This window comes from Vicugna pacos, chromosome 2, assembly GCF_048564905.1.
Source record: "Vicugna pacos chromosome 2, VicPac4, whole genome shotgun sequence".
Classification (NCBI taxonomy): domain Eukaryota; kingdom Metazoa; phylum Chordata; class Mammalia; order Artiodactyla; family Camelidae; genus Vicugna; species Vicugna pacos.
In genome coordinates this window covers 50,903,987-51,048,165 of record NC_132988.1, presented here as the reverse complement: position 1 = coordinate 51,048,165, position 144,179 = coordinate 50,903,987, and the positions used below count along the sequence as shown (strand labels likewise).

The 144,179-nt window shown below is 37.1% G+C and overlaps 1 protein-coding gene and 1 pseudogene across 8 annotated transcripts; both read right to left on the bottom strand.

Moving 5' to 3' along the window:
- Positions 1 to 44,218: 44,218 nt before the first annotated feature.
- On the bottom strand, positions 44,219 to 136,928 carry EMCN (endomucin). Of its 8 annotated transcripts, none has more exons than XM_072939982.1 (11): positions 136,740 to 136,928; positions 103,601 to 103,732; positions 87,246 to 87,356; positions 76,480 to 76,518; positions 67,768 to 67,860; positions 67,052 to 67,105; positions 65,089 to 65,184; positions 61,122 to 61,146; positions 59,875 to 59,936; positions 54,581 to 54,654; positions 44,219 to 44,870 (listed from the first exon to the last, which is right to left on the bottom strand). In XM_072939982.1, exons 1-10 carry the CDS (start codon positions 136,807 to 136,809, stop codon positions 54,620 to 54,622), a joined length of 717 nt encoding a protein of 238 aa, XP_072796083.1. In that variant the 5' UTR covers positions 136,810 to 136,928; the 3' UTR covers positions 44,219 to 44,870; positions 54,581 to 54,619. The 8 variants fall into 8 exon arrangements, with proteins under 8 accessions (XP_072796083.1, XP_015098774.1, XP_015098775.1 ...); XM_015243288.3 differs by lacking the exon at positions 44,219 to 44,870 and adding an exon at positions 46,950 to 48,696; XM_015243289.3 differs by lacking the exon at positions 44,219 to 44,870 and adding an exon at positions 46,950 to 48,562.
- Positions 79,828 to 80,004, bottom strand: LOC116276772 (U1 spliceosomal RNA; annotated as a pseudogene).
- Positions 136,929 to 144,179: the final 7,251 nt, after the last annotated feature.

Sequence of the window (144,179 nt, the reverse complement as noted above, 5' to 3'; positions counted from 1 at the left end):
CCAGTCATGATGATACAAAGCTAATCATTTTCATATGGTTTTGAAATATGGTCCCTTCATGCATACTGTCTTTATATCTACTTATAAATTCCCTTGGCTTTCTTCTTTACTGTGAATATCAAACTTTTTCACAGTGGATTCAATCTGCTGTTTCTTGTGCATATATTTATCTTGGTTATAGGCAGTGTAATGTATGTATTCATTTTGCTCTGGGTCTCATATTGTCTTATTCATCTTCTTCATGACTTTTTTACTCTATGAATTTTATACTGTTTTGAACTCAATTAGAGTTCATAAAATTGTCCCCATTCTTTTTCAGGGGACAGAGTGTACTTAGATGTAGCAATACCATGTTTTAGTAAAATATGGGCAATTCAATCAGTGTGACTTCTCCTTCTTACTTTTTTTAAATTTGATTTGGCTTCATGTCAGTCCAGAAGTGAAAATGGAAGATCTCCATAATAACTGTTTTCCTTTTCTTACTGACTTGTAATAGAATGTGATATATATCTTTTGGTTCTGTGAATTTAATTCCTCAAAAACCTCAGTCAATTCAATTATTCAATATGAAGTGGCCCAAACATTTGAAATAAGGTTTCCTTTTTCTTTTATTGTGGTAAAATATATATAACACAAACTTTACCCATTTTAATCATTTGAAGTGAACAATTCGGTGATATTAGTACCTTCACATTATTGTGCAATCATTACCACCATCCGTCTCCAGAACTTTCCCATCATTCCAAACTGAAGCTCTGTACCCCATAAGCAATAACTCCCCATCTGCCCTGCCCAGACCCTGGTAACCACTATTTTACTTTCTGTCTCTATGAATTTGACTATTCTGGGTACTTCATATAAAAGGAATTATATGATATTTGTTCTCTGAGGCAAATGTTCCCTTTTTAAATGGATATTATAGCATTAAGGAGATGACTTGGCCCCCTCAAATTGCTCCTTCCCTTCCCTTTAGTTTCCAACTGTGCTACCAGTCAGTGGAGTGTGGTGGGTTAGGGTTAGCCACAGTGAGGACATGCATCAGTGCACGTTGTCAAAGACAGATTCATTTCACATCTTGTCACACTGATACGATCACACTCGTATAAGCATATTTTTAAGTTACATAACTTGAGGAAATCAAAATATTTTTAAATGAATTAACTGAAATTATTCCCTATGTATCTTGTGTGTGTGAATCTGTGTGTATGCTCATAAAGGAAATGGTTTTACTTGGTAATTTTAATAACTCATTTCCATTAAGTCATAGTATAGTTTACAAAGTACTTTTCACAGACACTTTCCTATCAAGCATTATTAATGTTTACTAATTAACAAATTAATGTTTAGTCCCACATTGAGATTCTATAATTCAGGCTCAGTGAGATCAGCTCCCTCACATCCACAAGACAAATGAGTGGTGGTGTGGGGTGGGCACAGTCCCATCATGTTGGTAACACCTCCCTCCCTCTCACTAATCACCCCCCAGCCGTGCAGGAAGCCGTGGCAGGGAGCCCCAGTTTGGTGCACTAATCAGCAGATGCAACGCTCTCCTTCATTTAATTTGACCTTCCAAGAGACCTTTCCGTGTGTCCAACACTCTGCTACTCACTCTAAGGACCAGACACTTGACCTACACATTGTGAGTCTCCGCCGGGGTCAGAAACTTCCCATGTCTGGCAAAGAGCTTCCCCCCAAGCAGCAGTAATTAAGAATCAGGAACTCTCTTCTCTCACCAAAACTGGGTCACATTATAGATAGTGGGGAGAGATAGCGTGGGACTAGTTTGGAGTGGCAGCTGACCAAGTTCTATGGCTGGCAACAAACGTGGAAAATGGCCTTATGTTAAAGTCCAACATGAAATTGCAAACAAAATAATAATACTAAATTCTGCCAATGGTATTTAAAAAAACTTTCAAAATGTAAGGAACATCGTGTAAAGCATCTCGGTTTACTCTGTGGTCTCTCGGCTGTATCTCTGTGTCTGGTCTGCACAGGAAACACAGCGAAGGAAGGAGGCATGAGGCAGAAAGCTCAGCTCGTCTCTGTGCTTTCCTGACTCTTGAAACCTCGCATTCCCGAGAGTATCATCAGAGTGGTTTTAAAATTTCTTTTAAAATTGTAGCTTGGCAGAGTTGTAGAAGTGTTTCATTTCTTGAGCCCTTGCTGGACGTGTGCGTTGACAGAACCGTGCTCTGGGGATCCTGCAGGGCTGCAGGCGGGGAACGCGTTCTGCTGGCTGGGTTCATCCCTCGGTTCCTCCTCATTCTCTCCTATTTTACTCGGCACTTTGATCCTTTCTCTTTTCCACTCCAAATTGGTCCCTGTGTATCCTGTGTCAATTGGCACACTTCTATTAAAGAATTATTTTGCTAATAATATCCTAGCTGTTCTGAATTCTACAGTCTCTTTCATCCTATTTGCGTTTAATGTTGATTGCGCTAAATCCCACTGTTGATTCTTGCTAATCCCAGCTTGACTGCTTAGCTTTCTGTTCAGTTTATCTATAGATTCACCAAACATCCTTACTTCAAAGAGGTCACATGTTTGCAAAAAGTTGTTTTTTATTAAATAACATTTTACTTTAACAATTTGATACAAAGAAGATAATTATTTAAAAATTCACAGTGGTTTGCTGATTTGTTAATGTTGCCCAGTATGCTTAGGTGAGGTGAAACAGCTTTTAGTTTGAAAAAATAAATCCTACCTTAATGGAATGGTTCAAAAGACTCTCTTTCTAACTAGCTGTGCTACACTGGATGAGTTGTTAGACCTTTCCAGACATTTATTCTGCATCAAAAATAGGGAGTGGAAACTTCCACTTGCCTCTGGGCATCAAAATGCAACAATTTTTATGAATTTACAGAGAGCGAACTTGGCGTGTTGCCTGAGGACTCCTAGCAGATACATTTCAGATGCTCTTGGCTGTGTGTTTCTAGAAATCAATTTCCTCATTAGTCCTCTTTCAACTTATTTTGAAATTCAACCTCTGGATTTCTTCCGTCTAACTTCCCACTGCAGCCCAGCTCAACTTGTTTATTTCTAGAAGCTAGCAGCTTCTGTATGTGCATTGAAACAAAGCTCTACTAGCTTTTGAGAACTACACGTGGAATTTCGGTAAGGGGATTTCATAGAAGAGTAACTTTTAAGGCAGTGAGCTGCTGTCCTTTGTTTTCTTTTTCAGACCATTGAATCATTGTCAGACATAAATATGATTTCTGTGTTTTGTTTGGCTTGCATGACTCGGTTTACATGAATATTTTCTCTTTATACATTAACTTTATCTGGAACATGATTTTTTAAAGAGTTTGTTTGAGTAAGACTATTTCTATTATGCCCTAGGCCTCATTTTCCTATGGAAGTGTGCTTTCAGTGTTACACTAGGAGTCTATTGGAAAACAGGATTAAAATGAAAGCATTTCATTTTGAAAGCAACTTTTTAGTAATACTATGTATGAAGGCCTTGATTAGGTTTTTAGGCTTTTCCTCTCTCATCAGGTGGTTTACAAGTTAGAGAGGAAACTATATTCCATAGAGGCAGGGTACTTCTATATTTCGTAGAGGAAGATGTCTAGACTTTAAATTCAGTAGCTTTGAACTTTAGTCTCAGGCCACTCTAAGCTGAATGACCTTAGAGAAGTCATTTTACCTCTTGGAGCCTCAGTTCTTCACCTGTAAATTGAGGGCAATAATAATTACTTCCCAAGATTAGAGCTAAATACCATCTAACCCACAGGAGGCACTAAACAAACAGTATTAGGATGGATGAGTTTCTACTAAGAGATGAGAAAGATTTTAGTTTTCTTCGCCTCAGGGTACTATTTGGTTTTTTCTTTTGGACTCAAAGTAAGAATTCACTGGGTACAATTGTGAAACTTAACTATCATTTTAATAAATTTGTCTTTAAATGATATCTACTAATGGTTTCCTTCATATCCCAAACCAGCTTTTTATCACATTCTCAGCCTTCTTAAAAATTAATTATCAGCAAAGTAAGTGAGTGATGTTATCAGATACCTTTTTGTTTTAAGCCAAACAATCCCACCACTATGTAGTTTGAGTTTCCATTATATGCTTCATTTGCTTCTCTGCTGGTTTTCTGGCCTGAATCAAAAAATTTTCTCCTTTTCTCTCCCTCTCTTCTCCATGCCTTTTTTTCTTCCTCTCATTTAACATGTATGTAATGAGTGTACTTACTGGCCTGGCACTGTTCTAGGCCCTGGGGTGAGCAGTGAACAAACTAGGAGGCCTTCTTTAAATGAGATGGTCAGAGAAGGCTTCTCTGAGAGGGTAACATTTAGGTGGAGCAGTCTTTATAGTATGATATTTAATATGACATAAATTTCTACTGAAGGTAATCATTTTTCTGAAACAAAGTCTGCAATATAAAGCAAAGAATACACATATACACCTGTGTAATCTCTTTTTCCATCTATCTGTCTGTCTCTCTGACTAGATACCTAAACAAATTCTGATTTGTACAAGGGGCATTTCAGGAGACCATAGAGAGAGGAGGTTATATTCTAGGCTGGTGAGGAAAAATTAAGACCAGAAGGTCTAAATACATGCCTATGTTTATGGTGCCAGGGTTGACATTTAAACCAGGCCTTGTGATTCTTATTTTGGTGTTATTTCTAACAAACTACACTGCCTCTGAATCTTTCAGAGGTCCCCCAAGTTTGACTGAGTTGACAGGAGAGGTAGAAAGCATTTACCATCTTCTGGGAGCCATGGCAGGTGTCGCAAGGAAAAGATGATCCCCGATCTTGGGGAGTTCACAGTCAAGTGGAGAAGACAGACCATTTCATTAGTCCTGGTGCCTGTCCTGTTTCAGGTATTACCTGGGTACAGAATGGGATCTAGTGCTTAACGTGATTTAATTCTTAAGTTTACAAAAGTCAATGATTTTTTTTCACTTATTTGTTCTTGAACAAAGATGTGATAATATTGCAGGACACTATTATATCGTTGAACCAATGTTCATTGACAGTCTACTATATACCAGGCATTATACTCGAAAGTACATGGACATTTGTGACTTTTCTCACCTTTTATAGAGCATTTTAAGAAAATTTGGCTACATTTAATTTGCGTAATGTATGCATTATTCATTATATACATTGCATGTATTATGCATACATTACATATATTATGCATGCACTCTTCATTAGACACAAATACAATGTGATTGTTGTGCAAACCCAGCTTCAAAACTAATTTCCTACCCACCCACTGTACTGCCTGCTTCTACCTTAACCATTCTGCTGGATCCCCCTATGTGGTGCTGGGTCTGCCGTAGTTCATCACACCCAGCTCGTAGATGTGAGTCTGTAGATGCATTTCCTGGCCTCTTTAGTGTTGGCTCATCCCTGGACAGGGTCAAGATGAGAGGTGATTCACAAATGTCTTGATTCAGTTTTAACATCAAAGTAAGAACAGCAGCAAAACTCAAATTCACTCCTAGCGCTCTAATATATTAGATACAAAACTGATCAGTGCAATTAGAGTAATACTCGCCTGTATCACGAGGCTGCTGCAGGGAACGAGAGACCAGCATGGGGAACAGTGCACAAAGTGCTGTTTAATATTATCTATCACCACTTCTATTTTTCCTCTGATTTGTTTTGTGCTTACACTTTTTCATTCAATACCTTACTGCGTCTTTGCAAACACCTGTAAGGGGGACAGAACAGGCGCTAGAACCCCGCTGTACTAATAAGGAAACTGAGTTTTGCCTGAGGTGACACACATGGAGGGAAGCAGCCCCAGAAGCCCTCCCATCGCCTAGCTCAGTGCTGCCTGGACCCTTGTGAGCTGCAGCCAGTGAGACCAGCTAGAGGAAAGTGGTTATTTCTAAATTATTTCTAAGTGGTCACCAAATAATATACAGTATGTCTCCTGACAACCCTCCAGTAAACGATTTCACAGCTGTATATTGCTTGATATAATTTAAAAGTTTTTACTTTCAGCCAGTTTATTTCTGTGCTCTTTCTCCATCATCTGTTAAAATTGGGAAAGTAAAATGAAAATTTTAAGGCTAAAAGGTCGCTGGGAACAAGGGTTCAAAATAAAACTGGCTTCAAAAGTGCTCCCAGTTTTATTAATGTGCGTAAAACTGACACATGGTGGTGACTCTGTGTGATTTTAAAGCTGTCCTCTGTGGAGGTGCAAAGACGAGACGGCAAATCCAGGAGTGGAAAGAGGACAACCAATTTCTGACTTGCTCTGTGACTTTTGACAAGTTATTCACTATCCAGACTTTGTTCTCTTTAAAATGCAAACTAGGGCAAACACCGGGACAGGAATGGCGTGGGGTACTGCGACTTCCAGCAATCAAAACATATGCTGAAGCAATCTGTGCGGAAGCAATTTTCCCACATACACCCAGGATGCTGGAGGGATTCAAGGGCTCCCAGTTCAGATGCCCGAGGACGGATGCCACCGCAGGCACTGAGGGCGGGCGCTGTACACCAATTTCTATTCACTGGCTGCTTTGGGACGTTGGTGATTTTATGAAGGGACCTACTCTGGGTATAGCTATTGCCCACGGTAGATGCATATTAAGCCTCCCCCCATGGCCTCCAAAAGATTGCTGAGGAAGTGCTTGAGAAATTATTTTGGATTCAACTCAGACATGAAGTTTTCCTATGAAAGGTCCACAGCCAAGCACTGGCTGAGCCTTGTTCACTTTCTGGGAGCCCTGAGGAGGCCTTTATTAAGGCATTTCTGGCATATTTTAAGTATGTGAAATATGAGGAATAGAGAAATGTATAAAGAGACTGTATTTCTTTCATATACATGTTCCTCTTCATCAACTTGGCCGTGATGCTTAACGCCCTTAAATAAGAATTTTACATAATTCCACGGAGAAACAGAATTGTCTCTCAACCTTCCACAATTTTAAATCTCCTCAGAACAATCATTTTAAAATAAAATTTGCTCAGGGACTGATTCATACTTCAAATTTATGGTGCCCTTCTTTATTGATATTCAGTCCCCAGGTGATCTCATCTAGTATCAAGGCTTTAAATATCTCCCCTGTGCTGGCACTCCCTCATTTATTTCTCTGCCTAGACCTTTTATCTGAGCTCCAGATTGTATTTCCAATCACCTACTTCACACCTCCACTTGGTGTCTAAAAGCATCTCAAACCTAACATGTCCAGACAGAATTCCTGTTTTTTCCCTACTAAACCTGTTTCAAAGTCATCTCCAACTCTGTGAATGGTAACTTCACTCTTAAGTCTGTCCATAAATTTGAGGTTATTCTTTATTCCTTCTTATTTCACAACCTGTATTCAACTCCTCAGCAATTCCTATCAGATTTACTTTAAAAAATATTACCAGAATCTGACCACTTTGTGCTACCGCCACTGCTGAGCTAGTCCAAGCCAACATTGCCTTTCAGCTGAATTACTGTACTAATATTCTGACTGGTCTCCATGTCTCTTGTCACCATGGAGTTTCCTGTGTGATCCTTTTAAAATGTAAATCAGAATCAAACCTCCCAGAATCTCCCCAACATACAGACATTAAAACAAAACCTTTAAAATGATCTACAAAATCCTACAATATGTACAACCTCCCTACCTCTCTGTCCTCATTTTCTAGTCTTTTTCTTACTCTGTTCCAGGTACTGCTACTTGATGTTCCTCCACAATGCCAGGCACACTGTAGTCTAAGGGTCTCTGTATTTTTTGTCCCCTTTTTCTATAATGCTCAAGGTGACCTTCTACACATGTCTTTCAACCTCTGGATTCTGCTAACTGCTTCCTCCCCTCATTGCCACCTTTGGACTGGGGGTGGTAACAAAGAGTCTGGAATAATACGTTATCACTCGCGGTTCTTCCTAAATCTCGTCTTAGTAAATTGTCCTTTTGTAACAAGCCTCCTTTGAATTATTCTACTATGCATATGCTATCTCTCTCCTGTTGTGAAACTGAGTGATGCAATAATTAGTATTATATTTAGTATTTATTAGTACTGGAAGTGGCTGTAGGAAATAGTCCTTCCAAATGGGATTCTGACATTGAGTTTCTCCTAAGTACAAGGATAATCATCTTGCCAGGGGAAGGTGGGACATCTGTACAGAGGTATTTCTATTACCCAAATTATCACTAATGGTGGTAGAATGATGTGCAGATAGAAGGCACAGCAGTAGGAGATCACTATGCTAACAACAGAGATTAGAAAGCATGTGGAATAAGCTGGCTTCTTCTTTCCCTCAAGGGCTTACTTAGGGAAAAAAGAAATTAAGAGATACAAACTTATATAACACATGTGGAGAACGAGAAATCCTCTATGGAAGCTATTGTAAGGCCTATTTGGCTAAGGCCCAAGCCCAGGATGTGATTGTAAGAGGTGGGAGATTGCAGCACCAGTCAAATTCTCAAGTCTGTCAGGTCTCTCCTCTAAGGAACCTAGTAGAAAAGTAGTTGTACCCTGAGGCAGGGGATTGGGACATTTGAGCAGACATTGGGCTGAGAACTTTAATCCTCCAAATTCTCTTGAAATTCTCATGCTGGGGAGGTAGTCTCTGCTCCATACCTTCCCTCTCATTAGTCTTCTTCTGCATAAAAGCTTCTAAATGATTGAACCTAAGGTAGCTGCCTCATAACCTGGTGCTGATTTTCCTCAGGACACAACTTCACCAACTCTTATTCCTTCTAGACCTATACTCAAAGTTATTTTCCAACACAGCCCAGTTTGAGAAATTCAAGACCTGACTCCATGAGGAAAGAGCATAAAGAAAAGGAAAGAAGAATTGATCAATCTTGTATCAGATGATGCCTTTTTAGTCATACTCTTTGGGAGGACCCAAAGGACTCCCCATTCACCAAAGAATTAAGAAATGCATTGGTGTGAGGCACAGCAGTATGCTTGAAAATTGTGATGGTTCCTTTAAGGAAAGAGATAATGGAGGAGATGATGCAATATAATGGGTTCACTGATCTCAACGTGAATAGTGGAAATCTTAGATTTGTGGAGGACATTTAGTGGCAATTAACTGTCAGAGAAGAGGTGGCTGCTATTACTAAAATAGCCATAGGATTAGAATGATCATCATAGAATTTGGATCTAAGGGGTCTGTGACAATGCTTAATTAATGAGGGAGTCCCTAGTAATAAAACAGATGGTAGCCTCCTAATGGACTGTTTGACATATATAAGTGGAAATATTTTTTGGTCCACAATACAGAAACCTAACTTGAATCTCTGAAGCGAACTTCATGCCTCCTATCCATTCTCTAAATCTAAATTGATTCAGATTCTCAAAGTCTCTTAACTGAGGGGTAGTGTATGTCCCTTTGAGGGAAGACATTATAATATGGACTATCAATCCTGTAAATCTTTTCCCAAGACTTCCCTGGGAGCTCTGGAACCATTTATTATGGTGACTGTGCTCTGAGCAAATGATAAATGCCCAGACTTTCTGGAAGTTGCTAGACATTGTCTATGAACTGAAGCAAATCCCCTAAGACTCAAAATAGCTGTGTCCTAATGAGCAGGGGCTCACAGAAACCGGGTAATAGATAAAATCTGGGCTCAAATTTAATAGCAGTTCTAGGAAGACTGGGGATAAATACTACAATTAATTCCTTATCCAGAAAGTTTAGAGGAATTAAAGTCTTTAGGAAGAGACAAAGTTTCCATATTGGCACCTTGATCTATGAAGTGGTGGATGTTATGGCAGAAAAGACCAAGTAGAGATCCCTGAAATGGCTTCAACCCCCTACTCCCAACAGTAAGATGATGAACAAAGGCAATGTCTCATTTCTGGGCATATTATACAGATTAGTGTCAGTCTCAATATTTTAAGAAACAATGTGGTGATTACACTTACCACGTACTATTTAACATGCTTATTTGGCTGATACAAAAGCCAGATGTATCATGGAGAATAATAATAAACTATAGCAAACTTAATCATGTGGTGATTATACTTGCAGTTATATTATTCCATTTCAATCAGTGTGGAAAGTCATGAGCAATTTGCATTTACATAGCAGGGACTACAGTATACAGTTACTGTTTAGCCCAAGGGCTATGCCAACTCCCCTACTCTATGTTATAATATAGTCTAGATGAACTTTGATCTTCTTGTTATTTCACTGAACATCTCTCTCGTTTACTATTGTTAACTGGGTCTGGTAAGTCGAAAGTAGCAAGCACTCTAGATATCTTAATAAGACATATGCATTCTAGAGGAAAGGAATAAAACTATAAAATTTCAGGGTCTGAAATCTAAGTGGTCCAGGAGGTATAACATGACCTCTTTCTGAAGTAAAGTTGCTAAACCTTACATAAAACTCACCACTTAGAAAAAGGTATATACCTAGGACCAGTTAGGATTTGCATGCATGTATTAGCATTTCCATGATAGGCAATGCATGTATTTGAGTATGATCCTATCACCCATTTATTGGTAATTTAGAAGGTTACAAGTTTTGAGTGGGACCTATAGGAAGAATGGGCTCTGGGGCAAGTCTAGATTGCAATGCAGGCTGCTCTGCTATCTGAGCCTCATGATATAGGACCCTATATATAAAGGACATGTTTATGGCAGATAGAGATGATTTCTGAGTTGCTGGCAAATTCAATAGGAAAATCAACAGCACAGATACCCAGGGATCTGGAGTAAGGCCATGTCCTTCTTTACTGATAACTATTTTCCATTTGAAAAGTAGCTCCTGGCTTGCTACCAGACACTGCACACTTGACCACGGAAAATAAAATGACTATGCAATCTGAACTTTCCATTATATATGAAGTATTATTTCTTCCACAGAAATTAACATTGGCCACAAACAATAATATCATACTGTAAACTTGAAGTAGTATATATAAGCCCAGTCCTGAGCATATTCAGTCAACTGTAGCAGCCAGTGGCTCAGACTCAATATTGTACCTGCTTCTACTGCTTTGCCATCTTTCCCTCATTCACACCTATGACTTCATGGAGAGTTCAAAATGACTAGTTAATTGTGGAAGCAGAAGCATGGGCCTGATTTATGAATAGGTCTCCATGTTCGCTGGCACCAGCTGAAGAAGGACAGACTTTGCACATCACACTCAGTGGTGACCTTGAAAGACAGGTGACAGTATGATGGAATTATTATCACTCCATAATAATACAACAGCTGATTGGACTTCATGTACCTCCTGAGATGAGAACGTGTATTTTTCAACTAGATGAAGGGCAAGAGTGAATTCTGAGGGGCAAAGCAGGTAGACTGTGCTGAGTGTCTTTCATTTGAAATTGTAAATCAGCCTTCCCCCTTCTGAGTTTCCCTCTGCCCCAGGAGACTGATTTGTGTGGCTACAATAGGCTTCTTTCTCTGAATAGGGCCGTAAGGCTCCCAGGAAGATCAGAACTAGAGGGAGGTCAGTGTGCTGATTCCCGCAGCTCTTTTTTTGTGAGTTCACTTCAAGCTAGCTATGTCTCTTGACTCAACATCAAGGTAACTTTTTCTACATGCCTCCCCTTTCATGGTGTGATAATTAACCCCTCCCTTGTCCTTTTAGGCCTACAGGTGATTATAGCACTGTTCTACCCCACTCCGAGTTAACACACAACCCTGTGGTTCCAATCTACCCTACTTATACCTTTGTAAACAGAACATGAATTTTTAAAAATCCTATAAAATTTTTCCAATTTGAGAGTGCCATCTGTTTCCTATTGGGAAATACACCTCATGCAGTCATCTTTCCTCTCAGCTACACACTGTTTATTATTTAGAGCTCATGCATTTGCAAATGACAAAAATATTCCAGCCAATCTTCCCTAAGCTAAAAAGCATAGGAATTTATTAGCTTGCATCACTAGAAGGTCCAAGGAATAATAATTCTGTCTTCAGGTATGCTTGAATCCAAGAACTCACATGATATTGGCAGGGCTCTCTCCTCTTGGCCCTTCTTCGTATTGCCTTCCTTTTGAGGGAAGTCCTCTCCACAAAGTGACAAATATGGACACTGGCAGTTCTGGCTTTATAGTGGCTTCACAGATTGCAATCCCAGAAAAAAAGACCACAAGAGACACGGGAAGTGTCCTAACACATATCGCGATGTGATTCCAATGGTGAACTGCTGGGTGTAGCTGAGATTGCTTGCCTGGCTGTCACATTGGCAGTCATGTAGAATAAATTAACGAACCCAGTGCAGTTTGACTGAGGAGTGGCTGTATATAGGAAAAAGCCACTGCCTGGCTCAAAGGAGCACCATCTCCCAACCCTCAATTGGAACGCATTCTCTTTGAAGCGCAGATTTGAAAACAACGAAGAATGCTGATAATAGAGTGAGTAGGGCAAAGCAAAGGCCAGCATCTGTTTTACCTGGAACGCTCCTCTTGCTGGAATGCAGCGTCACTTGTCTGCCTCAGAATAAGAGCTGATTTAGCAAATGCATTTGGAATGGCCTCTCAGCTTCTGTCTGATTGCCAAGTTCAATAATATTGTAAAGAGGTATTCCCTCGAGTAAACAGTGAGGTAGATCTGTCTTAAGGACTTCATAAAAGGCAAGAAAGCCCTTTGGCAACCTTGCATTTCTTTGGCAACCCATGCTGCAAATATGACTGGGAGCGGTTTGCACGAGCCTTCAGGTTGAAGAGGACAGTAAGGGAGCAAACTTGTCTAGGATAGGGGCTGAGTTCCACCTTCCATAATACAGAATACATAGCACAGCTGGATTATAAGAGCAGAGGAAACAGACAGGTAGGATGGAGTGAGCTCCTGAGGCGATCAGCCCCATTTACGTAATTAGTAGAGCTATGGGAAACCTTCAGGGTTTCTTATTAAAGTACAATGTGAGGGTAGCATGCCTGGAAAAGAGCTTTGGCCATGGTGTTAGTAGACTGGCGGGAAGGAGGTTATTGCTGTCTAGGAAAGGTGTGCCGGGGGTCTAGACAAGGGAGTTAACTGTTTACTAGAGAGAAAGTAAGACAAAGAGGTAAAGAAATTATTCTATGCCAAAAACAGAATAAAACGTGCTAAGAAATAGCAGACAGAATTCGTTTGCCTCTTAAATTCTTGTTTGCACACATCAAGCCAAGAATCAAAGGCCTACAGAAATCCACATTGCATCTTTCACAGAACGTATAACATTTTGTGACTGGAGCTTTTGGCATCTTTTACTCAACAGATGTTTGTTCAAATCTTTATTTATTACTACGTATTTAGTACCCACTAGGAACGGTAGTGCAATAGTATAATGGACACCAATAGGTTTTGGTATCTGGTAAAGTGGGCTTTAAAAACCTATTCTATCACTTACTAGCTTTGTGCTTTTGGTCAGCTATCTGAACTTCATGTGTAAAACGCAGAACACAATTCCCACCTCATAGGATTGCTGTCGATATTAAATTAGATAGTGTGTATACAGTGGCTGCTGCAATAACCTCTCAGCAAATCGCTGTTGATGTTATTACTGATTCCTTAATTAGAAGCCCTGTTAAAGCTAGAGTGGAATTAACACAGCGAGCATTTAGAACAATGTCTGGAACATGCTAGGTGCTCAGGAAATGATAGAAGCTCTTATTATTTGAGTATGCATGAAATGTGATACTTTATTGAGTAAATCAAAGGTGAGTGACTTTGGCACGTGCAGATTCTTTTACAACCTGAAATAAGGAATTTCTAGTAGAAGGTAATAATATCCTAAATGTGAAAGAGCAAAAGCTCTTTGCTTTTGGAACATAATCGGTTGGTTTCTTTAGGTCAGAGATGTCCACATATAAACCCATGTATTGTATCCTGTTAAGTTTAGCAGTGTCTTTCGCTTGTAATTATCTTCAGTTTTGCCATTCACTTGAAGAAAGTGTATTTCTACGTTGGCCATTTTACTTTCTCAGCCTGAGACATTAGATTTTTTGCTAACTTTCCTCTCTCAGTTATTCTGGGTTTGTATTTGCTGTAGATTGAGTGAGCTTCTGACACATGGCTGAGCATATCTAATTTTCCAAACGAGACTAGGCTAGACATAGAGGCATCATATTTGCATAATGGCCACAGTACAGCTAAACTTAAAGCATTTTCCTTTGTATAACAATGACATTCAAATCATTATGCTGCTCAGAATATAGCAATAAACTAACCCAGTCAGGTGTCCTAGATTAATATACACACTGGTTCTCTTCTCCCTGAAAATCCTGTTTTTCCAGTTTTTTCATGTCACAATCCACATACAACATCTCAGATGATTATGTGTGTGTTTGTTTGCATATATGAAATTCTTGCTTAAAACAAAATAATCTATTTTCCTGATTTGTTTTTACTTCTATTGCAATTATTTTCTCAATTTGTATCCTTACTGATGCAATTTAAATGACTTTTAAAGCCTAGTGAATATGAATATATGACCAGTAACAGCAGTGATTTGTATCAGTGAATCCTAGGGGTTTTGTATGTGTCATGTGGTTTCAAAATTTTCTTTTTAATTAGATAAGTTGAGAACACACATACTGTCCTGGCTGCCCCAATGTCATGGTGCATGGTATATGGAAAAAACCTATAGCTATTCATCTTTGTTATGTTCTTTTCTTGCCTTGAATAATAATTATGAGCATGAAAGTTGGCATCATACAGACCCAGGCCACTGCTTTGCCATTTGCTAGGTGTCTGAATTTGGGAAATTGAATCTCTCTAACCCTCAGTTTTCTTATCTATAAAGTGGGGTAGTAATACCTATCTCTTAGAATGGTTACAAGGACTAAATGTAAAATCATAGAATATGACTTCCTACTCAGGATGGCTGAAATTAAATTTTGGCTCTTGTACTGGGTGTGTAGTGATATCAGGTTGTGGTTCTCATTCACATTTCCCTAATAACTAGTGATGCTAAGCATCTTATGAGGTATTTATTTGGTGAAATTTCTTTTAAAAATTGGCTTGTATGCCTTTCAATTATTGACTTTTAAGTATTATTTATATATTCAGAATATAAGTTCTTTATCAAATATAGGTTTTGCAAATACTTTCTCCAAGTCTGTGGTTCATCTTTTCATCTTCTTAACAATGTTTCTTGAAGAGTAAAAATATTTAATTTAATGATATTAGTTATCATTTAAAAAATAATTCATTCTATCAAATAAATCTTTTCCTACTTCAAAGTCACAAAGATTTGTTTTCTGTATTTTATTTTGAAAGTTTAAAAATTTGATCCATTATGTTTACATCTATGATCCATTTTGAGTTACACACATATGGTGTAAGATGAAGATACAGGTTCTTTTTTTTTTGTATAGAAACCTAGTGTTCTAATACCATCTAATACCATCAATCTCTTTTGATTACTACTAACATGTACACCTTACTACATTTCTTTCTTATTTGTAAGTGGAAGCATATAGTTGTATGTATAGTATGTACTACAATTTGACAATCTCTATCTTTTAACTGCTGTGTTTGTATCATTTATATTTATATTTGGTCTAATTTTTCTGCCCTTCTTGGTGGCATATCGCCAATCATATTTTGAAGGCAACAACTATTAAAACTTGACATTATAATCATTTCTCCTTACTCTGATTCTAGGCTAAAGAAGCAAATGTTTAGTTATAATTTTTCATTTTATTGGTTTTCTGCAGGACTATAATACATTGGCAACCAATAGGAGACACTACAGTCTACCTTAAAGTTATTTTTCTCATTGTAAATCTGTTCATTGATAGTCTTGGTACACAGCTACCTTTGGAACCACGGTTGGCCCCAGGAAGCTATTCCCTTTGAGAGTGCTGATATCCTTCAAAGCTGACATTCATGCCTTTACACATGATTATCTCATTGAGGTACTATTACCCTTTGAAGCCCTGAATGGGTGTTCTGCCCTTCCGAATCACTCTCTCTGTTTTTGCTCTACCTGAAATGAAGCCTGTTCTAAATGAGTGTTTCTTAAAGAGTAGTCTATGGAGCATTTATATAAGAACTGTCTGAGGTATATCTTGTACTGTAGATCCCTGGACCCAAACTCAGGATAATTGAATTTATCTGTATTTTAATTTTCATGCACACTCAAGTTTGAAAACCATTATTCTACATCATGAACTCTAATAATTAAAGCTATCTAGTATGCATCCTCTATTTTTAATGATATTTATAAATTTTCCATGTGTTACTATGTTAAAACTCTTATGGAGATAACAAATATAGGCAAACATAGATTTTAAAGCATTGAAATTTGAAATAAATGAAAATGGAGGTTCTGATATTTTGTGCCTATATTCCAATGGTCATACTGTATCAATTTACTTTGCAGACCCCTGTTCTAAACCTTGGGGGAGGTAGGTAAGCTGAGGTCTATTTTCAATAATTATATAAAAAAGAACCAACACAAATGCTCCAAATGAATTGTTGGAGTACTGATTCTCAACTGTGGTAATATCCAGGCTACATTAAATATGAATCTGGGATGAGACTCAGGCATACGTAGTTTTAAAGGCTCCTCATGTGATCCCAATGTGCAAAAAAGAATAACGTTATTAGAACAATACTTCTTTAACTTTAGCATGCATGGGATTCACCTGGAGAGCTTGTTAAACTATAAATTCTTAGGCTCTACATGCAGATAGGTCTAGGTGGGGCTGATTTGTGTGGTTTTAATAAGCTCCCAGGTGAAGCTGATTCTGTTGGTCCATGGGCTACACTCAGTAGCACTGTATTACAGTGATGGTACAGCCTCCCTAAACTTTTAGATGGGTCTTCACCTCTGATATTATTGTCCAACTTTTAGTAACTAAAAACTTAGATCCAGCCTATTCCTACATTAATGGATTATTCCTGTGAGGAGAAAACAATTACCTAAAAATAGTTTAGGCATAGGCTCTATCTTACATATTTGAGAAAGACCACTTATCACTCACTGTACATTAGGTCATCCATCCTGACCCTAAATTCTGTGACGTAAATTAACATCATGGCCATACGATCTTGGCCATGTGATGACCAAGACACATTAACAAGCTTATTAACCTACCTTTTCCCCTTCACTGAAGTTTTTGTTTAATATAATATATTCGTGGTATCAGTGGGGCCTGATTCCCATGACTAAATGCCATTCCTTTTTCTGGATTCAATCTTTCTGGACTTTATTGGTACCATTTCTCAAATTTTAAAAGTAGACTCAGAGGTCATAGGAGTGAGGAGACTCAGTTCTAGTCTAACTTTGCCATTAATTCTCTGTTAGTCTAAAAAAGCTATCTTAAACTTACTAGGCCTCATTTTCTTCATCTATAAAATAAGGAGTTGGACAAAATGAACCTTCTTAAGTTCTTTTCCAGTTCTAAAATTGTCTCCTCTGTAATTTCACAAAATATCAGACCCAGAGCAAAAAGTTGTTTATTATGTGAGTATGTGTTGGTTCAGTAATTCAGTATATTAAAAAAAAAAAGTAGTTAAGATGCCTAGCTTTCTGGAGCTTTAGCTTCTCAGGTTTTAGGGCAAAGTAAATATAATTAAAATGGGTACAGTTCCATGGTGGCTTTGCATGATCCAGCTGTGGGTAGGAAATCTCTCCACAGAATCGACTTGAGACAATAAAAATCATCAGTTACAGTCTTCCTTGGCAAAACAAAGGACTCTGTTATGCTGGCAGAAATTGTATTCTTCTGTATAAAAGTCTATGTGCCAAAACAAGTGATTTGATAACATTATTGCCAGATTCAAAAAAGTAAAATTAGTGATTTTAATAAGGGTACGAATTGGAGCTTCTAACCTGTTAGCTCCAGGCAGAGCTGTTGGGTAATTGACAGTCATCTACTGCAAAGGAGAGCTAAAAAGGTGGGATTTAGTTTATTACTGGTTTTAAAGACTAATAACGTAGTAACACACAATGCTTGGTAAAAAATTAGAAACTCTTTAGTTTGTTTTTTTTTTAAGTAGATTATAAAACTTACTCTTAATTACTCAATAATTTTACATCTGTATATATTTCCTAAAGAAATAATTAGAAATATGATAAAAGCCCCATTTATAAAGATGCTGAAGGTGGGTTTATATACACATACAATAGGAAAATATTGGATGCAACCCAATGTTCAATAATAGAGCAAATTATTTCATCCATAGGATTGAATAATATGAAGACATAAAGTGAATTATAATGATTATACAAAAACATTATACAAAAAAAGTTATAATATGTTGACTGATGAAACCCAGGCACATAATATGTACTGTAATAATCAAGATACAAAATCATGAATATAGAAAAGATGGAAAGTGACATTTTCCTTTACTTTTCTAACTTTTCACAATGTTTATGTGTTATCTTTATATCATGCTGGTTAAGAACACACTGTGCAGCCATATGCCTGTGTTCGTATCTAGCTCCAAATACTAGGTGAATTTGGAAAAGGTATTAACCTCTCCTCTCAGTTTGCTCATTTATGAAATGGGCATGATTTTAGCAGCTTTCTCATAGGTTGTGAAGATTTAATAAATTATGTATAAAAATCACTTAGAGGAAATGGCATATGGCAAGCACTGTATAAGTGTGCTATTTATTATTGTTCAAAATGTGTCTTGCTTCATCTATAATGTCTTTTATATTGATAGAAATATTACACATTTTTTTTTAAATAAAGAGAATATAAAAAGTTTCTTCCTCAGGTCCCTCTGACACATATACACCAATTCCCCACAATTGAGGAAAAATTGCTGGTAAGGTTATACATAATCTCTGCTCTGCTCACATTCTGCATTTATATCCTATTTCTTGGAAAGTTTCTTACAGTACACTTAAATAAACCAATTGATTTACAGTTACTCACTTACATATGAGGCTTCAGTGATTATCATTGGGCTCACTTAAAATGAGACACTAACTTTTGTTTTTGCTTGAGTCTCCGAAATCATCAGAGAATCTCTGAGTGTCTTTGACATGCTGTGATCCTGGTCAGCAAATGAGGAAAACTTATTTTTAAAACAACAATCCATTATAGGCAATTTCATTTCCAAAAATGCTGAATGCCAGAATCTAACTTTACTTCTTCTAAAACTCCCTGGCACAGAATTTGTTTCCATAGTTATGAGGCAATACAGAAGTACTAAAACACAAACTCATTAAAAAGAAAACAAAAACTTTTTTTTTTACATCTTTTATTGATTCATAATCATTTTACAGTGTTGTGTCAAATTCCAGTGTTCAGCACAATTTTTCAGTCATTCATGGACATATACACACTCATTGTCACATTTTTTTCTCTGTGATTTATCATAACATTTTGTGTATATTTCCCTGTGCTATACAGTGTAATTCTGTTTATCTATTCTACAATTTTGAAATCCCAGTCTATCCCTTCCCACCCTCTACCCCCCAATAACCACAAGTCTGTATTCTCTGTCCATGAGTCTATTTCTGTCCTGTATTTATGCGTTGTTTTTGTTTGTTTTTGTTTTTTAGATTCCACATATGAGCGATCTCATATGGTATTTTTCTTTCTCTTTCTGGCTTACTTCACTTAGAATGACATTCTCTAGGATCATCCATGTTGCTGCAAATGGCATTATGTTGTCGGTTTTTATGGCTGAGTAGTATTCCATTGTATAAATATACCACTTCTTCTTTAGCCAGTCACCTGTTGATGGACATTTAGGTTGTTTCCATGTTTTGGCTATTGTAAATAGTGCTGCTATGAACATTGGGGTGCAGGTGTCATCCTGAAGTAGATTTCCTTCTGGGTACAAGCCCAGGAGTGGGATTCCTGGGTCATATGGTAAGTCTATTCCTAGTCTTTTGAGGAATCTCCACACTGTTTTCCATAGTGGCTGCACCAAACTGCATTCCCACCAGCAGTGTAGGAGGGTTCCCCTTTCTCCACAGCCTCTCCAGCATTTGTCATTTGTGGATTTTTGAATGACGGCCATTCTGACTGGTGTGAGGTGATACCTCATTGTAGTTTTGATTTGCATTTCTCTGATAATTAGTGATATTGAACATTTTTTCATGTGCTTTTTGATCATTTGTATGTCTTCCTTGGAGAGTTGCTTGTTTAGGTCTTCTGCCCATTTTTGGATTGGGTTGTTTATTTTTTCCTTATTGAGTCGTATGAGCTGCTTATATATTTTGGAGATCAAGCCTTTGTCGGTTTCACTTGCAAAAATTTTCTCCCATTCCGTAGGAAGAAAACAAAAACTTTTAAGGAAACTTCTCAAATGAGAAAGTAGTTGGAATATTTGGAAGGAGATGAGACCTAAGTATGGATAAATATTAGTAGTGACATGTAGATATTTCTAAACATTTAGTAACACATTTTAAATTGGAAGGAAAGCTGGAAAGAAATTCCTTGCTCCACTGTGCTTTAGTTCTAGAACAACTGTCCAGAGGCAGCGACTCTATTTTTGCTTTTATTTTCAGTTCTTATTTTTATTCTATATACTTAAATAATGTTCTGGTACTACTATGTCTTGATTGGCCAGTTTTTTTCTAATCTGGGAAACTGTTTTATCTGGCAAGTTAGTGCTTTTGTATATTTGAAATGATTTCTACAATCTTATTTTTTGATTTCTTTTATTCCAATGCTTTTTTTCCCTTTCCTCTATCCTTTTCTGATCTTTTGAATTTATCAAGATTTTATAAATTTTCTTATTTGCTTCAACTAGTTGTATATTTGCTGGCTACTTGTCTTAACAAACTTACATTGACTGATCTTCCAACACTGAACCAAATTTATAATTAACATAAACCAACTTTTCTCACAATTCTTTTCATATATTGCTGTTTCTGAGTTGCGAATACTTTAGGTTTTTGTTTTGATTTTTGTTTGTTTGTTTTTTTAACCAACATTTTTGGGATTTGCTATCTAGGCGATTGCTAATTCTTAAAATTGGTTAAATCAATTGAGAATTGAAACACTTCTTCAATTCTTTAGAAGAATTTGTGTACATTAAAATTATTCTCCCTTAAAGTTTAATAGAACTCAGTAGAAAAATCTAGCCTGGAGTTTTTGTGGTAGAAAGTTTTAAATTACTGACTTGAGTAATTTAATATTAAAATGTTTTAGGAACTTATTACAAATTAAAGTGCTTTTGTCTGTCAAATCTGTAATGTTAGCTTCTTCCATGAATGACTAAACTTGTTGTTTCTCCCTCTCTCTTCATCAACCTATTACTTTTAAGTCTTTTCAATTACTTTTGACTTTGTTGACCCTCTCTATTTGATCTCTGTTTTGTTAATATCTTCTCTTCTCTTTCTTTGATATTATTGATCTTCCGACTTCTTGTGATGGATTCTTAGCTCATTTACTTAAAACTATACAGTTTTCTCTACATGGTGGTTTAGTTGCATCCTGTGAATTTAGGTATGAAGTATTTGAATCTTATTCAATGAAGTGGATCTGAGTGGAGCCAGAGGAGGTCTGTGGTTAATGCTGTGATGTGCCCCCTGATCCCCCTTCAGAAAGGAATAAGCTCACCAGTTGCTGAGAGCCCTCCAGGCAGAAATCCTTCCCCTCCAGGCCCCCTGTATCTACCACCTTGACTGTTGAGAGCTGCCTGTGCAAGGTGATGCTTCCTTCCCTGGGCACCTGCAGCCAGTGCCTGACTGACCTGGGCTGTAACTTCCTGACCCTCCCTCACCAACTTGGGACAGCACTCAAGGGTCAGCTACAAAACTCCCCTTAGAGTCAGCTCAGGTTTCTGCTGCTATTTCATCACAGCTGTATCTCTCCTGTCCAGTATTGTTTTCTTCCCTTTCTTCCCTCAGATACTGTTCTGGAGTACTCTCTAAAAATTTTCTGGCAGAGTAATCTCTGTGTCATTCTTCTAGAGAATGACCTACAAGAAAAGGCTTTCTGGAGGAAAGGATATTCAACCTGAGAACTAAAGAAAGTGTGTATAAGGATATGTACAATAAGTACCAACAGCTCACGTGGTTGGAGAGTAGGTGTGTGCATACGTGTGTGCGCTAACGTGGACGGATGGTGGGGAAGGATGTGTTATAAGAGATAGAACGAGAAAAGCAAGCTTTACCTAAATTACAAAGGCTCTTATAATCTACCTTGAGAAGTTTGGGGTCTTGCATCCCACCAACAGTGCTGTGGCTGTAGGTGCTAGGCACTGTTCACTGATTAGAAGAGCTAGGTGGGAACTCTACCAGATAGAATTCAACAGTATAAAGGGAGACAGATTTCATTCAAATAGTAAAGATATTATCATTTTTTGAAGCATGATAGCACTTAGCCAACAACAAATGTTTGCAGAGAAAATGATAACTAAATGATTACAGAATTTCTAACTACCTAGTTCCTCATTAGAAGTCCATTTCACTGTTGACTTACCCGGCAGAATTTTAGACAATGTTTTTGCTCTGTTGGGGCCATGCAGCCTTCTACTCTTATGACTTGCAGGCAAATAGCACCCACTGGGAAAATTCTACTGCACATTGTCAGTTTTCAGATATGCAACCAGATCACTGCTGTGCTTTATTAAAGGCATAAATCTGAACTTGTGCTGAATATGTACAAAGGAAATTTGATTTGTACATCTTTATAACATCAAAGAGTTACTCCAGTTTCCAAAGGCAGCCTACTTACTGTCTCATTAAAGGATCAGCACCACAGTAATATTTTCCAATAGGTGATATCTTTGACAGGTCTGTGTTTCCCATGTTTTAAATGCAGTGGAGAATTCAACAGAATCATAAATAAAATCCAAGCTAATATCTACTTCTTCAGTTGTCAATAATTCATCAGATATGGGAAAATAATGATTTTATTATGACAAAAAATCCAGTTAAAATTAAGCTTTTTGGATAGAAATTTCTTTCTATAAGTATTTAGAGAATCTAAGTAGAAGTGGGTGACAGAAGAAGAATGAAAAGAGAAGGAAGAGAGGAAAGTGAGGAGATATCCACCTGTGCTTGATTAAAGAGAAAAATAATGATGTTTTTCTAAAGATTTGAATAAGCACTTCAAAGATCTGCCACCAGCAAAAAAGTCAGCAGAGTCACTTTGATAATGAATTCAGCTAGGAAAGCAGCAAATCCTGTTGCATAATACAGGACTTCAAAAGCAGTGTTGCAACTCCTGAGTGACATGCTGTTAACCTTACCAGTTCAGTGTATCCAGGAGAAAATAATGTTTGTGTGTAAAGTTTCATGAAAAGAATTGGTAGGCACAGGGATATTTTGTGGTTACATTCACTTCAGAGCAGCTGCTGCAAGAATTAAAAGCACAAAAATTCTGTAGCCCAACACAAGAGAAGTTATTTCTCACACATAGAGAAATCCAAGGATGATTAGTAATATGTTCCCACCTACCTGCAGTGGAGGCTGGGAAATTTAATCTGTGTCTGCGAAGCCACTTTTCAATGTCATCTCTGGGCTCTGGCAATTTTTAGTGAGCAGTTGACTCTCTTCCATGGGAGCCATCACTGTCTTCAGAAAATAGCAACAGATCCCCTCACCCCTCTTTTTAAATTGAGCTATAGTCAGTTTACAATATTGTGTTAATTTCTGGCGTACAGTATACTGATTCAGTTATATATATATATTCCTTTTCATATTATTTTCTATTATAGGTCATTACAAGGTATTGAATATAGTTCCCTGTGCTATACAGTAGGACATTGTTGTTTATCTATTTTATTTATAGTAATTAGTATCTGCATATCCCAAACTTCCGATTTATCCCTTCTCAACCTCTTTCCCCGCTGGTAACCATAGTTTGTTTTCTATGTCTGTGGGTCTGTCTTTGTTTTGCAAATAATTTCATTGTGTCTTTTTTTTTTTTTTTTTTTTTTTTAGATTCCACATCTAAGTGACATCATATGGTATTTTTCTTTCTCTTTCTGGCTTACTTAGAGTGACGATCTCCAGTCTCCACCCATGTTGCTGCAAATGGATAGTTCCCCCTTTGTTTTACTTTTCTAATAATTTCTGCATTGGAATGCACACTTCTGATCTATGTCCAGTCCTTTACGTTCATTTAGAAATAAAAAGGATTCTATTCAGTTCAATTTAACACAAATTTTTGTACTAAATATTACAGGGATCTAAGATTGTTGAGGCACAGAGTCTGTGAATATTAATAGTGAATAAACTATTGTTAGGATCCTCAGGGAAAATATAGAGAATATGTTCTAATAATATTCAATTTCAGTGCAGAGCTGTGCTAGTCTCTTGTAAGAGTGTGAGAGGTTTACTTTTTTATATATATATTTTAATGAAACACCTTTCATTGAAGGATCAATTGTCACAAATTGTCACAACTGTCCTGACATTCGAATTGTTTGTTTATGTCACAGGTCAATAAATGAAATAAACTTTGTGAGATTTTAGTGACTCACTAAAGTGTAACCATACAGAGACCTTGATATGCATCAAAAATGTCTGACTTTAAAGTAAAGGCCTCTCAATTCCGTCTTTCCAAAGTGGAGGAATAGCATAAGGCAGACTCAGAGGAGCCAGTGTTAAAATAACATAACACATGGGGCCAGTCTTTCATTGACAACTAATAATTGATAATTTCTTCTAATGAGTTTTAGCTCAAGAAGTTTCCCCTGGACTAAGGAGGATGGCAAGTCCCACAACCACAGCACACACAGTAAATAGGCCTCACCTCTATCCTTACTGTCTATGCCCTTCAGTTCTCCACAGGCCAGGTTTAAAACTCCTAATTCTACTCTCATCCTTTTTGATAAAAAAATCAAATGCATTTTGGATCTTCATATGGAATTAGATATTGTAATGGAAAGAATGAAACCCAAAGGGTCTGGATCTGCCATTGTGTAACCTGAAATAGGCATTTAACCTTCAGAGTCTTAGTAGTTTCCTCATGTGTGAATTCAGACTTTCAGATTAATGAAGCTTCAGTGGCCTATACACCCTGTTTGGTGAGTCTATTATTCTAACACATTTCTGTGTAATTATGTTGCCTATGCAGGGAATTCCAGTGTAAAAAGAAAGTCCAGTGGATATAGACTATTTCAATAATGGCCCTTTTGTTACTTAGATGTAAATTTACCTACTTGTTCAGTTTGGAAATCAGTTTGCTTATGCTACCTTCTGTTTGTCTTTAGCTTCTTCTGTGCTGTATCTTTCTTATCCCTATGAATGCAAATTACTGACTACCTGAAATTTATTTTATAAGCAACAAGCTTAAAAATTTGCACAATTCTTATGTTTGGCAAAACTCTGCAGAGGAAGATAATGTATTGAAAAGAAATAGGCTTGGTTTTGGGAATACTTCCAATTTTGATTCCTTGGCAGGGTTGGACTTCCACTGGAAAATAAAATTAGCCAAAGCTTTAGCTCAAAATCTTTTGAACGATAAAGCTATGGGGATTACTCTAATGTATTCAAGGTGTCCATGTACTTTGAGTACAGCTAATAATAAGCTCCTTGGAAAATATGATGAAGACACTGGCAGATTATCAAAGTTCAACAAAATCAACTTCATGTACATCCAAGACTACCATTTCCAAAATAGGCTGGTGGATTGAGGTTTACTGTTTCATTTGGAATGGTAACTATCAGAGTGTGGGAGGCACTTTTCATAATCACAGGGATGGGACAGTAAGCTTTGCCTCCTACATTCAGTATGTGTCCTGATGCTGCTTTGTCTTTGCATCTGAAATTCCAAGTAGCTTCCTCCAAAGCAAAAGGCCACCCAGGAGCTGGAATGAAAGGAGAATGGTAAGGAATTTGTGGTGAAATTTGACTGCAGTCCCCAAAAGCCCCTTTCCTGTATTTGTAATGAGTATAGAGTAATATTTGAGTGCTTATAATGGGATGGATATTCTACCCACTAAACTCGGCCTCTAGGGATTCTGGAATAGCATTGTTTTCTTCTCAGATTGACTGGGCTTCAGAAGTGACAAAAGAAATTTCTTCACTGTTCCAAAATACAGAAAAACTAATAGAAATATTTCAAATCATGAGAATTTTCCTAGTAATCTAGCTACATCTAGGATTCATAGAGAGGGCTTTATTTTCAGAACTGACGAAATAGACTCTCTTTCTATTCAGGAATTATATAACTTCTAGCAGTCGTTTTCAACTAAAGAGGTGACGTGAAGATTATATCAGTCACTCGTGACACTTTTTCAACTCATGCATTCTCTTCTCTCAACAGGCACCATTTCTCCCCAAGATTTTGGTGCATTCTTGCCCATGGGCAGCACGGCTATAATCTGTCACTGTGATTAATAGTTACTTATAAGAGTGGGTTGTGGCTCCTAGATTCTGGAGTGGGAAAAAGGTTGAGAAACAGCTCATGTGTCTTGGAGCAATGCTTCTTGACAGTATCCCGAGTTCTTTGGGGATTTATGAAGTTAGTAACGGAGATCTGTAGGTGGTGTTCATTATTTTTTAAAACAACCTTATGGAAACTATAAACCTACTAACAATAAAGCTGCTCTAGCTGCTGGATAAAACTTTGTCTCTTGCTACAAGCTGAAGTTGTATCAACTCATGGTGATGAGCTCGCTATCTCCAGCTGTTGGGAAGCTCTTCATGAATGCTTCCAAATCCCTTGGTGAATAGAAATGGAAAAATGAATTTCTATTTAACTAAGTATGGTCATTTGATACATAGACTGTTTCAAAATATAGAACATATAGAAAAAACTAATTAAAAGGGCATGCAGCATCTCAAAGTTTTGGCAACCACTGGCCTCAAATGAGATAGAATTATCTCAGAAGAATTTCTACTAGGAAATATCTGTTGATTTCTCTTTAATCAGTAACTTATTAATAGTAACATCTGTATGTATGTTATGGCACAGATATGTATATTGTTCTGAAATAGAACTAGAGAAAGAACATCAAGTCTATTAATTAGGGAGAGGGTTCTCTATATATTGATAGCTGTAAGCACTTATTAATTTTAATTATGACCTTTAAAAATTATTCCAGTTTTATTTATCGTCAGTAAATTTGAATTCCACACCCTTGCTTTTCCTGGGATGGGTGCCGTGGGTGGTGAGATTGTGGGAGGCTCAACTTTAGAATGCATTTTTACAAAATTACTCTCATCAGTAAGTTCTGGGTGTTACATAAGGTATGAATGATTGACCTCAAAAATATATCTGCAGATATGATTCTCGTTAATGTAGTTCTCACTACTTTTTGTATAATGGTTGATAAATTAGAGTCTGGACATTTGGATCTCTTTCTTTCTATTATAGAATTAGTAAGAATTTCTATTAGCCACCTATTAGGAAAGTTGTTGCTGAACCAAGAAAATCATAAAGCAGAGATAGGAGCCCTTGAAAGCGACCAGGCTTTTAACTTTAAAGGAGCAGAAAGCTCTTTGTCCTTTTCTCTGCTTTCTTCATAATTCCAATTAGAATTAGAGGCAGAAGGACAAAGAGTGGCAGGGCTCTGTTAAATGGCATTGAGGAACACGGGCATAAGAAGGGTGACGTAGGTTCAAAATGAACAAATATGTGGGTCTGTTGGTGGGATCTCCAAGGTATCAGCAAGAAAACAATGAAAGAAGGTTGACTTGCTGATTTTCCTGGAAGAAAGATGTTGTTTAATTCTGAAACTAAAGCGCATTCTAGAATTCTGCTTTTTCAAACAAGAGTTAACAAGTTCTTGAGACTCCTGGTCATCCTTTTAAGTTGCTCCAAGAAAGAGCAAAAATACATTATAAATAACAACCCCAATCCATTAGCATACTTATTTAACAATAGTTTGGCACTCTTGCAGTGACTCTGGGCTATATCATTTCAGTGTTCAGTTGGTGGTCATAGCAACTCTTCAGTCAGATTTTAACAAAAGGAGGTTGGGCAGAGAAAGAAAGAAAAGAAACGAAGGATGCCAAGCATTTACTTTGTGAAATAATACTATAGGGATTCATCTTTTTGAAATCCCTTTCTCATCTCTGCCTGCTTCCGCTGTAAAGCAGGGAGATGAGTTGGGAACTTGAAAGTAGTTTGACATCTGTCCCACTTCCTGTGTCTAACATCGCCCCTTGGTCAGAGTGTGCTCTAGGCAGACAGCAGAGGGGAGGAAGCCCAGAGCACAGCAATCAGAGAACCAGCACAATACAGAGCCTTTATTCTGTGGCCCATCGAGTCAGAGGGCTCTGTCGGGAAGGGAGTTTGTCAGGTTTACAGGTGCTGCGAGAACCTAGCAAACAGTTGCAGGGGAAAGTCAGAGATCATTGCATTGTCCGTCTGTCAGCAATTCCAAAGTTACCTTTCCCCTGCTTTGAACTTAGTGAGTTTTTTTTTTTTTATCCTTTTTCTTCCTCCCCATCACAAAACTCAGTGTAGTGCTCTGTATGCACATTGGCCTCTCAACAATTGTGGGCAGGTTGGAAATATGATACATTTGAAATAATAGAATGGGACAGGGTGAGGATCTAACGTAGGAACCCTAACTGATGAATGGTCTCGCTGCTGCCTTCCGAATCCTCCCTGGTGTTGGAGCAGGGTTTGCTTTTGGCAGGGCCGTTCCTGTGAGGGGTAGGACTACTCACAGACGACTAGCTTGCAGACTCTCTCTTGCCTGAGAACTTTTGGAGCTGGGCCGCTGCATTAGACCCTTCCTCCCAGCCCTCCTTCCTTTCCCGGGTCCTTCCGCAGGAGTCGGACCTGCAGCGCCCTGTGGAGGTTCCTCGGCTCCTCCCCTTTGCCCCACACGGGGGATTTTCTCCAGTGAGTCTCTTGCAGGTTTAATGCTGTGTTCGCAACTGTTCCTCAGAGGAGTTGAGCTGAAACAAGGGAAAGAGACTTTCTCCCATGGTTTAGAGCTCTACATTAGAATGTAAATAATGTGTTAGGAAAAAACTAAGGGACAAAAAGTAGATACTCAAGTGGAATTCCAAATTGTGCTTGGTTACCCTCTCTCCCTTAACCTTTTGCCTCTTCGCAGCCCGCTAGCAGGGGTTGGCCATTATTTCTGTAAAAAGCAAGATGGTCTCTGCGGCAACTACACAATCTTCCACTGTAGAGTAAAAGCACCCAGAGACACCTTCTAAAGGAATGGACACGGTTATGTTCCAATAAAACTTTTTTTTTAAAAAAAAACCAGTAGCAGGGCTTATTTGACCTGTGGGTCCTGTTTTGCCCACCCCGGGTCTTTCAGGTTAATATTGGAGATTTCCTTTGGCTGAATTATTCAGTTATTTACTTAGGCCCCTGGAAACTGATCATTTAAAGCTAGAAAGAACAAAGAATCTGTGTTCTGCATTGGTATCTTCTCCATTAGAAGTACCTCACCCTACAGACAGCATTCAGGCTCTTTCCTGGGGAGCTCGTGAGTGTCACATGGTGCTCACTCCCCAGATCGCTTTCATTTGCTTACAAATTTGCTAAGCACTTCACTTCCTATTCTGACAAAGGAAACTTCATTTTTTTCTTGTTGCTGGAAATTTTAAAGCTGAAATATAAGAAGATGATGACTGCATCTTACAAAAGCTTCTAGCAACTACAGTAAGAGTCACCATGGCAACTCACATCTTTTTGGATTAAAGCATTTTGGAGTAGGAGTTGATGAGGAAAAAAAAAACATTGCATGCAGCCAACTGAGATTTTGACTTTAGCTAGAAAAATACCCTGGGGTTTCCCTAGATGTGTAGGAGTTGGGAAGCAGGAAGCAGAGCTGATAAAGGTCCCATGGTCAAGAACAAACCCAGGTAAGAGGTCAGTCAATCAAGTGGCCAAGTACGCTGCTGCTGCAAATGAGATGAGAAGGTTTTACTTCCCTGATTACGCTTAATTGGTGGTGACTTTCAGTATTTTGTTTTATATACTTAAGGTCACTTTATTTAGATCCTTGCCTGGATACTATACTTGGATTTTCCATTCTGGAAGAAAGGATTTGGAAAAGGGCACTGGACCTAATGGGATTCCCTTTGGCACTTATTGTTCCAAACTTTAAGACAGAATAGCAGGAGATGGCCTCGGCTCTTGAACAGTGATCTGGGATGGTGGCAATGTAAAGCTTGGCCTTTCTCTTGAGATCTGTGACTCAGAATGGACTTCCAAGCCATCCCTTTGTCTCTTGGCACGTCACCCTGATCCCTTTGTCCTTCCCTCCCTCTTCATTCTTGTTGAGGACTAGCTAGCAAAATAAGTAGTAGGTGATAAAGCTTCATTTACACAAAGCCTCTTAAAAATAGTATCAAGGGGGCGGGGTAGAGGGTGGGAAGGGATAGACGGGGATTTCAAAATTGTAGAATAGATAAACAAGATTACACTGTATAGCACAGGGAAATATACACAAAATGTTATGATAAATCACAGAGGAAAAAAATGTGACAATGAGTGTGTATATGTCCATGAATGACTGAAAAATTGTGCTGAACACTGGAATTTGACACAACACTGTAAAATGATTATGAATCAATAAAAAATGTAAAAAAAAATAGTATCAAGGTGGAGTGCTTTTAATGAAGCACCCATAGGTGTGAGAGTTAATCATCAAATTGGTGATCATATCAATGATAATGATATAATTAATATAAGTCATTAGTGACAACAATAATAGTTAAAGTGATGGACTAAGCATGATCACAGTGACCTCTAAAATAATAGTGAAATCTGTACCAGCACATTTGATTTTTACAGTATCTTGTGTACTCAGCATTTTTATAGATTAGAAAATTTAGGCTCAGAGTTTAATTCTGATTGAATGATTCTACCAAGGGCATAAAGCTGACAATTCATAAGGTTGAAATTGTTGGCTAGTCTGGCCTCTGAAGACTGAAACGGTGGTTAGGCTTAGAACTCTGAAGCCAGGTGATCTGGGTTTGAATCCTGGTTCTCCTCTTTTCATGGTAAGCTACTCAGCCTCTCTGTCTCTGCCCCACAGGGCAGTTAGAAGGATTAAATGAGTAGTATTTGGATAATGTTTAGAGCCATGCTTGGCACACATACTAAATTAATGTTTGTAAAATAAATAAATATACCCCATTGGTTCTGAGAGTTAGCCAACATTAGGAAATCTACCTGAAATTTCTAAGCTTCCTTTTCTATTAATCTGCAAAATGGAGATACCAAAAGCATCTACCTTACAAGTGTTTTCAAGGCTGATTGGACTCAACATAAGGTCTTAATATAATATAACTTATTAAGGGCTGTATTTTTGTTAGCTGTTGAACTAGTCTGGTTCTCTAGAGAAACAGAATAAATTATGTATATATACATATATAAAATTATTTATATTTATATATACATATAAAATTATTTTTATATATACATGTATTTTTAACTCGAAGGAGTTGCCTTATGCAGCTGTGGAGGTGGAGAAGTCAGTCCACGATCTGTAACCAGGAAGCTGGAGACCCGGGAGAACCAATGTTGTAAATTTCAATCTGAGTCTTAATCTAAAGGCAGAAGAGCAGATGGATGTCCCAGCTCAAAGACTTTCAAGCAGAAAACATTCTTTCTTTGTCAGCCTTTTATTCTTTTCAGGCCTTCAATGAATACCACCCACATTGGGGACGGTGACCTGCTTTACTCAGTCTACCAATTCAAATGTTAATCTCACCCAGAAACACCCTCCCAGACAGACTCAGAAGTCAAGTTTCTTATGGACTGAATATTTATGTCTCTCTAAAATTCATACGTTGAAATCCTAGACCTCAAGGTAACAGCAGTAGGAAGTGGCTGGGGGAGGGGGCTCCTTGAAAGGTGATTAGGTCATGAGGATGGAGCCCTTATGGACGGGTTTAGTGCCCTTATTAAAGAGACCTAGAAAGATCCTTTGTTTCTTTCACCATGTGAGGTAACAGCAAAAAGACGGCTTTCTAGGACATGGCCCACAACAGACACTGAATCTGTCTTGCCCTTGAACTTTCAGCCTCCAGAACTGTGAGAAATACATTTTTGTTGTTTGTAAGCCACTCAGTTTATGCTGTTTTGTTATAACAGCCCCAAAGGACTAAGATAATGTTTAACCAAATATCTGGGCACACCGTGGCCCAGTCAAGTTGTTGCATAAAATTAACCAGCCAAGCTAATATGGTTATTTTTATTGTTTATTCTTTTGTGGAGCAGAAATCTATGCAAATAAATCAACCACATCATCACTGAAATATAGACCACTATAAATGGCTAATGTGGATAATGTGTATAAAAATTTAAATTTCTTAGGCAAACACACATGTTATCCAGAGATTAATCTGCTTGGCTGACCAAGTAGTTTCAATTACATTTTAAGGACATTTTTTCTAATAGATAAACATCTTGTTTAGGCACGAGATAACTTAAGAGTAACAGGTTGATTGAAAAGACAGTGGACTCAAAATAGACCCATGTGTAAAAATATTAGGACCTCCCTGAAGTGTTGGAATTTTAAGACATCAATTGGACAGCAGCCTTTTAAAACTGCTAAATTAAGGCAAAGTTCTTGCCAGACAAAGCACCTTTGCCTGCGAGGGGAATTTGAGAAACGCCACAGATGGTTTCCTAAAAAAGACCCATTTGAAATTCCTACAACCTGAGAACAAAACTGCAATTGCGGAACACACCTCCCCTCAGCTGCCACTATGAATGCATCGACCCACAACCCTGCCACCTGGGAAGACCTGGGCCTGGTGCCCCGGTCCAGCCCCTACCTGCCTCTCCAGCTCCGTCTCTGTCTCCTCCCCTTTTCTCTCCTTTACTTACACTGGACTTTTCTTAGTTCTGCCGGTCAGCCATGCTCATCCTCGCTTTCATGATTTGATGTGCTCCCTTCCATGGTGAATGCTCTTTCCTCACTCCTGCTTAGCTCTTCCTCATCTTTCTGTCCTAGATTAGGTACCACTTCTCTGAGTGGACTTCCTTGATCGCCCAGGCAAGATTCAACCTCTCCAAGAGCATACATAGTCTTACCTTCTAGCATGCATCTCGCTCTCTATTTTTTTTAATGGAGGCACTGGGGATTGAACCCAGGACCTCCTGCACGCTAAGCACGTGCTCTACCATTAAGCTCTACCCTCCCCGCAGCACCCATATCTCTAAATTATTTTTCTTACTATCGATTTTAGTAACTATACATACTAAGATAATGTAAACTCCTGAAGGGCAGGGCCTGTGATCATTCCATATTCTCTGTTCCTATTACTGCACATAGAGGTACTTCATTAAATGCTATATTTAATTGAATAGAAGAGGCATTGATTGTAAGACACACCAGAATTTCATACATCTGTAGGAAGAAAAACACTTCCAATTAAACTATGACATGATGCTTTTTTTTATCATTTAGAATTTTTATTCTATATTTAATATAAGACATTATTCAGTCATGTAGACAGATTTTTTTATCATATATCACTTTTGTACATATATGAAAGGAAAAAGTGGAATAAATTGGTTAATACATTTCCTAAACATCTTCACATTCAGAGTCTGACTCTTCTGATGATTTTATTTTTTATTGTGGTAAACTATGTATCACATAAAATATAGCATCTTCACCATTTTTAAGTGTACAGGTCAGTGGCTTTCAGCACATTCCCATTGTTGTGAAATTTATTTTTTGACACTTTCTTTAGGAGTTCTTTTTTCCTCTGCCCACCCCACCCCAACCCGTCTTCCAAGTATCCTCTGTGCCATCAAGAGCATTGGTGATAGCACTTCTTAAAAAGATGATCCACCATTGTCTCTGAGAATTTCTTGCAAACTTCATACCCTTTCCTCATGTATTTGTATACACATGCCCAGGCAATGACAACTCCATCATGACTGCTGCTGGGCCAAGGTGATTTTAAGATGTATCCTCTTTCTAGAGATGTTGAAAGTGAAAAAAGTGAAACAGCAAACATGGTATTTGTTAAATAAATACGGGAACCTCTGTAAATATATGTAAGAAGTTCTATATGCATATATATGCGTATAGGTAGGTAGCAATGACATTTTGTGCTCAGTATGTCTGTGAGAAATGAGGAGGCCACATCTGATTGGGTATAGACAGGCCTTCTTGAGAACTTTAGAGAACTGCACCCTCCCCTTCCTCCTGCTTCCTGTCCCTGTAGGGCTGCAGGGAGGAGGGGGTTGGGGCTTTCGCTCACATGGAAGAAACTTGGCCACGCCTTTCTCTTGAGCTCTGGCACTTTTTTCCACCAGCCTCTTGCCCTCTCATTGTAACACCTGACTGAATTTATACCCAGTGACTTAGGATCCTGGTTTTGTGAAGGCTGAAGGACACCATAGATTGTATCTAGTCAAATACCTTTCTTTTATAGAAAAGGGAAATTGATATCCGTAGAGGTAAGAGGCAACTTGTTCACAGTCACATGTGGACAAATGAAGAGCAGAGAAAATTGGGTAGATACTCCAGTGAAAACTCATAAGCTAAGCATTTAGGAAATCTACACTCATGCTACTTACACTTATAATACATGTTGTTTGAAAAAATCTGTTATGGGATGAATTGGGTCCTCTTAAATTTCATATGTGGAAGTCCCCACCCCTAGGACCCCAGAATGCAAGTGTATTTGGAGATAAGATCTTTAAAGAGGTAATCATGGTTAAAATGAGGCTGCTAGGTGGACCCTAATTTAATCTGGCTGGTATCTTTATAGGACAGAGATTAGGAAATGCAGAAAGAGACACCAGGGATGCAGGAAGAAGGCGACCATCTACAAGCCAAAAAGAGAAGCTTCAGAGGAAACTAACCCAACTGACACTTTGATCTCAAACGTCTAGTTTCCAGAACTGTGAGAAAAGAAATTCCCCTTGTTTAAGCCACCCTGTGTGTGGCATTTTGTTATGGCAACCCTAGGAAGGTAATACAACATCTTAGTGAGGGAAGAAAAGAGGGGATTCAGGAAGATAATTACAAGTGATGGAGGGGAAGTGCACTCAAATGTTTTAGTTACTTACAGCAAGATTGGGCTGTTAGATAGTATTGTTCAAGAAGTCCCAAGAGAAACTAACCCTCCATCAGATCACAATTCTCTCCTTCCCAAGGCACAAGGAAGCCATGCCCCAGAGGCAGGACTACAGCACTGTGGTGAGCTTAGCTTGGTGTCGAATTCCATTAGAGAACTCTGATTTGCTGGGCTGGGGAACAGAGTGATGCCTTCTCTCCTTACCCTGACTTCACACCAGTTTTAGCCTCCAGCTGGTTATGCCAGAGGAATTTACACAGAAGAGAAGAAAATGCCAATCTTGGCAGTTTCAGGTTTTTGCATTTCTTCTCGAGTAAATTGGTGCTATTTATATTTCCCCATAAAGTCATCAATTTCATCAAAAATTTTAAAAGTATTAGCACAGAATGGTACAGAATTTTTTCTTTTCTAATTTAAAAATGAATTTTCTGTATTTATTACAGACTTTTTTTCACTTCTTGTTTTGTCTTTTCCCTCTTTTTTCTTCACTACTCTTTATTGCCTCAAAAGCGAATGTTAATTCCTCTATTGTATCTCATCCCCTTGGAATCCTCAGACCACCTGTGCTCACATGCTGCCACTGCCTCTTAACCTGTGCTCTTAATGTCAGTTTCTTTGTGTCGTAGAAGTCACGCTCTTTTCCTGGCTTATTGGAAAGATTCTCACAGTAAGTCAATTGCAGACTCGTGCTCTTCTGCTGAGTCTTCCTTACCGTGCTCTGTTCTCCTGTCCTGCAGCTTTTCTTCATAAGCTGCATTTTACTAGCTTGCTGTTTACTCTTACTTGAAAGAAATAGATATATTTATACCTGGTGTTTATAAGCACATACACTAGGTAGATTGCCTTGATCTCACTGACCATCCACTTGAGCGTTTGTTCAGTCTTCTCATGGGCAGGACAAGAGAACAAATTGTTACAGTTTCCATTTCCACTTCTGGAATTTGGCAGCCTTTTACTGGATAAACCCTACTGAGGTTCAATCATGAGACACTCCTCCTCCAGCTCCCCTACCCTGACTTCCTTCTGTTACAACTGATGAAAAGAAGAATAGTCAGAATATTCTACTCCTAGGACTCCCTACGCACGTGCTTAAGACCTGTTTCTACTTTCCAGCCTGTTATTTTCTGAGTGTTGCCGTCTCTACAGAATGGAGAGGTATTATAGAAAGAGAGCTAAGAAGTCAAGGGAGAAGCGTGTGAGAATATTATCTTACTCACCTCAAGAAATAGAATCCACGCTGCAGCAGGATTCATGCTCAGTTTTTCAGTTAGTTCGTATCCTCTTTCTGAGTGGGGTGAGCAGGAAAGAAATAAGGAGATATTTTTCTTTCTATCATCTTGCTTTTCAGAAAAACAGGTTTGCTCTCTTTTCAGAAGCAAAGTGTTTGGTGGGGAGGGGCACTTTTCTAGTCACATTTCATTATTTTAATTTTAGCTCTAGGCAAATGTATGAGTTTTCATCTTTTTCTCCGACCTCTAAGTGGGCAGCAACTATGTCTTGCCATTTTACTTCAACATATTCACAGTGTCTGGAATATCTTAGGTTCCCAATAAAAAATTCATTTAATAAATGGAAGCATGTCACCATTGTTGTATTACTGGGGTATTAGGAAAAACTATACCAAGGACAATTAGCTGGAAGAAGTTTCAAGCTAGACTTTCCTATTAAGATGGATTTCATTAAAATATCAGGGCCAATTTTATTTCCTTCCCACCTAGTAATATGACAGTAACTCTTACATAGGCTAATGACTTGATCTGGAAACTTTGATATGCAAGAAATTGTATTAAGATCAATCATTCATTCCACATACATGCATTGAATGCCTTTCTAGGGTGGCTGTATGCCCAGTTATAATTCTTTCTATAGAGTCTCATGAGGAATGAGGATTTGGAAGTGCCCATATAAATGTGAAAAGCACAGGTTAAATATATATATATTTTTATATCAAAATACTGCCATGTGTTGTGAGATTCAATAAAGTACATAAAATGTACAGTGAGACACGGAGTGACATTTGAGTTATGTTATGGGTCTTCTGAGAAAACTGTAAAAGCTAAGAGTTATGGAGGATGGAGATCTAAGAAGAAGAGCATCTGGGGAAGGTGGTAATACTCAGAGTCTGGAATAGTCAGGAATTTGCATGGAGCTAATTGTGATTGAAATAAAAGGATGGATAATAACTGGAAAGGTTTGAAAATAGTTACCTGTGGATCACAGAGGATAGCTTCCCTAGAATTCATGGATGGGACTAGTTTCAGAAGGGTGGTAGATCGTAAACCAGTATGCCAATGACTGGGGAAGATTTTTTTGGTTTTTCTAATTATGTATCTGCCGTGACAAGAGTCAGAGTCAATGCAGATAACGTAGTTGAATACATGATCCATAAATGGGTGAATGCCTCCAGAAAGCACTGTAGTGTAAGACCAAGAGAATGTTAAGCCCAGTTGGTTCACAGGTGGTTCCTATTTACAGTTTTGCAATATGATGAATGGTTGGTAAAATGGAAAATAATTTTAGTTCTAACTGTTTTCTTAATAGTTATCTCACTGTTGATACCAAACAGAAATATCTGCTGGGTTCAGGTTCAAGCTACTAGATTTAAAAACCTAGTTATAATCTTTTACTGAGGAGAAAGCTGGACAGGGGGAGTACCTAGTAAAGCAACTGATTTATAATTAACATAGTTTTCCTTTATAAAGATGATACAGACAATAATTTATTTTGAAGAATTAATTGTAGGGTTTAATAAACATTTGATTCCATTACTAATGACTAGTTCTGAACTATTTGGTATTTTAAAGTATTGCTCTGTCTCCCTGCTCCCCCTTTTAGTTTTGGGTATTAGGGTTACTACATCGCAGGATTGGGGTCCCTAGGCTCCTTAGACCTATGCTGGCCAATAAGGTAGCCATTAAATAGAGTAGCTATTGAACATTTGAAATGTGGCAAGTCTGAAATGAGGTGGGCTGTAAGTGTAACATGCACATCTGATTTCAAAGACTTAGTTTAAAAAATATATCTTTTTTCATAATTAAAGAAGGTTGAAATAATTAATTTCATCTGTTTCTAATTTTTGATGTGGCTACCTGAAAATTTAAAATCACATTATATGGCTCACATTATATTTTTATTGAATAGCATTGCTTTAGACTACAGAAAAATTGTCATAGGATTATATAGTGATATAATTTGCTTAGATGTCAGTAGATATCTGAGTTTTAATAATTCTGTTAGCCCAAAACATTCTGATAATAAATGTCTCTAAATATGTACCTACTAATTTTTTTCTCACAAAGGTTAGGTGTTGATAAGATAATTTGCTCTTAAGTCTTTGGCTGAATGACTTCTTGTTGATATAATGATAATTTGGGGTAATCCAGCAGTCACAATTATATTCCAGGCAAGATCAATAGGCTAACTGATCTTTCAAGTTTAGGGAAAGATAAATTTCAACTTCTCTGATGGAAATGGCTTTGAACTAGAAGTCAGAAGACCTGGGTTAGAGCCAAAGTTTTCTTGGCCACTTATAAACTGTCTGCATGTTCTCCAGTAATAAATTATTTTGCTGGGAGCCAACATTATGTTTCCATATATATATAAGAAGGGAAAAAACTGATCATAGCCTCCCAACATATCCACATGATTATTGTGGCAAATTTATGTATAAGATGATAATTACAAGATGCACTTGTCATCATGGCTTGCATGTTCGTGCGAAGTTTTGCCTGTATGAAACTTTGAAATGATTTTTAGAGAATAATGGAAACCTGCCCCCCCCCGATGCCCATCACTGGGCAGTACAGACTGTAATTGGTTATCACTGGTGTCCATCACCTTGGAAAAAAAGAAGCTGGCAGGTTACCTCAAAGGACAGATCTAGTGATCTGTTGATCTTGATCCTGAATGAATCAATGATTTAAAATCCACCCCTTTTAAGATGGGGGCAGAGTGTGAGTTACAGAAAATCTCAGGCTTTTGAAACAATTAAGGAGAGAGAGTCAAGTGGCTGAAATTTGAGAGTCCAGTGTGGGTAAGAGTTGGTTATTAATTAATTCTGAGTTGAGTGGCAAATAAAAGGATCTTTTCTGGATGTCTTTAGACTGACGTTTATATCTTAGGGGTGTGAATCTTTTACTGTTTTAGTAAAATACATAATTAATTGGGCTCAGCAAGAAGAAGGAAGTCTTTCTTGATCTTTGGCCAAAACTATCCCATGAAATAGACCAAGAGAAGAAAATATCATCTCGTGTCGTTAAATGCCACTCAAAGGAGCTATTCTATAAGCATCAAAGTCACATCTATTCTTTTGGAAACATGTTTGTCTATGTGTTTTTCCTTTCTTTCTTCATTAAAAGTAATTTAAAAAGAAAAATAAGAAAGCATTCTGCTGTATCATCCTTTAACTCTTTCTTGCCTCTATAATATTTTACTTGGCTGAAATACATTTAGAATTTCTACAGTGCCTACAGAAAAAAGGGGCAACACTTTTCAGGATGTGGCTTCCATTTATGCTCCAACCTTGTATACATAATTATCTGTCTGTATTAGCCCTCTGCTAATTTCATTTTGTTTTGATTTAAATTTATAGTTTTCATGCTTGGTTTATATGCCAGGCATTGTGCTAAATGATTTGCATGCGTTATTTTACATAATCTTCCCAAAACCTTAATATTTCCATCTTAGATTTGAGAGGATTACTGACGGAACCTAGACTTAGGCTCAAATCTAACTCAGAGCTCATCATTTATTCCACGCCTGTGCTCTGTGCCCAACACAAGGAGCTTGGAGAACCAGTAATGTCACATAACATTTAGTTTTGCATTTAATTCGTTCACCTCGTTAGCCCATATCAGCAGTAAGTCAAAAAGAGCCTTCCCCTTTAAGCTATACGTCTTATTTTCTTTACTTATAAGCTCCTAGAGGGAATGATCCCCTACGATGTCTGTTGGTAACTATTGTGCCTAAAAGGATACCTTGGACTAACAGGTGGTAATAAAATTTTATTGATGATGATGATGATGGTAAGTATTAGCATTTGGTATTAATAGGTGATTTCAGTTTCTGTCCCCTTCCCACATACGTTTCTTAAAACTTCAACTTTTGAAAGCGTCCCACGTTCCTCTATCCAGACAGTTTGACTTCATTTCCGTGCTTCACACTCTGAACCTCCACAGGGTGGGACCCTCAGCTAGCAGAATCTTAGAGGAACTATTCTTCTTTTGAAATAAAAATACATGCCAATCCCAATAAATTGGGTTGTATCCCAATAAAAGGGCAGAGCTGACACCGGGCACATCTGCTTAGGAAACAAAGTGAAGTTCAATGCTTTTCTGAACTGTAGTTCTTAGATAATAGAGGCATTAATTAAAACCCGCCTCTTGTAGCTCACACACAGCAAACAGTGGTACTGCACTCAGCCAACAAGTGGGTTTTACCGCAAAGCCAGAGACTATCTCATCTGTGCCTCTTCCAATCTATCAACTCATCTAAGCTCTTTGAGATAATTAAGTGGCATTGCAAGGGGAACAGCAATGGAGTGGCTGACAGTTTTTGTTTTAAATGCCTTCATTTGCTTTAGTTTTAGTTCCAAGCAAAATGCTGTAAATCCTGCACTGTACTTATATTTATAATTTAAATGCACACAGCATCATTATACCTTACTGTACCACCAGCAGGAGAAGCCCTCTGATAATATATGGCCAGAACACTGAAGAAACTCTGTCCTTTATTAGAGCACGTGCACACACCACACCCACACGCACGTGCACAAACACACACACACAGGCTTGGTTTATATTTGTGAGCAAGGGAGTGCACAGATACCACAGACACCTGATACTAGAGAAGGCTGTTCAAGACCTAACCCTAAATTTGAGTCTACAGGTCAGATTTTATACCTTAAAAACTTTGCGAGCATCACCTTGTTCTAGGTGTGCTTAAATTTAAGGTGATCCAGGCTTACCTTTGGCCAACAAAATAAACATGTTCCAGAAATCGAACAAATCCATATTTTAAAAAACTATGTTCTCTCAAATTACTCATCCTTATTGTCTTTCTCCTCATTATCAAAACACTCTCCTAAACACCAGTGATATTCAAAATATCTAATCATAAGTGTGGCATGGGACATGGATTTATAAGAACAGATGGCCTCACTTTTGCCAGGCATTAACCCCTTAGGTGCTGAATCCTAGAGAGAGAGCCGCAGTCTTTGGGAAGGGATCAGGAGGGCTGCGATGGAGGCACATCGGGAAGAAATGGGCTCAAGACAGTAGCTATTTATCAAGGGTATGGAAGCATTGCGGTATCTTCACAGCTTATCACACAAATGTTAACACGGCTAAAAGCTCATTTATGTTAATAGATGGTACCTAGAATCATGATGCTTAGAAATATAGAAGGTTCTAATCTAGCAGTAGAACAGAAGGCTTTAGAACTTCTCCCAGCTGTTGGAAAGAGATCTCAGGCTTGCTAATTAATCTTGAATGTAGGTATGAGTAGTTCTAACCCTCACTGTCAATGAGAAAATCAAGGAGGGAAAAAGTTGGTATTTCTTGTGTCTCCAGTACATCACAATCTCATTTAATTTTCTCAGTATCCTTCTAGGAAAGTGTATTAGTTTGCTAGGGTTACCATAACAAAGACCCACAGACAGTGGTTTAAACAACAAATTTATTTCTTCACAGTTCTGGAGGCAAGAAATCCAAGGTCAAGGTGTCAGCAGGTCTGGTTCCATTCTGAGGTCTCTCTCCTTAGCTTGTAGCTGGCTGTCTTCTTCCTGTGTCTTCACACAGTCTTCCCCTGTGTGTGTGTGTCCCCCAACCTCTTCTTACAAGGATACCAGTCACCTTGGATTAGGGTCTCCCCTAATGACCCCGTCTAACCTTAATTATCGCTTTAAAGAGCCTGTTCCCAAATGCAGTCACACTGAGGTACTGGGGGTTAGGACTTCAACATAATGAATTTGGGGGAGGGGCTCAATTCAGTCCATAAGAGGAAGCTAGTAATATAAACCTTCTTTTTGACAAAAGTTTATAAAAATATTTTAAAAGGTCAATTTTATTAAGGTATACTTCACATATAAAAATATGCCCATTTCAAGTTTACAGCTTGAGTTTTGGCAAATATGTACATCCATGTAACCAACACCATAATCAAACTACAGAAGTTTCTATCATCTCAACAAATTCCCTCTTTCTTGGCATTCCCCCTACCTTCCTGGCTCAAGACAGCCATTGTGATTTCTTTTCTAGTGTTTCATATAAAAGGAGTCATAAGGTATGCATTCCACTATCTCTGGCTTCTTTTCTGTAGCATAATGCATAATGTTTTGAGATTCATTTTGTTGGATATACTAGTAATTTGTTTCATTTTATTTCTGAGTGGTATCCCATTGTGTGACTATACCACAATTTGTTTATTGTTTACAGCTTTTGGGTATTAAGGATAAAGCTAATATATATATAATTGAGTGGAGGTACTGGGGATTGAACTCAGGACCTCGTGCATGCTAAGCATGCACTCTACCACTGAGCTATTTCCCTCCTCTCCTATTTTAAAGTTTTTTTGTTTGTTTGTTTGTTTTTTTAAAGAATAAAGCTAACATGAACATTTAGTTATAGGTCTTTGTATAGCCAGGGCATGTCTTCATTTTTTTTGGGGTAAATACAAAAAAAAAAATGCTGTGTCATATGAGAAGTATACATTTAGCTTTTTAAAATTTCTTTCAAGAACTGCTAAATTGTTTCCCAAATTGTTGAATGATTTTACAATCCCACTAGCCATGTATGAGAGTTCTAGTTCCTCTGTATTTCCAACAACACTTGGTATTATTGGCCTTTATAATTTTAGCTACTCCTGTGCATATGTAGTGGTAGCCCTTCATGGTTTTATTCATTTATTTATTTATTATTTTATTTTTGCAGGGGGGGTAATTAAGTTTTTTGTTTTTTTACGAGGAGGTGCTGGGGATTAAACCCAGGACCTTGTGTATGCTAAGCATGTGCTCTACCACTTGAGCTACACCCTCCCCTTAGCTCTTTGAGCTTTTAAACTTGCATTTTCCTGATTACTAAATGATATTGAGTATCATTTCATGTGCATATTGAAAAATCATATATCATTTTTTGTGAATTTTCTTAAAATTTTTTTTTCTGATTTTCAGTGGATTGACTTCTTATTTTTAAGTTTTTTTGAGTTCCCTATATGTCCTAGATCCAACTCATTTGTCAGACATATATAATGTAAATATTTTCTCCTATTCTTTGACTTTGCCTTTTCAGTTTATTAATGTTAATTTGAAGAGCAGAATTTTCAGTTTTTGATAAAGTTCAACTTACCATGTTGTCTTTAGTTTGGGCTTTTTGTATATGTTATAGATCATCTGGATTTAATGTTTATAACAGGCAAATGCTTATAGATCTGGATTTAATGTTTAAGTTTACAATACATTTAGAGTTGTTTTTGTGTGTGGCACAAGGTAAGGGTTGAACTTTGCTTTTTCCATATATCAATTCCAAAACAATTTGTTGATAAAACTGTTCTTTCCCCATTGAATTAATATGGCACCCTTGTAAAAAATCAGTTGACCATATATTCATGTGTATATGGGGGGAAAACATACGTTTAATTCTTTCTGTAACCTCTCTTTTGTTCCAATGGTTAACTTTTATTCTTAGGTCAATACTAAACTGTCTTGATTATGGTAGCTTCAAGTAAGTCTTTAAAATCCAATAGTGTGAGTCTTTCAAATCTATGCTTAAAACATGTTTTAGTTATTCTAAGTCCACTTTATTTCCATATAAACACTGGAATCACCTTTTCAATTTCCACAAAGAGGAAAACTAGATCTGGCCTGAAACTGTAATAAATCCATAGATCAATTTGAATAGAACTGGCATCTTAATAATACTGAGTCTTTTAATCCATGATGCAGTATTCTTTAATTCCTCTTAGAAGTTTGACAGTTTTAAGTGTACAGGGAGTGAACGTATTGTAAAATTCACCCCTCAGAGTTTTATATTTGCTGGCATTATTGTAAATGGTATCTTTTTTCCAATCTTCATTTTTTGGTTACTGAATAAATCAGTTGATTCTTTATATTGATCTTATATTTGGCAACTATAACAACTTATTAATTTGGGGCTTTTTGTGGATTTCATAGGATTTATGTATGATTTTGTCATCTTTGTTTATACTGGGATGATAAAGTGGTTTCTGTTTTAACTACAGCCAGGAGCATAATGTTTCACCCCTTTTTATAGATAAGTAAACTAAGATCAGAAAGACTAAGAGTTAGTGATAAAGAACAGGAATTTGGAATTTAGGTTGGAATCCAAATTTTAACTCTTCACTAGTTATACAAACTTGGGGAAGTTATTTAATTTTCTGTCATGGTTTCCGTATCTCTAAAATGAATCTGCTGCTGCTGCAGATGATACATATAATGATGTAATATTACAAATTATATCTTACTATTGTTGTTATATTAACCGACATGATACATGTGCAGTGCCAGGCACAGAGTGAGTCTTGGATATGGTGTCAGCTAACTAGTGATATTGTCCATAATCACTTTGGTAGAATTCTGACTTCAAGTTCAGGAATGTAGTATTAGTGAACAAAATAAATGTTTTTCCATTATTTATCAAAACTAAATTTTTCCTTTATGTGTAGTTTACTATATAGGAACCATACCATAATAACGGTGTTTAAAAAAATGTATCCTGAACAGGAAAAAAGGTGTATTCAGGCCCATAGGACAAATCCCCTTGAAGAGAAGACAAAATATACTCATGAGAACGTGAGAAGTCTTGTTTGTGTTTGTGGAGAACTTCTGACAGGAAGATCTGTGGATAATCCATTACAAATTCTCAATTCATAGTACCTATTATTTAATTAATCACTGTGATGGATATCTTCAACACTAGGTAATAATGAACAAATTCATAGTATTGAGACAGTCACTCAAGACATAACTGTTAAAGGACTTACCCACTTCTTTTTAGAACCCCATAAAATCTTGAAAGATCACAAACAGGACTCAATGGAGAAAATTCAGGAAAAGCTAGCATGTTCATTGTTGAAGGTTTGCCGATGTCCTAAGTTGATCCTTAAGAACATAAGTGTGACAGGTAGACAAGAAATAAGACACAGACTTGTCAGATATGGAAGGGAAGATTTCAGCTCAGCAAGTGGAATTTAGAAACCTTTCTCTGCTGGCTGAGCACAACCAATGTGTCAGCCAGTAACATCCGATTACACTCAGATGACAACAGTGCCGGTTAATTAGCTCTTGTTTACGTTTTGAGTGTTGCAGACTTAAATTATATTCATATTCTCACATGGAACAAACACCTAGAAAGGTTTGCCCTTGATCTAAATACATCCTTTCCTTTTGCAGTGACACTTGAACTACATGTGAGAACAAAAAACTTTTAAGAAGTCAGGCATAAATGGTAGATCATCTACATCAGATAATTAAAAAAAATCTGATTAATGATAATTTTGGCTTGAAAACCAAGTACCCTATTTCAACAGAAGTTCAGGTTGACAAAAAATGCAGACATTACCTCTGAGACTGATAATACAAAATGCCATGAACATCTCTGCAGATTCTTCAATCCTCTCATCACTTTGACTTTTTAAAGATTTAATACCAATGAAGTATAAAACATTCTTTATGTATAATCCTTGAACTAGAATGAATTTCATTCTTTCATTACGATTAAAAAGCTTTACTTCATCCTGATCCTTGTAAATTTTCTTCCAACAATGCTTATGAAAGGTCAAGAAAGTGTTGGTTTTTTTTAAGAAGCTAGAGTAACGTATCATTCGTAGTAATTTAAATTGCAGAAGAGTTTGTATTTTTGCAGCACATTCTGGGTAACAGGGCTGCTGCTGAGGTGCTCAGTAAAGCATTCAAGGGGTGTTGGAATATTTTCCTTATTTTATTTTTTTAAAAATGTTTTGAGGGGGAGGTAATTAGTTTTATTTATTCATTCATTCATTCATTCATTCATTCATTGATGTTGATAGAGGTCCTGGGGGTTGAACCCAGGACCTTGTGCTTGCTAAGCACACATTCTACCTTCTACCCCTGAGCTATACTGTCCCCCTCATCCCCAGGATATTTTCCTTTTGAAGATAAGTGTTCCATGGTTGGCATGCACTAGACAGTGTTGCACTCATTTAAAGGCTTCTAGGTTAGAGTTAAGCATGGGCAAAGCATCTCTCCAGGGAAAGTGTATGTACTGGAGATCCTTACTTTTTTCTTTACCCTATTGCTTTTCTATTTTTTTTTTCTATTCCCCATCTTTCTTCTCCAAATACCATAAAGAGACACCAGTCAGAAGTATAAATATGCTTGCTTGGTGTCCTTGATTAGAAATAGTCCAGACATCAGGGAGCAAAAACCAAAATTTATATAATCCTCAATGCTGACCGTTTTCAAAATAGATTGCAACAAAGTAAACTGTAAAACATAATTTTAAACATAACCTTCTGTCTCCACCATGCTGCCCTCGTATCACTAAGATAGTTAAACATCGAAATCAGCTTAGGTAACCACAAATCATAAACGGTAAAGAGCTGCCCCTGGCAGCTTGTTAGTTCCACAGCTTACCACAGAACTTCAACCAACATGACATTTGATCCCAAGTGTCCAAGGAGTGGTCAAGTTTAATCAGTCAGCTTTCAACAGAAGAATTTGCCCCTGATGGAGTGGTAACTATAATCATACGGTATTTTTAGGAAAGTGATACACTGGAAAATAATATCACAATTATGCATTTATGAAATGTTGGTTTCTACAAACTGGAGATTTAACAATGATGTCTAGAACAAAGCAGTACATTTCTAAAAGAAATAAAAACTGCACAGAGATAGTATCAATCAAATGGATTCTGAAAAATCTCAGTCCTGTTATCTTCTTAATGAATGCAGTACAGTGTCACAAATGCCCTTACATCCTTGTCACACAGTGTGAATTGCAAATAGAAAGACCAAAGAAATGTTCAGTTGACTTCCCCTGAATAAGGCCTGATATGTGAATCCTTTGTCCCTTTCTCACTTACTAGATGCCTTTCAGAGTGAGTTTTCATAGTCTAATAATCAACCCCAAAATATTCATAATGAAGGGAAGACAATACCGTTGCCATTTTCACAGTCACATTATGGTATTTTTAGTGTATTGAGTACAGAAATTATTTATTAAAAGTAACACATGAAAGTATGAATAAAATATCTTTATGTACAAAGGAGGATTTTGACCCGGTATTTAATAATACACTCGCAAATTTCCCCTACATTAGTGGAAAACAATAAATACAAACATTAGCTAATATAAGAACACCGAGAAACTGGGAAAGTCTCCATGAATAAAAACTCTTGGTTCTGGAAACTTTAAACTCAAGGGACAGCCATTTCATCAGTAAAGCCATCGGCCTGGGCTGTCAGGTTAACTGCTCACAGACACCCCTCCTAAAATTCATTCTCCTAGGATTGTTCCTGTAAAATGCGCTAAGGTGCTTTTCCACATCTCAGAGGACAGGAGAGGCCCAGGATTCTTTTTGATTCCATCAGATTATTGTGTGTCATCTAGTTTATGGGGACAGGTGACAGGTGCAGACCGGCGAGCAGGACTGAGAGTCAGGATTGATTCCACAGGGCTTTCTCCCTTTCTACCCCTGGAGCCCAGAAGCTGAAGATTAAGCCTGTGCGGGGGGGGGGGAAACAGAACAGTTCAGATTCCGAAAAAGTGAAGCAGCAGCAGAGATGCTGGGCGAGATTGTCTCTTGATAAGAAAGGTTAGTGACTAGCTGAAGTTTTCCCACTTAGTAGAGTCACTTGAATGTCCCAGAAGCACTTCAACCTCAGCAAGTCTGAAAGGAAACCGCGACACTGCCTCCCAAACCTGTTCCCCCTCACTCTGTGATTCCAGTCTTTGCTGTTATCTCCGTGATCCATCCAGGCACTCGACCTGGAAGTGTGGGCATTATCTACACCCCTGACAGTCCTCATTCCCCAATGTCTACATTCACACAATCAGCACCTCTGGAGAACTGTATCTTCCATTCATTTTTCTGTTCAATTCTGCCTCTTCATCTCTCTCCCACTGTACCTGCAGACCTGGTGAAGCCCTCATCCTTTTTCTGGGGTATACTGCAATAGTCTTCTGTCTTCTCTGCTTCTGATCTTACTCCTCTTGAATGAATCTTCCACATTAAACATTCAGTGATGTGCCTCGAGCAATCTCATCATACCCCACTTTTGATGAAAGCCCTTCACTGTTTCTTATCACCAGTGGGGCATCATTTGAGGTCTGTTGCTCAGGGTGACATTGTGAGTAACTATGTCTTGGCAACTTTCATGCTTTGCTGCTGTGTACTTATCATGAAGAAGAGTGAGCAGGCAGCTTTCCACTTCTCCACAGGACGGAGAGCCAGGGCTTTGGTTTATGACTTCAGGTTCCCTTGTTTGCAGGACAGAAACATCATTCTCTGCAGGTCCAAAAAGGAGCAGGAGAGGGAAGCTTCTTTGTCTCAAGTGGGGAGGGCAGTGGTCCACTGTGGCAGGGGGAGGATGCTGTGGTGCTGCTGATGGCAGTGCTGGTGGTTTGCCGGAGTCTGGGAGGAGGAGGATGCTGGGGTGAGGGTGGGCAGTGGGACCAGGGTCGAGACCTGCATCTTGCTCCCTCGCAGCGTGGTTGGTGGAGGCAGGTCCTTCGGGAGGGATGGTTGCACTGCTGCCTTACATGGGGCAGACCTGGACATGGGCTGCTGTAGCTTGGGGTCAGTTTGAAGACTAGAGAGTTGGACACGGGATTTACATCAAGACTTAGGCTGTGGAAAAGACTATTAAGTGGGATATTTCTAATGTCCCCCCAGAGCATCTGTGGCCGACAGGTGGTCCAGCACAGGCCAGAGCATGGGGTACCTCTAGAAGGAGAGCAATGATTGCAAGGATGACTGTGAAACAGTCCCCACTCTTAAATTCTGGACTTATTTCCTGGGTGCATTTTACATTCAAGGTCAGAGAGCCTTCCAAAATGAATAAATGGCTTCTTGATGGCATTAATAAAAAGGAAAGAATCTGATTTTATTCTGCTTAGAAAAAGAAAATATTTCATTCTCACCACATGAAGTCCTTTCTGATTTAGCTTAGCACAGGAAGCAAGACCTCCCACTATGTGGAGCCCGCAACTGCTTCGGCCCCACCGCCCAGCCCTTCTGGCCTTGAAATACATCTTCCAGGCCCAAGCTTCCCGTTATCTGAGGTGAAGGACCAGGGTGGTTTTCAAAAATTTCTAATCAGCTGCAAACTGATATTTTTTAAAAATACAATAACATGAATAAAATATTGAAGTGATATCAGATTGCTATCCCAATTTTAAATGCTTACACTCAGTTTCTGCACTTAATCTCCTTGCGAAACAGAATCACGGTTCACTGACCCTGCAGCAGATGTGTACACACAGCTCCTGGCTAACCAGTTACTCGTGATTTTTTTCATACACCATGCAGTCTCACAGTTCTTTGCATTTACACATGCCATTCTCTGTGCCTAGAAAAGCCTCGGTCACTTTTTTTCTTATCCTGTAAGTTTCAACTCAAATACCGTCTTTGAGAAATTTGCCATTAAACTTCAATGGCCATCTTTACATACCACTATCTTATTACTTACCATATTCTATTCAAATGATCTTATTTGTCTTTCTCTTCACTCCTCTAAGCATTGTGAGGACAGTATCCATGTCACATCCCTCTTTTTTTAATTTTTAGTTTGAGTTATTTATTTATTTATTTATTGAAGTATAGTCAGTTTACAGTGTTGCATCCGTTTCTGGAGTACAGCATAATAGTTCAGTCATACACATACATACATATATTTGTTTTCACATTCTTTTCCATTATAGGTTACTATAAGATATTGAATATAGTTCCCTGTGCTCTACAGTAGAACCTTGTTGTTTGTCTATTTTACATATAGTAGTTAGTATCTGCAAATCTCAAAGTCCCAATTTATCCATTCCCATCCCCTTTCCCACCTCATCCCTCTTAATACTTGGCCTAGTATTGGCAAGGAGTGAGATCTCTGTCACTTTTTCTTCCAACGGAACCATAATCGTCTGTGGGTGAGTTTCCAAGTGAAGTTAAGAGTTTGCAGCATCGATCAGCTAGGTAAACATCTAGATTTGTTGAGCAGGATAATGCTCATGATGAATGGTGCATCAATCATTTTTTTGCAAGATCGGAAACCAATATAGGAACAAACTGGAGTTTTCATCAGCATGTACTCTACACTGATAATCTTTCTCAAGAAATGGATTTTGCTTGCTTCATTAGTGATTTTATTTATTAGTTGATAGTTTCAATTTGAATCTCCATACCAGTATCAGCGTTTGCTTTCTTTCAGACATTATAATCTCTAAAATTCAGTGTATTGGCTTCAATGATAATAGAGAACTTTATGGTCACTGAATCTCTCACAACCCTAACATTTTATAAATTTGTAATTCTTCTAAAAAATTAATGGTCACTTTAATAATAAAGTATCATGTTAGCTTCATTAACCATACTGACAACACTTTATAAACAAAAGAGCACAGTGGTCTTAGGAGAAAAGATCATTCTGTCCTCATTACATAGATGTGAAACCCAGTGCAAAGCATTGCTAAGAAATGCGTTCAGGGTCATGCATTAGGATCGAAAAATAAATCTCTTTACTTATGATGCTGTCTTTTCAGTCCTCATTATTTCATTTTAAAATGTAAGAAAAATAATTGAAAAACGAGTTAAGTTCTTCTGGAAGTTTACAGAGATGCTTTTAGATTATCAAGGGTATCATTTAGAAAATAATGGAAGTACAGTGAATTGTACCTGGGAGAAAAATAGAAGTGGGTAACGTTTCACTTTGTTAAGGGTCTGTGGGATGAGACTTTCATACAAGCCAGTGGTCTTGCTGCCCCTTGGTTCTTCATTGAGCCGAAGCGCCCTTCCTTACTTCCTAAGCTGTCAGGTGGCTTGGAACAGGGCTGACCCAGATGTACCAGGTCCCCTCCCTTCTACAGCCCAAATTAGTCTCAGAACATTCAAATGGCTTTCTGTTTAGTCCTAAAATTGTACCCCCTCCCACATTTAACATTATCTTAGACATGTTTACACGTAAATAAAAATTGTCTCAAGAATTACTTTTGCTGGTTGTATAATGTCATCGATTGGTTGAAACATAATTTATTTGAAATTTCCATACCATTAGACATGCTGTTTCTAAATGTTTGCTACCGTTCCTTGTATTTTAATCTTTAATCACATTCAAATAATTTCCTTATGAAAAGTTCCTAAAAGTGAAGTTACTAGCTGACAAATGTGAATATTTTAAGTCCCTTAGTTAGTATTATCAAATAGTTCTTCAGAAAGATTAATCCAATTTATACTTTCAAATGCAGCATATGGAATAGTTGCTTCACCAGTATTATTTTTTAAAAATAAAAGAAAGAAAGCTCAAGCAAATTGAAGGTTATAATTTTTTTGATCTTAATTCATATTTTTGATTAGTAATAGTATAGGACCTCTTCTCTACTTTTATATTACTATTTCTATTTCATCCTCTATGAATTGTCGGCTCATTTTTAAATTTTCCAATTCGTATAAATGCCTTTGTATGTTTAGGATATTAATTAGTTGGCCTCATATTTATGACAAACATTTCCCCAATTTATAATTTATAATTTTCTTTAGGATAAGTTTTTTTAATGTTTGGAGGTTTTAAGTCATGATGTGGTAGAATTCCTGCCTTTACTGTTAAATTTTCTTATATTGTTTCGTGTTTTGAAAATTCTTAATCAGACGTGTAGTAAAATCTAACTGATCTTCTTTCTCTTTTTTTACCTGCAGTTCTTTATACATTTTCCCTATATAGATATTATTAGCTAATGTCCTCACTTTCACACTCATTATTACCTGGTTTGTTCAGACCACTTGCTGGCATCAATAAGAAAAGGATGTGTTTGCCTGCTCTACATTTTCACGGAGAAATTCTGGCCTCAGCAGAAGCTCTATGTAATCAAATCAATTCCTTTAGCTGTGTTATCCTTGTCACTCCTTGTTATAAGAGAATTAATCTCAGAAGAAGATAACAGACTATTTGCATTGTAAATGGGCACAAATATGTGTAAAAATACATACAGCTAATATGTCTCTAATCTTTGTGTCCAGTGGCCTTCAAAACATGACACAAGTTGTTTTTGCACTAATAGGCATTTTGAGGGTGCCATCAGCTACTAGCTGGGACCAAAGTGAGTTATACAGGAAAAGTTTAAGCTAAAATAATCATTTTTTTATTCTTAAGAAATCATGGTCCCTAAATTATAGCAATAAATCTACAGTGAAAGGATAATATTTTCTGAAGCTCCTATCAACCTTCCTCCTGTGGACATAAAAGTCTCAGAGATTTTAGAACTAGTTTGATGAATTGTATCAATCATGTCCATATAGCTGTAAATTTTTTTCTCTAATTATTTTCTTATTTCTTGTGTCTGATTTCATGTTCTCACTAGACAAAGCTTTGCAGCGAGGGCAAGGATCATAGATGAAAAGTATTTTGGAATTCCTGTCTGCACTGCCAAATTACATTAAATATAATATTCTGCACAAAATAGATGATCATTATAGGAAGCAGTAAGCATTAAATACATCTAAAAATTTCTACTGAGATGAAAATTTTAAACATGAGTGAATGTTTCTATCAGGGTTTGCTACTGAGTACAGATCCAAAGACTTCTCAACTTCTTTTCTCAACTTCTAGTTCTGATAAATACGTTCCTACTTATCCTGAATTTCTGAGTTGGTATCTGATTTCTAGCTGATAACCTAGAAAGCAATTACTCACTGGTTACTACATTTAAAGTACAGTGGTTGCTGAGAAATATATTGAAAAAGGGTGAGACAAATAGGCAATAGAATTAACAGATGTCAAATGTGCTTCTTCCCATTACTTTCTGATATTTACCCTTCAGAACATCGTTATGTAATTCCACAATTACTCAGAAAGGCGACAGAAGCAATTTGCCTCTGCAAATCAAAAGACATGAAATCAGACACTAGGAATATTTTTGTAAAGTACAAAAGCTGAAAGAAAAGGGAGCTGGAGGATAATTCATTTTGTCCTCGTCTCCTATACACTTCTTTCTCTTTCCAACTGAACAGAAGACTTTGTCTTCCTCCAAATTGGACAATTAGTCACTAAGATTTGAGCATTCTGATCATCTAGAAAGCATCCTTGTATCAACCACAGGGTTGCAAAGAAACCATAGCTGGTATGGAAGGAGGTTTTCCATGCACTAGCGAGGGCTGAACCACGAGTCTCCATGAATTCCTCAAACTTCTCTGCTTCTTGACTCTTGCATCTGACAGTCCTTTGCAAAAAAGGACAGGCAAACTTCCCGCTTCCTCTCATCCTAACCCACCCCTTGCTGGATGGAGAAGGATGAAATTCTGACACTGATGCATATGTCTGGATGACACACACTCCTTTGTCTATGTCTCCGCTCCCTGTCAGAGAAGTGTGGCTGGCATCACTTACTCAACAGACACTCGATGAGTATCCGTAACAGCGCTGCATTAGTGCTGGGAAGTAGACGTGGGTAGTGGACATAGCAGTGATATTCCTCCCAATGGACATACCCAGCATGACTACCATTGTGGTCAGGCCAATTCTTGGCATATACCAATTTATTTGTTCTTTTGCCTTTTTACTGTTAGTTGCCAAAGGCCACATTTTCCTGCAGGTTCTAACAATTACCAAACACTAATTGGGAGGGCACTTATTCAATGCTTCTTGTGAAAACTAAAGTCGGAAGGAAATTTTCTTACCCAATTCTAGGAAAGCAAACCACAATCGCACGCTGAGCTGGGAAGGGTAATTCCCGTGGGCCTGAAATTGGCCTGACTGCTGTACTGAAATAAGACATGTACCAGCGTTGCACTGACTCCTGGTCAAAGTGTGGAACCTGCAGAATAACAGTTGCTGCAGAAAACCAGTATCCCAAGTTTTGAGCAGTTTTAATTATTTATTGATTAGCAATAATTGTAATGAGATTGATCACTTTGCATCTGCTCTCACTGAGACACCTGGAGGGCTCTGTCACTCATGCAGTTATATAGCTGGAATATGCCTATGTGAGTATCTGGGTACAAGAAACCCTGGTGGAGAGCGTACGTTGGATCACTTTGTTTGAGGTACTCTGTGCACACACCCATGGTTCCCGGTCCCAGAGAGAAAGCACATCCCGGTACGGTCCTTAGCCGGGAGGACAACTGGCCCTCCTACCGGGCATCACTGGACCCCTAGCCCTGAGCCAGCCTTTGGCTGTGACGCACATCCTTACTTTAATGCAGCTGCTGCGTCATACTCTCTTCCTGCAATAAACTGCAAGTTTGTCAGCACTGACATTTTGGGTCCTGTGAGTCTTCCTCAGCAACAGAACTCTGTCTAACCGCCACTGTTAGTTAGTGTGTGTACTGACCCAGGCAGAGGCAAACTGCATCTGTGAGAAAACGTTACCGACAGGCAGAAAGAGCGAACTGTATCATTCCTGAGGTAGGCAGGGCAACTGGAAGAATCTGCTACAGCCCCCAAGACACTCATTTCTCTGGCAAGTCTTCTTAGAGTTTGTTTTTTAGACAAATGGAAAATGATGGCTTCACTGACACAAGCCATTAACTTTTCAGCTTTTAAAATCTTTAAAAATAATCTGAGCTGCAGCAAGCTAACAAAACAGATATTAATGAGCATCTCAGTGAATGAAATTAGAAAACTTACATATTTATTGCCCAGGTGTGGAGAGGATTCATCAAGCTGTCAGTTCTTGGTTTTTCCTTGTGCTGAATGCTCACCTAAAAGCAGAAGATACATTTGGATCTATAAGCTCAGAGAGCGAATCAGGATGAAAATAAAGTTTCTTGGCTTGTGTTTTGTTTTTCAACGGAAGTCTAATTTTCCTTCCAGAATGTCATTAGAACCGCAGTTTATGTCTTGGTATTGCCTGGAAATTGTTCACCAAGATTTATGAGCTTTTTTCAGCCATTGTTTGTGTTCACCCTGGAGGAGCAATGCTTACTCACTCCCTGGGAGCAGGGGGCGTGAGTTGGGAGGTGAAAACAAGGGAGGCCCCGAGGGAATGAGTTACTGACTTTTGCTTGTTCTAGGAGCTGGCTCTGCCTAAGCAGAGCTATGTCATATATTTGAAGTGCCGTTTTATCAGGAAGACGTTCTAGGCACCTCTGTTGAATTAATTCAGTGAGTTTCGTGAAAATGAATGTATAGGTCAACACAAATACTTTGGTGACATACAAAACAGCCCAGGGACCATTACTCACAGTAACAGCTATTCCATCGTCCAATCTAAAGATAAATATTAACTGAGGATGATGGGAAGCTGGGAGACCCCAAGCATTCTTCCATTCTACTGGATCTGTGGTCACAGCATTTCCCATTGCCTGTGTCTTTCAGGTAGATTCAAGTATCAACATCAGCCACATGATATAAAAGCATCAGGGGTCAAAGTCTCCAGCCTTGAGAATAAATGTCATCGTTTTGCTCCAGCTTTTATCTGCCAGTTAGGAAACCAGTCTTCTGGGGACTCCACTGATCTCACCTATCACCTGCATGGGCCTGGCGATACTAAGCAGTGCTGGAGACCTGTGAGGACAACCCCAGGACTCCCCTTTAAGAGCTCCTTAGGTCTTGTGCCCTGAGGAATGCCAAGCACGGAGCACAGCCCTCACAGCCCCTACCCCAGCACAGCCCTCTGCTCACTATTGTGTATTTTGCAAAAGGCACAGCACCTCCTGGAATCCATGGCTGTAAAGTGCAGGAATGAGAAGTAAAAAAAAAAAAAAAGAGAGAGAAAGAAAGAAATATTTATTGAACTGCTTGTGTCTGCCAGAAGTCATGCAAAGCAAACCATATGAAAATCATTACAGTTCTTAATATCTCCCTAAATATCTTCTAAAGTCTGTCTAATTGGGAACAGAAAATGTGGAAAGATTCAAAAATCATACGATTCCAATAAGAGTTACAATAATGATACGTGGTAAAAGCAAGCAAAATACATACAGACGTAGAACAAAACAACTGGAAGAAAATACACCAAATGCCAACAGTGATTCTATCACGTTTGTCTCTCATACGTAACTTTTAATTCTATTCTCTATTTTTCTTTATTCTCCCTTATGCATCATGTGGCCAAATACTAAAATGGCAGTTCAAGCCATGAACAGATATTACAGGGCAGTGATGCATGCTGACTTGCCAAACCAACAATAAGAGGCAAGAAAGACCATGGACATTTGGGACATTCAGGGAAGCCTGGTGTGAATACAGAGACTGAGTCCAGTATTGAAGGACTGAGAAGACAGAATCTATGTATGGCTTTCTAAATCTATGAATCCTTTGCTTATCTTTATACTTTAGTTCATTTCTAGTTGTTAATGAACTTTTATTTGTAAAAACAAACAAAAAGACTGTACATTTATGAGTAATTACCATAATATACTAATTAGTATTAGTATACTAATAATATGTGAATAATGTTTAATGACCAGCTAGGAGGGGGAGGTGGGAGTGACTAAGGGGATCAGCGCACTGTCCCCTCCTTCAGGAGCGCTTGAGGTCAGTGAGGAAGATGGGGGATAGGAGATGAGTGAGACCTGGGGAAAATATGTTATTAAGTGGTTCAGAAATTGAACAAGAGAAGGCTTGGTACATCACAGAAGGCCTTGTAGACATGCTAAAGTATTTGCACTTAATCTAAGGTAACGCAAACTAATCAGAGTTTTCCAATCAGAGGAAAATTATAATGAATTCAGATCTGCTTTTTTCTTTTTCTAAGTAGTTCAAAATCAAATAGTGCTTTAAAATTAAATTCAGTGATACCGTGTTTTCTTTCTTTTGTGGAATCATGTATTCCTTAATTTAGACTAGTTTCTTTCATAATTGTTATAGCCTTACATGTTAAAATGAGATAATGTCTATTAACTTTCTGAGATGTACAAGTGGGAATTACGTTTAAAATGCATCATGTCACATGCATATTTTGCAGTCAATCATGGTGATGTTTAACTTGGCAAGATTTCTCACTAAACCTTAATGAGATCTTACATGTTCTCATAAAGGACTCCTTGATCTGCTATTTTTGGAGCTCATTTTTTTCTGGAAACACATTCTTGTTTATAGCCTAGAAGGCTTTCTCTTTTACCTTAAAGAAAGCTTCCAATTGAAATAATCACATTTTAAACATTTATGGGCTACATTTTTAACAGAAGGACCTTGCTTGAGAGAGAACATATTTAGAGGAAGCAGGAAGTGTGCGTGGTTGAATATCATGGCCAGTCAGAGAAGGAGGAGGATCTGGGGCAAGGAACTGCCTTATCAGGAGAAAATATTGAGAACAATAATCATTACTCATAAAGGCTTGTAGAAACCCAGAAAAGTTAGCATCCTCTGGCATTCCACCTGAAGGTAGGTTTCTGCAGAGCTCTGTTTCCTTGGAGATATGGTTATTGACCTCTAAAATGGCAAAATTTATTTTGAGATATAAGACCAGAGTTTATAAATTGAAGTACTGACCAATCCAGTGAATTCTTAAGACCACTGAAGCTCAAATGTCATGTTGTTACCCACTTCAGTATATTAATTAACACTGTGTTTCTTAGGCCAAGCAGCAGCTAACATAAAATGTAACAATCACCAATTCTGAGTGGTGGGTAGTCACACATTTGTTCTATCAAATTCTTTTCTGTATTTTTAACTGTTTAAAAAATTTATACAGGAGATAATAGAAATTTGGGCTACATCTGTAAACTTATATAAAACCTCATTTCAGATTTTATTCTAGTTGTATTTTAGGAAAGATGCCACTAGTAGGATGTTTGAGTAAAAATATTTCTAATAATGTAACTTCTGTTGCGTGTGGTGAGCCTAGTTTTATAAAGAAAGCACGTTTGAGTAAGTTTTGAAAGACGGTGGGAAGAGATTTGATTGTATGTGTTTTAGGAGTCAGTAAGTCCTGTTAATGGCGGACAGACTTTAACAAAGACTGTGGTAGTACAAAGGGCATTTGGAGTTCATTATGTTTGAGATGATTAACTCTAGGCTATTGAAATCAACTCCGAATCACCAATCTCAGTTTTGCCCTATAACCAAATATTTTCTATGTTAATCAGCTAGGTTGACCTTTGAGAGGTTATTTCATTAAAAGAGATGTGCTTCCTAATTTAAGGTTGGCAGAAATAGAAGTACCAGAGACTAGATCTTACTATTTCAATAATAATATTTCTTCCTTAGACCTGTGACCTGAAAAGTTACTTATGAAGAAAAAGAAGTTTGGAGAGTTAAGAGTCTTAATCATCCCACCACGATTTATCCACTTATTACTGTAGTTACTATGAGAGTGGGAGATGGAATTAATCTTACATAGAATTTTCCTTAGGCCTTAATGAAGAATCAGATACCACATGTGCAACCAAGAAATACAAGGTTCTCTGGGGTTTTCCCCTCCTGGAAGCCTCAATTGTCATTTCCCTGGGAGAAGCAGGTGGTGGAGCAAATGGTCCTGGTCCCAGCCCACTCCTCACAAGGAGAACAGGGACTCCTATGCAGAGGCTTCCAAACCACGGCTTGGAGAGCCCCAGAGGCTGCTGAGTGTTTAATGAGATTTCCAAGGGAATAAAGGACAGTGCGTGAAATCACTGTGATGCGGCTTTACGAGCCACAGGCAGACTCAGAACTTTCCTTGATAAACGGTGGAGTCACACTCAAGGTCCTTCATGAGCTTACTCGAGACTAGTTCACATTTAGCCTGACCAGTAGAATAGGCTTGGCTGCTTAGTCAAGGCTGGAAAATAGCCAGGGGACACCGGTGAGTGGTCTCTGATTATCCTATGGGCGAATTTTACTCTTTTGCTCATTCAGATGGTTATATTCAGGAGAACAGTGGGGGAATAAAGAAATGTGTACATCAAAGAACAGAAGAGATATGAGGATGAGAGCCTCTCAAAGGAAAATGGCTCATGTGAGGAGTTTGGCCATGTCTGAAGATTTTGGATGTTCTTGCTTTTCAACTCTTCTGTTTGTCTGTTGTACTTTGTTTGAGTTGGAATTTCCTACCTGAAATTGGGACCACATTCAGCCTTTGACATCTTGCTCTTGAATTGGGACTATATTTATAACCTTATATTTTACAAAATTGTTTTTTGCAACATATTTATAATGTCATTTATCATTCAACAGTTCTCACTTTACATAACATGTGTTCTGAGACTATGTTGTATAGGTAAAATTGAGAGGGCAGAATACTTTAAGTGTTTTTAATGTCACCTGATATTTAAATTAGAGCTACATGGATTGTTTTGTAAAACTAATTATTACTTTGTATTTATCTGTTTTGTCAAATTGATGTTTTAAATACTTGGTCTACTCAAAATGAAAAAAGTAATCTACTTTTTTAATATTTAAAAGCTATCTAGCCTCTCATTTTTCATCGCCCTTGGTATAAATATAACTCATACAAGTCATATCTATATTTTGAAAACTTTTACATTTCAAACCAAACAAAATCAAAACCTAAGAAGTTGGAAAAAAGAAGTATAAACTTTACCAACAGGAAATTATGTTTTGTTCTTACTGAGAAGCTCAATTAAAATTATATGAAATGGTGTAAAATATGATTTACATTTTATATGATGAATCCTGGTTCCATTCGACTATATAGTCATTACCAAAAATGAAACAAATCCACAGCAATAATACATTTTTAAAAACCCTGTAGCATACTTAATTTTTTATGCCACTACTGCAGAATAGAAATGCCTCGTCACCACCCATTCCTTAGAACATGTCTATACTCAGCCTCTGAAAGCCACAGTCTAACAATCTTACCAAAAATAATATTTCTACAGCTCATCTTTCCTTCATAGGAGAATTTTCTGTTTCTTGGGAGTTAATAATCGTCTATTTCTAAGAAGTTATGCTTTTTGGTTATGTTCACATGAACAAAATCCAAGTTAGATTTTGAAATAACCATTTTTCATCTAATCAACAATCTGGGAGCTTACCAGACTCATGAGAAATTGTCTTAACAGTGAGAAGCTTCACACTCTCTTTATCGGACTGAGGCCTATTTGGAACAGAAAACGTTTGAGTTAACACCACAGTAATTAGCATTACATATCTGTAAAAGAAAGTAAACATGATATAAACAGAAAGAAGAAAATACACATGCATAGATATATATTGTTTTATGTGTTTCTACAGCAAAATCTGTGTCTCTTCACATACAAACTCACAGACACTTTGATAGCAATTTCACTTCTGGAATCAAGCCAAAAAACCTGGGTCATTCTGTTACAGTGATGATCATCAGATAAATTCAACATCAAGATGCGTCACAAGAAACACCTGTCACAAGCTCCACGTTGCACATGCCCCCAGTTCTGTGAATTGTGAAGGGGAAGATACAGAAATATCTCCAAACCTTTTGGACTGATGCTGAGTTCTGGGGACATTCGTTTTCATGAGGTCGTGATAACTGCAGGGTAGTGTCTGAACTGTCTATTTTAATTAAGAGCTCCCATCTATCCCTTCTCTGATTGGAAATAGTTTCAAACTCCAATCCCTCTCCTTGGGCATCTCAAGAACCTCTACTTTTAATTAAGAAGGGTAGGTGACGTAGGGGCATTGTTCTTAAAGTTCACAATCCAATGAACACACATGAACACCCATAAAAAGGCAGGCTACAAAGTCAGGTCAACACAGAAAACTTAACCACAGAATGTGGTTTTGACATTGAAATATTTTGTCTGTGCAGCACCTTTAGTGTAACAGTTGGCTGGAGTGCTAACAACTGTTTTACGTGTTTTAATAAAGTCAAAGCAGAGAAACCATCTGCTGTTAAAGGAAAGCCACCCAGAGCCGTATCAAGGTGCAGCCATGATTCTTCCCAAATCGTGAGAAACATATTGAGATTTTCAATAGGAAAACTATTTTAAAACTCTAAATATGTATTCTATGAATTTCTCCTCGTGGTTATAGCCATTCCTCTATCTTCCATTTCAACGTTTGATTTCTGATTTTACGACTTCACTCAAGCTTAAGAGCAATCTTCGCTTTTAGTTGGAATTTCTCTGTTGAATAGAGAGAGAGCTCTCTGATAATAGTTAGCCAAATGCTGTATGTCGTGCTTTCTACACAAATATTTTAAGAAACAAAAGAAAAGGTATGAGTAGAGTATCAATACTTTTCCCTATGTAAACAATAGGGTCAGAGTTTCTAGGGGAAACAACAGAGATGTGGCATTACTTACTGGTCATTTCCATTTTCCGGGGTGCCTAGAAGAGGAGGGAACTGTTACTAGAGTTGCAGGGAGCTTGGCCACAAAAAAATTTAAGACCCCTGCCCCTTTCTGTGCAAAGATGTTTCTAAAGCCAATTTTTAACTTATTCTCTCCCCGCACCCCACGTCCCGTTGACCATTTTCTCAGACATGGTTACTACTCCTTCTTCAGTCACAGCTAGCACATTCACGGTTCAGTCTCAGCTAGACCAACCCCACTGAACTTGGTTCTGGACAAATCTTAATCTTATCATTTCATATCGCTGTGTGAAACTATTATCCGTGATCGCACATCCTGCAGACACCAGAAAATGTCTCAGCTTATTTCAGTATCTCTGAAAAAAAAATTCTCCTTAAAGTATCAAATTACCTTTATAACACAGAATTGAATTTTTGGCTTTTCTTTATACGTTGCTCTCTCTGGGGACACAAATCACTGTATTTATGGTGCACCACGATGCAGATATTGCTTCTAATTGCATCTGAAGCTCAAGGATTCAGCCTCTCAAAAGAGCCCTGCAAAATGTCCATGAAGCTGCTAACTGCAACTAATCTTCCATCTGCTTTGCCAGCCTGTTCCACGAGGGTCAGGTAGGAAACAAGTTGGGCTTAGAGCAGAAACTCAGAATGATTCACTCTGCTCGAGAGCATGGCCTCTTGGGAGCAGACCTTGGTGGTCAAACCTTATATGAATCTGTGGCCTGTTAGGCAAAATATGTAATGTAATCACTTAAGTTCCTTGCTTGGTTCCGGATTTTGCTGTAGTTTTATTCCATTGCTACTCAGTTCCTATCTCTCGGATATCCTTTCATCTCTAATCTGTCTTCTGTCATCAGGATATGCCCTTGGAATATAATTCTCCTGTCTTTGCCTACCATTGTTTTATAAAGACCTTGATCTCCACTAATGTTTTGGCTACTTCTACTTCTATCCCCTTGGCAAAGATGCTGCAACATGAATCTTAATCCCTCGAGTTTAATTCATGGCACCATATGCTGTTCACCAACTAGATCTAACCTCATCTTCCCTACCATCAGTACAGTTTTAACAGCATTTTAAAATTTCCATTATAAGTGTTATATATGATACCACATGTGATGCTCATAGCTGTTTTAGAATGAGTTGGTATTTTTTGTATGCCTTTATTTTTTTCCTTAGAATACTATGAGTTCATTAGCAGATATGCATACTAACAGACGACTTCCTGCGTATTTGCCATTCTCATTTGAGTTAAAGCTCAGACTACTGTCAGCATTATCCAGATAAGCTTGTTTTCATACCAAAATCTCTGATTCGTGTTGGCTTCCAGAGAGCAGAGTGGGTTTACAAATTTTCCGAACTTAATGAAGTCTCACCCACATACCTGAAGAACGATTAACTGTGGTGTTTAATGGTGCTAGTTTAATGATAACAATACTATAAATTCTGTTTAGAAAATCAGGTTGACAACAATCAAATAGATTTGGTTAGTTGTACGATTGTCAAACTTGGCTATGAAGTATTTTATGCTTTCAGAATAACTCTCCATAGTGGTAGGAATTGTACACTTTTTTTTCCTGCATGATTCAGTTCATCCATAAAGTCCTCTTTCAGAGAAAATGTCAGCTTTTCGGATAACTTACTTGCAAATCATCCTAAGCAAAGCAGTTTTTCACTACAGGGTATTCTTCCAAGTGAATTTAACCCATTGATTTTTTCCCTGTCCTCGATACTCAATGCCCACTGGCTTCCACCTGGCTGGCTGCTGCCCATAGAAGATAGTACTGGTTGTTTAGAAACACAGAGAAATTAAACTGATTTGTAAAAATGCTATTTCCCCTCTGGAAACTGAGTGAGGAAATACATTTCAGACATTATTAAGAAGTTTATTCACTAACTCCCAAAGGGAAAGACATTGATTTGTTTTCCTCTTATTTTCCACCAAAAGTAAAATGAGCACTGCTGTTTCTGTCTTATCACTTTGCCTTGCACTGTCGGGCTCGCGCGCTAACGGTCCCTGGCCTCGGGAACAGTGTTCGTTGGTGTCCTGGGGGCGCACTGTCCACGGGGTAACAAAGAAGAGCGTGACGTATGTATCTTGTAAAAATAATTGATTTTTACTTTTTAACAGTATATGAGGCTTAGAGTTCAGTTAGTGAAATAATTAGAATTAAAGTGAGGAAAAAGATTCTATTTTACTGAAAACTAAAAAAGTTGACTCAACAAGCATATCATAAGGCTCTGCTATATACTGTGCACAAAGCAATGTGAACGACACGTAGTTTGGGACTTGGAGGGGCCACCTGATGTGATGGATGGAAGGTCTGTGTCCCCCTACAATTCATATGTTGAACCTTGACGCCCAATGTGATGGTATTAGGATGCTGGGCTTTTGGAAAATGATTAGGTCATGAGGGGCGAGTCCTCATGAATGGGCTTAGTGCCCTGATAAAAGAGACCCCAGAGAGTTCTTTAGTCCCTTCTGCCATGTGAAGACACAGGCGGATCTAAAAACCAGGAAGACGGCGTTCATCAGACATTGGATCTGATGGTGCCTTGACTGAACTTCTCAGTCTCCAGAACTGTGAGAAATAGATGTTGGTAGTTTGAGCCACCTGGCTGTGGCATTTTTGTTGTAGCAACCTAAACAGAATAAGATGTTCAACTTGCAGGGGAAGCAGGTATATGGAGACATCCCTATACTATAGTGTGATGAAAAATATCATTAAATTCTGTAAAATTAGCCATACGAGAACACACCACTCTGCTTAAAGAGATGGTGTGTTAAAAATATACATTAAATTTGCTTTTAAGCTAGATCTTAATGGATACGTGGGTAGGACATTCTAGGAGAAGGAATGACCTGGATGAAGGCACGGATACACAGCACTACAAAATATAACCAGGAAGGTGGCTGAAATGGGAAGATGATTGGAGTTTAAGACAACACAGAGGAGTGCTGAGTCATGAGAACTAAATGGGGACTCAGATGAAGCATCAAGTGAAAAACAGAGCTCAAGTTCCTAGAACAAAAAAAAGACTGAATAAAGACTGAAAGAAATCTGAATAACATAGGAACTTCAGTTAATAATTTTGGTTAAGTCATTGTGACAAACATACCATACTAACGTTAAGATGTTAATAATAAGGATATTTGGGAACTCTCTGTAACTATCTTCACAATTTTTCTGTAAATCTAAAACTATCTTAAAATATAAAAGTTTATTTTGGACAACTCTTGAAAATATACTGCCATTATGGGAACCATAAATATTCAAGAGGCAAGGAGAAGAAGATGATACAGCAAAAAGGAGAAAATGAAGACTGAGGGTGTAGAAGAAAGCTGTGTCATTTTAAATGAAAGAAGAAAGACTTTTGGACGCTAATGGAGAGATTAAGGAGGATAATAAAGAATTGTCAAACTGGAATCCCTCTAAAAATTGCAATTGTGTTCAATCCCGAGGAACCGATTCAATCAGCAGAACATACAGTCGAGGAAGACACCTTCATTGGAAGGAAACTGTGCCTCCCAGGAGGGAAATTGGTCACAAAACACTCTTCAAATCATGGGTCCCTAAGTGAAATCCTCAGCAATACTTCCCTTCATTCTTTGTTACATGGAAATGGAACAAATCTTAACTGTAGCTAAGACATGTCATTTTATGGCTTCTTTTCTACCGTATTTCCCCGCCCACCCACAAAACGAGGGCTATTTCATTAAAAAGAACTTGTCCATGTTTGATCATATCTGCCACTAGTAGTTAATTCCTGTTCCTTACATTCACCAGTGTTCACTGGATTTCTCTGCCCCTCTTCCTCTATTTCTGTGATCAAGCAGTACGGCATTTGGTTTCTGTGTGTAATTCCTCTCTCCCCTTAAGAGTGTAAATTCAAGTTTAGACTAAGCATGTTTATTCTCTTGTTAGGAAAACAAAATGAAACAAAACACTGTTACCTACCTGGGTCTGTCTTCCAGCACATTCGATACAAACCCACCAGAACAAAGACTGAAAGTGTTATGACAATCAAAGCAATAACCACAGGCAAAATAATACCTAAAAAGCATTGGAGACATTGTCAGTTAGAGTGGCTACTGAATTTCACAACAAATAGTTTATGAACTGAGCAAAAGCATTCATGCTTCCTTTCTTCTTTAAACATCATTCTTATTACAGACTTTATATTTTAGACAAAGAAGATGCATCCGATTGCTCTAGTTGTCATTTCTGATATATCCACTTGATGTCAGTCTTGTAGCCCTTCTAAAATAAAACTCCAGCCCTAAGGAAGGCAGCTCCCACCTTCCTGGAGACTGGAGGAATGAGGAGATGGGAGACTGGCCAGGCAGATGTCCTCTAGAACTATGGTCAGACCCACATGCACACTTTATATTCTCTACTGCTTTATAATGAAGTTACTAACATATCTGTATTTGAATCTGTATCTATATATCTTGGATGAAGGCAGTCAAAAGGCACAAACTTTCAATTATAAGATAAATAAGTTCTAGGGATATAATGTACAACTTGATAAATATAATTAACACTGTTGTATATTACATATGAATGCTGTTAAGAGAGTAAATCCTGAGTTCTCAACACAAGAACATTTTTTCTATTTCTCTAATTTTGTATCTATGTGAGATGATGAGTGTGCACTAAACTTACTGTGATAAGTTTCATGATGTAAGTCAAACCATTATGCTGTACACCTTAAATGTATGTAGTGCTGTGTGTCAATTATATCTCAATAAAAATGGAAAAAAATATATCCCCTACTGGCCCTACTGGCAATGTTCTAGTCATAAAGCTGGCTTCCTAAAAAATTCACAGATACCTTTCTGTAATACTATCCTAAAACTCTAAAAAGGCACACAGTATCATAAATGGATATAAATGGCTATCACGGTGGATTTAATTTCTAAACATGAACAACATGGTCCAAGAAAGATAAGCATGTGTGTGTTTGTGAATACCTGCTTGGGGGAGTGGTGTTGATGCAGTAAATTAGAGTTTTTCCTGTTCTTATTAAGAGGAGGGTTTTGCTGTTGGTTTATTTTAGCATCTGCCTTCTTTTCTAACAATCGTAGTCCAGGTTAAAACAAGAGTGATGAGAGGAAAAAGCTGTCATCGGGACGTAAGGAGAGACACAGACGTTATGGTTACCATTTAGTCAGTAGTCTCCTCTGCTTGCCTGTTCTCCTTATGTTTATCAGGGGTTGAGAACAGCTATCCAGTTCATCTGTTGGGTGGTTTACACTTCGACTCTCATGGGTAAGAGTTTGTTTTAAGTTATGTCCTGCTGGGTGCACATTAGACCTTGGTGAGATCATTAGTGCCTCTCAAAATGAAGATGCCATGAATCAGCAGGTCAGTACACGCAATATTGACTTACTGAATGGAATGACTTTACCTAAACCTAAGATAATCTTTTATCATCACAGCTTCCTGTATATTCATCACATTCTTAATTTCCAGGGAAATTAATGAATATTCTCTATTCAATCCTAGTGTACGCAGTGTGTTGTATGACACATGCTTTTGCTAAAATGGAACACTTCTTAAAAAGCCATTTTTAACATTAAGGTAAAGTCCTATATTGGTGATAATTCATTTTTATGGAGATCTTTCTACCTGTGCACTTTGGCTTATCTGAGACTAGTCTCATCAATTTACCTTGACCCCTGGTGGTAATTGCTGAGCACTAAGGTAAGAAATAAAAAATCCCCAAAGTGTACTCATTAAAACCAGGCTCAACAGGAGGAAATTTTCAAAGCAAGTGGCAGTTATATAGGATTATAATGGGATTGCAGGTTCAGTAAAGTTGAAAAAGGCTATCTATAATTGACTCCTTTCCCATATTGACAACATTCAGACATTCTGCAGATCTACTGCCATGAATGAAGGTACGTCTGTTACTCACTGGAATAAGAGGGGCTGGCTGAAGACGCGCTTGCATTTTTTCCATTCTCAGAACCTATTGGTTAAAGAAAGAAAGAAAGAAAGAAAGAAAGAAAGAAAGAAAGAAAGAAAGAAAGAAAGAAAGAAAGAAAGAAAGAAAGAAAGAGAGAAAGAAAGAGAGAAAGAAAGAGAGAAAGAAAGGAAGGAAGAAAGAAAGAAAGAAGGAAAGAAAGAAGGAAGGAAAGAAGGAAGGAAAGAAGGAAAGAAAGAAAGAAAGAAAGAAAGAAAGAAAGAAAGAAAGAAAGAAAGAAAGAAAGAAAGAAAGAAAGAAAGAAGTAAACCTTTGGTTAATGAGTACCAATCCTCACAATCTTCCCCACACCTCTCCGCTCCTCATTTATACGGGCATCTGAGATCTATAGCTATGAAGCTTCAAAGTGAAAACATTTTGTCTGAAAGAGCTCTGTTTTGTGAATCAAGAATGACAGGGAATGAACATACACAATCTGATGTGTGTGGACACGTGCACACACCCATGATACCAGCACCACAATCAAGGTAGTAGACATAGCTGTCACCCCCAAAAGTTTCCTCTTTCCCCTCCCTTTTTTGTGGATGTGCAGTTTTTTTTGTGTATCAGTTATACTTCAATAAGCTGTTTTTTTTAGGCTGGTGGGATTTTCTTGGTGAGAAGGGTTAAGCGAAGCAAGTTTCCACTCATGCACACAGAAGCCATACTTTGAGACGGTGAGACGTTTTCTGGAATCACTGGTATTGAGGTTAATAAACTGGTTTGGAAAGGTGATGATGCATCTGGTGGTGAGATGTTAACTGTAAGAAAATGATAAATATAGAGTCAGATTATAGTATTTACTCTTCTTACTGAGTTTTTTTGCAGATTCAAACAGCCTGCATTTCTGAAGATCTGTAAAAACTGTTTATTGTTGAATAATGAGGTATACATTATTATACACTAAATCATGAGTTCGTCTATCTCCTCCTGCAGAGATGATTAAATTTGGAATCACAAAACTTTGATATTAGTATTACAGCTTCAAGAACTGGCCAGAAAACTCAAGGAAGTTTCTCACTTACTGCTCTAGCTAAAGCCTGTATCACCTACCGCACAAGACTCTTACAGGATGCAAATCTGCGCAAAACCATTATTTACGTTTTAGCTGTTACAACTCTGGGTGATAGTGATTTTTAATCATCATATTTAAATGGACATAAATGCACTGGACTTTGTATTTTATATTGTTTCTTAGTGGTTAAAGAGAAAGATTACAATTGAGGCTTTGTTTGGAAGAATTAGGGGGAAAATCAAAGAAGGTCCATTTATTTTCATCTTTGATGGCCAGCAGTGATTTGAACTTGTGTGCCTTCTCTAGAGTAACAGCTGCTTGGTTGCATTTTCACCACTGTCCATGCTCTTTTTTTACACGGAAAATGTTAATTTTAAATGTATTATTATTGTTTGTGTGCTTCAGTCAACATTTGCCATCTTCAAGCAGGACTAAAAGAAAAAAATACATAAAAATTTATTATTCTAAATTCATAAACTTCAACACATTTCAAAGAAATATAAATAATTACATATTTTCTAAGTGTACAGCATTTATTCTTGTGAACCTGGGATCAAACGTAGTTTGTATTTAGAAAATTTTTTGGAAAACCATTCTCTTTTTCTTGAAGTGTGAAGTAATATCTTTTCATCACACTTGTTTGCCTTGTCTCGTCACTGAATTGCAGGTTCTTGGAGTGTGAGGGCTGTAACTCCCACCACCTACCACATGAAGCTCTGACCACAGTGGGTGTGCAGTAAAATGTAGCTGACTGCTTGGCTGAACTAAGAGCTATCTCTTATAAACACAGCCCCCTTAGGAGTATTAAGGCCATGCATAATTGCATGGAAGAAATTGATACTGCTTCTGGCTGCCTTAGATCTTTCCTTCCTTGCCACCCACAGCCCAGCACGCACTGCATGCTTATGCATTTTTGACATCTGTGGGGGAAGAATACTGTTAAGAGACTGTACCGTTCTTGCCATGCAAGAGATCTGTGGGAGGAAGCTAGATATATGCCCATAAGAACAAAGAAAAATGTCAGGCTAGTGCACGAAGCAGGCAGAAAAAGGAAACTTAAATACAAGAGTGGGAACTAACTGAAACCTTGGTCCTTAGCTGCTGATTCCAGTGTCAAGTGTTCTAGTGAGGATGAATGTTCTTTTGGTCGTGTTGGTAGAGAATGAGATGGCTGATTAAATAACCAATGGCATTAATCCCCCCCGGCTTTCCCAAGGGTTCATCCTCAAGGCTCCACACTGCACCTTATAACCTTCTTGTAGACAGGCTAGGCAGCAGCCTCAGTTCTGAGTATCATCTATCTGGCTCAGATGAAACTCTCCAAGTTTTCCTCCTTAAAACACGTTGACTGTCCCGTGCCAACTGTTGTTGCTCAGGATCCAGAGGCAGGCAGTAGAATTAACCCTCCTTAACAAAGGACTTACTGGCTCCTTGAAACAGACTTAATTTTTTTTTCTTTTAACCTCAGCCTCCAGTTAATAAATCATTTCGGAATTCAGTACACACACACACACACACACGCACGCACACACACAATTCACCTCTATTACATTTAATGCCTTCTGGTGTTCTCTTTCCTATCCCCTTTAATTTTTTAAAAATACTGTTTTTGATCCACTAATGGGAATTAACTTACAGTTTGAGAAACCCTGTCCATTAGCACGATCATATTGATGAAATTACAGGTCTTGGCTGAATTCATAAATTGTGATTCTTCTGTGGCTAAGATAGAGGATCCATGCCACGATCTGTGGATTTCATTGAGACTCTACTGTCCTACATTATTACTAAAGCATCCTTGGCAGAAGAGGTACAGGAGAGGAACAGTGGATGGTCAAGTGCATGATTGGAAGACTGAGTACCTGGACTCTAGCATTTATTTGCTGTGGCATCTTGGGCAAGTCACTTATGCTCTTTGTGTCTGAGTTCCCACATCTACAAATAGTGATTAAAATTATTCCGCGTCACAGTGTTGTAGTGAAAATTAAATGAGTAAGAATAAATTTAAATTGCTTAGAAGAGTTCTTGAGACTATATGTTTGTACTGTACAATTATAAAATTTTAATATGTTATGTTATATTAATATACTATATTATTTTATAATAACATCCTAAGGTTGTATTGTGATTAGGCACCTAGAAAGTTGTACCTTTCAACTAAAGTCAACTCATCCTCTGTCCTCAAATATTCTAAGTGTAAAGATAAATGAGCAGACATTTCAGCCATGTACATGTTTTCAGATGCTTCTTTGCTCTGGTCAGGAACAGGAGAAACTGGAGTATATGGTGCTCTTAGACGACATAGACTTGCTCTTGGATCCTGACTTTTAGTGACTGTAATGACTACTGAATTGCAGATATGTCATCTCATGGTTTAAATTTAGTTTGCTAACTTCAGGCTAGAACTTGGAGCAAGCTGTTTAAGGCAGATACCCTCAAAACAAAGTCTGTTGTCATAATGTGTATCCAAATTTACCCCATTGGCATCTACAGTGGTACATAGTTGGCCTGTGGTGTAAACCAATTACTAGGTAAATTGTTCATACTTTTAAAGACAGAAGACCTACCGATGTCCCAGAACACCTGTGGTGGCTTTGAGAATGTGCCTCACAGAACGCAAACTACAGACAGTGTAATCGACCAAGGTTCCCCACCTGCTGTCTGAATTCCATCGCTGTTTGCCCTGATGCCATGCCTCCTGTAGGATGCTCTCAGCCAATGGTTGAGTCTGGCAAGGATATGAAAGCAGACCTGCTCCTGGGAGCCATGATCTCCTCCTAGGAGGAACTTGGGCTGGAGGAGTCCCTGATAGCCTTCATGTACCTTCCATAGAGGAAGGCATATAGTATGCAGGTATTAATGGGAGATGAGCATGAGAGGCAGTAGAGGATAAAACGTTCTAGCGTAAAAAGGAAAATAAAACTGTGTCCTATTTTTAGTTCCCTTACATTTCCTATACTTCTTTTTGATATGGGCACAGTTAGTATGTGTCTGAGGGGCTAAATTCAATTGAATTGAATGATTATCAATTGTTTCCATTATTTATAAATAATTGGAACTGGTCTCTAATTGCAATTTGATGGACTCGTGTTTCATTAAAAAAAACTTTTCAGCATTTGACATAATAACTCATTCACTCCTCCTTAACACATCTTCTTCATGTGGCTTCCAGTAGAGTACATGCCACTGGATTTTCTCCAACCTTACGGATAATTCTTCTCAGTCTCCATGGCTGGTTTCACCTCTTCTTTCTGACTCACAATCTAGGATGGTCCCAGGACACAGTCCTTGCCTCATCTCTAACTACACTAATTTCATTGGTGATTTCAATCAATTTCAAGATTTAAATATAATGTCCAAGCCAAGAATCCCCTCAAAATACTTCCATCCCAGACCTCTTTTCTAAACTCCAGATTCATAATAAAGAAAATAATAAAAATCTGAAGCTGAACATGTCCAAAATTGAACTTCTGCTCTTTCTGCAGCCTTCCTGTCCTAGTTAATGGTAGGTCTCCCTTCCACTTCTTCAGCCAAAGACCGCAGAGTTTTTTTGATTTCATCTCTTTCTATCCTGTTCCACATGCAACCATCAAGAATATCCGTAGGTGCCACCTCCAAAATGTGTTCCAAGTTTGGAGATTTCATGCCACCGACCCTATGGCCACCCTGGTCCAAGCTACCATCATCTCTGTCCTAGAAAATCTACAAAAGAGAACCTTGCTTCATTTGACAGTCTCTCCTCAGCTCTCAGAGCAATACTTACAGAACATGAGTCAGATCACGTCACCCCTCTGTTCAAAACCCCCAGTGCTTCTCCCCTGCACTTACAGAAGAAGTCAGAGTCCCTGTAATAGCCCACCAAATCCCAGGCAATCTGCCTGGAGAGCCCCCTGCCTTTCTCCCTGCCCACCTACTCTTAAACACATCAGGCCTCTCCTCAAGTCCTAGCTCCACTTCGATGCTCTTCCCCATGTATTGGGTGGCTCACCTCCTCTTTGTATTTGCTCAAACCCTTTTTTGTAAGACTTACCTTGACCACTTTTTTCAGTGCCACAAAGTGGTCCCCACTTCTCCAGCCCTCATACTCCCTCCACACTGCTCCACATCTTCTTTTTCTCATAGCACCTTCTACTTTACTTTATAATTTAATCAATTAATATGTTTATTGATGATAGTTTGTCTGCACTCCTAGAATATAAGATCCTTGAGAGCACTGATTTTGCTCACTGATACTTCCCAAATGCTAGAGCAGTGTGTGGAATGAATGGCCAAACAAAACATTTTGGTGGCAGAAATGACTCCGGTTAAAGAGGAAGTTAATTAATGAAATCTCCTTTCTTATCTTAATATTAGGGCTGGTACTTATTTAAAATCATTATCATTTCATTTTTGTCATTCATTCCTCAGTAATAGGAAAAAAAATAGACACCTACTCTGGGTCCAACAATAGATGTTGAAGGAAATACAACAGAGTATGTGGCATAGTGATTGCCTTTAAGGAGCTTGAGTAGCAGAGGTGAGCTGCACAGTTGACAGATGTGAAAGAAGAGATAATAAGACACAACAGTACATCAGGGATCAACGTAAGAGATACCATGTTATTGCTTATTGGATTTTACTTATAAATTAATTCTTAACAAAAAGGATTTGAGGAGCTTAAGCAATGGTCTACGCCATAAGATGAACAGGAAATCAGAACAAAGGCAAATGGAAGAAACAAATATGCTCCTTCTAAGAGTTCATACCAAGCATTCATACAGTCGCAGGTTTGGCCATGAGAGCTGACTCTGAGCATCCCGACTCCCAGGGAAGGGGAGCACGGCGTACTCTAGGCTTTCATTATCAGAGAGCAAGTACACGCAGTACAGTCAACAAATGCTAGGAGTATGGCTGGTCCCATTCTGTGTTTTGGGAGGGGAATATATGGCTATGATCCCCTGAGGTCTCTTCTAGCTTTAAGATTTTAGATTCTTGTCAGGGTTCCTTTCAATCTAGATTTTGTCATAGCCAGTATATATTTCCACCCTTCATGGGACACCCCGTCTACTTAATGAGCAAAATGTCAAAAGGGAACTTTCCTGCCTTCACATGATAAAAACTAATTTCTGCTCTCATCAGACCTGACCTTCTGAGCTAGTTGTACTCTCAAGGTTACATGAAAAAAATTTTTATCTCAATTTCTTTGACTTTGCTTCGGGCCATCATGTGACTCACCTGAGGTAACAGCACCTTCTCATCTAGTAACAACCATGACTAGAGATTTCTTTTCTTTAGGGAATTCTGTAGAAGTGTATGTTGAAGAAGGGGGACATATTTTTCTTTTGTGATTTAATATAAATAGTTATTAATTTCCAGAAAATTATATACAATATAAAAGAATGAGTGGGGCATCGTGCTAATTACTTCCATATGTGCTAACTCATCTTATTCTCGAATATTTTTATCCTGTGCTTTAAAGATGAGAGATACCATGGCTCAGAGAGATAAAGTAACACGTCTGACAATACGTGGAAGAGCTAAGACGTAAGCCAAGTATGACTCAAAACCCTTTCCGTTTCCTTTCCATTACATCATGCAGCCAATAGATTTTAAGTGAGTTGAGTTCATCTTACATGTGAACGGCCTCATTATCAATGAGATCAATAATTTTTTTTTCTCAGCATTCTGAAAGTTTTAGAATGTTCTCACCTGTCTCCCAAAATAGGTACACATCTTACATTAAATTCACAATTTGGATACTATGACCTGAAAACACTGAAAAGTTTTCAGTATGTAACTGAGCTCGTGCCATATGCTTTCTGAGAAGGTGAATGTGAGCGATCCAAAATGCGGACATGAAAGTATGAAGAAGGATTTTATTTTCAATCCCTTTTGGGACACTGTATGCCAGGCATTGTTCTAAGTGTTTTATACTCACTATTGTATTAATAATGTTTGCATTTGCATTTCATAAAGTAGAAACTGAAGCTCAGGGAGGTTAAATAATTTGCCCAGGGTCACCCACCCAATGTATACTACAACCACAGCTGAAGGGAAAACCCTCTCCCTCTTCTGATCTTAACATAAGTTTATCTGAGGCTGGTCTATGACACGTCACTTCACACATGACTACTAGAGTTATTATAGTTACTTCTAATATTGGCTATTCTGCTTTAGTAACCCTTAATGGCTGGCTCCATGTATCACTCATAACTCTTAGCTAGAGTTACATGTGATGGAACAGAATGAATGTGTGTTGAATGCCTCCATTAGTCGGTGGTTGGCTGAATATACCATTCTGTATATTTAGCAGAGGATTATACTGAATTTGGAGTCTCACCAGGTATGTGACAGTGGGCAGTCGAAGTTTGACTTTCCCACATCCTTTAGATGTTGAGCATGAATTCCTCATGCTTAGCATTGTTAAAAACACAGCTGTCCACTCATACTACCTTTGCTCTGTTGAATAGAACAAATGGATATGTCTTCAGACCTTGATTGATCATTTCCACTATGACCAGGACTATCTTTCTTATATTTTATATGATATAAAGTTAAATGTTACATCTACGTATAATTGCTTATAATTCACCTTTATATACAGATGCCTTACTTATTCTGAATTCCCAAAAAAACATCCTACATAAAACAATCACCAATTTTTAGACCCTTGATAATAATTTTTCAAGAGAGTGATAAAAACATAATTTTTCAAGCAAATTAAAGCCAGATTCTGCATAGAATGAAAGAAAATATCAAATGTGAGAACTATGTATGTTCTAGTCAAAGACTAAATATCTATTAGCTCATATTTATTAGAAGGACGCAGTACTAATAATTCTGCAGGCTAGAATTCTACTTCAACTTTACCTAAAAGAGAAATACTAATTATTTTAAGGAAGATGCCTATCCTTGATCATATGGGTGAATACCTGTTAGTTAGTTAGTTAGTTTGTTTGTTTAGTGAATCTGGACTTAGTCTTTGGCCACAACACATATCTGAAGTTTGAGACTGGCCTTTCTTGTGGCTAACAGAACCAGTCTCCCTTCTTTCTGGTTGGCTAGTCAAGTCAATAGTTTGTCTACTATCTGCTTTAGGGGAATTAGTTTCTATAACTCAAAATTAAAGTAGTCTAACTGGGCTTCCCATTACATTTAAAAAATCAATTATAGTTAAACCTGGCATTTTGTAAATACAACTCTTTTAAACAAAATAAAATATGCTTTAGTCTCTCCTTAAAAGGAGCCAACAATTTGGCAGCTTCCCAATTCTCTTCCATCTGTAGCTTCTCCTCGATAACCGGTCCATGAAGCAGAGGGAAAGGACTCCTCCGGAACAGTGCAAAGCAGCAGCCAATGCAAAGCTGCCCTCGTTGCCTGGAAGTACTATTTTTATGTTTTGTTTTGCTTTGTTTTTCCCAATGCTTTTTCTAGTGCGTTTCTAGACTATGTAGATGGAAGTAAGAATAACAAGTATGGTGATAAGTATGGAGTTAACAATATAAAAATAACTTCTTTATTCACTTCATATATTATGTAGAAGATAAATCATTAAAAGTTAAAAGCATAATAATTTCAGTTTCTAATTCCTTAAACATGAAAGGTAGAAGGTAGACTATGATAATTATTTAAAACGTTTGCTGTGAAAATGTTATTAGAGTCACTCATAATTTTCATGGCTTTATTTTTCCAATTTCTTTAAAGTTACATGAACTTCTAGGTTTATTTCACATATTTCTCATTTTATATATACCAAAGGTGATCACGATTGAGAACCTAAGAGATTTGTTATTTACATAAGCACGAGGAAGGATGTAGGAAGATAAAAATCCCCCAATATTTATAATTCCAAAACAACATCACCATCTTCCTCTGCCCAATAATCTTTTTCAATTTCTGTTGTTCCATCATACAAAATTCATTCAGTTTAAAGCTAAGAATGGGAAAGCATAGGCACTTCTCAGAGTGATAACATTTTAGGCTTAACATTATAAACTGTGGTTTATAACATCATCTCTTTGGAGGCCAGGACCGGGCTGTGTTAAGACAGCAGAGAAGGCACAAACGCACACACTCTACTGCTGGGAGAGGGCACGGTGACCAAGGAAATAGACCAGGAACAGAAGGTTCTGGGCAGAGGAAAATTCCACAGGTTTTACGCTTTTACCAGAGCTGGTTCCACTCACCCAATCCCAGAGCACTCAGGCACATCGTTGTATGTTCCCCTGGTCTGCATTTTTTAACACATGATCTCTTAAATATTTTAGTTGCCGTGTAATGTTTTCCCTCGTACTGTTTCACCCTGCCCTCAAACTGATTGATCTATTTTGTCTCATTCTTGGGAGTTTAGCCAGGAATATTTTCAGAGAAAAGAAAATGAACTTACCTGATGTTTCTGTTGCTGTAATTGAACTCGGAGTCCCAGCTTTAGAGGAAAGAAAAGAAAAATTGCTAAAATTAAATGTTGCATATCAGATCTCCTCTCACAATTGTTTCAGGTGGCAAAGGGATATAGATCTTAGCTTGCTTCTGATTTTCTTTTCCTCAACTCATAAAATCACAAGGCTTGCTGATTAGAAGAAACTTCAGAGCAGGGGTCAGCCAACTGTTTCTTAAAGGGCCAAATAGTATTTTAATCTTTGGGAGCCATAAGCCTCTGTAGCAATGACTCAACCTTGCCATTGTGGTGTGAATGCAGTCATACATAATACCTAAAGAATATGGCTATGTTCTGGTTAAACTTTACTTAGAAAAATAGGTGGGGGCTAGATTCAGCCTGTGAGCCACCGTTTGCTGAATCCTGCTTTACCCAACATCTTGAATGCTTCAAGGTAACCCAGACAATGACAGAACTATTGGTAGGTACTTTGTGAACAACACTACGGTGTGTCTTACTCCTCCTAAAAGATATGATGTACCTCCTGCTCAGAAGAATATTGAGAAAGGTTCAGATACCTTTGACACTTAAGGAATTCCTTTAAATTTAATCTAGTCCAGAAGAACTTTCTACAAGTAAAATCACTTGAGAGAATTATAATCAAAATCACTTCAACCACTTTGAGTGCTTATACCATGAACCAAGATTTGCCACACGAAAAAATAAAGAAAAAAATGGCAACAGATAGAAGCCCAATGATGATAGTTTTAAACTTCCATTTGCTTCCTCTGTATCTTCACTTGACTGCCTTAGCAGCATCTCAGATTTGGCATGTCCGAAACAGAACTCCTGACTGGTACCTCAAAACCACCTCCTCCCTCACCTTGGATGCAAGTGTGGTACCAGCGTCTCCCAGGTGCACAAGCCAAAAGGCAGTTGCCTTTCCTGATTCTCTTCTTTTTCTCACTCTTATTAGCTCTAGCTACAAAATATATCCCAAATCTGTCTCACTATTTCATCAACTACCGTTCACCTAGCACCTGTGTCTCTTCCCTTGGTACCTACAACAGTCACCTAGAAAAACCTTTTAACACGTAAACTCAGCTGCTCCAGTGGTTGCTGATGCTTCTCACCACAGCTGGCACGTCTTCACAGGACATGGCCTCCGCCTCGCTCCTCCACCACCTCCAGCCATTTCGCCCTGCTTGGCCTTTCTGTGGTAGAAGAACGTCCCGGGGCTCCTCCTGCCCCCGGTTTCTCTGCTGGCTCTTCCCGGGCCTCAGTGCTGCCTGTCAGGCCCCTCCCGCCTTTTGTGAGCAGCCCTCAGAGGGGCCTTCTCCAACCGCCTCATCTGAAGTTGGCCCTCATCTCCCTCCACACTAGTAGGCCACTCTGCTTCATTCGCTCAACAGTACTTTTATCACTCCGGTGGCGTTTCTTTTTTTAAAACATGTTTGTTGCCAGAATGTAACTCCAGGAGGACAGAGATTTCGTGTTTTATTCAGCTGCAATTGCAGTGCCTCACGTCAGGTCGCTAGTGAAACACTGGGAATGAAAGAATACCAATAGAAAGTAACAGTAATAGTAATAAAACTAATTCTACATATTCAAATTCAGCTTTTAAGGGACAATGAATGCCTTAGTTAAAATTACTAGCTGGATGATAATAGCTACCATTTTTAAAGCAATTCTTATGATCAGTTTAATTGCTGATGTCTACAAGAAAGATGGTATTATTTCCATTTTGCAGGTTGGCAAATATTAGCCGAAAGAAGCAAAGCTACTTTTTCAATAGGAGGGCCATGATTGTAATTCAGGTCTGTCGGTTCTAAGGTACGTCCTCTTTTACTGAAATAGACAGATTTCCCTTCCAATAAACTATCTGAGTGGAAGGCGTTTGTAATTAATTCCTTAATTCCTACTTTTGGTAACTAGTTAAAATGCTTTTGAACATGGCATAATGCTATATTTGGAAGATGAAGTTAAAATATTTATCAGTGATCAGAGGATTAGAATACAAATGAGATCAAAACTCGTTGTTTCTCATGCTTTTAATATCAGGTCATAAACTTTCTTGCTGATAGACTTTATTGAGAAAGAACAAAAATTAAACTCATATTGGACAAAATCTTCTGACTATCCTTTTTTGCATTTTTTCATCCTTCAAAAATGCATAATTAATTTAGAAGGACATTGCATAAAAGAAAAATAATTATGCCTTAAAGACATAGCTGAATATTAAAAAAGTAACTTATACTGATACAGGACTCTTATATTGAGACTTAAAGAGGTCCAGGCTTTTACATATGAATAAATATATTGTTATTCGGAGGACAAAATTCTGCAAATCTTTAGTCAATACTGGAATATATATATATATATATTATATATATATATATATTATACGTAACTTTTTTCTAAAACCCAGGATATATTTTTTGAAGATAATAAAGTGTTTTTGAAGATAATAAAGTGTTTTCATGTGGCATACTACTTTGAAGTCAAATAGCAAATGAGGGTAGTGCATTCTGTTAACCTAGTCTCAATGGGTTGGCAACTTAAAATCTCTTTGCTGAGTTTGACTCTCTAATATGAAACTGAAGCCTTATGAAATGCAAATGAACTTCAAAATGTGGAACTTTAATCCACAATTTAATCCAAAACTAAACTTGGCTTAGACTATTAGCTTTTAAAACAGAAAGCTTAAGCAATAATACAACAAATAACTTTGCTAAATAGTCTTATCTTACAAAGGCCACTGTGTTCTAGCTATATATATGGCCGTATGCAGTTACACACATAGAACGTGATTCATCATTAACAGGCCTAGGAGAGAAAATATAAACAGCCGTGCCCATATATAATTCTTTACTGATTTACATAAAAATAACTTACTATGACCAATTCAAATTTTCCTTATCATTTTCCCAAAATAAAGCATTGACTGAGTCATTGTATGTGAGATTATTTCTGGCTTGGCTAAACTATGATTTGTGACTAAGACGTCATTATCCTGAGGATTCCTCTTATGTCTCCCTACGGGAAATTATACAATTAAATATCACATAAGAAGCATTGTAATTAAGTTCTCAAATAAATGCCATAGATAAATAGTGCCATTCACAAAAGACTGGCGATCAGATAAATTGGTGTTTTCCAAAGGATGAGAGGCATAGCATTGTGTGAGAGTCTATAAGGCAGTACTGGGACATGGCATTAAATAACATTCAGTGAGAAAGTGATTTCTTTCCAGCTTTTTTTTTTTTAATTTTACTTACTTCAATGAAGAAGTTTCAAAATTTCAATTTGATGCAACTATGTCATTAATACCTAATTGGTGCTTATCTTTGTCCCCCTACAGGGGAAATGCAAACACAGTTCCCCACAACTACAAATGATGCAGCTGAGTTTCCCACATTTGGGGAAATCACAGGGGCCAGCATATCCAGAGTGCAAATGGATGAGCTCCCCCGCCCCCCTCCCCTGGAGGAAACCATCTTCATAATCCTGGTATGTCCCCTGCCAGGGAAGTATTTGATTTATTTTTTAAACAAGGACAAGCAAGCCTCACACTCAGAGCCTTTGGCCAGAAACAAAATCCAGCTAGAATTTTATTTTATTTTGCTTACATCAAAGTGATTTTATAGCTGCTATTTACGCCATGCAAAATTGGTTTTTCATTTATGATGGTTTCCTTTTCAAACAAATTTAAAAATAGAAAGTGCATCAATTTAAAGAAAATACTAAGTAAGTAATAGTACAGATGGCACACATATCTGGCAACACTCATTAAGTTGTGGGAAATACTGAGGTAGTATCTTGTAGAGAGCCTCTTGGTGATTGTATAGAATTTGAAGGACAAGGGGAAGAAGAAAGGACCGTACACACGAGGAGGACAGGATGAACAAAACACACAGTAAATCTGCCATGGTGGCCAACAACGAGAGAGACCCGCTGGTTAGAATCACAGGTTTATATTCAGTCAGGCAGTCAGTCGTCCATCCCTTGTGCTATGTTTATTGAACTCTTACTTGTTGAACATATGACGGACCCACTTAAAAGCTAGTTGTTTTCTAATTCCTTTAGGATACTTTATGTAAAATACTTGTGATGAGAACAAGTATGGGACAGTGATGTTTATGGGGCTGGGGGCCAGACAAACAGGGTTCAGATTTCATCTTTTAATTTAACCTTGGCCAAGTCCTTTAGTCTTTCTGAACCTGTTTCCTTATTTGTGAAACAGGTATCATAAACACCAACTTTGCCTGGCTTTTGTAAAGGATTATATTAATAAAATAACAGCTAAAATTCATTGTTTACTTTCCAGATGCTGTGTTAAGCTTTATATGCTTTTATCTCTTTTAATCTTCTCAAGAATCCTGTAAGGGTGTAACCTTATTATAACGATTTTACAGATGGGGAAACTGAGGCACAGAGAAGTTAAGTTGCTTACCAAAGGCCACAGTCCAAATAAATCGCTGTGCTATTATTTGAACCTACGCTATCTGATTTCAGAATCATTGTTCATAACCAGTAAGCTAACTTCCTCTTGGCTTTTTTTTTTTTTTAGGAAGGGTGTGTTGCCTTGAAAAGCACAGGCGTGGGCGGAGGTCATTCTCATGTTCAGCCAGTAGTATATCTGAAGAGGCTACTTGGTTATTGTACGATTACTTATATTTTTTCTATAAAAAACTTTCCATACTAAACTAGGATAAACTATGCAAAAAGGGAACATGTATGATAAACTATTTATTACATATAAATGTTATTAACTCTGACTAAATAAACAGCTGATTACTTATAAATGTTTCTCATTCCTGCTGAACAAAAGTCAGATTTCCTATTATAGATCAATAAAAAATGTTAAAAAAAAAAAGTCAGATTTCCCCTTTAGATTCTAAGCCTGTAACATTGTATACGCTGTGGTGGCAGAAGCTCTGGTGTGGAAAGGTATTTTTACCCCTGTCCCTTAATAAGGTTACGTACTGACACTTGTCCATCTCAGTTTGTCTTCTACCTTTCATCTTATTCCACATTCTTTCCCCAGCATGGTCAGAATTCACCAAAGGGAGAAAGAGCAATTACTAGTTAATTCAAAGGACCCTCATTCTTTATAAAGTCAAATCACTGAATTACTGAAGATTTTTATCTTAAATATTCTAGTATTCTAGGAATTTGTCTTCTATGGGCAGAATAAAAAAGTCAAACAGGAGAAATACCCACAATTGTAAGAGAATCGGAAACAATTAGAGAGAAATGTTTTGAGGACATGCTTCTTTTTTGATCTACATTCCACCTCCCTAGGGAGTAAAGGAATAAACCTCACTAACTCTTCTCTACTCCAGATCAGGCCTGCATTGGAGGACGTGTACCCAGAATGCCTTTATCTAATAGTCCCTATCCAAGGACTCATTGCCCATAAATTTAAGAGGGAGATGCTTCTTCAGCTGTTCAATCTTCTCCTGCCAATAGATTGTTTTGTTCTCCTTCTGTCTCCCCTGGGTTGGCTCCACTAATTCTGAATGTTTATGTGTGTGAGGGGTAGAGATGGAAAGGGAGCATTGTCTTGCTAACCAGCAACCTGGGCCAGCTCTTAGTTTCATCGTGTGCAGATGGAAATGTGTGCAAACCCATTATACGAAGTGGGGTTCATGCTAAGCAGAAAGCCCCTTGAGGAACAAGGGAGATCTAGGGAGGAATGGCTGCCCAAAGAATGAGCTTGACAAAATATCTAAGGACTTAGTACAGAACTGCTTAATCAAAAGGCAAATGCAAAGGGCAGTAAATACCCTTCTTTCATTGTCTTGCTTTCCAAGGTGTTTCATTTTTCAAGAAATGGCACTGTGAGTGTATCTTTTTAAACTACTTGGAAGAAAGTCACTTCAAACTGTGTTTAAAAGCAAAATAAATACAATAGTCCCCAGAAAGGAGACACAGACGGCATTTTATTACATGAATCAAGGCAGAATTAGGAATTTTAAATGACCCATGGGGCTGACCACAGACTTCTGTATCAGTGTTAATTTTAATAAACTGTGGTCTTTGACATTTTCCTCATCAGGCACTGAATGGGTGGGTATTAGGACAGAGTACGAATTATTTGAATTTAATCTTCATCTGCTACACATTTTGAAGACACATATTCACTTTTATTCTTGTTTGTATTGGGGACAACCATATTATGAAATGGATGAGGTTTTGGTTTGTTAAAGGTGACTTTCAGACATTTATTGCCTGCAAAATGGGTTCTACTGATCAGAGCCCAAAACATTTCCACAAGGAAATGTTCTTCACTTGAAGGAGAAATGACCCTGCTCTTCAAGTTCCTCTGTGTAGTGACTAACTAAATAAAATTATTAGTTTACAATTATGGTGTGAAATTAGACCTCTTCTGGATAACCTTCCTTATGTCGTGCCTAAGATGATTACAGTAAGAAGCAGGGAAATGGATGTTCCTGATGTGTTTCTAGACAAGAGTAGATCTTGGACATCCACACTTCCCACCTGCTGTCTCCTTCGACCTTGGAGGTCTCCCAAGAAGAGACTTGGAGACTATGAGTCACCTGTAGCTGCTTCTTATTAAGGACTAAGGGTATCCCCCAAATACATCCATTACTTATAAGGAACAGGATCTGATAAGGCTGTTATAGAATATTACTAGCTTTTCTAATCAGGGTATTTTGACTAAAAGGACAGATTACTTCAAATCACAGAGGCCAGAATAAGGGAAGTGCTTGTTGTGAAGATACATGTGGACTGGAACTGGAAAAGTGTCAGGAATCATGGGATTTCTAGGTTCTGCCACTCTCTCTGTCTCCCATAAACAACTCAGGCTTGCTTGCTCTTGGGTTCTCTCCATTTCCCCACGTGGTCTCTCTCCATTCTTTTCTACCGACTCTACTTACTCATAACACCTGCCTCCTTGTGCCACAGGCATGCACAGGAATCCCGGCGGCTGTCTCAGATTCACTTTACTGACACCTTGCTAACTTCGGTTCCCCGCTGCTTATCACTTGCTTGGTTTGTTCTGGGTTTTCTAGTTCAGATTACCCAGAAAGGAAATTTGATTGGCCTAAACCAACATTTTCTTTTTGTTTGTTTTTAAACAAATCTTTATTTGGAAACTCACCACTTAATTCACTCATTTTAAGTATACAAACCATTAATATTTAGTAGATTTATAGAGTTGTGTAAGCATCACTGTAATCTAGTTTTAGAACATTTTCTTCAACACAGAAAACTCCCTTGAGCCTTTCTGCAGTCAATCCCCAGCCCTACTGCCAGCTGTGGGCAACCACTCACTTGCTTTCTGTCCCTACAGAAACATCTTTTCTGAATATTTCACTTAAGTGGAACCATATATGTTGTATTTTGTGCAAGGCTTCTTTCACTGAACACGTTTTTGAGTTCATACTGTTACAGCATGTGAGGGTATTTTGTTCCATTACATTGCTGAATAGTATTCCATTATGTGGCTAACCCATTTGGAATATTACAAATGCATTTCAAGTGGAAAATCCAATGGGATATTCCATTTCACCAGTCAGTGGACATTTGGATTATTTCCAGTGTTCGACTATTATGAATAATGCTGTTATTAATATTCATGAACTCATCACACGCTGTTTTGATTACTGTAGCTTTAGGGTAAAGTTTGAAATTGGCTGTGCATGGGTCTTCCAATTTTGTTCTTCTTTTTCAAAAGTGTTTTGGCTATTCTAGGTCATTTTCATTTTCATGTATGCTTTAGGATTGGCTTATCAATTTCTAGAAAAATAAAACTTGCTGGTATTTTAACAGGGATTGCATTCTGTATTATCTATTATGATCAATTTGGAAAGAATTACCGTCTTAAAATATCAAGTCTTCCAATCCATGAACACGTCTGTTTGTTTGTTTGTTTGTTTATTCTTTGCAATGTTAAACATATGTTTGTATTTTAATCAAGTTTATGCCACTGCCTTCGATTTCAATCTGATAATGCGGTGTTTTTTTCCTTCCCCTATTCAGCCTTTGTATCTCCTTTTTTCACTTTGAGAACACATCAAAGTGTTTTTTTTTTTCAATTTTGTAGAACCAAGTACTTAGAGTTGTTACATCCATTTCAATAAAACAAATTCATCAAGTGAATTTCAAGATTTCTTTGCAGTGCTTTTCTTTTGTCTCCCTTTCTTTATCTGTCCTACTGAGGAGGGTGTGCAGTTAGGACTATGTTGTTTAAAGTACTTGGATTCTTTTTTTTTTTCTTTTTGTGTGCTTTACTAACAATTTGATATATGGCTAGGTGAAGTATATCTGTTTGCATTTAATTTTTGTCTATTTCTGTCTTTGTTTATGCTTATATACTTAGAAACAAATAAATTTGTTATGAAAATTGATGAAAGATTATTATAATATAAAACTTAAGGAAGCAAATGTTCAAAACATTCATCACATGAATTTTAAAATTTTTAAACATACAGTGGCAACAGCACTCACATTCTACCTTTTCCCCCTCCTCACAATTCCCTCTTCCCTATGAACTCTTGAAATGGCTTTGTGTGACTAAAGTCAGAATCAAAATGATGTCATTTTTTGCATCTCTTTAGCACGTTCCCCTGGCAGGAAAGTTTTAAATTCTGATTTCTTTGCTCAAGTACCAGATGTAACTGTACTGATGAAAATTTTTCTATTTTGATCCTTAATGGGCTTATCTGAATCACTAAGATGAACAAGTGGTCTTTTCACATAATACTAAAATAAATGTATTATGTAAATTCTGTGTGTATCACATTAAAAGGGCACAAATTGCCTTCTCCTCATGGCTCTGCCACATCTGGCATGACGACTCACACTCACCACATCTCTCAGATGTGCTCTGCTGCCAGGCTCCACATTGTGAAAGTCCAGAGCATGTGATCAGAAGGGGCTCAGCTCTGCTTTGGCTTTGAGGGTTCCCTAGTTCTTTGGCTCCTCTTGCCTGAAACCTGACCCGGTGACCAGTGTCCTTCCTGAGGTCCTAGACACCCACCAGAACCCTCCAGATGATGTACCACGTACCACTGATGAGTCTTACTCAGTTCAGTTATGCTCATGTGACTATCTGACCTGGGACAAAAAGCCCAGGGAGGTGGCAGTGTGCAATAAAGAAAACAGGGCGAGGAGTCAGACATGCCAAGTTGTTACTTCTAGTACTCACCAGCCCTACTGATGGGGACAAATCTTTCCTGATAATTCAATCTCACTTACCTTATTAGATCACTTGTTTATTATAAAAGGATATAACTCAGGAACAGCCAGATGGAAGAGATGCACTGGGCAAGGTATGGAGAAAAGACATAGAGCTCTCACGCCCTCTCCTGGTACACCACTCTCCTCAAATCACCATATATTCACCAACTCAGAAATTTCTGTTTAGATATTTAATTTTTCACTCACGGAAGTGTAGAATAGCTCAGTGTACAAATATTGCATTTCTATTGTTAAATTTACTCTCAAATATTTTATTCTATCTGATGCTATTATGAATAGAATTATTTCTTTAATTATATTTTTTGGATTGCCATTACTAACATACAGAAATATTACTTATTTTTGCATAGCTTGTATCTTGTGATATAGAATACTCTTTATTAGTTATAGTAGTTTACTGTGAAATCTTTAGGTTTTCTACACAGACAACAATGTAGTCTGCTGAGAAAAACATTTTTATTTCTTTCTTTCCAGTTTGGATGAATGGCTGTATCTCTATCTATCCATCTACCTATCTGTTACTTTATTGTACTGTCTAGAACTTCTGGCTATAATTTTAAATAGGACTGATGAGAGTGGACATATTTCCAGATCTTAAGGGAAAAGTATTACATCTTTCACTATTACGTATGAAATCTGCTGTATATTTTTAAATAGATACCCTTTATCAATTTGAGGAAGTTTTATTTTATTTCTAGTTCATTGAGAGTTTAAAGAATGGGTGGGTTTTATATTTTGTCAAATGCTTTTTCTTCATCTACTGATTCTATTAATATGATATATTACAGTACTTGATTTTCATATATTAAACCAACCTTGCATTCCTGGGAAAAAATCCCACTTGCTCATGTTTTATATCCCTTTTCATATATTTATTCCTAATTTTTTCTAATATTTCTAATATTTCTAATATTAAGGATATTTGCATCTACATTCATGAAAGATATTGGTCTGTAGTTTTTTTTATTTGGTTTTTCTTTTCAATCTTTTCTAGCTTTGGTATTAAGGTAATACTGGCCCCAGATAATTATTTGTGCAAAGTTTTCTCTACATCCCAAAAGAGTTTGAGAAGAATTGGTATTATTTCTTTTGAGACTATTTTTATAAAATTCACACATGAAGTCATCTTGCTTAGAGTTTTCTTCATGGAATCATTTTAAATTTCTAATACAGAATCTTAAATTGTTTTAGGTCTTTTCCTATCTTCTTGGATCAGTTTTAGCAATTTGTTTATTTCTAAGAATTTTCCCATTTCATCAAACTGTCTTATTTTTAAGCAAGCTCACCTTTTTGTGTCAGATGATATCATAGATTACTGCCCAGTCTTGGATTGATCCTCTTTGCCATCCACTCATTTGTGGCTATGGAGGAATAGAGTATCACTGTACAAAGCAAAGATGCCAAATGGGTGTTGCATTTGGTAGAGACTAGGAGAGAATATAAGTGAGGCATGGTTCTTTGGTAGCTGTGGGTTGGAAAACGTTCTGAGTGTGGTTCTATCCAATATACCAGTTTAACATTTCAGCACAAATTCTTATACTTACTCTTGGGGTGGGAACTTTGTAATGTTGAAACAACAGTTGAAAGTGGACATTTTCTCACTGTTGTACTTGTAATGTTGGCTTCAGTCGTCATGACACCTTTGGTTGTGGTTCCTAATTATGTAAAAAGAATGAATAGCTATCAGGAGTATAATCAATCACTAGATAGTCTCATTAATATTAATATAAACATCCAGGTACAACTTGAAGATTAGTCACTTAAAGTCTTCTGATCAAGATACAGAAATCCAATGTTTTGATGTCTGCCTTTTGGTGAGTCAGTTAATTACATTTTTTAAAAATGGAAGGACATTAGACTCTTCTACATGCCTGCTATAGGTTATTTCATTTGATCATAACAGTAATTCTATGAAGTAAGTAATAATTATGATCATAATTTTATGTATGACTCAGCAGAGTTAAATAATTTTCCCACAGGAGAGAGCCAAGCCTTTCTGATACAAAACCTAATTACTCAGCTACCCTAGAAAGGGGGTGGTGGTAAGGAAGTGGTAGTAGTTGAAGATGGTACCATGGTTCCCATGCTGTCTGGGAGAGAATTTTCAGGTAGGTGGAATAGCTAAGAGGAAAGAGACAACAGGAAATAAATAGAATAAACTTTAAATTATACTTAGTTCATTTTCTTGGGGGGAAAAAAGGAAATTTAACAACAAAGATAAGCTAAGTTTTCAAAAATAACATTGAAATAAGATTAAGCACAGATATTACAAAAACAAAATGATTAAAGCCCTTTGGTCTTTTCAAAGTCTAGTATGGGGAACACTGAGTTAGTATGAAAAGGGTAAGGAAAATGCATAGTGTTAGCTAGATACGATGTTGGCTGGAGATGGGGGGAAACCAGTTTAATAGATTACTATCACGCAGAGGTTTGGAAGCCTGATGACTTGTGTCTGTCAGAAGTGCCAATCAGCTTTCATTCTATGGCAACAAGCATCTACAGTGCAATGCAGATTCTTAGTGCAGTTGAGAGATTCATTCTGGAGAAAGCAACAGTTTGGAAGAAGACCTCACAGACAGTGGGTAAATATGTCTTCAGGCAAAAAAGCCTTTAGGAATCAGTGTACTAAAAAAAGTGAATAAATTTGAATATAGGCTATAGCATTAACACCGCATAGGAGGAAGAATAAGCGGAAATGGGCACAAACTTCACAGGAATCTTGAAGTGTTAAATTGAGATGGAAACACTTGAGGAAGTAAAAAAATGTCTTACAGCAGCAGGAAAGCAGAAATTGCTGTTTGTAATAGCATGGAAATGGGAAAGGTGCAGAAACTCAAACTCTGGGGATGAAAGAACCTGCGGGGATAAAGATTTTGCTTCTCACTGGAACTTCAAGAATATGTGCTTAGAAATATCAGAACAGTTCTTTAGAAATCTTCAGAGAAGAATTCTTCTGCTTGAGCTAAAATTGGAAACCATATACAAGCTATCCTGATGGCCTAAAGAATTTTCTAATATAAAGCAGGCTCAACTGTCTTAGTGATGGGAAAAAAAGAGTATATAACTAAGAAAGATGTGGGGAAGTGCCAGATTACAAAACTACAAAGAGAAGAGCAGAATGATGGAATATCTGGAGATACAATGCCAAAGATTTTGCTTAGAGGATTGGCTATTATTACTGTGGAATATACTTCATAAATGAGGGTAGAATTAGAGCCCTCGCTCAATTAAGGACATGTTGTCAATTATACACTGTCAACTAGACAACAGAAGGAGATGAGAATGCTTAGAAAGTAATCAAAATATTGAGAAATAGACATGATAGACCATGAAAATAAAATAGAATGAAAGATGAATAGAATGAAAGATGAATAGAGTGAAAATGTAGCAACCAATGCTGCCACAGCCATAACTTTTCAAATTTCACTGGTACACTGAATGTTTCAAATCCTAGTCTGAGGAGGAAAGAAAATGGGTGACGGACATTTATTAAAATATAAGAACTACAGTCTTGTGTTAACATCTTATTGGAAAAATGTTCCCAGCTGCACTTTGGGTTCATACATAGTAGATTCTGGACTCCTGCCAAGAAGTGATCGACACCTCAGAGAAAAAGGAAACCAATCTTAAAGCTGTTCTTTAAGTCCACATGGTTTGCTCTCTTTCAGTTTTTCTGTCTAGCTATTTTCTCCTAGATAACACTATGTGTCTGCTTTAGTCTACAGGTGTGAATTGTACTGGAAATCTGGATAATAATACATGTATTAGGTTGACATACATTATTTTGCTTGAGAAATACTAATTTAAATTTCAGCATCAAGATGACATTGGCTTTACTTTTAGGACCTGTGTTTTTGAAATTTATGTTCTTTTTTCATGTTCTTGATTTAAAAAAAATTGTTTTTTATTGAAGTGTAGTTGATTTACAACATTAGTTTCAAGTGTACCACAAAGTGATTCAGTTATACATATACATACATATGTATATATTTTTTCAGATTCTTTTCCATCATATGTTATTATAAGAAATTGAATATAGTTCCCTGTGCTATATAGCAGGTCCTTGTTGTTTATCTATTTTATATATAGTAATGTGTATCTGTTAATCCCAAACTCATATAAGGAACTTTAAAATCATATTTGACTTGTAATAAGGAGACTCTAACACAAGAGTTGCTTAAGAAAGTTGCATCAGGACCAGAGTATAAGTGAAGAGAAGAGATCTTCACTCCAACCATAGCCTTAAGTGAGAAACACTGGCTAGAACCAAGCAGAATGAGTGTGAAGAATATGGGCTGTTTTGTAATTGGTCTTGGAATTATCCATGTGAGATTCATTTTGTATCTTTTGGGAAGTTAAATTTGAGGGAGTAAGCAATAAATGTGGATATTAATTATATTAGGAATTTAAGATGTATTTACAACAGATTGACTTGAAAGGGAGAGTATATGGAGGATTAAATTGTTCAGGGAAGAAGATTAAGCAACTTTACCCTTTGAAATTATGATTTGACTTACAGTATTATTTTATCTAATGCACACAGCAAAAGCTTCTTGTGTGATCACTTTGTTTTCAGAAATAGAATATGGGGTAAGTGACTTTTTGACAAAGTTAACATTTACTAAAAAAATACGCTATAGAATACTAGTACTGTGGCACACTATTTGGTTATGTTTTTAAAAATGTTTTTATAGTCAAATTATTTGGAGATGCATAAACTTTTTAAATGTCAAATGGATATCTTTATGTTAGGATTACCGAGATTAAAAAAAATGTTATTGTGCATTGTAAAACCCCTAGGAGGACAGTATTTTTCAAAAACAATTGCCCAAGTAACTCCATTTTCAGGGATCATTTTATAGACCAGTGCTTCATAGGAATTCTGTACCCATGACAATGAGGGTAATCTGGGATGAACTAAATTAATATCCGGATTCATTTAAGTGACTTCTGAGATAATATTAAAGAGCCCATGGAGAGATTGTGAGGAGCCTAAACCAATGGCCCTAGAGGGATGTGTCAAAGTAGTGGTAAAGACTGGAAAAGAAGGTTCTTAACGTTTGCTCAGATTCTTCCAAATGCCTCCCTTGGAGTGAAAAGCAATACCCTAGAATGTAATTAAGTTTAAATGCAAAGCCCGAGGGAAAAAATAAAGATGTGAAGGAATGTAGGCTAAATGCCTGAACAATTCAAAGAGAAGGTAAGATTGCATCTCCTCCAGTACTCATTCCTAAGGAAGAGGACCTCAGATAATGAAACCAGACTATCATGGGATCCCCAAAGATTCTGAAGAGAACAAAATGGTGGTGGGGAAGGACAGGTAGAGTAGGGCCAGAGCTTTAAGCGGAGACAAGAAGAGGAGAAAGTTTCATTTCTATGTAAACTTTGTATGTCCCTTTTCTTTTCCATATTATTTAGAGGGTGGATTGAAGTAGGAATTAAGTGCCCCTTGGAATTGTGTGTTTAGCAATGTCCTATGCCTTGTAAGACCATCTAGGACTTGGGTTTAACCCCAGGAAAGTAGGCTGGAGAGGACCACTGAGAGCTCCTTGCTGATTACGCCTGGTCTAGTAGGGTGTCTAGGTGTCTTCAGATGTATTGGTCTTCTAGCCCAGTTCACCAAGGTAAGTTCATACAGGAACCTGGGACTGATTCCAGGTCAGGAATAAACTTAGACTTGCACTTAGAGTGGCTTTTTGCATTATATACCCCAAATCAAGTGAGTTGGGGGTTTGGTGATTCAGAGCAATGTAGTAATTTGGGCTTTCTTTTTTAATCCCTTTGTTCTTTCTTAGAGACTTCACTAACAGATAGATGTTGACTTTCTACTTCCTTAAAGTCTATTTTAATGGTGTTTCCTGGAGCCAGAGCAAATCCTGGTAGGAGTTGCTTCTTTATTTTCTCAGATCTGTTTACTTATTTACCTATCAAGTCCGACACATGAAAAATCAGCATAATGCTTACAGGGATGTTAAAAGCTTCTCAAACATTTGAGCTGCCCCGTTTGAAAACTGTAGTTCACAGTTACCAATGAAGTTATTCCCAGCTCAGGAGGTGAGTGAAAAAGAGTAGCTTTGTTTGTTTTCCAGTTGTAGAATACACAGTTTTTATTTTACTATGAATATGAACTATGTTTAGATAAACAAAATAATGACTTATTGCAGGAAATTTTAACTGTGCTACTAAAGCCCTAAGGGCTCCGTGGGGAAGCCTCACAGACGGTCTTTACTGGTAAGAGAGAGAAATGCGGAGAGGCGGGCAGAAGTCCACCCTCACACATCACCACCACGCTGCCTCCAACCGGGCAGGGTTCAGTGTCTGTTTGCTATGTGCACACTCTGGACTTTCTTAAGAGACCTTAGGAGACCTTAGGAGGAAACATCTCTGCTCATTACAAACAATTTTAGTCAACAATTGCTATAATAATGAGAGTTCTAAAATCAGACCTTGCCTGTCCACACAAGATGAACAACATCAGAGTAGACAGCAGATCTATTGTTATTGTGAAATTCATGTGCTAATAGTATTTCTATGCTCTGCTTAAGAGCATCACTTTTCACCTGGACTTATTTACTCTTTTATAAACACAATTCTAACAAATTTGTTGTGTGTGTGTGTGTGTGTGTGTGTGTATGTTTTCCACTAAAAGGAGCAACTTCAAAGAAATAACCATTCATAGCAGGCTGGCAACCTCACCAAAAGTGTAGCCTAAAAGCAGGGAAAGAACAAGAACGTGTACCAAAAAAGGAAAAACAGGCAAAAATTACAGAATTCTGTGACTATTTTGTGTAGGAAGAAAAAAATGCCATGTAAGGCTCATTAATACCTGAGGGGCTTACAATTTAATAGCCAAGTGTAGTAATTGAGACTAAAATAATAATACGGAATGCTTAAGAAATAGGTGATTGTGAACTTGTTCATTGGGGAAAAAAATTGAAATTAAAGGACCAGCTTTCAAATTCCAAATTGTTATTATGAATTTTGTGCTTTTCTGTTAAGTCATTTAACCTCTCTGAAACTCAGTTTTCCGATTTTAAAATAATGATTTTAAAATAATCTTAAAAAAGTGATAATACAGTCTGAGGTGTGGACAAGATGATGAAGTAGGAAGATCCTGAGCTCACTTCTGCTCATAGTACAGCAAAATTACAACTATTTACAGAGAAACTATCTGTGAAAATTACCTGAAGACTAGCAGAAAAGATTTTCCACAACTAAAGATACAAAGAAGGAACCACAACAGGAGTGGTAGGAGGGGTGGAGATGCAATACAGTCAAGACCCCCACCCCCAAGGATAATCACAATTCCAGAGGTTCTCCCCAGGGAGCGAGTCTGACTTCCACGTCGGGCTCCCCCGCCTGCGGGTCCTGCACTCCCAGAACCGTGAGCCCCCAGAACACCTGGCTTTGAAGGCCAGCTGGGCTTGTGCAAGGGAGAGCCAGAAGGCTGTAGGAAACACACTCTGCTCTTAGAGGGCACATGTAAAATTTCACAGCACAGGGCCAGTAATTTGAAAGAAGCCTGGGTCAGTCCCATTCGCTGATCTTGGAGAGCCTCACAGAGAGGCAAGAAGCAACGGGACCTTCCTCTGGGAACACTGATGCTGGCAACAAACATTTTTGGGAGCTCATTCTGCCTTGTCTGCCACGAGGACACTGGTGCTGACAAGCACAATTTTGGAGTCCTCCCTCTAGCCTTTAAGTGTCAAGGGCTTGCCCACTCACCATCAGGCAGGAACCAACCCCCAGACCCTTGGAGCTCTGCAGCCAGCTGCTCTGGGACCCCATCCCACCTGCCAACAGCCTGTCCCCAGCCCTGGGACTCCCCAGATTGTACAGCCAGCCACACCTGGACCTGGTCTTGCCGACCAGCAGGCAGGCACTAGCCCTGGGACCCTCTGCATCACACAACCAGTCATAATGGAACCTGGCTTTACCCACCAGCAGGCCAGGCAGGCACCACACGAGTTCGGGCCTGGCAGCCAACCTGGCTGGGGGCCAGCTCCGCCTGCCAGTGCGCCCACAGTGGTCAGCTCCACCACAACAGAGGGGCCTACACAGTCAACACTGGGGTACCCTTACAGCATGACAGCCCTGGTGAGCAGAGGTGGGTGTGCCGCTGAGCCCCACAGCACGTCTCCTATATAAGGCCACTTCTCAAAGATTGGGAAACATAACCAAACTACATAAATAATGCACAGAAATAAACAGAGAATTAGGCAAAATGAAGAGACAAAGGAATATGTTCCAAAAGAAGGAACAAGACAAAACCATAGAAGAACAAAATAAAATGTAGATAAGCAACATACACGACAAAGAGCTCAAGGTAACAATTACAAGGATGCTCCATGAACCTGGAAGAAGAATGAATGAACACAGTGAGAAGTTTAACAAAGAGTTAGAAAATATGAAGATGAGTCAAACAGAGCTGAAGAACGCAAGAACTGAAATAAAAAAAGACACTAGAAGGAATCACCAGTAAATCAGATGATTCAGCGAAAGTGGACAGAGAGCCGAAAGACAAAGCAGTGAAAATCACCCAAGTTGAACACAGAAAGGAAAAAAGAATCTTAAAAAAATGAAGACAGTTTAAGAGACCTTTAGGACAAGATCAAGCAGACAAACATTCACATTACAGGTGTCCTAGAAGGAGAAGCAAGAGAGAAAGAAGCAGAGAATGCCTTTGGAGAAATAATAGCTGAAAACTTCCCTAACCTGGGAAAGGAAACATATATTCAGGTCCAGGAAGTACAGAGAGTCCCAAACAAGATGAACTTGAAGAGGTTTACACCAAGAAACATTATAATTAAAATGGCAAATACTAAAGATAAGGAGAGAATCTTAAAAGCATCAAAAGAAAAGCAACTAGTTATGTAGAAGAGAACTCCCATAAGCCTATGAGCTGACTTTTCAGCAGAAATTTTGTAGGCCAGAAGAGAGTGACATGATATATTCAAGGTAATGAAAGGAAAAAAAAATCTACATCCAAGAATAATCTAACTGGCAAACCCATCATTCTGATTTGAAGAAGAGGTAGTTTTACAGACAAGCAGAAGCAAAGAGTTCAGCACCACTAAACCAGTGCTACAAGACGGGACTTCTTTCTCTAAGTGAAGTAGAAAAGACCACAGCCAGAAATAGGAAAATTATGAAAGTAGAAATCTCCTTGGTAACGCAAGCACACCCACGGGACACTGCTTGCCACAAAGGCCCCATTGTTAATGCGTTCTTGTGAAGGGAGGGGTGCAACGCTGCCACAGAAGCCTCCTTTTCTGTGAGACCACAGGGTGTGGTCTGATCAGAAAAGCCAGACTGCTAATCAGCTCTGTGAGCCGGCATAACAGGGGGCAGGTGATACCGCAGAGGGCACTTCCCGGAGGACAGCTCCTATGGGGGAACACCCAGCGGCCCCTCTCCCCGCGGAAGCCCTCCAGTCCCGCTGGATCCCGACTCAGAAACGGACCTGGGGGCTTCTGCTCTGACAGCTGGGGAGCAGACCTGGCCGCTGACAGAGCTGTGACAGCCACAGAGCACAGAGGAGGCCCCACGCAACCTCCAGTGCAGGCTCTGGTCACCACAACACCAGTCACGCCCCCCGTCAAGGGGATAGCAGCCAGCACACATGGAGGAAAGACGTGGCAGGCATTCAGACTGAAAACAGCTCTCACAACAAAGTAGATGCACACAGTCTATTCAGGGACGTTTCCACGTACAAACAGCTCCTCGAGATCACAGTAGATAACTGTCACTCCTAAATTCATGGAGTTAGAGAAATACAAGTGAAATGAAGAAGCTGAGGAACCACTCCCAAGTAAAAGAAGAAGAGAACTCTTCTGGAAGAACAAACAACGAACTAGACCTCTATGTCTACAAGATCTTGAGTTCAGAAAGGAGATGACAGAGGCAAACATACAGGAAAAGTAGATCAACCACTTATAAAGCTAGTAGGAAGGTTAAAAGACAAAGTAGTAAAATCATTATACCAACAATAGGTATTTAAAGGATGCCCCAAACAAAAAGATGTAAAAGTTGATGTCAAAAGCATTAAATATATATATATATATATATATATATATATATATATATATATATTTATGTTGTTATATAAAAACTTCCTGGTAATCACAAACCAAAAATCTGTAACAGTTACAAACAAACAAAAGAAAAAAAATCCAAACAAAACACCAAAGATTGTCATCAAATCATAAGGAAAAGAGCAAAAGAAGAAGAAAAAAAACAAAAAAGAACCAGAAAACAATTAACAAAATGAAAATACATACACACCTATCAATGATTACTTTAAATGTAAATGAACTAAATGTTCCAATCAAAAGACATAGAGTGGCTGATTGGATTAAAAAAACAAAAATAATAAGACCAACATTTATGCTGCCTACAAGAGATTCACTTCAGATTTAAAGACACACATAGATTGAAAATGAGAGAACGGAAAAAGTATTTCATGTAGATGCAAACGAAAAGAGAGCTGGTGTAGCAATACTCGTAACAGACAAAGACTGTAGCAAAAGATGAAGAAGGACTTTACATAATGATTAAGGGATCAATCCACAGAAAGATAAAATAATTGTAAATATATATGCACTCAATATAGGAGCACCAAAATATATAAAACAAATATTATCAAATGTAAAGGAGAAACTGACAGCAACACAATAGTAGAGTACTTTAACACCCCAAATGCATCAACTACCAAAACTGAGTCAGGAAGAAATAGAAAATCTACATGGAAACAAACAGACTGCTAAATATTTCTCCAACAGAGATGTGTTTATTTGGGACCAGAGGAGAACTGCAATTCAAGGTCTGCAAACATGCAAGTTCCCCCATGGCAAGGGAAGAAGAACACTTTTATAGAGGGGGAAAAAGAAGTTAGGAGGGCAATAATGAACAGAGTCCATGGCTTTGTATTGGCTGACTCCTTGCCAGGAAAGAAAAGGAGTCTTCTTCGTACTGAGCTCAGCTACTGTCCCACTGTTGTCCCAAGGTGTGAGAGCTCCCCCTCTTGGTGCATCGACTCTATTTAACTGAGGTTTCTGTTTATTAATTTTTGAAAATACTCAAGAGAAATGAAAACACATGGGTACATGAAAACTTGCACATGAATGCTCTTAGCAGCATTATTTACAACAGGCAAAAAGGCAGAAACAACTCAAATGTCCATCAAGTAAGAAATAGATAAGTAAAATGTGGTATAGCCACACAATGAAATATTATTCAGTCATAAAAAAGAATGAACTACAGATACATGTTATAGCATAGTTGAACCTAAAAACATTATGCTAAGTGAAAGAAGCCAGACACAAAAGCTCATATATCATATGATTCTATTCATGTGAAATCTCTAGAATAGGTAAATAAATCTATAGAGACACAAAGTAGGCTAGTGGTTTCTAAGAATTGGGGGGAAGGGTAAATGGGGAGGGATTGGTGATAGATGCAGGGTTTTTTCTTGGGGGGATGAAAATGTTCTGGAATTAGATAATGGTGACGGTTGCACAATCTTGTGAATATACTAAAACCCACTGAATTATATACTTTAAAAAGGTGACTGTTATGGTATGTGAACTATACACATTAAAAAAAGGTGGCAAAACAAAGCATTACTCATCTTCATCTTTAACTGTTGTGGTTAATGAAGAAACTATTGTTGGTGGTTTTGGAGGTGTTTTTAAGGATTCCTTGTTGGTAGTTCCTAGTTTGATAAGATAGATGACATTATTATTAATTGCAGTTTCATCTCCCCTGTCATGGAATAAATAAAAGTAAGTCAAACCTAAAGGTAGGTAAGCCTTTGTCTTTAATTTTGCCATTTTCCAGCTTCTTTTGGTCAAAGTGAGGAATGTAAGTATGTAAGGGCTGAATGCTTGGGTGGCTCTATGAAAACACACACACACACACACACACACACACACACATTTTTGTATAGTAGACCCAAAAAGCAAATTTTCACTGCATATTGTTACCTGGATCTCTTTAAATATGCAAAAAAAATTGTAAAAAATGAATGATTTAAAATAATTTTATTTTTCAATGACCTGATCAATAGGACATAGGAGTAATGTGCCTTCTTTTTTCAAAATTACATTTCATTTTATTGACTTAGTTATGACCTGAAACTTCCAAATAAACATAAATCATAAAAGAACTTACAAACTCCTGTAATTAATTAATTTTTTCATTTATGAAACAATAATTGAGTTCCCACTCTGTACAAGGCCCTCTACTGGACTCTTAAGGGAAGTATCTAACTCTTAGTCATCTTTTTATTCTGAGTCATATGAAGAGTCATTCCTGGCATACAGTGGGCATGTAGTAAACATTGTTTCAGATGAGGTGGCACTCACACAGGACAGGAGGACCAACACAAGGACAGAGATCTACTTTAAGTAGTGAACACAACTTACCAGTGTGATACCCATAATAGTCAGCATTCCCCTTTTTCTTAACACACGTTAGCATGTCCTTTTGTGATTAGGGGCAAGGGTGCCATTTTTACTATGTGGCATATATAGAATCTTGGTTCTCATATATATATATGCATGCTATATTTGAGGGAGGGACTATCTGGATCTGCACAGTTTACCTAATACTTTAAAACCCTAGTCTAGGGGAGAGTTTTCAAGGGTAAGCTGGCTGGAGCTGATTGTCAGAATAAACTAGAGATCATAAGAGGAAGATAGAGCTTTGGAGGATTGTTGAGGACAAATGCCTCTAAGCAGGTGGTGAAGGTTTGTCTACTGCTCACTCTTCTGTCCTCATTGCTTTTAGGGAGTATAGGTTATTACAGCAATGGAAAGGGGCTGTAATAAGCAGATTCTATGAATTATAATGTGGAGGGTATCAAAGCACTTGAGATTTTCTAAAAGTTTTCTACACCCATATGTGATTGTATTTTAAAAGAAGAAATCAACAAAGGAATCATTATCCTTAAAAGCTTAGGGTTGAGATTTTGCATTGCCCACTCACATGATCCCAGCATCTTAAGGTAAATACGTTAATGGTATAAATGAAGTGTCCCCTCCAGCCAAATGTGGTGCTTTTGTTTTCACTTCATCACTACTCTTAGGTTCTTAGTACCAAAAACAGGCTTAATTGAATTTTTACAATCACCCTGCCATGAGTTTTACTGGCATACGTGTCCTATATTTCTTAAAAATTCAAGACACAGAGATGATTACAGGAAATAATTAGGACACATAATGGTAAATAGAAAAAAAATGTCAAATGTGTAGAATCTTTGAGTTTCTGAAGCCTTTGACCCTTTTCTTTTAGACCTTGGTCTAAAAGATCCTGACTTCACATTTGATACAGGGAAGAGATGTAACAAAGTTGAGCTTTGGCACAAGTATTCAGCTCAAGTTTTGTATTTGGCTTCAGTTTCAGCTTTGGTCTTTAGAAAACGGAATAGCTAAGTGGCTGTACATTTCTGGTGCTCCTGAACTTGTGTGTAACAGTGATCTTGTGATGTTGCTGATGATCTCTAGATCCAATCAGTGTAACAGTATTGAGAACATAAATAGGACATAATTTATTTTGAATTTGTTATTAATGTATGAATATTCACTTTCAAATACGGGTAAGCATTCCACATATAATTTTTAGTGAAATTCTTCTTATGTGCTAAATACGTTAAAATTCTATAGTATAAATGCATCCTTATTATTGAAAAATTAGAATGTTGCATTAGCTATTGAAGTTTGTGAGTTCTGTTAATTTTATGCACAAAACAATGTTTAAATACTATAAAGTAGTTAACAAAAGAAATAGACTGAATTTAATATGAACATTAAGAATGCTATGGCTATATATATCTTCAGGGGTATTATATTATTTTGAGTCAACAAATATTTATAAAAGATTAAATCAAAATAATATTATAATTTTACTCTCTATAAAATTGTCTAGTGAACTATCATTCATAACACTTTCCAATATAATCTTTTAGAGCTATATTTAATTCCATTTTAGGACACAAGGGTTTTAAGAAAGTGTCTAATTTGTAAACATTTCATATCATTAGAAGAAAAACTAAAAGTAAAATGTCAACTTTATCACTTCAAAATTCTATGAAAAGGAAAAACCAAAAAAAGTCATGTACAAAGATATCCCAGGTAGTTCATCTTCAATTCAAACTTAACAAAGAATATAAAGATAGTGGATAAAAGAAGAAAGACCTGGAGAAAAATGAGGTCCCTAAACCTATTTTTTGCCCCATTAATCATATAAGAAAATTTATAAGAATGTCTTTTGAAAGTCTGTTCTTTATAGTCTTCTCTTAGTTAACTGGCACCCTGTATGGGAGAGGTGGCCAAAAATATCTGGCCCCTCTACTGACCTCAGCTGAAATTGAATATCTATTTAGTATCAAAATTCTGAAGTATCAGTGCTGAGAAAGTTTTATTTCTGCGTTATAATTCAGCTCATTAAATTTTTTTGACTGTTAATTGTTTTAATAATTACATTTCAAGAATGACATTTTGGGTTTATTGCTAAATCTTTGAAGTCCATTTCACGATGATAACATTCAGTGTCTGCCAAATGTTGATTTCAACTCTGGCTACTTGGCCTTAGAACAAAATGGGCAGAGCACTTGATACACGTCTAGAAAGAGATCAAGTCCCATCTCTCTAATTGGGTGAACCTTTGAAATCAAGCTCTGCTCTGGGCAAAGCTCTGTCAGTCACCTCTGCCACTGTGACTGTGCTGCTGTGAGAAGCCCATCTCAGCTGCACATTTTCTACTTTTCTGATGGTAGAATTTCTGCCATTGTCAGAAGGAAGAAAATGTACATGTTTTAGATAGACATAAGCACTAGTTAATCAAATGTCTTTTGATCCTTAAAATCTGAGTGGGAAACCTTAAAATGAAAATAAAGAAGCTTCTCCACATTGTATTTTGGAGTGGGGGCATAGTAAATCATTTGATTGTGTCTTAAATGATCATGGTGGCCATGAGCAAGGGGGAATAAAGAATCATTTCACTGTAGGTATACTTTTTGTGGTATTATTGCACAATCTAAAAGTGGTGATCTTGGAGGATGAGACAATGTATAAAACTCCCCCAAATGTAAACTCCTCACAAGTTTGAAGCCAGAAAGCCATATATAGTGATATACTGCTTAGAATATGAGAGTTTGAGACATATTTCCATGTTCTTCCTTACCTGTGCTTTAATCATAGTCTTTAGGAACCTGGGCAATATCCGTATACAAAACCCAACTCACCTACACTCTTCATACACAAATGGTGATCAAGTAAGCCAGATAAAAAGTAGTTCCTTTCTCTCCTCTCTCCTCCTCCTTGTTCCTCTATTTTCCTACAAGCACAGCGGACCCCCAGCTGCCAGGCTCCATACCCCTCTTCCACCACGTTGGACCTGTCTCTCCTCCTGGACCGCAGTCACTCGTGGACATCAGAGCCTGCCCTTCGTCCCCTTTATCTTCATCTGTCCTCCACCATCGATTGCTCTCTCAGCTAGTTTCCTGAGATCCCAGAACGTCCTCATTTCTTTCCCTTCACCCCTCTCCCACTGCTATATTCATGGTTACCAGATTTTAACCCTTAAAACCTTCTGAAATGGAGTTTAAATGATATTAATGCATTACTATTACTTTGGGAGATTTGATAATGACATTGTAGCTTTGTAATAAATTGACCTTATTTGTTGTGATGCACTCTTAGTGTGCAGAGGTAAAATGGCAAAAATCTGAATTCCCTTCAAAATATTTGAAAAGGAAATAAGAAGAGAGAGAAAAGAAAAAGGAAGAATGGATGCAAGCAAGGAAAAGAGGAAAAAAGGAAGGAGAAAGAAAGGAAAGGAGGAAAGGAGAAGGAAAGAAAGAAGAAAAAAGGGAGGAAGGAAAGAAGGAGAAAGAAAAAGAAAAATGAAGCAAAGGGGGTAAAATCTTGATAAGTATTGATTCTGAGAGATGAGCATGGAAATGAATTCCAGTACTCTCTGCTGGTGGGTACATCTGGACGTTTTTATAACAAAAATAATAAAAGAAAATTTTTACAATTGAATTTGAATAATTTGAAACTCATCTGGAGAACTTTTGAAGAATACAGACAGACCAGAGTTTATTTTTTATTAATTAACATAAAGTAGTAAAAGTGCCCCCCAAAATGAATTAGGAGAAACATGTGTGTGTGTGTACATGATTTTGAATGTGCACTTGTTTCAGAGAAAGGTGCTTCAGTGCCCCACTGCAGAAGCCACCCGTGGTAAAGCTGATAGAAAGTCTCCCCAGTTATCTTTTATATGAGTAGGTATAGAGTTTCCCTTCCAAGTCAGAGCGGTATAATGCACTTCTGGTACCAAAAATGACAATTCTGAATTCATTCACCGAGCCTGAGCCCCCCACCTCTGCCCTTTCCCGGTCACTGAACATAGTGATTAGGACTTGTGTTATTATTTGGACAATGTTATTCACCATAGATCGCTGTAGGCAGGACTAGAGATCTCCCCACTGAGAAAACATAATTTCCAAGTAGTTAATATAAAAATTGTTGAACTTCAACCCTTCGGGTGTTCATGCAGGGTCAGCATCTCTCTTCTCTGTATTGGTACTTTTGGGAGCATATGATTGATTGCAAAGTAATATACTTTTACCAAATTAGTGCAGTTTTATGCCAAGGACTCAACTGGCAACTCACAAAAAGAGAGAGAGAGAGAGAAGGAGCAAATAGTTACACCCTGTAAAAGCACTAGAATACCACCACTTAAACTCTGGGAATATAGGGCTTAGACAATTTTTTTAAATAAAATATAAAACACAGTGTGCAGGGTGTTGGCTGGAGGCCTCGTGGGCCCTGGTTTCCTGATTGTGTCATTTGGACTTTCTCTTGATTGGCAATAAAGTGTGTACCACATTCTGAGAATAAAATCCCCTGTGCTGCCCTCACTGTGTACTGCTTTCTGCTGGTTTGGTAGAGTTCTAAGGAGAACTGGTTTGTCTCCACATTAGAATTAGACATTTCAGAAATAATGCACTGTATTCATAACACCGTGTTTCTCCATGAATCACCATCCGATTTGAATCCAGTGAGCTAGCCCTCATCAGTCATCTGCATGTCTTAGAACAAAAGTTAAATGAAGAATAGAGAGGCAAGGAAGTCAGCAGTGGGAATGTCAGTTCATTAGGGTGTTTGCTTTTGAGATCTTTCTGTGACCTTAGCTGCTAACCAGGTTTCTGCCCATAGGCAATCCATAAACACTTCTGTTGCCCACCGCCGCTGATTACTAGACCTGAATGATATGCCTCATTTTATGTATTGCAGGATGGACAATGCAGTTTGCACAGAATTGATAACCCCTTAAGTTTTTAATTGACTGATCCTAATGGCTCATTGTATTTTCATGGATAATAAGGTCATCCCTTTAATACCAAGGGCCATAAAATATGATACAGTTGTCACTCAGTCCAACAGCAATCATGATGACATTGCTACTGAGGTTTATAAATTAAATCTATTATCAGCCTAATGTAACTAATAAAATCGGTCTGTTATTAATACAGTTTCACCTTGTTAGCTGTGCTACTTAGGTGGAGAACTGGAATATTTAGAAAGGTATTTTTATGACTGAGGAATGATCATTTTTTTTCCTCTAAAAATAAACTTTGTATATGTAACATTCACACTACGATCATTCTCAAACAGGAAGTAATCCAAAGGGATGTAATCAAAGAAACCCACTGTGATCTCAGGGCTTTGTAGTCAACACAAAATAACACATGAATTTCAAAATAGTGAAATAGCACAGACCATCCAAACGACAGATAAAAGGCCCCAAATTATTTTCCTATGATTAAATAATAAAGGTGCTACTAACTTTATTTGCTAAAGTTAGAGTAAATTTCAAGAAGAATTAATCCTACCTTTAGGAGTCGTTCCACCTGTTGATTTCCCAGCAGGACTTGTCAATGTCCCCTCACGTGATGTTGGCATGGGTGTAGAGGTTACTGTAGAGGTTATTGTAGAGTTTGTCGATGGTGATGAAGCAGGAGGTTCTGTATTTTTGATTTGGGGAAAAAAGTAAATTGCGTTAAAATAGTTACATTAAAATTTACATTTATTTTGCCAATCAACAAACTAGACTAGTATAAAGTAAATTGTATGTATACTGCTGCAGCAGGGTATGGGTTTGGAATTAATTTTCTTTTCTTCTTTTTAATTTTTTAATTGAAGTATAATTGATTTACAATGGAATTATTTTTCTAATTATAATGAATTCAGCCTTGAGTTCAGCATTCATTCACTAACTCCATCTACTTCTCACCAATGGCATGAATTTTCAAGATGGCTGGCAGGAGCCATGTGTGGTTCCACAGTAAAATAATATCTGACAGAACTGGGGAGGAGTAAACATGTAAATGTGAAATATAACAATATTCTTAAGCCAACTAAACGAACATTGTCAGATGAAATAATTAAATAGGCATTTTCTAGGCAGTGGATATTCTGCTAAATGTTCTTGTAGTATGTTAATTTAAAGTTACTAAGTACTAAAACGTCATATTAGTACATCTCTTCTTGTATATAGCATTTTCCTCTTTCTCTCTCCTGTCTGCTCTCTCTCTACACATATGTATATGTATACATACATATATACTACTTATATATATACATATTCCAAAAAGACAATATATTTTAAAGAAATTCAACAATTGCAACATATCTTCATTTTTGGCTATGGAGCCACCATAAATCTGTGTTTTCAAATGATTTATTTCTCTCAATTGTAATAATCAAAGACACAGAAGTAAAGGCAATACATTTTATACATTGTTATGTATATCATATATTTATTTTTAATAATTTTTAGCAATAGAAAGTCAACATCTTAGAATTTTTAAAAATTACTATAATTCTTAAAATTTCCATTGCAATATTATTATTTTTTTCAAAGTGCAGTATGCAGGACTTAATACTCAGTGATCTGTGGAAAGATTTGTTTCACACAACATTACTGTAATTTATTGGTGTTGTATAATCTTTTTAATCCTGTATTTGTTGGACTTCTCTCTGTATACTCACTGTTAAGTTGAAGATCAAAAAACAGCAAACAAATATCTACAAATAATGTGGAAAAGTATTCCTGTTCATGGGAAGCATTATTTTTATGATGTTACTTCATCTGTATACAGAACAGTTGACCCTTGAACACCTTGAGGGTTGGGGGTGCAGACCCTCCACATAGTTGAAAATCTGAGGATAACTTACAGTCAGCCCTTCCTATTAAAAGTTTCTATGCATCCAAAGATTCAACCAACTTCAGATTGTGGAGCAGTAGTATACACTGTTGAAACAAATCCATGTATAAGTGGACCCAAGCAGTTCAAACCCATGTTGTTCAAGGGTCAACTGTATGTAGAGTCAGTACGACATTAGTTAAGAGGATGGACTTTGAGTAACAAAGACTTACTTTCAAATCCCAAACTGGGTATATAATTACAGTAAATGTATGTCATTAATATGACTTTTCAAATTTAAATTTCATCCAAAATTTTGAATCTGAGAAAAGGCAATAAGCTGGCAAGTCAATGAAAAGCCGTATTTCAGATGTCATGAGCTAGAGTGTACTTCCTGTTTCATTTTACAGACTTGACGGGCTTGGAAGCATTAGCGCTGACTTTGTTTATTATAGGCAGTACAAGAAATTGCTTGAGGTATTCAGTGCATACAGAGTGTTCAGCACAGACGGGAATGACAGAACTGCCTTTTCACAGGCTTTACGGAAATCAAGTCAAAAGCTTTTTTCACCTCGAGGTACACTTCACACCTTGGTCTTACTTTCCTCCACTCCCCCAGCGCCACCCCCCCAGCAATATGCAGCAGGGGAAGGAACACAGCATGCACGAGGTTACCTTTGCTCTGTTAGGCATTTTGTTCTCATTATCTTTCCTTTTGGCCTAGCATCCATGATGTAACACTAATTTCTAAGGTTAAATTGAGGTTGAGGGAGTAGTTATTCAAAGAAGCATATCCCACTTGGACTGAAACTCTAACCTGCAAATAACTTGAATGATCTCTATCTGTTGACTTGCTTAATAGCAACAACCTTAATTTCTGAGCATAATCAACATTTCCAGAGATATTTATCGTATTTCTTGCCTCCTTCTCTTACTTCCTTATTTCCTTCTTTCTTGCCTGTTTTTGCTTCCACACACACTTACTGGGTAACTAATATAAAAAGCACAGTTAGATACTGTAAAAGATGCTATGTTGTACCACATCACATCACCCTTGCCCAGCTTTGCCTCCGGAAGGGAACATAATGCCTGCACACAATAAAAAGTAAAGAACATCCTGTATGAGTTGTGCAGACCAGTGTTTTTCAAACTCCAGGCCATGATGCAAGTAAAGAGTAATTTAAATCTATTTAATGGATTGCAGTCAGAGCTTTTGCCAAATGAAAGAGAAAAGAGACAGTATTAGAGTAATATTACAATTAATGAGGGCTAGTATTGTTTCGTGAAACTTTTGTTTAGGAGAGTGTGTGTGTATTTGAATAAAATGTGTGTCAGTGCAAAATACATTTCTTATTATGATTCCAGCTAAAAAAATTTGAAAGCTAAGGGACAAAAAATAATTGGGGCAAGAGTTGGTAAGATAAAAGATGACCGCCTACTGGCATGAGCAAGGAAAACTTCATGAGAGAGTTGACATAGGAGCTGGAGCTGGAAGAGTAAGTGGTGTGTCCACCCAGGAAGAGGAAAAAGCCTGGGCAAAGGTCTGAAGTGGGGGAGTGAGAGGTATTTGAGAGGACTACGACCAGTTCTGTTTGGCTGGATTGCTGTATGCCATGACAGGACATGATGGACGCTGTCTGGTAAAATTCTGGAGGCCAGATCATAAAGGACCTTGAGCATCAAGCCAGGGACTTGGGACCTTATCTACGAGTCAGTGGGGAGCCCTGAGAAGTGATCAAATGGAAATTCTACTGTTGGGAAAATGATGGAGAAATGAGTAGGGCAGAGAAGGAAGAGACACCAGTTGAACTCAACCAGAACCCCCATATTTCTGTTTACTAATGTCATCAGCCCTCCTCAAGTCATCAAGTGAGATCAGTGAGTTCACACCTGTAAAATGACTGCAGGCAAACTACGAGGTGGCAAACTTTGAGCTACTTCTATGTTAAGATTAAGATGTACTGTAAGGCTTTTCCTCCTCACCTTCCTTCTACACTTTTCGCCACTGATTTCCCTAAGTAAAACCTTAGTCCATTAGCATGCACTTAATGTCTCCATTATTAGTTCTTCAAATTGTTCAACAGAGAGAATTCCCTGTTTTGGCAAGGACTGGCAAACAACCCCTAAAAATACTGATTGTCACTATGTGTCAGGTAACATGTAAGTACCCTGTGGACTATCTCATTTAAGCCTAAGAAAGACCCTACAATGCTCAGCCCCTTTAAGGTCATCATGTTAAGAGGACATTGAGGCTCAAAACTGGTAAGCAGCTTGCCCACATTATACACCAGGAAGTGATACAGCTGGAATTTTAGTCCAGACACCCTTGACTCCATAGTATATACCTTTAACCATCAGACATCTGGCCACGGGAAGGTAGCTCCATAGAAAGCCATGTGCCCCTGCTGCACCTGCTTTATGCTTTTGACAGGGTATGATATTAACAGGGTGAAAGTGATTAGATATACAGATGCTTTGTCCCTATGTACCTAGGATGAGGAAATAGACAAAACATGACCCTTTTTTTTTATCAATAACAAGCATTCATTCTGTCATACACATACACAAACACACATATAAAATGTTTTCATATTAGACGTAAAGCTTTAAAGGATGTTTCCAATCTTTTAAAACTATTTAAAATTGAAAAATAAAAATTGAGATTTACTCGGTGTGAAAAATTCTGCAGATAGGAACTTTCTCTTCTGATACGACAGGAAAAGAATTAGTTCCTCTAACTACCACTGCTGAAAGTTTCATTGACCAGGATACAACTAACCACCAGTTCCACTCTACTGTATTATCTGTAAATTGCTTCTAGGTCTGATTTGATCTCATAATACACTATTGAGGAAGACAGTTTATTCTGAATCGTCTTCTCTCCACGGGACATGGTGAAGTAGCGTTTTTCCTCTCTTTATCTCCAGAATGACCAAAGACAAATTTAACAAGAAGACCTGCGCTTCATGGCTTTGCTTGTGCCAAGCCAGATAGTGCTGCTCTCGGGATGTTGTAAGAGAAACAGATGGCATCTTGTCCTGATTCCACCCTCCACCCACACACTCCAACTGAGAGCGCACAAGGGATACCATAGCACCAGTTTCCTATGTTATGAAAGGATGAAGCATTATTGGGTTTTAACAAAATAACTATTTTAATTGTAACAATTTCAAGAAATTGGAGAAGTCACTTTATGGCTAGAAATCAAGTATCATATTTTCTCCTGTTTGCAAATGATCAAGTTATCGACTCCAATCTTCTTAGACTTGCTTTGTAATTACATTTCTAGGTAACTCACAAATGCTCTGTAAAAGTTAGAATTTCACTCATACGCATAATGAACAGCAACTTCCCTGGTGATCTTTTTCCCTACCTAGTCTATGTCTAAAGTCCACTGAAAATCCACTACTAAAGAAGATTGATCTTACTTTTTCTAGATCAATACAAACACTGAATGACAGTAACTTAAAATTAGAGCACTTGAGAACTGGAAGAACTTTAAAAAATATATTTTAATGTGATGGAATCCCCACATTTTATAGCTTAGAAAATGTATGAGCTTAATGTAGTTTCAAAAGATCATAGCACCAATTACTTAAAAGTTCCCTTGATCTCCAATTATATTTTAAAAATCTCTATTATATAAAAAACCTTTTTTGTTCCTCCTAATTCTCCTATTTGAGTATGTGGAATGCCCTTCTGACAGAGACAGTGCTGAAGTTTCCCTTCAAACTATATGAGAAAATGTTTATTTTGACAGTTTTAACCATAAACAGAATTTCAGAAGAAGGTCCTAAGTTCTTGAAGAGAATAGAAGGATGGTTTCTTTAGAAATATATAATTACAGTATATTCAAAATGCTGATTACAAAATTACTTTATAAGCCCTCAAAGTAACATTATTAGGTAATAATTTCATTATCTAGATCAATTGATCCATGGAATTCAATGTAAAGTAGATCATTTTGTATTTCAATAGCTTATAACATATTATTCCTACTATTTCACATTGTCTTCATGCAAGCCACCTTCTATATATGCCACCCCATGGTTTTATCTTGAAATGAAGTAGTTGTCAATTTTCACTTATCATTTGTGGATACTTAGGCCCTATGTATCCCAGCTTGTGATGAATATAGATCCACTTCTTATATTTGCATGTGATAGCAATGCATAAATTGGGGCATTATAAGTAGTGAGAAAGTCCTTTTCCATGGTACTTTGTCAGGAATTGCTAGCATTGTAATTTTCGTTCAACATATACCTTGTACCTTGTCAGCAAAGGACTAGCAGTGAATTAGCAAAATTTAAGTTGAAAATTTCAACTTTCCCTCACACATTAAAAATAGACTAAAAAATATACATATATAACATAGTTCACTACAAATTTATATGCAAAAGTAAAATACATTTATATAGTAATATAATTTAAATAAATAAATAAAATACGGTACCACTTTCAAGATTTCCATCAAACACGAGCCTTCCTGAACAGCAAGGCACCAACTCCTTTTGGTTGTCAGCATCACATCAACACATCTTTATGTTAATGGTGATTCTTGTCTTTTGGCACAGCAAAGGTCACTTTGCTTCATTGCCAGCCAAATTAAATACAGTTAACTTTTCTCAATTAAAAGAAAACAACAGTTACTGTGTGATGATGTATTCTCGATGACTTCTATTTTCACTGATCAAAAATTGTTATATCTTAATGGAAATGTGTAAGTAACTTACTAGCCGATGAGTTATTTACCTCAATCAACATTTATTAAGCCTCCATTTCAATAGGAGCAAAGCAAAAATTAAAAATATGTTTTTCTGAGAGGAACTTAAGAGTTTATTTTGATACTCAAGCTATACATATATGAAACAACTATCAGGTTATGCTAAAGCATCGTATAAAAATTGATGCTAATTAATACTATGCACAACTGGTTCTATACAATGTTAAGTGAAATCAAACAAGGTGATGTCTCTCTGTTTGTCTGGGATAATCAGAATCACCTTCTTGGTGGAACAGATTTCAAGAGGAAGAAGAGAACTGAGCACAACAAGGAAAGAAAAAATATTTCACGGAAGAAAAGGAAGAAAGATATTCAAATAGAAAGGGAAAGTCAACAGTGCCAACTAAAACAGAGGCTATGTAACCCCAGGTCTGAGAGGGTCATTGATGACATTAGACACTTAAAAGCAGAATTTTTGTGGAGAGGAAAACAGGAAAATCCTATTTTCAATGAAAACATCAGAGCAAGTGGCAACTCTTGAAACAAGGATTTGAAATTTATTTTTGTTTTCAATTAAGGCTAACGAAAGAGTGAAGCAAGCACAAACGTTTTGAGAATGCTTACCTTTCCACCTAGGAATTTGGGGGATACGTTAGAGGAAAATCTCATCTCTCACAGAGAGGAAAATATGCAGAGAAGTGGGAGTTAGCTGTGCCCAAAAGAGGAATCTCCTCAGGTTGCCAGCCATCTGTGAGGTGGGGAGGGCGCGCCAGGCCTGGCGGGCTGGAGCAGGGACAGGTGTCTCAGCCACCTGGCCCCTCGGGGGAGGACAGGAAGCCAGCCTTACATCGGTGAGTTTCTTAAACAGAAAACAACAATATCTGCAAAATGAACCTGAGGCCCTGAGGTGTTTTGGCTGACAAACGGGCGGAGGCTCACAAGGCAAATTTCCTCCACTCACCCAGGTGTCAGGGTTGAAATTACGGGCCATGCACGAATTTTTCCTTCACAAGATAACTGTGATTCTTTAAAAGTCATGTTCCATAATAAAGAGCTATTCGAGACTGTGGACTCTATTATAAGGTGGCTTTTTGTATACTGTCCCAAGTTTGAGGAGTTTCAGCTCTTTGAGGTATAAAAAGGCACAGGTTGTGTTTAATATTTTTGGAGGTGGCAACAGCAGGGGAAAGGCGCAGCCCGGCCGTGCCCCTGGGCTGTCAATCGGCCACCCCGAGACCCCTCCTACCAGGCTCTGCCCTGACCCCAGACAGGAGCTGTGGCTCTGCAGCTCAAAATGCATCTTCCAGGGAAACGAGATGGCACCAGCAAACTTTACAAGCAAGTCTCTTGGGGCTTATCTCAGCAAGGGGATCAATTTGGGGGCCCTCTCAGTCCCGGGGGGAAATAGCCAGCCCTGTTCTGCCCCTTCCCTGGGTTTATGAAGGGCTTTCTAAGATACGATTTTTTTTTTTCAGTATCTTTTTCATTATGTTTGTTAGTTGTTCTAGATTTAGGGCAATGCTACAACTTTTTTTTTTACTTTCTTGTTCTGAAGTAAAGCAACAGTGATATGGTAAATGTATTATTATTTGGTTTCATTTTTAAAGCAAAATCACCAATTACCTTACCTTGATCATATCAGAGAACTATTTTTCCCTCTTTATTTTATTTGCATCAAATTAGTTTTTAGTGTATATTTAGTGTTCCCTGTGAATGCAAGAAAAGACACTAAATAAATGAAAAATTACCTTGGTAAGGAATAAAGCAGGGACAGTGTAGTGTAGGGAGTAGGTGACCACATGACTTACCAGCTATGTGACCTTACGCAAATCATTTAATCTCTTTAGCTTCTGTTTTTAATATCATAGAAACATAACCTATAGAGTTTCTGTGCAGAACAAAACATTAATACATATAAAAGGTGGGGGTGTAGCTAACATCTGGGTTACACTAGAATTTATCCTGATTAAAAACTACAGTAATCAAAACAGCATGGTATCGGTACAAAAATAGACATATGGATCAATGGAACAGAATAGAGAGCCCAGAAATAAACCCACAAATGTCTGGTCAATTAATTTTTACCAAAGGAGGCAAAAACATACAATGGAGTAAAGACAGTCTCTTCAGCAAATGGTTTTGGGAAAACTGGACAGCAGCATGTAAATCAGTGAAGTTAGAACACTCCCTCACACCTTATACAAAAATAAACTCAAAATGGCTTAAACATTTAAACATAACACAAGACAATATAAATCTCTTAGAAGAAAACATAGACAAAACATTATCTGACATAAATCTCAGCAATATTTTCCTAGGGCAGACTACCCAGGCAATAGAAATAAGAGCAAAAATAAACATATGGGACCCAATTAAACTTATAAGATTTTGCACAGCAAAGGAAACCATAAGCAAAACAAAAAGACAACCTACGGAATAGGAGGAAATATTTGCAAAAGATGAGACTGACAAGGGCTTAATTTCCAGAATATATAAACAGCTCATACAACTTAATAAGAAAAAAACAAACAACCCAATCCAAAAATGGGCAGAAGACCTAAATTAGCAATTCTCCAGTGAAGACATGCAAATGGCCAATAGGCACATAAAAAAAACGTTCAATATTGATAATTATCAGAGAAATGCAAATCAAAACTATAATGAGGCATCACCTCACACCAGTCAGAATGGCCATCATTTAAAAGTCCATGAACGATAAATACTGGAGAGGGTGTGAAGAAAAGGGAACCCTCCTACACTTCTGGTGGGAATGTAGTTCGGTGCAGTCATTATGGAAAACAGTATGGAGATTCCTCAAAAAGCTAAAAATAGACTTACTATGTGATCCAGCAATCCCACTCCTAGGCATAAATCCAGAGAGAACCTTAATTCAAAAAGATACATGCACCCCAATGTACATAGCAGCAATATTTACAATAGTCAAAACATGGAAACAATCTAAATGTCCATCAACAAATGACTGAATAAGTAAATTGTGGTATATTTATACAATGGAATACTACTCAGCCATAAAAATAATAAAATAATGTCATTTGCAGCAACAAGGACGGGCTTGGAGATTGTCATTCTAAGTAAAGCAAACCAGAAAGAGAAAGAAAAATACCATATGATATCACTTATATATGGATCTTAAAAAAAAAAGACAAAAGAACTTATTTACAAAATAGAAACAGATTCACAGGCATAGAAAGCAAATTTATGGTTACCAGGGGGAAGGGGGTGGAAAGGGATAAATTGGGAGTTTGAGATTTGCAGATACTAACTAATATATATAAAATAGAAAAACAACACACTCATACTGCATAGCACAGGGAACTATATTCAATATCTTGTAGTAATTTATGGTAAAAAAGAATATGAAAACAAATATATGAATGTTCATGTATGACTGAAGCATTATGCTGTATACCAGAAATTGACACAACATTGTAAACTAACTATACTTTAATAAAAAACATATATACAAAAAAACTTCAGTGACATGAAATACATTTTAGAATTCTACCATCGGGTTAGACAAATTTATGTTTCTTATTTATATTGCCCCTAAATACTTAACTATTTACAGAGCCATGCCCAACATAGTCTGCAGGTTCAAGCTACTGAAGTCTTTCTGGAAAAAACAAGCTTTTCCCTAAATCATAACCTGATTGTCCCAATTCTGTCCTGACTTTGACAATCACTTTACCAGATTTTATCAATTATTTTTAGTATTCTCTTTTTCTAATATTTTCATACCATTCTTTTCAAGAAATTATAATAACACAACAGAAAGATTGCAGGATAGAATAAATAAAACTTGTAAGTTAATTTCATGTAGTAGAAGAAAACAGTTTTACATGTTGCATAGGCTCAATTTGTAAAAAGTGTTAAATATTTAGCAGTATTCTGTTTTCTCCATTAGTGGGTGCAATTATTATCTTGCTGGAAAGGGAGTTCACAATTTTCATATAAGTGATGTCTTTATCTTCAAAAAATTGGGGGACCACTTCCTTCTGGATTTTAGTACATCAATCAAAGTACAATTTTGTTAATTTGACTGATGGCTTTGTGTAGCATCACAAACTGAGCCAGAATTTGATATCTTGTCTGATTCACTCTCTGCAAATAGTCAGGGACGGTCTTTAAACACCCATGACTCATAATTTTTAATTGGAAACAAACAAGCAAAGACTTACAGAGCAGGGGATTTATAGCCCCTTATTTCTAATATGTGCCAATTCTAAATGCTAGAACAAAAGCATACCTTTTCTTCTTGTGAATGTTTCTCCAGTTTCTCCACAATGGAGATGGAAAAACTGCTCTGAATCACATGCCCAGTAGGAGTTTCTCATGTATTTATGTAAGAACAGAGAAGTCATGGTGTCTACTTTCTGATGTTGAAGACTTGCTTTTATATGGTGGATTTTCCAAATTTAAAATATTTTGAACATTCCTTTAGGATGCCATCAAAGGAGTCACTTGTGGTGGGTTAATTAAATCTAACACGTTTAAAAATAACTCTGCATGTTGTGGGACAGATGCAGCCTTTGGAAAAAGAAAGAGCTTACACTGAACATTGCAACAGATTTTTGTTATTTAATAGTAGGCAACAGACACGTTTACAGAATATGTTTTTAAAGCCTGATTGGGAAATATCTGTTCTGTTGACAAGGGAAGAAATCAGGAAAGCCCATATTTAAAGAGAAGGAGAATAAGAAGGAAACCGTGTATGTTTGCTTCTCAGTTGACTCAAATTAGTCTCATTATTTAAAAGTAGTGCCCTCTTGTATAGTATTGTTCAATTTTAACTAGAAGAATGAACAACTCCAAAATCCCTTCCCAAACACCAAGATGAACACTCGGATGGAAAATTTGTTCTTATCTAAGAAGAAATGGTCAAGTGCACACTTACAAGAGGTGATTTTGGGAATTCAAAAGGATGTCCAAAACTGTAAGAAATGTAAGAGAAAGATGCAAAGAGAACTGAACTGCTCTGCCCAAGAAAATAGAAGAGTTTTGTTATTTTTCACCCTTGAGATTGTGAGACCAGAAGATGTGGAGAACAGGAGAGAGAATAGGCCGAGAAAGCAGGTAAAGCATCCAAAAGACCCAAGAACAGGGATGTCTAAAATTCATCTTTACCTTTGCACCGCCCTGTTGTGAAACCTTCCTCCCTTCAGCGAAGTCAGCTGTCCACACGAAGCCTGCAACTACCCAGCAAGGCTTTAGTTAAGTGGGTCTTTCTGAGCTTGAATGAAAGAAAGGGAAACTCCATTTTGGTTGTTGCCAGTCAAAGTTAAAGAAACTGTCCCCGGAAACCAAAGGGAGTACAAGATTTGATGGATGCAGGAAGCTGGAAAGAAAGGTGAACGTAAGGACTTAATCCTCCCTCCATCAGAAAGGATTTGAGGAAATGTGGAGCATTGGGCTTTTTTCCAGAGCAGAGAGTAAATCTTCAGTCTGAACATATTTTTATGCTAAAGGTGGAGATAACCAGGTGCTATCTGAGTTATATAAAATTACTTTCTTATTTTATTAAGTGCTGTTTACTAGATTCCGAATCAAATTTGCTGAGTCATGAGTATGTGTTTGCTGCAGAAGATAACTGCAGATTTGTTTTATAGCAAATCATTCTAGAGTTGGCTATAAATTGTTTTCTTCACAGACATGGCGGGATGAATAATCAGAACAAACGGACTGGAGCTATAGCATAAGCACTTCAGTGCAGCAGCAATAATTATTTAAATTTGAGGTATCACCAGTATTAAGTAATAAAACATTTTCTAAATGTGAAAGCTACCATTAGATCACAGTTGACATTTATTTGTAAACTGATATTTTCTGGGTTTGAAGATGAATTCCTGCCAGAACAACTAAATTTACTTTTCTAACAGAGATATTAATAAGAGAAAATTAATAGGTGTAATCTCTCATTATTATCAATATATAATTCATTTTTTAACCCAGAATGCCTAAGTAATATGGTGCTCTGCATAACTAAGCATTTTTATTAGTTCAGGCTCATTATGTAAAATATACCAGAATAATCAATTTTCAAGCAAATCTCTAGATAGCATTAACATTCATCTGTGTATCTCCCACTACTTGATAATAGACACTTATTAACTGTTTATTATATGCTAAACATAAAACATAATTAAGTTTTTTCCTGAATAGCCAGAATCTTCAAAATATTATAATTAATCTATCATTTTAAATAGAATTACCACTGGCTAAAAATAGAATGTAAATAGAATGTTTACATTGAACATATGATCTACTGTTGAAACTTCATATTGAAATAAAATTTCTGAGTTTCAATTTTTTGGTGAATCATTATTCTTCATGCTTTATTACTGTTTGTAAAGATAGTTCTGCTCTTTTGTGAACTCAGTGTTAAATGCTGGATAAACCTGAATTTATGGAGGGTTTTTTTTGTTTTTTGGGGGTTTTTTTGGTGTAGGGTCACTTTAAAATCTGGGAAGAATTCAAGGGATATTTTCTATTTTCCTGGCACTTTTCTTATCCCTAGTGAGACTTCTGTAACATTTGAAAGCATTATACTTCCTATTCTCCTAGGTGAGAAAAGTTGAAGTGAAATGTATTTGCTAAATTCAGAAAAGTCCCTTATCAACTATCAAAGTGTCCTCAAAACTCTTGTCCATTTTAATAGACACCCAGTGAGGGAAAAAAAAAAGTTGACAGAAGGGACTGCCATACTGTAACAGTCTCCTAAGGTTTAATCTCTAGGAATGTGTGTCCAAACTTTCATTTATTCCTGTACCACTTTTATAGTTGATTCACATTCTTTACTCCACCTACTATTAGTTCCTTACTCTTTTACTTAAAACCAAATTTATTTATTAAAAATAAATTCATTTTTTAAAAAAATTATAATACTATCCCAAAAAGAAAGTAAGATCACTGGTCAGTAATTGAATTAACCATAAAAATAAATACTGGGGCAAAAGTCATATTCTATAGAGATGAACTATGATGGCTCCATGCTTGAGTCCTACTTTCTCAGTGTTGAAAAATGAAATTAGTGTGTGTTAGGGCATAGTAAAGACATAACACCAAACATACACTTAGATCGCTGTAAGTATCACAGAGATTTGAGTCAGTGCTGTTTAATTCCATTTATGCCTACAATGATCTCAGGTACCACCAGCTGTACCTATCACACAGCCCGGAAATACTGCTCTGGGTGAAAGCCTTTTAAGGCCACCCAGCAGGTCTTAAAGTGCCTTCTAATGCACTGAATTTTAGCTTCTCCACATGGCAGAAGGTCAGCCCCAACTCCATTTTTATTTTTCCTTTCTTATCTCACACCATCACACATTATTCCCATCTTTCTTTAAGAATCAAGGTTAAAGGAGCCCAATGCTCAGCATTGTTTAAGGGACTGGTAATAGAGGTAGAAAGTAAGGGCTGGGTAGGTGATCAGTAATTATTCGATGTCTCAGATACGTAAGTGGAGAAAATGCTATAGTTGATCCTTGAACAATGCGGGGATCAGGAGTATGCAGTCTGCACATAAGTTATAGTCTGTCTTCCTTATCTGTGGTTCCTCTGTATTTGAGGTTCCACATCCATAGAGTCAACCAACCTCCACTTGTATAATACTGTAGTATTTATTATTAAAAAAATCCACATAGAAGTGCATCTGCACAGTTCACACTCATGTTGTTCAAGGATCAACTGTACATAAAAAAGGATCCCCAGGGCCTACAATAATCCCACTAGAATCCAAATCAGGTTTTTAAAGGACAGTGTGTTGAACCGCATTTTTAATATCTTGGGTAATAGTAAGGAAATGTACAGTATAAAAATAATTAGATAAATTATTATTCATTTACAGGATAAAGTTTAATAGAAACAAATATAAAGTGAACAACAAAAGAGCAAAAACAAAAAATGTACAAAGTTAGTAAAATAGTATAGGAACAGATACACATCAGGCAGACATAAAGGCAGAGGAAACCCCAAGCAAGGAATGAATAATTAATGATATTTTACCTTAAAATTATACTTGCATAAGGCACTGCATGATGAGATCATTCCGTACAACTAAGAAGCAACTATTGCTACTTTGCTCCACAGCAGTTAGATTCTTATTACAACATGAATCAGTTTCCATCTCTGCAGTTTAAACAAGTAGAAGCAAAATTGTCAAAGAACAGAAACTAATATGAGTAAAGAGGAAAATTAGATTCCAGGAGAAGAAAAAGGAGTTGGAATGATTTACTGTTTAATCTGAGGAAACAATATCTGAAACTAACTTAATCCTTTCCACATTTTTCTATAATATTGTTTGTCTTTTTTAATTTCCCAATATGTGAATGAAAGTTAAAGGAATTTCACCTTAAAATTTCAGTTTCACAAGATGATGAAAATCAGTAATTATTTTACTAATATTCAGAGAAACTAAATGGATGAATATAGTTCATTAACAAATTAATTCTCAGGGAAGCACATCAAGACATGTAAATGACAACTATAAGCCAAATTAATTAGTAAAATATATCTGCCGTGAAAATAACATGATACCTTCCATAACTACAGTGTATAACTTTTTAATTATTTATGTTGGAAGAATAGAAAAAGACTGTATGCTTATAAAATGTAGCAGTAGTAGTAGTAGTAGTGGTAGTGGTAATAAAGTATTACAAAAAAAGTAATAGAGCATCATTTTAATTCTACCTGCACCAGTTCCTCAATGGTAAATTAAAGCTCTGAACCTTATAAATTTAATAGGCAAGGCATATGATCGTAAAGATGTTTTTGGCCTTCGGGTGCCTGTGAATAATGGATCAATTAAATAAATTCAGCCAGTATTAACGGAACATCTTCTATGGATATAACTTGACACAAAAGAATTTACCTTGCAATCTAGAAAAACTCCTTTGATACAGGGTGTTCTTTCTTCTCACCTTGATATCAATCAAATTTGTGTCAAAAACTTGATGTATTACAAATTTTATTGATAACACCTGAATTAGTTATCTATTGCTACACAATAAATTATTCCTAAGCACTTGTCTTAAAACAATAACCATTTATTATCTCTCAGGGTTTCTGCAACCAGCTCAAGGCTTGATGGTCTGGAAGATCCGTTTACAAGGTGGCCACTCTCATTGCTGGCAAGTTGGTGCTGGCTGTTGATGGCTAGTCCTGTTTTTCTCCACTGGGTCTCTCTGCCTGAATGTTCTTACAACAAAACACAATGGCTGGCTTCCCCCAGAGAAAGCAATCTAGAGACCTGGGTAGAAGCCATATGTCTTTTACTACCTATCCTTGGAAATCACACATCACTTGCATTGACTTCCAAGACTCACACAATTCAGTCCTAAGTGAATGTGAGACTGGTCCATCCAAATGCTTGACTACCAAGAGGCAAGGACCCTCCCTCTTTTTTATTTAATAAAACTTTTATAGAACATGGATATTTTTTAAAGCTCAATTGAAGTTGTACTATCTGCATGAAGCCTTATTTATTAGTTCTATGATGACCGTCCTCCCTTCAAAATTTCTAAATGTGCAATTCTTAAATCACACACCTGAACACTTAATGAGTCCTTTTCATTCATCTAATAGACAACGACTGAATGCCTATTGTGTTCTAGGGCTGTGCTAGGTGATGGCATAACATCAATTATTTATTTCCCTTATCAATCCAAAGAACCAAAGAATTCACTTATGTATCTTATATACATGATGCTAATATTTAATATATATTTTGCAAGTATATTCTTCCAGTTGTTAAATGTAAGTTTTTTTTAATGTCCCCAAGTGTGCATTTTGTATGCAGAAAAGGTTTTGCAGAGGCTAATTTGGTTTTGGAAGTTAATATTCAGTTTTTTTTAAACTCAGAATAAAAAGTCTATTTATATCTTAAACTTTTAAGTTCAATTTACAAATGTTATTAATCTATTTATTAATACAGCAAATTTAGCAATCACTTTAGGGTCTCTTTAACATTTAATTCCATTTATGTATTTGGTTAAACTCCCTTAAGTATTTAAAACTCTATTCATAAATTGAAAATAGTAACCATATATCTGTCTACCTACATTTGAGGGTTTTGTAGAGGTAACATATGTAACAGTACTTTGCAAAATCTCAATTAATAAACAAATATGGCATTATTGTGGTTAAGTTATAATATCAGATGTGCTACAATGTTGAAATGGTTTTATAGAAAACAAAGCACATAGCTTTGCTCCTAAGAACTTTTAATAAATGTTTGATCAGTTTTTAAAAATAGTTAAAAAAATTTTAAGTGCTTCTCTTACCCTGAGTCAGATGGAGATAGAAGAAAGCTGAATTTAAATAAAACTAAAGCCTGAAGGAGAATTAAACATTGTTCCATCTCACGACAGCCTGTCTGAAACACCAAGAAGCATACAAAGCTATAACTGCAATGTACCCTTCAGAAGACAGGTCCTCATAGAGAGGACATGGTGGAGACTGGAGATCTTGGGGTACACTGACATCAGGGTCAGCCTTCAGTCTAAAGGGAGAGATTTACAGATCATCTACTGAATATTAAATTAAATACGATGAATGCCTCTGACTACCTAATAATTCCAGGTACAAACATCTTACAGAAAGCTGATTCAACGCAAGAGGACAAACATGAACAAAGACTAGTCTTATGTGGAAGGCCTTTGACTCTAAAGAGTAAAGGTGAATGTAACGTTCAATTCAAGAGAATAAGAGAATAAGATTGAGAGGAAATCGATAAGAACAAAACTAAAACTTAAATGCACACAGTGTGTCTTCCCTATTCATAAGGGATTTGTTCCAGACCTGTACGGGAAATGGAGAACCCACAAATAGTGTATGATTAATGACAACAGAGATTTATTTGCTAAAACAAGATTGTTCCTGTCACAAAATGCTGCAGAAGGCTTCTGACATTTCTCTCCATAGCCTTCTTTTCTTGGTATTTCTTAAAGTTTTCTGATTGAATACATTCAGCCTGTGTTGTGTACTAATCACTCTTAAGACTTTGAAGAGTCTTCTTTGTAGATTAAGATACCCTATTTCCCTTTAAATAGATCCCAGCTTCAGTTTTAAATTTCTTAAGCTCAGGATCTTCATTTTATTCATTCTCCCTAACTTTTGCTACAAACATAGAAAATTACATAACCAGAAAAGTACAAAAATATAAATATACATATAATGAATAATGAATAAATATTGGCCAGAACTTGGTGCATTTACAACCTAGAGAAAGAAGTAGAATATTACCAGCAGTGCAGAAGCTCCCTGCAAATGTTCTAGGAATTCTGTCCCTCTCCTATTGCTCTAGAGGTAACCTGTAGCTAATCTGATTTATGGTAATCACTTCCAGCCTTTATAGATTTATTGTGTATGTGTATATCTGAGAATAATAGAATTTAGATTTGGCTGTTCTTAACTTTCAGGGTTTTTTTTGTGTTTTGCTCAGGATTATATCTTAAGATTTTCATTTTATTGATTATAGCTATAGTATGTTCATTGCCGTTACAGTATATAGTTCATTGAATGAATAAACCATGATTTACTTAATAGTTTTGCAATTCGTAGACATTTGAGCTGTCACTAATTTTTGACTAGTATAAAAACGCTGCTGTAAGCAAACTTGTATTCCTATTCTTGAGCATAAGTGAAGTACATGTATGTCTTCCTGTTACTATGAAATTTTTTTGACTGGGTTTCTATTTTCCTTACTGATGTGTAGTTTTTTCTGTATATTCTGGATGAATCTTTTCTGTCAGTTGCAGCCATGCCTTCTCCTATTTTGAGGCTGTCTTTTCACTTTTGCTACTGTGACTTTTGATATACTGAGTGATTCATTCTAATGCAATAAAATATGTCTTTACCTTTACGGTTAGTGCCTTTTGTGTAGTTTCCTAGAATAAAGGTACAAAGATATTCTCTTATATTTTCTTCTTAAACTTTTGAAATTTACATTCTACATTTAAATCAGTAAGTAATTCATCTGGAATTGTCTTTCATATTTTTCTGAAAATGGCACAGAAATCCAGTATAATTTTTCCCAATGGCTACCTGATTGTCCCAGCAGCATTTATGGAAGAGGCCAATCCCTTCCCCACTGCTCTGTTGTGTATCAAAGATCAACACATCTGTAGGTCTTTCAGAACTCTGTTCTCTCCCCCAATCTATGTGGCATCAGTGCCACTATTGCTTGGCATGTCTTCCATGCACCAGTTTGACAGTTTTAATGATTATACCTCTGTTACAAGATTTGATAACTGACAGACCAAGCTCTCCTTTCTCATTTTTCTTCTTCAAGAATTACTGATATTTTCTTGACTTTATGCATTCCTATTAAAAATTATAATCAGCTTCTTATATTGCACAATAAAATCTATTAGGATTTTAATTGGAATTATATCAATCTATAGGTCTATTAGCAGAAAATTAGCATCATTAAAATACTGGATTGCCCAATCAATCAACATAGTATGTTTTTCTAACTTTTAAGGTTTCCTTTAATGGCACTCAATAAAGTTTTATTATTCTCCTCAGAGAAATCATAAATATATTTTATTAGAATTATCTATGAGTACTTGAATTTTGTTTCTGTAAGTGGCAAATTGCTAAACTTTCTTTTTTAAGTATTTGTTGCATAATAGAAATATAACTAATTTATGTAAGTTCTGTATTCTGAAACTTGGATGAATTCTTTAATTCTAATATTCATTTATAAATTCTTGTGGATTTTCTTTATATAATCACAGCATCTACAAATAATAGCAGTTTTTATTTTTCCTTTCTAATTATTGTATGCTTATTTTTTGTGCCTTACTGCCCTAGCTAGCATATTAGTACAAGGTTTTATAAAAGTAGCATCGCTGGGCAAGACTGCCTTCCTCTCCCTCTCAAAGGGAAAGCTGACACTTCTCCATTACGCATGATGATTGCTGTAGTTTTTGAAGCTACCCTACCAGATTAAGAAAACCCCCTATAGTCCTGTTTCCTACATGTTTTTATCAAGAATAAATATTGAACTGTTAAAAGTGCTTTCCCTGCATCTGTCAGATGACCACATATTTTTCTCTCTATTCAATCAGTGTGGTGGGTCGTGTTGATTCATGTCCTAGTGTTAGACCAACTTCATACTGCTAACATAATCCCAAACTGGGGACAGTTAAGGACCTTTTAAAATATTTTATTGGACTTTAAATTCTCTTTTTAAAGAATGAAATTGGCTTATAGTATTCCTTACAATATTCTGGCAGGTTTTGATTTTAGCCATATGCTTGCCTGATAAAGTAAGTTGGGGAGTAAAACCTCTATTTCCATTCTCTGTAAGAGTTTGTGTAAAACTGGATTTATTTATTATTTGAATAATTAGTGTAATTTTCTAGTGACATCAACTGCACTGAGAATTTCTGTGTATGGGAAGATGATCAATTGCTGATTCAATTTCTTTAATGGTTAAAGGGTTACCAAAGTTTTGTATTTCTCCTAGAGTTAGTTTTGATAGACTATTTTTCTAGCAATTTATTCATTTTATGTAAATTTCCAAGTTTTTAACATTAGGCTTTTCATAATATTCATCTACTAAATTTAAATATTAGCAGAAACTGTAGTGATATTTCTTTTTTCATTTTTATTGATTTGTTTCTTACCTCCTTTTCCTTGATTCATAGTGGCAGAGGCTTAGCAATCTTAAGAAAATATATAGAAATCCTTTGCATTATGTATTTCTTTTCTATTTCATTAATTTTTGCCTTTACTTTCATTATTTTCTCCCATATACTTTATGTGGGTTTATTTTAGTCTTTTAAAAATTATTTTCTTTCTAATGTGTGCATTTAAGACTATAAAGCTCCCTCATCACTGGTTTAGTTGTATCATGCACACATTGTTATAAAATATTTTATTTCTCTTCTTATTCTTCTAATTTCCATCATGATTCTTTTTTCTATATCCATAGGTTATTTATAAGCAAATATCTTAATTTTTGAACATACAGAGATTTTTTACTGTTCTGATCATAATATTGATTTATAGTATAATTACATTAAACTCAGAGAAAATACACATTCAGGTCTTTAGTTGTTTCAAAGGAAAAGTTTGTCCAAGACATCTGACACAATATGTGAACATTAAAGTTTTAATCAGGTACCAAAATATGTGAAATTACCAAGGGGTAGGATAAACAATCATATGTAGAATTTCAAATAAAGTATCTAAAACTTGCCTGTGAAGGCTTCAATCTCCTAACTCATTCTATAGCATAAAAAGAATGAAAATGTGGAGAGAAATATATAGATATTACATGAGAGGAAGTTGTCTTTGCAGAATCTTTCTTTTGAATCCCATTCCAACTTTCTTCACCCCTGAGGAGCAAGGCTTGTCTGCCCTTCTGCGATTCAAACCTACCTTACTGTGTGGTCCCTACATGTGATAGGCATGGTAGCCTTGGATCTGACTTGTTCCTGGGAAACCAAGAGAAACGAAGAATTGCTGTCTAGCAGTTTGGGGGCAGTACCAGGAAGGTGATTATTAGCTTGAGAATAAGCCTGTTCTGACAGGGAGTGTTAGAGAAAGAGACATAAGGCTGTTTCCTGTGGACTAAATGAAGAGTGAGAATGAGGGCATGGGCTTAGAGAAGTTTTGAGTCCTGTTAGGGCTATGTGGAGAGTTGGCCACTTTAGCATCATGAGGCTCTGAGTTAACAGAGGATTACCAGTGCTTTGGAAAGAGTAATCACTGGACTCGCAGACTAGGATCCATCCTCATGAACAAGGAGCTACAGGGGAGACAGGCTCTAAAGTACACCTTTGAGGAACCCATGAAAATGCACCATTCAACTACTGGCTTTAACCACCTGCCAGGCTCTGGGCACAACATATGGTGCCAGGTCTAGTAATAAGTTTCATTCAACTTTCTCATTCCTCTCTTACCCTGCTCCCAATATGGCATTGTCAGAAAGGGACTGGAGAGGGAATAGGGAACCAGAAAATAGAGAACTTGTAAAGAAGCCACTTTGTAGAATTCTATCCCCTGCTGGCCTGAGCTACAGGATAGAATTTTCAATTATTTTGGATCATATATTCAAATTTTAAATTGATACACTGCAAATTTAGTTGTCTACAGAACTGAGTGAGCAAAAGTCATGGCTCTTCAATATTTTTATTGAGGGCAGGAAGTTTATGTTCACAAAATAAATTGTAAGAAAGTGATGGGAAACTAAAATAAAGCAGAATTTTAATCACAATTTATAATTTGTGGTTCCCAAATTCTTTAAATTATTTTCTAAGTTTTATGCTCTCTTAAGACTATGAAACAAGAGTAGTGATCTGTGCTAAGTTAATTATTTATAGCAATTTTTAATAAAAACATTCATCTTTATGGAAATTTAAAAAATAATTTGGTGACTGGAATGTCTTTAAAATTTTAAGACTGAGCTGGCAAGCCTAGTTAGTTATAGAAAAGTGTCCCAGAACCCTGTCCTTGTGCAAAATCCATTGAACCATCATAAACATGGTGATAGCTTTGCAAACTGAATACCTAATGCTCAGATGGAAGCCTACAAGTTCCTGAAACAGGTGAAAGGATTACCCCAATGCCCACAGGGGTCTGGAAGAGCAGTAAATGAGAGTCAGACAGGGTGTAAGTGCACACGCACTTGTAGGAAAGAGAGCATTCCCTGGTTTAAAGGGGGCACTTACTACTCACGCTTAACTGAACGCTGCCGTGAGGAAATATGAGACCTGGCATTGCCAGAAGAGCTACAAGTAAGATTTTCTCTTTCTTTCTTTGTTGTTGTTGTTGTTTTGTGAAATTAGAGTATTTTTAAATAGCAGCCTGTCGTCAGAAAGCATTGTGTGGACAAACACCACACATCTGCAGAGGTAGATGTTAGTTTGTGAACTCTGAAAGAGAGGCTGTTGACCTCTTCCTGTAACTCATCCTGATTTATTAAGTAACAGCAGGGTAATGACCAGTTTACAAACTCCAGTTGGTTGTTCTCTAATACTAGAAGTTTCCCTGGATTTTTAGCCCAGGTTCATAACCCTGTAGTGCCTCCATTTCTCTTCATGCTCAAATGCTCCTCATTGAATCCTCCCTACTTTCTCAAACTCCTCTGGCTCTCGCCAGTTTCTCTGGGGACCAAAAATACTTTTGTTTGAATTATCAAACACATCCTGACCCCATTTGAAACTATGATAGGATCACTGTAGCTGTTTCCCTAATCAAACCATTACTCAAGGTGGCCAGTTTTCTTGAGCCTATGGTAGAGGTTCAGGGTCTTTTGGTGTTAATGAAAACAGAAAGGAAATTAATAGTAGAATTGAAAACAATCAATAAGATCTTAAAATGAGAAGGGAGTGAAGAGTATCTCCTTATGAAAAGGTGGTCCAAAAGGCTAGAATTTAAGCCTGTGTGCCTAGGCAAATTTCAGTGTTTCCACTAATATTTGTCCTGGCCAAATTGAATTTCCTATTATCCCAAACTAGTATAAGCAAAAAAAAAAAAAAAAAAAAGAATTAGATTACACTGGATCAATACCAAAATTTTCCCTGCAGGCACTACACCCTAACACTTTTCTGAAAGATAAACACCTCTGGTTATCTCCCGGGTATGGGACAGTGAAAAGAGCCCAGATGACTAGTCAGGAAATTTGAGTCTAGTCCAGAATTTCTCAGAGTGTGTGTCATTATATCAGTATATAAAAATTATCTGCAGTAATTGCTGGAAACAGTTTTCTGGGTTTGACTGAAAGGGAATGACCTGGAGAACACAAGAAATGAGCACTAGGAAAAAATATTTTAATAGATACTTTAGGTGACTCTTATAAATAAGAAGCATCAAGGGCTACTAGTTTGAGGGACAAAGTGTGTGTCCCTGGGCTTTTCTCCTCTGATAATGAGCATAAGTGATACCAGCCTGCCCAATACCCTGGGTGATGGCAAGAATTAAATGAGATATTTGACCAGTGGAATTGCTTTGAAAAATTTAGTGTTCAGCAAAAGCAATGGATGAAGGATGAAAGAACTGGCAAGAGATACAATGATAAGAAAGAAGTTTACAAGGTACCGGGCTGTAAGAGCGGCCAGAGGGCTTGTGGGGAAAGCTCCTCCCTACTCATCAGAGCATGGAGTACATCTCCCGTCTGTCCACCAGCCTCCCTCCCCGTCTCATTCTGCATCTTTCTCCATCCCAACCCTGTCAGAGAAGCGCTCTCTTTCTCCCAGCCTCTGCCACTTTCTCAGTCTCTTTTATTCTCATTCTTACTCTCAGTCTTTTTCTGATAGCAATGAATTACCTTCTTTCTCTCTCTCAATCCTGTTTTCTACCCCTCCTGCTACCAAATCTCTACAATTTATATACAAATAATGCCACATAGAAAAATAGAAAAAAATGTCTTTTGTTGTGCACTCAGAAATGTCACTCATGGCAGAGAATTGGCTTTTCATATGCAAAGTAGATGCTTTCTAACAGCCCTATCTGAAAATTCCCAAAGGAGGTAAACATGAGGGAGATAGAATTAAACATCTTGCTCAGAATGAACATATCGAGGAATAACAGAATGAAAATGAAGCAAGATAACTTGAGGCTAAATGTACAGAAAGTGCTTGTTACAGTAAGATCATACGATTGTAGATCTGAAAGAAAACTTCAACATCATTTTGTCAAACCACATCACTTCACAGATCGGGAAATTAGAGCCTTGAGAGGTAAAAAATATATTGCTTGGCTCAATCGCATAGCAAGCTTGTGGTCATTGGTGACTAAAAACTAAGAGCTCTTGGCTCAGAGGACAGTGAATCCCCCACCATTGCACAGAGCTGGCGTGTGACACCAGCCAGAGCTCAATGAGAAAAAAATATAAGAATATCATTATACTCCAAATATATAGAGAGAGCTAAGGTAGATTTTCTTTTATGTAACATGCTGGTAAATAGTATATGCACTATAGGAGATTTGTGTCTATTAGACAAAGTAAAATGATGTTAGTCCAATGTCAACTCTTCACAGGGTATTTTGACTAGCTATTAATCAGTGAAAATTTTAACACCTGGGAATAACTGAATTCTTGGATGCCTTTACTTCTGAACAGGATTAGTTAGAATAAAGTCAACATTCTGAACTAAGACTTCAGAGATGGAGAGGTAAAATCTGTAATCGATATGTCTTGAATTTCCATAATTCTACATTTTATTCTAGTTGGGGTGAGGATTAGTCAGATCTAAATGATTCAGGATTACCTGATAAATGGTGCAGGGAATAATAGGATACCAGTATTTTCTTGTGAGTAAGACACAGCAATGATTCAACACTTGCGTTCAGATAATCACTCCATTCTTTTGTGATTTGGGCAATTGATATAAACCAAAGACAGGCACAATAGTAAGACAGTGGTCAACTTCATAAAGCAAATCAAATAAGTTCAGCCCACCAAGAGAGTATCCCAAAATGACACTCACAACTTCTCTATGACCCAGGTCAAGGATAAAAATTACTATTGTCCTCAAGTCACTGAAAACAAAGCTAAGAATGCCTTGGGTATTTCCAACTCTGTTGACTTTTGAAGAAATACAATTCTCCAAATTAAAGCAAGAGTTAGTGAGTAAGACATCACTGAGGGGAAATCCATCAATTATACATTGTCCTTACTTCCAAGAGATTTATATTCAGTCAGGTTGTAATCGACCCTAATAGCAGGTTTTTAAATTGTTGGCAGCATTGTCATATTTCTTTCTTCCACTTTACAAATCTATAGAGTTTTAAACTTTAATTGTCATAAAACTTGCACTCAACAAATGAGGCTGTCAGAAAATGAAAAAGGAAGAAATGAAAAAAAAGTTTATTTATTCATATAGTTCAACTATCCTAATCCTACTAATGCAATTACCATGAAAAATCTTTAAATTAGTTAATTCTGTGCATCTAAAAAGGTGATTCTCTACTTTTTAAAATGGAATTTGCAGGGAAAGAGATAAGTGGGGGATGTTTCATTGTTGGACAGAGGAGTTGTCACAATAGCCTTGAGTTGACAGATTCAGGAGTGGGCTGTTCCCTAGGGACAGTGTGCAAGAGTTCAGCGTTTAGGTCCTCACACTTGCTGAATGCTCTTAGGAGAACGATTTCACAATTCCTACCACAAAAAAAGTTATTTCTTTTCCTACTTCAGTTAAAAATAAGTTCAATGTGTGATACAAATAATTTTCTGTGTTTCATGTGTGTGATTTTTGTAACTCTGGCATAATTTCAACACATGGTGACTTGAATGTGTAGCAGCCATAAAAAATATGTAAAGGTGTATGACTAAGAGAGCAATGATGGACTGGTTAAAAGTTAAAAGTCCAGCCAGTAAGGAAGAACCTTCAAATTTATGAAATGCATTCCTCTTCATCAGTTGATTCTGCAAGTTAAATGCTAGCTTATACAAACTAATAACCACATTTTAATAATGATTTATAGTTTCTAAAATTGATTTCCTGATTATCGTGTATCGCCAATACTGTGTCAGCAATGATCATTTTTCTCATTTTTAGATAAAGAAACTGAGTGTAACAAGCATTTAGTGTCTTGGCCAACTTCAACATACTAGATCCAAAGTTGGTTCTCATGTTAAGACCAAGGTTCCTTCTACTAACATAGTCCATCTCTCAGATTAAGCAATGCTCAATCCTTTAAGATAGGAAATAATATTCAAAGATGTTGATGATTCTCAGATCAAAAAAATTAGAGTTCTCATTAAACACAAATACAATTTTGCTTATTGATTTGAGTGATTAGTTTATACAGTGCATTAAATAACATATACATCAGTCTGTGCTTGTCAAATTATGCCTGTATAAATTGTGGTTGAGAACATAACTTGGCAAACGTATTTCTAGTATCCTATATCAATTCTATTGTGAAAATTTTTCATGTGCTGGTTTTTCTCTTTGTGAGAATCAACATAATTATTTAAATATTTGCTGATTTTAGATTGGAATCAATTTGGTGATAAAATCGCTTACCGAAGGTATGGGATGTAATAAACCATGGGACTCTGAGTTCCAAAACTAAGTGGAACTTACAGAGTTGCCATACGCTGGACACTATTCTAGGTATTTATGTATATTACCTTACATGATCCTCCCAATGTCCCTGTGAGATAAGATGATACTCATTTCTACTTTACAGCTGAGAAAGCTGAATGTTAAGTAATTTGCCCAAGTTCACACAGATAGTAAGTGGCAGAGCTGGAATTTGAACCCAGACAGTCTGGCTCCAGAAGAATTATAAATGTGACACTAAGTAATTAATTCACTAATAGTTATTTCCTCTTTGCTTCTCGCTGTTTCCTCTAAATCCCATATTAGTTGCATTTACATTTATTTTAGAGCCAAGCACATTTTTTTCCCTAACAACATAATAATGGGTAAGTAGGGAAATGCCTAAAATTCTTTTCAACCCTTCCTTTAATAATTAATTGAATCCAGGATATTAAGAGGCTAATGATCACTGAGTAGAAATTCATTCATGGCACTGTGGTCTTAGTTTGCAGTTTAAAGGTGCTGAAGGTGCCAGGAGAGGCAGCAGTGCTTCTAAATTAGTCAAGTGGGAAGTCTCTACTCTTACTCTTTTCCACCAGAAAGACTCAACTTACTGCAGTTTCACTACATTGGAAAGTGGCAAGTTATAAGGGAAGATTTTGAAGAACAATATTTTCAAGTTTGATATTAAGCAATATCACTCTAGGATAACTTTATACTATCTCCAAATCTCAGTGTCCTAATTAGTAGAATGGGAAAGACAGAGTTGGCCTTGAAACGTTTTGATGGAAGTAATGTTGAAGTGCCAGGCACAACAAATGGTGGATGTCAGCAGACGCTGTGACAATACTTATCTGGGTGATGTAGACCAGACCCAACTGTGATCTCCATTCTCTGGTTTTTGACACAGCTAGTTTAGGTTTAGGCCAGAAAGTGAGTGATTAACAGAATAAAAAACAGTTTACATTTCAGATGAGCAGTACGCTCAGAATAAAATCAACAATATTGACATTTTTTACTACTAACCTCACAATATAATTCATTACTGACTCCATACAAACAGACAAATGATGGCCTTAGAACAGGACCTGTGTGGAATATTATTGAACTTACTCAACAAAAGCTTTCAAGATTTTTTTTTTAGGTGAAGGGGAAGAAAGGTAGTGAATATCAGAGTGTCAGAGAAACTCTGGTAGAACATATATACATTATCACCCTAACCAAAATGTTCCCATCAAGAAAAATAATAAATCCTGGATGTTTCAAAACAGCAGAGCCTGAGACAAAGGTTTGTATGCAGACAGTCTGGAAAGGAAAGTGATCTAAGGAAAAGGAGTAGAGGACTAAAATAGTGAAACTAGAACAGCAATAGAAGAGGAAAGCATTTATTCACCGGCCCCATTCTTCTTTCGGGCAAAGGCTGTCTCCTAGAGTGCTAAGGCAGCTGCACTTCTAGCTCAGACACATACCAGTGTCAGACAGGGTTCTGCAGGTGAAACATGCCTTAGTATCAGAACAACAGCAGACAGGAAAGCAAGAGATACACACGTTCTCATGAGACAGGATACTGTCAGGTGACACCTGACAGGTTGCCATAGCAATGGTTGGACCAAATATGTCCAGAGAGGATGTAGGAAAAGGCACAACAGGTGTCTAATACTCATATAGTGGCTACTTCTATTCAGAGACTAGTTATGATTATCTTTACTGTTACAGCATTCTACAAGACACAAGACCTCTATTCAAGTTTAGAACATTATTATTTTTATAGTTGCTGAAATTTGGGAATCATATAGTGTATAATTAAAGACAAAAATATCTTGGATGAACAACAAAGCTGGGACAAATTCGACCCATTCTTCCAAATCCAGACTTTGGTCGGAGGAAGTGACATAGCAATGACTTTCACAAGCAGAAAAGAGCTGCATCTGAGCACATTTCCAATCATAGAATCCAAGTTTCCTGTCTTAGGAGGTTTTGGATTCTTACATTCCAGCCAGTGGTATCCTGACACTATACCACTGGCAGTTCTGCCCGTATTTTTAATCGACGCCACTAATGTTTCCCATGCTACTGATGATTTTGTGTGCAACAGGACAAAAAGGATCTTATTTGTTAACTAAAAGAGCTTCTTCTAACACCAAAAAGGCATTATTATCTTAACCTGATAAAGCTATAATGATCCACAGGAATTCAGTAACAGGAAAGGAGACATTACACAGGAATTGAATGGAATGTCGCTTAGAGTAAATTCCTGCTTTGACATTCAATGTTCAGAAAGAAGCATCTCAAATTTCTCAAAGGTAAAGAGGAAATTGGAAAGGGTGACTAAGAAAAAAAGAATATAAACAACATGAGTTAGATAATTACTCAAAGTTAAAATATTTATCTGAAGCTTGAAATATAATTTCCTCAATAATAAGGAAAAGATGGGCAATTATTCAGTAAATTAGAAGCTTTCTGAAACCTTCAAATATTCTTTTTTTCCTCAATATTTGAATAATTACAATCAGCAAGATAAAACTGCCAGGCAACTTGCTGGTGACAACTGTTATGAATCTCTTGAAAATAAGAATACTAGAATGATCACTTATACTTTTAGGTAGAGATCATTGAAGGAAAAAAAAAAGAGTAGTGAAAAAAGCATACTAAACAAATGGCTTGGAGACTGAATACTTTTCCATAGAATTTGCTTCCATATTGGTTCACTCTTCCTATATAATACATCACCCATTTCACATAAGACCAGTTGATAGTGATTAAGTTAAGCAGAAGTTAATAAGTAAGATAACACATGAATTAATGATGTACAATATTTAATTCTCTTCCAAATTTTCTTTGGTGAACTTTGCTTTTTTTAAAAAAAAAGCCATTTTGTATTTTTGAGAAGTTGGTTAGGAATAAGGTTTCTCCTTGAATATTTATAACCATAAGAAGATATTACATAAAGTATTTGATACGCAAAAGGAGAAGTAGAGTCAATCATATTGAGATATCCTTCCTCCTAGTGATTATAGTCAGAGCAGTTCATTCTTCCAGGTTTGCTGTAAATTACTGTCACCTGGCACTAGGTTATCCACCTATCCCTGTCGTCTTCTCTTCTGCTGGAGTTTGGGAATTGATTTACTTTGATAAGAGCCCCTTTCTTTATATTTGTTGCTCACTTTCATAGCCAGGAACCAAAATAATTCACCTGTTTGCACATTATGTTCTGTGATTCATGCTTGTCCATAAGCTTTTTACAAGGACAAGATAGTAAACTGGTAAGTGATAATCATAGGAAAAAATTAAAAAATGAAAAAACATTAAGACAACTACTATATCATTCATTTTTGCATTCATTCAGATAATTGTATCCTTATTATGTGTTTAGAACTATTAATGGACAAACTATAATGAATATGACCCTGACTTTCAAGGTACTTACCGTCTGGTAAAGGAGATCAGATATGCACACAGATAACTATGATAAGGTTGGAAAGTAAGTGCCATGAGAGAGTTATAAAGACGGGCATCCAGAAGAGAAATAAACTGTTTCTCTACGTTATTAAATCTCCCAGTGGGCAGGATGAGACTAAAATACTCTTGGGAGACAAGCATAAAGACCATTCAACCCCTCACCATCATCTGCAGCTCCAGGGGCATTCCAACCACCCAGCAGACAATTTTAATTTACCATTGGCCATCTCTGTTGAGTATCTTATTAGGATTTCATGCTCACTATATTCAAAATCAAATTCATCATTTTCTCCCTAAACCATCTCCTCTTATCTTTCCCAATTTCTCCTCCCAGTCCATTTCCTTATTTCTGTTATTCTCATGCTCAAACACACTTAGAGCCTCTAAACTAATTAGCTATATGAGTCAATATGTCTCATTCCAGGATTCAACATATCTGAGGGCTATATTTCCCAGCACTCTGGTCACTCTGTCCAATCTGTGACCTCCCTACATCTTTATACTAGAACATACTGACTGATGTTTTAATGTTCCTACTCAAGAAATTTCATCCATCTAGAACCTCCTGTTTTTTAAGTTTCAAAGTTTATTATAATTTCCACTTTCATATGAAGGCTTTTCTGATGTCCCTATACTCAAAACTAAGCTAGTTGTGAATTCTCCATAGCATTCTTTATTTACCACTTAAGGCTTACAATAGAATCAAATTTGTAATGATTTGGCTTATCCTCCTGTCTCCCCCTCTTCTAGGGTAAAAGCTGAGTCACTGATGTCTATAAACCTACAGCGTTTAGCATAATGTCTGTCTTATAACTGTGTTTAATCCATTTTTTACCCCATGAAATTGAATGTTCAATCACTAACAAATGAATTTCTACAAGCAATTAAATTCTTCTTCAGAGACCAATAAAGTGATGTTTGTTCCTGCTTGCAAATGCCTAAAACATTTTAATCCTTCTTAAATTAATGTAAAGTTCAAAAAAGCAAATGGCACTTGAAAAGTAAATTGCTTCCAGAGCCTCCTTTTTCTTGGAATCCTTCTTCATTTAATTTTACTCAGCCCTGACAGTGAAAAGATCATCGATCTAGACTTAAAAGCCAAAGGAGCTTAAAAGCCACTGTAGGGGTCTGTTCAGTTTTCAATACAATTTAGAAAATCTTGGGAAAGAATGACAGTTCCTTTTCAGGAACCTCCCATACATATTTCAATAGAACAGCTTTCCAAATTGGAGACTGTAAAATATTATACCACCAACCAAGTAATAGAAAGTCACTCACTGTCATGTAGAAAGATTTCCTTGATTTTCACAAAAAGCACAAAAGACTAGATTGTATTTATTTAAATCTGAGACTGACAAAAAAGTCAGAAAGAAAAAGAAAAGTAGTCAATTTCTTTAAAAAAGTATTGTTTAGGAATAAATTACTATGCAAAAAAGCATAGATCTTCTTGACAACTTGTGAATTTAAGGCAGATGAACTGCCTCCCTCTGTACCCCTATAATCAACTCTGCTGATGAAATATATTAAGCATTCTAAGCTTGGGGAACATATATAGCTTTGAAATCAATGTGTTTCCGGTACAGGGGGTTAGGAAAAGAACTTAATAAATCAGCTTAGGAAATGTTTCATTTCCTGTGCCGTATCTGGGGAGGAAAACATAAAACAGGCAGAGCCAGGGGCAACAAAATCAAACACATGGATGGGAAAATCTCTTACAGGTCCTTCTAGGCACCCCTTAGTGGTCAATTTATGCTCCTGAGCTAAAGCTTCTTTTTCTAGGATAAATAAAGTAGATTTTACAGACACTTGCCTTAAATTAACAAAGCCTTGTTGGCAGAGGTTAAAGGCGATAGTCATTATATAACAGTTGTCTCTGCTCACATGAGAAATTATCTTACTTGGGTGAATAGTTCATTAGAAAGAAGACACCAGTAACAGAGAGACTGGGCTCATTACCAGTGATCTAAAGGACATTGGTATTTTCCCAAAACAACCGTAAGAGAAAAATCTACCAGGTCCTTTCTGGGTTATCCTTTACATTTTCATCTTCCTTATGGCCAGATTTTGCAGGCTGCTTCTATTGATTCTATCCCACTTTGCTTTCAGAAGGACATGTCATCCATTCAGAGTTTAACACTGCCGGGAAAGTAGTGCACTTAGTGATGCTTGCAGACCTGGGATGGGGAGCCACTGAACCCAGACGTTCAGAATGTATATGGACCTGACACACGTTTATGAACAGTGTTTCTCACAGCATCGGGAGCCTATCAATCTCTCCCATGCATACTGTAGAGTTACTTACAAGCTAGTGCATTGATTTCTGTGTCACTTCATAAATATTACTTATTTAAAAAAATCATAACTTAGTAACTCATCTAAATTTCCTGGGCTTGATACCCACTGCAACTTAATGCTGGCAACTCCCAGATGGATGGTAAGCAAATGTGTGTGATTTTGAAGTGTTTGGGAATCTGTCCTAAATTTCTGTACACATTTTGAGAAATTAATGATAAATATTTTTCAAGGGTTGTGCTTATTTTTTCCTACGTAATCACTGTAAATTGAATTTTGTATGCAGTAAACTTTTGAAAAGAACACATGCAAAATAAAATTAGAACTGAGTTTTTTCCCCAGGGCTCCTCACAGGCAGAATCAATGTGTCCCAACTGTGTTCTTTTATGATAGTGTGTACTTTGGTTTTCACACTTATTAAATTGGTCTTATATTAGAATTACACAGTTATTTCTCCCAATAGTACATTTATCACTGTGGGCAAGGGCAATGTCTTACTCTTTTTTTTTTATTCCTTGTACATGGAGGGAGCATAATAAATATTGATTAAATTTAATTGCTCACAGTAAACCCCTCTCGAAGGGTTAAAAGTCACATGTAATCTTTTCTTGCTACTGGTCATTAATATAGTCAGGGCTTAGGTAAGTGCATGTATATCCTTTACCTAAGTTTCAGAACCTGAGTCAATGGGTAGGGTTTTTATGCCTATAAATTCCCTGAAATGTTATGCAAAATGTTGTACATATATGTGTAGGTATGTGCTCATTTCTAGAGCAAGCATCTATAAACCTTAATTAAATGACTTTCCTCTTTTCTCACTCTGATCCTTAAAGATATTAATATCCACTTCCCTAGGCAGTCTTCTCCAACTTCTCAGTTTATCAGAGCCAAAAGATAATTGGGACAAATACAGGCCAGCATTTGAAATGCAATACTTCTGATTTCAGCCTTTCACCCATACGTGACAATCTTGTTACTTCTAGACTTATGTCTGAAAAGAGCACATTTTTGAGAAATAGTATGTTTTCAGCCAGCATTTTCTCCCTAGATTTTTATTCTTCAAGAAGGCTAGTGTATAATCCCAGTGCCTTTCTGATGCCATGGAACACACTTCACGGCCACTGCAACAGCAAACATTTTCCTTCAGTGAAACAAGCATCCCCTCTGTGGAGCCTTCTCCACGACTCCCACTCACCATCCACACACTCGACTCAGCAAATGAGCTGCTGCATCTACGTTCCCGGGGAAGTTCCCTGGAGGTAAACTGAGGCTCAGAGCTCCCCTACTAGTGATTTCTGATCCACACCAACAGAGCAATAAGAGAAAACAGTACCTGTTTTGTTCTCACTGTTACAAAGACTGGACAGAAGAAGACAAAGGATGGTCACTTGAAGCCGTTTCATGGTGCCTGTGGATGGTCACCGTGGCTCCTCTCTCCCGAGTCAGGCAGGGACAACTCCCTCCCGGCCTGGCAGGTCCTTCTTAGCAAATGGAAAAGGTGTGCTGCATGTGAACAGCCACTGCCCATTCCTACTTATTGCAGGGGCTCTGATAAAGAACGGGAGGAAATGCACACATTCCCTTTGGGAGTTCAGCAGAGAGGAGATTTATTGTTTCAGTCCCTTACAGGAACTTTTTTTTTTTTTTCTCTTCCTTTGGCAGCCACTTGTGTTTTTGTTACTACATTATTTTGTTCTTCTTCAACAAAAAGGTCAGGACGGGTTTTGAACAGAAAGAGATCTTTCTTGGGAATGGGTCATACAGGCTTTCTAACTTTTGTTTTGAAAGTGTGTTTTTGAGTGATTATCAAGGGGCCTCATTAAACAGCGACTCGGTTTGGATAAAGAGGCTTTAGCTGCCTGAGGGTTAAATTTTAGAGCAGAATCCACAAGGAATCCACTTTTCTTCTCTTTTTCCAACTTGAAAGCCCAGGTAGGGGAAAGACTACCTTTCTGGAGAAAAGTGCAAAAAACACAGATTACACTCTGACTTGGGTAAGTGAGAGACTTCTGACAGGTGGTCAGGGGGATTTTTCAGGCTATTTCTGATAGAATTGAGCAGTGATGTGTGAATGTCCACTGGTCGTTCCTGGTCTTATTGTTGGAATTTGATGAAAAAAAAGGAAAAATTACTTATAAAACCCCGTGGATACTCTTCTCTAGGAAATGTGATTAGAACAGCACTGGGGTAACCAGTGAGATCAGGAGAGATGGAGTCTTCAGACCAGAATGCCAATCAGGCAAGATACTGTGTGTATCAGAGGCCTCTCTGATGTCAGTAACAATTGATTAGAACATGATGATGATGCCGCCATAGTCTCAGCTAAAATCTCTGTGTATGCCGAGTAATTCTATACTTTTCCTCAGCCACAGGCTGCTCATCTAATCTCAGCCAATCAACCTGTCATACATCTTTAGGCATGAAACCTCCAGGACAAATGGGTGTCGATGGATCAGTATAGATTCATCTGCTCCACCAAGAAAATTATTCCAAAATTATACCTTTACCTATTCATAAGGAGGACGCACATTTCACTGCTGCACGGTGCTGGGAAGGACTCATTATAAGGGTGGTTAGAGCAAGTCAACTGATCAAAACACTAGCTTCTTTCATCCTAAGTTATACCAAGTTTCAGAAGAGCCTCCAAGTTTCTATTGTGTGTATACAACTTAATTTTACCCTTGTTTCTAATTAATTTTCTAAAACAGACAGCCTTTGGAGTTGTTACCTTATTTGGCATATCCTGGAGAGTATAAAGATAGCAATGTATGTGAATAGATGTCACATGTACTTTCCAGAAATAAATTGGGGTGTGGCCATGAACTCACAGTGGAACACTCGCATGGCCACACTTCCTGCTCCTTGTTCTGCTTTAACTCTGGAGTTTTCAACACATATGGTTACCACTGATGTTGGTCACAATCACTGCTGAAGGGATTCCATAGCATTTTGACTTCTTTGATTTTGATGCCTGACTGCTAGGCATTTATGAGAAAAACTAGATTCCTATTCCAAGAAGGCTTGATGGTAGAATATGATGTCTATTTAAAAGATAAGACTTGTAGATGAAAAAATAAAAAACAAAATCTAAGAAATGCATTTTTAAATGGCTAGGCAAAAAAAAAAGGGAAAAATAGAAGTAATATGATGGATCAGCTTTGTCTTAATAGATCAGGTTTTTTTAATTGACATATAGTCAGTTACAATCTGTTGATTTCTAATGTACAGCACAATGTCCAGTCATAGAGATATATACATATATTCATTTTCATATTCTTTTTCATTAAATGTTATTGCAAGATATTGAATATAGTTCCCTGTGCTATACAGAAGAAATTTGTTTTTTATCTAAGAAGGTATTTTTAAGGTAAAAATAATTCATTGAAACAGAGGTGATTACCAGAAGAGACAGACAGATTAATGACATAAAACGGAAAGTACGGACAGAAATATATACAGCTGTCTACATATTTACATAGATGTATTTCCAGATATGTTTGTGTATTAGACATGTGTGTGTAGAGAGATTAGATATAGGTGAATTTAACATATAGCAAATATGATGAGTAGGATATGTTCTTTAATAAATGAGTTTTGACAAGTTGGGGAATAAGATGGAATATTCTGCCACAAAACAATATTAGAGAAATTTTTATAGATGTGGAAACATATTCATGATATTTCTTTGCATGTACATATGTATTTAAATGCACATATGCATATATATATATATGTTTGAATATATACACACATATAAAATAGAAAATGTTAACAATGCTTATCTCCAGGTAGTGAATTATAGATGGTGTGTATCTTATACTTGTTTATTTTTCTTATAAAGATTTCAGAGTAAAACATATTATTTCTGTCTTTAAAAAACAAAGCTTCTGTTTAATCTGATACTTTTTAATTTAATATTTTGAGTGGTAATATTTATACAAACATTTTGTATTCTAACCTCCTTGAGTATTTTAATTATTGAGAAGTGTGTGATTTAAGAGCACTTTAATAAAAGAAAATACATGAAGAGACCTACACAACCTTAACCTGAGAGATGAAAAGATGTTTTTCCTTGTGTTTTTTCACAATCCATCTTCTGTATCCTTGTTGAATCTGAAAGGCAAGCTGTTGTGAGGTCATACCAGAGCAATCTCAGGATTCTATCCAAGTACATTTCAAAGTTGGCCACTGAAATCTGTGATACTGAAGAAATTGTATAATGGAGACTCCAACACTGATGAGGTTAGTTTAACTTGTGTGGTGCTGAGATTTATTCAGGGGGCACCATTATTAAGCCCCCAAATTAAACTTCCTTTCCATATTTGCCTTCTTTCTCTCTGCCAGCTTGTCACAGAAAAAAAAAATCATTTGAAATGGTAGAAATGCCAAAAGATGATCTCATGAACTGGCAACGAGCATGAGCTCTGTGTTCAAATCCTGGTTCCTTCCCTTAGTCCTGAGTTTCTTGGCCTCTTTATGCCTTGGTTTCCCCATGAAAAAAATGGGGATAATTACCATGGCAACTTCAAATGTTTTTAGAGGATTAAGTGAGAGTCCAGAAAGCATATATTAAAGCAAACAATTAAGCCTTAAACTTCTAGTTTGGGCTAAAATAAATTGTCTTAGTTCAGCGGTATGTTTTCAGGTTGTTAGGATTTTAAATAAACCATATTTTTCCAGAGTGACTAACCAATTTTTTAAGAAGTATTCAGATGATGAGAGTCCCAAAATATCATTGCAAAACAGCTTAAACAGACTCCCAACTCTTATTTTCAGGAATTTATTCCATGCTTCACTTTAAGGTACTTTAAATATCAGGTACCTTCTTCACTGAAGATAGAATCTAACAGATTATTTTTGTTACTTGCCTCTCTGAAATGGAGGCTGGGATATCCTGAAGGTGTTGGGAACAGAGCTGAAGACAAACAGGCTTATGGTACTAGAGATATTAAGTCCCACTCTTGCAAAGCCAAAATGGATATGAGCATCAATAGTGGGTGGGCCCAGCTCTTTGGCCACACTTATGCTAGTAAAATATCTTCTTCATTTACTGTATTTCTACCAATCAACTCCCAGGGGCCTAGGGCCAGTGCTATTTCATTATTGTTCAAATGAAAAGACGTGGCAAGCTGACTTCTGAAGCTTCCAAAGAGCTTATCTTTTACGTTCTGCAGTGGTCCATTACAATTTTACACATCAACACATATAGACAATTCTCTCATCTCACACTAACTCCCTAACTTGAAAGGGATAAATCTCTTAAGTCTCAATATATAAGGGCATAAATATGAGGGAATCATAAAAGCACAGTAGCTTATAGAGAAGATATGCAAAAAGTTACTTTAGAAAAATTCTTAAGTAACCTTATCATTTGTTAGGAATCCCTTTGGCAAATAATGAGTGAGCTTGCATGTCAAGAGTTGAAATGATTGGAGCTCATTACTCTCTAAGGCAGCTCTTCTGTTGGACCACTCCTCTTGTTACAAAGTTTAAACACCATTTTCCATCTTTATCTGCCTTAAAAAGTTCTGGAAATCACTGTCATCAATTAATTTTTTGTGTACAAAACTGAAGCTTAACCATGTAAATATATTAACAAGGAAATGAGATTTTTGCAAGAACTTTTGGGGAAGAAGATTGAGTATAATTCATTTAATTATATCTAGTGAAGCACAGGTATGATTACTTCCTTGGAATTCTGGAATATGTAAATGAATTCAGAAATAAGTAGGCAAATATAAAGTACTTCACTATTTACTCAACGTTCCATTTAGCTCAGCTGTTACCATATACCCCATGTCTAAGACTTCTGCACAGATGTCTTATTTTTGGTGTGCCAGAAATAGTATCTTAGGGAAATATTCTTTTCTTATGTCAAATGACACCTAATAAAATTGGGCAAGTGGTATATGCCAGTGATTTTTTACAGATATGTTCGTGCAAAAATGTGACATAAGTGAATGACATCTAAGTGCTTCTGCTGTTTATATATGCTGCATCCAGTCTTACTAATTTCAGATTTTACTCCTTTTTTTCCTACCCATTTTCGTTCTTATTTTCAGTTTCCCAAATTGCTTTATGCATTGTTCACCTCTGTGGCCATTTCGTAATACTCAAAGGAATCTTTCATAGCACCAGATCTGAAACAATTTAAAAACATGATGAGGTGATTTATTTACTTCTCTCTTCCAAGCTTCCAGACAAATGGAAGTTGAAGTTAATTCTCTAGAAACTGGGTTGTTTTTTCTCTCTTTTTTCCAAATAAAGAAAGCCAACTGCAGGCACAGCCTTCTGGTATTCATAGAAACATATAAACGTAAAGTTAGAAATGAGTGTCTGCACTGGCTCATTCCTCTTAATAAACCACTCTTTACACATAACTCAGGGAAAGAGTTAGTTACCTTACTAATGGCTCCTGGGCTGTATCCCAAGGATTCAAGAAACTGCTGCTTGCTCTTTGTCTACATCAAGTCCCATCTTCTTTGGTCTTTCCTTTCTAGGATCTAGTCCAGGCCCTTCATAATGGCCTCTACCTACTGGTGTTTTAGTTTGGTTTCCCCTTGGATGTTATATCTCAGATCAACATTCTACTAACCTGTGGAAAGATTTCCCAGATTATGATGTTCTATACCCTCCACTTTGACTTTTGTCAAAACTGGCTGAAATCGGTAGCCGAGAATTTTAGTGCTTAATGAATGTCCAGCTCCCTGTATAATGTCCATCTCCTTGTGGCTAGTTCTGGCCAGAGGCTTCAAGCAGAAGTAACATGTATAACTTCCAGGACAATGCATAGAAGAGCGGGTATGAGTCCTCTGTTTTCTATTTCCCTTCCATGGCAACCTTTGAGACCATGTGTACCTGATGGTGCAGTCTAGACCCCTGAGTGACTGTGTGGAGAAGAGCCTCCAATTCCATCACCATAGATCTGTTCTGAATTTGCATGAGCAGCACATAAATATTTATTGTACTAAGCTACTGAGATTTCCTGTTTATTTTGCTATTGAAGCCTATTCTGAAAAATAGAAGATGCTACTTATTACCTTCTCTCAAAAATCTTGATTTGCTAGAAGTAAGACCAAATTGGTCACACTTTTCAGACATCATTAGCCTCCCACACCAGATATAGACTTCTCAGTGGCAAAGCATTTGTCTTGGGTCATTTATCCCCATAGTTTCACACAGTGCCTGATGCAAAATAATTAAATTTTTGTATCTACTAGATTGATTTCTCAGCTCTGATTCTAACCTTTTAGGAAGGTCTTATACTGAGCTTTATTTTCTCCTCCACATTAATCTGCTCTGTTTTTCCTTCAGCAGTAAAATGCAGTGGAAGCTTTCTTGATCCAATTAACGGCTCACTGATGGACTCAGGTGAGTGTGGAGAGAGGAGATCCAGATAGGTTCTTAAGGATTATGTAGGGTTCCTCATTCTACTGAAAGGAGTTAGTATATCACAAGAATGTAGGCTTTGAGGGCAGACAGTCTTAGCTCTGTTATTTTCTCTGCATGAGTAAGGGAAGTTAATAAAGCCTGCTAATCCTTTTCTTGTCTTTAAAATGGAGAAAAAATAATTTTCTCAGGGGCTATCAAACTAATACATGAGGTTTGTATATGTAAATTACCCAGAGCAGTCCATACTCCTCACATTCCAGTCCTGTTGCATGACACCAGGACAGAAAGAACTTTTTCTTTGAGTCTTAGTTTACTCATCTACAGAATGACAAAGACAGCTTTTAGTTCTGACACTATGTAGTTGTTTCAAAAGTTTAGGACGATTTGAATTAAAGTATTTCAAAACCTATTCATTTCTATATAGAAGTAAGATTTTTTTTCAAAGTTTTCTGAAAATTAAAAATATGCTTCATAAAGTAATGTAAATAATTTTAGGAATAGGGTGTTAATAATTAAGAACATAGCCATTATTAAATGACTTGCCTTGCCAGAATGCTAACAATTTTAGCAAAATGCTAATGGTTTTTGCACCAAGCTTCTCAAAACAAGTGATTTCCACTTTATCACATATAAAATTGTTAATAAATGTTTTCAGCTTCATTAAAGTAGCACTGGCTTAGTATTTTCCCATCGTGTATAATTAAAGACAAAAATATCTTGGATGAACAACAAAGCTGGGACACAATTCGACCCATTCTTCCAAATCCAGACTTTGGTTGGAGGAAGTGACATAGCAATGACTTTCACAAGCAGAAAAGAGCTGCATCTGAGCACATTTCCAATCATAGAATCCAAGTTTCCTGTCTTAGGAGGTTTTGGATTCTTATATCCTGGACAGTGATATCCTGACACTAAACCACTGGCAGTTTTGGTCATGGTTATCTATGAATCTTAATATCAGAATCACTCTATGGAATTTTTCAAAAGCATGTTATGTTTAGGCCTCACCCATAAAATTTCTATTCAGGAAGTCCAGGGTGGGGACCAGGCATACATATGAGAAAAAAATAAACATATATATATATATACACTGGTGATTCTGATGGTCACCCTCAGTTAATAGTTACTGATCTAGACCATTATAAAAAGACTTTTTTAAAAAATGCTTGTTTGCTATTCTTTAAAAGAAAGTAGCTATATTTCCTAGTCCACACTCTCAACATGCTTTCCAAAAGTCTTTGCTTTAAGAATCTGTAAGTGTTTCTAATTGATTTCTAGCAGGCCTTCTCAGTATCAGCAAAATAAAGATTTAAAAAGCAGCAATAAAATCTCAGAAACTCACTTTTACAGAATTTTTACTGCTTTAAGTTAAAATATAAAT

Bases quoted from the DNA above. Each gene is read 5' to 3' on its own strand.
- EMCN (XM_072939982.1), bottom strand. From the start codon at position 136,809: ATGAAACGGCTTCAAGTGACCATCCTTTGTCTTCTTCTGTCCAGTCTT. The intron at 87,357-103,600 runs GTAGGATTAATT...TTACATAATTAG, and splicing joins AGGTGGAACGACTCCTAAAG to GAACCACAACCAAAGGTGTC. The intron at 61,147-65,088 runs GTAGGTAACAGT...CTCCTCTTCTAG, and splicing joins GTGCTGGAAGACAGACCCAG to GCACCCCGGAAAATGGAAAT.